General features: G+C 41.1%; 1 protein-coding gene across 1 annotated transcript; it reads left to right on the top strand.

The window, feature by feature from the left end:
- Window positions 1–55,450: 55,450 nt before the first annotated feature.
- Window positions 55,451–142,830, top strand: SPATA16 (spermatogenesis associated 16). The gene is made up of 12 exons (XM_042881041.1): window positions 55,451–55,542; window positions 70,296–70,461; window positions 72,441–73,046; window positions 86,350–86,495; window positions 96,091–96,180; window positions 106,545–106,629; window positions 118,691–118,838; window positions 121,779–121,925; window positions 122,135–122,247; window positions 128,354–128,518; window positions 132,541–132,624; window positions 142,630–142,830. The coding sequence occupies exons 1-12, from the start codon at window positions 55,451–55,453 to the stop codon at window positions 142,828–142,830; spliced, it is 2,043 nt and encodes a 680-aa protein (XP_042736975.1).
- Window positions 142,831–144,179: the final 1,349 nt, after the last annotated feature.

The following is a 144,179-nucleotide window of genomic DNA, read 5'->3' as shown; positions in this document are numbered from 1 at the left end:
AGCACTAAAACCTACATACATTTCATGAAATATCTTGTTAGAGTTGTGTTCCATTAACCTTACTTGCATGCCTACTCAGCAACCACAACGAACTCAGTTTTACCAGATTTTGCATGTGGGTATTTTCCAAAAAAGATACATGATAAATACTTGAAGGACTCAGCACATCTCTGTAATTATATCGTGTTCGGCATCAACCGGCCCAATTAATCGTATGGGGAGTTGAACCTCCACCTCTCCCACTATTGATTAATGCTTTTGTGCAGTAAACCATTTGTCAGCAACATTAAGTGGAGCTCCACCTGAGCACGTAGTGGACTGAAGTGGATGAAATACATACACTTAAATGTCTGTTACATCTATCACCAGTAACAGCTCATTTTAACAACTGGTAAAGGCAGTGGAAATATAACTCAGGTAAATGTAAACCCTGTGGCTTAACGATTCTCTAAAACAGTCCAACTTGATCCCTTTCCTCATGGTATGTTTCTCTGTCCTGAAGGAACAGCAATACTTTATTCCAGCCCTTTCAATACATCCAGACTGTAAATAATGGATCAAAAACACCATCATGAATAAAGAAGAAGGTGGAAATAAAGCAACAGAAGGCATGAAAAAGCAGCATTTCTCACATACTGCACCTATGCTCTGCTGAAGGACTAAAGTCTACTGCTCCTGCTTATTTTAAGAGGATTTAACTAGCTAATGATAGAATCAGCAGGATTTTAAAAAGGAAAAACAAGAAAAGCTTTTTTATTTAAAAAAAAAAACAACTATATAAAATCAAAACATGCAATCAGAAGGCCCAAGTGGTGACTACCTCCTGCTTTCAGCCTTAGTCACTGAAGCAGTCCATTAAATGGGCTTTCACTGCCTTCAGTGCGGAGGACGAGGCATGTGGCACAGCACTGAGCAGGGACGTTCCGCACCACGCTCACGTCACGACTTCAAGAGGACAGTGGTTGCCTACAGCTAAGGCACACTGCAGGAGTTTGGTAAACACAGGACCCACATCTAGAAAGTCCCTTTACAGAAACCTTTATTACCACAAACACGCCTGCAACGGTAGTGCAATTAATTACCAGGATGGGGAGACACGCAAGAAAAGACCAAAAATTGCCTTTACTGGAACACAATTCATTTAGATGATTTATGGAGTTCTTTATTGCTGGCGTCACAAGAGCTTTTTCAAAACAAGAGAAATCATTAAATCCCATAAACCACGGACTATCACTGCGGTTAGCCGGTAATTGATATCCTCGCTCGTGCCATTTATATCACTAAATAGAGCTGATAAAACAAGAATTAGTAAAGCACGCTGACGGAGCCTGCCAGATCTCAGAGGGGAGTGGGATGAAGCAGGGTACCCTTCCCTCCTCTCCAACCACGCAGAAGGAATCCCTGCCCCCTGCATCTCACCACCCCCAGCAGCATTTGGAGCTCGGTGCAGGTGCTGCTCCAGCCATCAGGGCTTTGCTCAGCACCCCAAAACCCACCGACCCCAACCTGTGAGATGGGGCTGGATCCCTGTGCGCCCAACCCCAGGGGGTGGGGCAAGAAGGGAATTCATTCGCTTTTAATAGAGGGGGAAATCTGATGGCTATCCCCTAACCTCTGACCCTTTTCCATGGGGGGGATTTTAAATACTTTTTTTTTTTTTTTTTATGCAATAAAAGGGCTTTTGTGCTGCAGTTTTCCTGGCAGACTGCTGGGTGGAGAAAGTGCAAGATGAGAAATCATTTTCAACAGCAGACCGGTGACTTTATAGACAGTTGCCAAATAACAGCCAAAATGTGTGCACGGCAAAGAAACTCCCAAATACAGAGCAGGAAGGGAAAAGGGATGTATGCTTAGTGATGAGAAGCAAGCAGGCGTATTATAAAAGACTCAGAAGGACGGGAGAACAGCACCGAAAATGCAAATAAATCAGCTCAGACTGTAAGGGGAAAAAAAAAAAAAAAGCTGCTGCTGATAACCCTGAGCAAACACTGTTGCCTCAAAGATGGAAAAAGCTCCCTTACCTTATTACTAATCCTCGCTTGCACCTGCTCTGCAATCATAAATACTTCGAGGTGCTTAATATGAAGCTAAATTGATGGCTGAATTTAAGCAATTTCTTCGCAACCCTCTTTTTAAAGATTCAAAAGGAGATTTTTAGCATCGTCCTCCTCAGTATCCATTTGCTTCCCAAAGAATTCCAATTTTCTTGAAAAAAGAGGCAAAAAAAAAAAAAAAAACAAAAAAAACCGCGGTCTGCCTACATACAAACGGGCACTGTATAGATCCAAAAAGCGGGGAGTGGGGGAATCTGAGAGGTGGCACTACAAACTTGGCAAGCAGAACGTATCCTCGGCAGCAACGAGAGGGGGGGGGGGGGTGAAAAAAAAAAAAAAAAAGGAAAAAAAAAAAAAAAAAAAAAAAGGCAAAATTCCCAAGGAGATTTTGAAGGGAAAAAAAAAAGGAAGAAGAAAGGAAAGCACAGAGGGAAGGCGCATGGAGCGAGCACACGCGGGCTGGCGGAGCTCTCCCGGCCACAGCCATCCGATCCGGCAGCCCCCCCAGCAGCCGCTCCCCGCCGCTCTCCCCGCCCCGGCTCCGCACGGACACACGGACACGCACACACGCACCGCACCCCGCGGGCTCTGCGGGGATCCCCGCGCCCGCCAGTGTGCGTGGCTGTGCGTGTGAGTGTGCCCGTGCCCCGCACGTCACCGTGACGCTCAGCCCCGGCCGCCCGAGCAGCCGCAGCGGAAAGTTGTCCGCGCTCACCCCGCGTTGTGCGGGGTTGGATGTCGGCTTCGGGGTTTGAAGTGGTTGGGTTGTTGGTTTATTTTTTTCTCCTTCCCCGCAGAAAGCAAGGTGTGGGGGCAGACTGTTCACCTCGCTCTGCCTCTGCAGCCTTCTCTCCTTCCTTTCGCGTTTCCCCCGCCCCCAAACTCCCCGCTTTCCCAGGGGAGCCATCCGTGTGAGCAGCACAAGGTCCCCGGACACACGCTCTGCCCCAGCCCGGCCGTGCCCCTGCTCTCAGGGTGCAGCTCATCACCACCCACCCCATCCGTAGGTGCAGCCCTCACCTCTCATCCTGCTCCTTCCCTCTCTTTTCCCCGACCTGTTATACATTTCACCTGAGATTTTCAAAGGCCTCTAATTATTCTAATAATGTACGTGCATAAATCTTCCCGAGCAGCATTTCATTAGGCAAACATCAATCTAGGGCACACAGATGTAAACAGAGGCGTTGAGGGCTAACAGCAGGTTACACACTGCGGTCAAAACAACAACACAGAGCTACTTGGTTCTGTTTTCCAGGGAAGCTGGTCCATAATTTTTTTACAAGGTTCCAAAGGAACAGCCTGTGTCAGTAGATTACCAGGTTACTGGAGCAAGTCTCACTTTACAGCAGCCTTGCAAGGCTCTCCTGCATACAGTTAAATCTAGGAAGGGAGGAATAAAACATGAAGGTCTCACCTCTCCAACCTACCAGTATTTCATAGTCACATAATCTACATACATCAAAGAGAAGCTGATTTTTTTTTTGTTCTATTTAGTAAACTGGGAGTCAGAAAATGGCACCTTGATTAGAAGAAGCAAATGATGGGTGCACAACAAAAAGAAAAGAGCAAGAAAAACAGCTCTCCTGACCTGCCCTGGGATTGCTGTGCCTGCACTGCACCAGACTCTTTCTCATCCCTCAGAAGGTGCTTGGAAGAGGCGGTCAGGGATGCACAAGTGGATGGACGTGGAAGTCCAAAGGGAAGTAAGGAATTCAAAAGTCTTAATCATAGGTGCAGAGAAGGCAGAAAGAAGGAAGAGAGGAGGCAATGAGGCAGAGGAAGGGAGAGAACAGAGCAAAGAGGCTGGTAATAAAGGCTTTCGGGCTTCCTCAGCTGGAAAATATGTCTTTGTCAAGGACTTTTACATGCTATTTTCTGGTGAGGAAATCAAAATCATATCCCAGCAATTCAGTATCTAGCTGAACATTGAGTGTTACTGTAGGACTGAAGGTGAAGGGCCTTAAAGCTCTCTTAATGTCCTTTTTTTTTTTTCCCCTGACAAAAGAAGAAACAATGAGGGATTGATTTAAAAGATGAGGGTTTGGTTTAACACTGAGCCCAGGAAATATTCATCACTATTTTGTAACAGTTGACACATTTACAGTAAAATGAAAATACCACTCCTGAGAATTTGGTACAAGAGGAAGAACAGTTTTGTGCTCTGCACCCAACACAGCCATTAAGGAAATCCAGAAGGCCTGCAGCCTGCAGATATTTCAAAGACAGCACCTGCCTGAACCACAATGCATTTTTCAAGCCCTCAAATCAGCATGACTACCAGGGCTCCTTCCCAGAATGCTTCCCCACAACTGAGAAGGTCAGAAACAAAACAATATTTTCATGCACTAAGTCAAACAACACCTTGATTTATTCTCTGGAACAACATATGTGACTTTGGAATATGCAGTTTCATCTTTAATCACCGTTCCAATGGCTGCAGAAGCAAGGGCAGCTGCTCCCATCTGCTGTGTGGCACTGGGGGAGCAGTACCAGCCAGTGCCTCAGAGATGGGCTGGCAGAGGCAGAATGTCTGTTATACCTACAAGGATCTTCAGAAAGAATGGCCCCCTACCCACACCTCACGTAACAGTATACCAAACTCAGGTAGGTGCATCCATCCTTTGCACACCGCTTGGTTCAAGCAATGGCCATCTGGGGAAACAGAACCTATGGAGAGATAGGACAGAGCAGGGAAGCAGCTGTTCTGTGCAGCACGGTGCCTTTTGCAGCATGTGATTTCCAGATAGAAATCTGTGTGGTTGTTACAGTTTAGAAAAATGGGAGATCAGCCCTTCACCTTCCATCCCCCTAAAGAAAGCACTGCTGGGAGCAAGAGAGGCTCTGAAATGGAGCAGACATGAAGGGAATAGGAATGCAGATGTAAGGGAGAGCTCTGCATGTCTGGAAGGTAAGTCAGATACGTTTCTAAAGCGATCATTAATTTGGCATTCTCATCCTGAGGAGCAGATTTAACCTTCTAGCCAGTAAGTTATCAGCTTAATCCTCACCACTGCAGTAACTGAATACCTTAAAGAGCTTTAAACTGGACATCCAGATGAAGTTCACAGAATCTAGGTGTAAGGCTGCCAGCTTCAGACTCACTCAGGTTTTTCTACGGGTGGGAGCTTGAACGTAACACAGCTACACATAAGCATTCTACCTTTCAGTTGAGGGTGACTTGTCAGGGTTAGCCTCAGGGGTATTTCTAATACATTCCCTTTACTTGTGGGGATTAAAGGATTGAAGATATCTTCCAGTCCTTTCCAGCTTCTACATCTTTTCCTGTGGATTCATATAGAAGGGAAGGTGCTGTAATGCAGCTGGTAGCTAATATATCTCACAAGGGCAACATAAAGTCACTTGCTAATACGAGTCCAGCCTTCTCCAGCTTGTAACCATGGCTGTGTGAACATTTGGGTCTTACCAGATTCTTCAACATTCAACCAGACCACACAGACAAAAGTTGATTAAGAATAATGGCAAATGATTGCATGCATCACATTCCAAAAACAAAGAGAAGAGACTTCCACTCTTAATGTAATCTGCTTCTGTGAGACAGAGGGAATGAAGGTACCCTAAACATGACAAACAGAAAATGGTACATACAAAAATAGGGGAAAGAGAGCTGCATAATAAAGCTGTCTTTAGGAACTGTCCAAGGGAGACTGAAAATGAATTGCAGCAAGGATGACTTTGAAGAGAAATTGTCAGCTTGCTTAGCTCCCAAATTCATATCTTCATGCACAATCTTGAGTCAAAAAATAAAATGCACATGCCTCGAACTTAGGAGGCTGAGGATAGGACCCATATGCTTTCTCCTGGCTATGTTACATATTCACTGTATGATCTTAGCTTAAGTTTCAGAACAGAAGGAGATATAACAATGCAGTTGTATATATGAAATACAAGTGATGGGTTATTGGCAAGCATATAAAATGCAGTGCAACTTAGGCTTCAAATGTCATAAAAATGGCTTGACTGTCAGAGGTGCTGGACAGCTGAAGAGTTCCTGACATTGTGGGAAAGAAAAGGATTCCTTTAAGACAAAGGAATCTTTGTCTTAAAAAATGCCCACCTTCTTTGAACAGCCTGTACTCATCTCTCAGAGCAGTCTTGCAATGACTGAGGTAGAAGCAGGTGTAAAAGTTAAAGTAGGGTTGAAATATTAAGGGGTTAAAATTTCAAGGAAAATGGTATCTACAAGTGAGAAAAATGAAAGCGTCTGTTTGAATTAAAAGCCATTTTGAGGTTTTGTGCTTTTTTTCTTAAATAATCAAACCAGATGTTATCAGGAATCAACATCCAAGGAACCTTAACTAATCACTGAAACATTATTTCAAAAACATCATGTGAATATAACGAAATACAGCAGACATGCTACTTATCTTTGAGAAGATACTCCTGCTCTTGATGCCTATTGTTCTAACAGGGTGAGCATTTGTTCCTCCTCTGGTGTGAAGGGACCCTTACTGAACACCAAGAAAAGAAAAAGCGAAAACATTAAAATAAAGATAAATACTCTAATGCTGGGACCCTGGGTCACCTTGAGGTGATCTATCTTCTTCACCTTGTTTCAGTGAACCAGCAACTGCTCCTATTTCTCACGTTAGTATTACAACTCAAAGATGACACATCCACATATGATATATAGTGTCTTCTTTTTAGACTCCTGCATCCCATATATTAAACAACAATGCTGTTCTTAGGTCTCCAGTGTCACAAAGTCCAATTTCCTTCTAGAATGGTAGGCACAGTCAGAAAGAAGAATTCTTGGGAGGCTGATTTGTCTTCTATGTAAATCAGAAGTCACACACTGCAGGTTTCAGGTGTTGAAACCTGAAATCCAGAAGCAAACCTCTGAGATTAATATTTTGCCAGCAAAGCAAAGAGTCACTTCATAAGGTTTTGAAAAGCTTCTAGCCTCAGCCTAGCTTTCATTTAAATCACAGGCAGCCCTCCTACAACAGACACAGCTTTATGAGTATGAGGCACCAAACATCATTAATCAAATCATCCAAATTTGACCCTGGGTTTTTAATGCTATGTTACTGTTGAGATTTAGTAGTATAGTTAAATATATTCTCATTTCTCTCACCTCTACAAACACAGCTTGATGATCTGAGCAAACACACGTGGGCACGTTCCTGTGACGCGCTGGTGATTTACCCTTCTGGCTCTCACAAAGGACCCAGTCCCATTAACAAAACTGACAAAAATCGAACCAAGGCCTCATCTGATCTCACTCAAAATAAATCATCTTTTGCTTCCTGATTTTAGATTACATATCTTCGAACTGAAGTAGGCCAGTAGCTGTACTTTTCCCCTTTTTTCACTAATGACTAAGGACTTTAGCTGTTCATCAGTGAACATCATATGATAAAGATGTTCCAAAACTAAGAAAGAACTCATGGATAGAAAATATAATTTCTCCTGTCTACATTTCTTGTCATAAAGCAGTCATCAAGCATGATCTACTATTAAATAGATGTTTAAATCACGCAGATGTAAGTAAACTCAATCCCTATTACACCTAAAATATGAGTTCAACATAATTTCCAGGCAGATGGCCTGAGGACTCAAGTTTGTATCTAATCAAGATATTTCAAGTAGCAGAAAATTTTTATCTTTTTAAGTACTAATATATCTTAACTTCAGGAGAAAGGAAGGTGTCTAGAAATGCAGGTTGCATCATAAGAAAGAGAGGAAGACCCAGCAAACACTTCTAAAGATCTGATCATCACCAACATAGCATATGTATATACCAAAAAATACTCAGTCACACCAAGGCGTGATGTAGGCACTCAAAGTTTAAAATACTATGCAACAATATTTGGCCTTTTCCCACTTTTTCAAACCTTTTTAGTTGTCAAAAGTCTTATTTCCATATCTGAGACTACTAGGCCTACTGGATATAAAGGAGTTTTGTGATTATCCTTAAAGTGTATCTGACATTGCTATTAACGCTTTCAACTTGCTACCAGTGCGTTTTTGCAGTTTCATCCTTTTAGCAGAACTGACACGTATAAAAGCTTTGAAAATTCAAAGTATTAATCTCCAAAAGCATATGTGTAATGATTACTTAACCAATAGGATGTTTTTTTTTAGTTCCTCCATGAGTTGGCTCAGTAACAGTACAATATTAATAATGCCTTAGCTTATACTTTTACAACCTGTTCTCAATTTTCCCATCTGTCGATAGACTAAAATTGTGTTTACAAAATCGCTCATTTTCTAACTTTTTCTTCCTGTATAAGGAAACTACAAAACCCCAAAACTCAAGGCTCAGCTCTGTTTTCACTGTTGTTGATATAACTGTGAAGTAGCTCCATTGATTTGAAAAGTGTTATTTTGGTTTTATCCTGTGACAAACAAGAGGAGAATTTTCTTTTTACCATTCCAATTAAATATACGCCTTTACTTCTGTTCACTGTTTTTCCTCACAAAACTGCAGCTTCAGGCATCCCTAGCTACGACATCAGTAGCTACACGTACACAAGACCCACAGCCAGCAGTGATCTGCTTTGTGAGCCTGAACCCTAGTCACCTTTGGTACAGCTCAAAGAGGAGCGAGAAGGAAATAATTGTGTTATGTCTCAGCCATCAGAAAAGCATGAGACACACTCCAGCTCCTCCTGCTAACCACTGATTTTAGGTCATCTACCATCATCATTGCTCTCCATTCACCAAAACTCCAAGGCTGCAGACTCATACATATGTAGAGAAGTCACTGTAATGGGACTGCCTCACACAAAAACCTGTGTGATCAGAAAGAGGGGAATGGAGAAACCTGTACTCCTCAAGACCTGCACAGAGCCTGAACTCCCTCCCCACATGCTGCAAGGAGTAGCTGGGGGATTGGTATAAAGAAAGGAAATCTTTGTAAATAGTTCTTGGAGCTGTAACTTAGGTCACTCTTTTCATTCCCATTCAATAAGATTACTTGAGTAAATACCAGTCTACAGATCGATCGAGTGCCTCAAGATTTGGCCCCAAGTCAATGAGTGCTTAAATGGCTTCACTGATAAACATATTTTTATGCCAGATTTAATGTCAACATCTGACGGTGTGATGGATTTCATTCGTAGGATCTATTAATTTTTATCAAATGAAAAATTTCACAAGGCACTTTAGATTACAGCTGTGAAACGTTTGCAGGAGGACCAGCTCTTGCCAGCCTCTCTTGCTTATAGTGCCACTTACACTGAAAGTGACTGAAAACAATTGTACCTTCAAAGCACCAAAACAAACGAGTTCAAAACCCCTTATTCTACATGAGGAAAAGGAAAACAAAGGAAGCACAGTAGGTACTTCTGTAAATTTTGATGCACGTGTCTCACAGCGCATGGGTACATCTGAACTGAAGTAGACCAACATTTGCCAAAGGAGTGGGAAGAGGTCAAAAATAAACATCCTTAAATCTCACCTTGCCACTTCAACAAGTTTGAAAAAGCCAATCAAGGGAACATTTCTTACAGTGCCACAGTAAACCAAGGAGCAGTTTGGTTATCAGGTCATCTGCTGAGTAACATATTTTGTTTTGGTGCTAAGATTCTCCTTCTGATCTCAGAAGTATACTAAAAAGCTTCCCATTTATAATTAGTTCCATTTTTTAGACGTCTTTTGCTCAGATGGTGAGAATCTTCCCAGCACCGGTACGCAAAAACAATTACCAGCATCGTGCTCAGTCTATTCTAACTCCCCTTCACCCAGCAATAATTATATTTCTTTTGTGTCTTTCAGGAAACAGATTGTTTGCCATAAAATTAACTTGACATGATTCAAAAAGAAATGCAAAGCATTTTATAAGGAGTCTGAGAGTGAGGGAGCTACAATTGTGAACAGAGGCTTAAAGGAGAACGGGGAAGACTTGTGCTTTCAGCAGAGGAAAACTTCATTACAAATTAAGTTTTGTTTCCTTTACTTGCTGCAGCACAATGACAGCCTTGACAGACATATGGGTTGTTTAGAATTGTAAAGGCTTTTTAGTTTAAAGTGCTTCAGGAATATATCTAGCTGCAATATATGACGTGGGCACTTTTTATTTAGCTGTATTCTACTAAATGCAGTTTGTAATTGGAACACCTTTCAGTCCACGCATAAAAAGATATGCTTCAGTCTAATTCTGCATTGCTGAGCTTCACATACCACAGGCCCTGCTAAGCCTGTGGGCTGCACACTGTGCATTGCTATGCATTTTAACACATACACATCATCACTTCTCTGGGAACTGGAAAATACTTGAAGCTGCCCTGTCTGTGAGCAGACAACCGAAACCACAAGGTCTTTATGTCATGTAAGCCTTCTTCCAAAGAGAAAGAAAGAACAAGGTCACTCCAAGCTGTTGCTTTTGATGTTTTTCCTTCATGCAGGGGCTGCAGCTTCAGGTCTGTTACAACAATAAGGTTTAGCTTGAAAGTGTCACACTCTGTCATTATGTGCCCAGAGTGCATCATAGCTCTTAGACACATTACAGTTTTTGTTCTTTTTTCTTTGCCTAGTATTAAAGCTATACACTCTGAGACAGATCCTGATTTCCCTTACACTGTGCAACGCCCTGACTAAAGCTATCTGGTTGACTGGAATTACACCAAATGACACAAGCATGGATGAGATTAGACTGTAGCTGATTACAGGATCTGCACATCAACTGGTGCTCTTTCTGGCTCATGCATTAATCACTGCCAATAACAACGCTGCAGCTCTAAACTCTGGCAGTTCAGGATACAGAAGCAACATTGTGCTGCAGATCAGGAAAAGCCCTGGGCTTGGAAACCCCTATGTACTGTTAACTAAACCAGGCCTGAATCTGGTTTTCTTTGTCCAAGTCTTCTTGGTTCTGTCAGTAGACTACAAAACATACACAAATAGAGCAAACACCAAACCCAACTGAATCTCAACAAGATGTCTCTGGAGAAAAAAGAAGGCTGTATTTTCCAGACTTAGCCAGTTGGTAGATGTCATCTTAAAAACTCATATCAATGCCGTTACCTCAGCAGTCGGGATGGCACTGCCCCACTTAACATGGATCCTTCACCTCCACCTCCTATCACCTTCTACTGCGTACTGCACCCTAACAGCCAGCTAACATCTGTAATGACACTCGTCTCTAGAGGCAGACTGTCCTAAATAAGGACTCCTTATTAGTGAGAGTGTTACCATATGGTGCTTAGTGTTCGTATACTAACACCATTAATAGTCTTGATTCAAGAGTCTGTAGAAACAGCATCTAAAGGAAACCAGACATTTCTCCTCGCAACACCATGGAGATTCAGATATTTTGCTGTGTACCGGAGAGTCTCTCCAGAACTGACACTACACAGGGGTGAGGGAAGAGCTGCCCTATATAGGCCTCAGCATCAAAGAAATATTTCATTTGATTACAAGTGAATTAGGACTGCATTCAGAAGGGGGAAAAAAAAAAAAAAGAAATAAGACAAATGGCTTGCCTATAAGAACACTGGATCCAATAGAAAGAGGAGACATTACAAAGGAACTGTGAGAGCGAAACAGAAGTTACACTCTGACTTTTCTTTTAAAATTTAAAAATAACTTCTGCATGAACAAGAGTCTCCTGGGTGCAAACTTCAGAAGGAACTTAAAGAATATTCTCATGTCACTTGTGGTTAATGTAATGTAAGAATTCTTTCTTGCAGTCTTTTAGTGAGATACAGGGTAGAAAACCGGACTCCCACTCACAGACAGTTTTTTTTGTTGTTTTTTTTTTCCCCTTTGCACACTTGTCAAAGAACATGTCCTTTCCTCTTAGAATAACGAGACCTATTCACAGAAATTCTGCAAGCAGAGTCTCCGTTCCTCCACAGGGAAACAAGGGCAATGTCTAGAGTGTTTCAAAGGGCTCATTAATAAGTAGTTGTGAACACTGAGCTTAATTAAACATGTGCAAATCCTGAATATTAATTTGGTAAGAATTACGTGGGGTCACACTTTACTTAGGTGTTTTTATGGCACGTGATTTTCTTCCCCCCGTTAATACATCTGTATGTGTTGGTCTTGGAATTCTGGATTTCTAATTGAACCTGCAATTCAGAGGCAAAAGAGGAAAAGACCAGATGATCTTGACAAGACTCTGCAGTCTCTCTGAACTCACTGGTATGCAGGACTGAATTGTAGATTTTTATTTTTTTAAAAACAATTTACAATAAAATACCTCATGAGTGCTTCTGCCAGGGCATGGTTCACATTTCTCTCCCCATCTCAGTCTTAAGGAATCTTTATATATATATATATATATATATATATATATATATATATATATATATATATCTCTGAGCTCTGATAACTAACTGAGAACGATAGCCTGCTGTTCTTACCCAGCCAAAAACTGCCAAATGTCAGAGATACAGCAGGAAGAACATTTGGCTGCTTCTGTCACTCTCAACAAAATCTCTAACATTTTGTTTTATCTAACGGCTTCACTTTTCGTAAGATGATTCAAACCCCTATAGGGGACCTCCATTAGTCCGCTGACATTTTTCTGCCAGTATAATTATTATGTCCTTCTATAGCCTGCCTTTCATCTGTGCAGAATTTCTCCTTTGCACAGAAGAGTTTACTTAAAGTCCTTAAGGTGGAAAACTGGAGGATCCAGAACAGTTCTTCAACATAAGCTAAGGTGGAGGGCAAGCTATTTGGTGTAGCTGTGCACGTGGAAGGATGGCTGGCAGCTGGCGCCATCAAATAGCAGATGGACACTAAGAAAGAATCATTCTATGTTCAAAAAATATTGGGGCTGAGGGGAGAGACTTTTTTGTCTCTCCTCTACACCTCAGTATGCAAAATATATTTCAGGTTTCAACCACTTCACCCGTAGCTGGAAGGTGGATACTTCTGCTGGAGCACATCTTGCAGTACAGACTCATACATCTCTCTGTTATTCACAACTCTTAACAGTTTGCTTTGCTTACTCCCTCTAGTTTGTATTCAAAATAAGATATATTTATACATGTATTTCAAGGAAGATACAGACTTCACTGGAGCCTAGTTTCTGTATTCCAACGTACAGAGCTACTACCAAACGTTTATGGCTTTATCTACGACAATCCTACCCAGACTCAGCTCTACTTTTAACTTGGGGTTACAGCTAGCCCCATGAGCACGTGTCTATTTGTTGCTAAGCAGGTGCAGATCTGAAATCAGAATAGAGCACTTGGGATAAAAAGAAAGCAAATCCACCTCCTCAGATTTAAAGACAATATTGCCTTGGTAACAGGTAACACAAGTGAAGTATGTGGTTAATTAAGGCTTCCAGTTATAAGAGCGACAAAATAGAAATGAAAATGAGAAGCACTGTAGCAAAATATAGACAGCCGTTAATAGTCAGGTAGTTTAAAACACATTAGTATAAACCACTAAATGATTGAAAGGACAACTGTGGGGTTGAGAGAGAAACAGTGAACAAAAACAGAAAACTTCATGGACTGGAGCACCCTCATCAAGACAAGAAGGGATTGAGAGAATTCATTCTTCACTCACTGGTGAAAGAGAGGAGTAAGAGGGTGAGAAGTTATCCAAAGCTGAATCTGAAGCTAGGTTAAAGAAAGAAGGCAATTCCATCTGCAGTTCTTAAACTCTGCCCACAGTCATTATGTAGAAAACTAACATACAAAACCAAAGCAAACAAGACCTACCATTCATCCTTCTTCTCTTCTTTACCAGAGGACTCTGACCTCACTTACTCCTCTTGGAAAATACATAATGTGAGCATAAGGCTGAGTGTTATGGACTTGAACAAAAATGCATCCTTTTAGCACGTTAGCAACCACTTTGGCTGCAATAAATGGAATACAAAAAACAAATACATAAATAGCAGTATATGAAACAGAAACAGTTAACACAGGGTGGCATACAGCTCACTAAAAATAACAGTGGAAGAAAAGGGCAGTGACTTTTCCCATAAATGTTAAAGCCTGGACAAAAGAACAATACAGGAGTTTAAAAATCTAAGAGCTGAAGCAATCTTAAAAGGAGGAAGCTTTTTCTACAGGGAAAGTATAGGGTTTTATATTGCTGTATAGGAAAGTGATATCATATTCATAGCAGACAGATTTCTAACTCACAATTAGTAGCTTTCAAAAAGGATAAAATAAGAAGCAACTTCTTAAAGCTCCCAACGATTAAATGCTATGCCTTGAAATTGAAAATGTTTCCATTTGTGATGAACAGTGTCTTCCCCAAACTGAAAAAGTTGATTTAAAAAAAAAAAAAAAAACACGTTTTTTCTTCTACTTACAGTCGTATCAAATTCAACTTACGACATCATTCATGATAAATATGAACATACTCATGTACAGAGGACTAGCACTATGCATGTGTCCACTCAAATGTCTATTTGTACACGTCCATTTGTGTGGCAAAAAGCTGAATCTTGTGCCGTAGCAGTACCAGCTGAGACATACAGCTCACTTTTGACAAGCTGAAGAAAATTATATGCACTTTTATTCCTTGTTTAGGCATGTTTGCTTTTAAGTACTGGGTTGACACTTGTGAACAGGGCCATGTAATTATGGACTACAAGAACTTATATAAGTAGGGAGAGATAGCACAAGGAGCAGCACAGTGATTTAACACACAGGTTTTAATCCAGTTTGGTAGAAGACTCTCAGTAAAGTCTTCTTTACTCACACATTGTTTTTGTTAGTCTGTAAAAAGAAGGATAACAAATACCAAATTCACAGAAATCCAAATGGGATTAACTGGGCTTTGCAGAGTCTAATGGCATGTGGTCGTAGGTGTTACCAGTAGTTTTGGACTTAAGTTTAATTTGACCCAGTAACGTACAGTTGAAAGACAAGATAAAATCTATAGTCACAAATCTTTTAAGACAACCAACTGACTTCAGGCTGCTACCAGAGAGCCACGGTGATAAAATAACAGTCATATTCTTTTTCTCTGGACGATTTATACAACTGTGCAGTAGTACTTTTCAGTAGACACAGAAATCTAGTCATTGATCTCTTGTAATGCTTAATTCAATTTTGAGAGGAAGTGGCCTACATTTCATGGATACATTTCATTAAAAGACTATTTATTCATTTTGCATTTTGAAAATACTTTAGCAGAGATACTCAATACAGACTCTCAGAGTATGATGAATTATAAAATTTGTTGCCAGTCTCCAGCAAAAATGATATTAGAGCACTATGGTTTCCTAACACGCTTAACAGAATCATGGGAAAATAGGGAAACGATGGATGTGGACAAGTAATCTTGTGCATCTCCTAGCCATAAGGAAGGATGAACTCTACTTATGGAGCATCTAACAAAAGTTTGTCTAATCCAATCCTTTAAGAACTCTGTCGACAGACAGCTCAGAAAATCTATTTCAATGCTTCAGTATGTGCAGCATTAAAATTTGTGGTTTTTGTTGCATTTGTTTTGCTTTTCCCTTTATCTAGCCTGAATCCTCTTTGCTGCAGTTAATGCTTATTTTTGGTCCTACTAGATGAGATATGTAAAACAGTTTAATGATCTTCTATGAAAGAAGAACCTATAGCCTTCAGAAATCATGCATCCACCTCTGCTCCCATCAGCTTTTCTATCACCCATCATCCCCCATCTCCCATCCTCTGAATTACTTTTTGTGCCATTCAGTCTTTATTTATCTCACTTACCAGGCTCTGATCATTTATGCTGCTGGTCTGTATCTGGCTCTAAGTGCAGTGCCCAGAACTGAACATTATATGTTCAATGGAGGTGTACCAATACCAGAGTGATTTGTACTCATCAGAAAGAGCTGCAGGCTGTACAAGTTCAAGCCATGACTTCCCTGTCTCTTGAGCAACAGCGCGATCTTGGCCACCACTGTTTGACTTGTGACACAATGCAATTCCTACACCTATCTTCAAAGACAAGTTGTACCTAATTTTGAAGTGAATTATTCATAACAAAGTCACTTAAAGCAAGTCTCATGCTCTTCCAGTTAAGGCTACAGCATTTCCATAACCAGCTTGTAGGAGAGCCATAGAAAACAGGCCAATCTTTTAAATAAATCCACACTGCTATGTATTTCCTTGTTACAGTTGAGTTGCTGAAGAGTATTTTAATTTCTTCCAGGTTTTTTTTTTTTTTTTTTTTTAACTATTATTTTTGAGAGATTGTTGAGACTGAGCTGCAGTGCTTCTGACAACAGACACTAGGATTGGTTTTCTCATTGTACCTCACCCACCTCCTGCTGCTTAGTCCCAGTGACCAATGGCCGAAACATTGCTATATGCCATTTGTTTGCTGCCCGGAAATGGAGCTCAGCAGGCCCAGTTAACCAGAAAAGATCTAATTTCTTGAATCCATAAAATGTTTTGCCCGTCTTCTTCTTTCTTTTTCCACAGATTGTGATCTGCAGCATTTTGCAATTGCAAAATGACACTTTGACTGATTTTCCTGAACAAAATATATCCTTCTGTTATCAGTGTTCAGGATATCAAGTTTTTGCTCCAAAATATCAATACATATCAAAATATTGATATGTATTACAAATTATGTGGATAGAATCATAGAATCACAAGGTTGGAAACAACTAGATGCAAGATCATCTAGTCCAATCATCCTCCCATCACCATTGCTACCACAAGCTACTAAACCATATCTCGTAGCTCTTCATCCAGACTCCTCTTGAACACTGCCAGGGACGGTGACTCCACTGCCTCCCTGGGCAGCCATTCCAGTGCCTGACCACTCTGTGAGAGAAAAAGTTCTTATGTCTAACCTAAACCTCCTCTGGTATAGCTTGCGGCCATTTCCTCGGGTCCTGTTTGTTGCCTGGGAGAAGAGGCCAAACCCCTCCTTATCACAACCTCCCTTCAGGAATTTGTGAGAGAATTTGCACAGGCAGCTAAATTGGCTGTTCATGTCCGTACACTGAATTTGCTAGATGAGATTTGGAATGGAAAGAGAGAAGCTGAGAGGAAGAAGTTTCGAAATCAATTCTTCCAAGGACCGTGAAGAGGAAACAAACATTTAAGTACGTGTAGGTTATTAGAATGACATGAGCCATGTTTCACAACATCAGCCAGAGGATTATTGTCACCAAATACATGCATGGACAGACCTTGTATGATGTGTCTAGAAGGGTTTGCAGGGCCATATGGCAGCACAAATATACATCTTTAGTTACACCCAATAAGAAAAGCTGCATGAAGTTATATACACACAGCTGGGTAATGTAAAATGGGAGCCTTGGAGGAGATACTGACAGTTATAGCACACGTCACTTTACGGAAACTTCTGATCAGCCTTCCTGGTATTGCCCTCTAGTTCTCCATTTGAGATTTATGGAACCATTTATGATGAATCATTGTCTATTTAATAGTTCCAGTTGAGAGAGACTGTTAATGATTAATATGTTTTCTTTCAAGTTCTAACCCACACCTCCATACAATCAACAATAACTATTTTGCACATATACTAGTACATTTACATGCTTAGCAGGTCAGTAACAAGCAAGCCTCTGATTTAATACATGACAATACAATACAAGGTCTCCCCACTTCCAACCCCATTCCCATAGCTTCTATATTTTATGTCTTTTCCTGTTTTAATAGCATAGCTGTGAAGTGCCTTGGGACTTGGTAGAAAAACACTATCAACATTCATGCTATTAAAAGCCTTATGGGTTACTGTAAAATTTATTTACATTGCTATTATCTCTCTTTAAAAGTTTAAATGGATCATGTTCCCAGGTTCAGAGTGACGTGGGCAGCAAATCCAGCAAGCTGTGACAGATCAAGCAGAAGACAGCCCCAGCTGAGGAAGTCATCCTGTCTACCACATTTTTTCTGTAAAGCAGAATAAGTGGCAGCATCTCCATTAGAAGAGAAATGCTAGTGGACCTACGCTCACAAACAATCGTTACCTTTTTAGCTTGCGTAACCTATATTCCAAGTCACTATGGGAAGTGAAGTCATGTAACAGTCTACTTCCCTGCATAAATTTTTGCTTTGAAGCAACTGGGCTTCCAGGAAATCAAGAGATTTTATGCTGAATGTATTACTAGTTTCAAATTTATTTGTAAGAGAAAAGCATCACCCTTCACTAAAGTCACCAGCGCAGCAGGAGCCTGCATTAGCTTCAGCAGCAAATGAATCTACAGCTTAAAAGGAAGCACAAAAATCTATGCTTATATTTTTGTCCATACAGAGAAGGAAATCTAGGTGAAGATTTCATGTTGCTGATCTCATAGCAGCTATACTAGGGATGGGGATTTTGTGAAGGAAATAAACTTAGAGATCATGGGCCATCTCCTGACAGCTGTGCAGGGAGGTGGACTGCCTACAAGTCTGCAACACACCAGCACACGAACATCACAGAGAAAGGTAATTATATGCACACATTTTAAAGTCACTGCATCTTAGCACTTAATTTATTTTTGTGCTCAGCCACTGCTTATTTATAATCTTAATAAATATGATGCATTGGGAAAAGCAGGTCAATAGGAATGATTCTTCAATCTAAAACAACATCAAAAGTAGATGAACATATATCTTTTGCTTTACACACTTTCTATATTAGTTACCCCAGCAATTTGATGAATGTCTGTAGGCTACCAACTCTTTTTATTTTTTAAACAAGAGCAGGAAAAAACAACCATAGTTGAGTTTCTTTTACAAGTGAAGGATGAGCAAGAGGCTAGAGAAGTTAAATTAACCTTTAATTTCTTTGAGATCCAGAATCAAAGAAATAACTCAGCTTACAATTCATGGTAATGTCACATTAGAAAAGCTGTAATTTTCCATTTGGAAAAGGAATTGTTGATATAGTCACTTGCAAGATTTAATGGCAATTCTCTGTAAAAAGGACAAGGGCTCATTCCACTGAAGTCATTGCCAGTGCAGAAAACAATCTGTGTTCTTGTTTCTCCCCAGCCTCTAACCGTGGGGCCAGAGATAAAATAATGTTTTCACTAATATTTTTTTATTTATTTTTTGTTACTTCTCTCTATAATCCTCGCCTGGAAAGAACCCTTGGAAGACCAAAGCCAGAACCTTGACTCTCCATCTTTCCTTCATAGATGATATTCAGTAGGTTCATACATATTTAACAATATGGTTGAAATGTTAACCTGCAAGCCAATCAGGATTTTCTCCTTAAGTTTGATGTTGCATGTTTTTTCTTCTGCTTTCCAGGGGACAGAACTTCGTAGGAAAACTTGAACCTCCTTGCACTGACTTGTTCTTTGAAGAAATCATTCCAGGAGCCTATTTCACAAGCCTCTTAAGCCCAGGATCTCCCACAAGTTTAGAAAGTAGAAGTTCGTTGCATATATAAAGGAAGCACTAGTTGTGAAGAAAGGAAAACACAGCCTGGATGGTTTTCCTGAAGTCATAAATTATATATCAACTGTTGTTAAATGAAAATTCCAGGGGTGTTACCAAGAACTAGCTTTCTTGTAGGCATGCAAACTACAACATCCCACTGAAACCAAACTCTCGACCCTCTGTTCTTACTTTAAAATTTCAGCATGCAAGATGTTCAATATATGACAAGAAGCACTGTGGGCTTTCCTCAAAAGCGTGGACAGTGAGTAAAATATGTACTGAAGCAAAAATACAGTTGATGTATCCACTGCAAAGTACAGCAGAACTATACTACTCTTAAGAAAGCTATTTCGTAAGGAACTGCGAAACACTGTATGCGATAGCATCATATTTCTTGTCCATCTTTTGCTCATTCTGGAAGAGCGCTTCCATTTTAACAGTATCAAAGGGATTGGTTCATAACCAATTCCTATTTCTCTATTTGTATTCCTTTTCATTGCCAACAAAGCCCTGTTATCGTATTTCCAGAGCCTGCTTCAAGAATGCTTTCTTTATTGGCCAGCCTTTTTTAGGAGAGGGAAGATGGCAGTAAAAAAGCAGAACTGCTTAAAATATGTGGAGCTGTGGAGAGAAAAGATGCACAGAACTTTTCTTGCTAACACAGAAGAACCATTCCTTTCCCTGAAAAAAATACTGCAAGGAATTCTGTGATCTGTTACATAGAGCATCATTCTAAGAAGTCAGAACAGTCCCTACCTGAACAACCGTCTGCAGTTCATTCAATAATCAAATAGGCAAAACTGAGCTACAGCTTGCATTTGCTACCACCGCTAATTCTTTTCTGCGTGATTTCTTGTCAGCTGTTGGTCCATTCACAGCAGAAGCAAACACATCTAAGTCAAAGTTCAGACAAGATTTTTCACTTCCCAGGGAGCCTTCCCTTGAGATTGTTCAGAATAACAGAATCCACTTTCAAGAGAGATTTTGAACCTTTTTTGGTGCTTGATCTCATCTGCATCCATGACCCAAATACTACTCATCAATTACAAATCCAACACCTCAGTAAGAAATAAAGCACACTTTACCATCAATTAATTACTGAGATATAAATAATTTCCTGACAGCACGCTGGAGAGAGAATACAAGTACAGAACATATCATAAAGATAAATCACACAGCTAACTCAGCAACTTAGGTAAGAATACAGAAGATATTATGTTCAGCTAGTAAAGTCTCCAGAATAAATGTTTAAGGTATTTAAGCTTATGAGTCTTTGACATCAAAGGCAAACTAACTCAACTGCAGGGAAAGTAAATAGGAGGAACTGACGAAGTTTGTCTACAATTCATTTAATTCTAAGTAGTACCAAATCAGATTCATTATAGAACCTCAGAGAACAAACAGATGTAGATGTCTAAAAGAAGGAAGCTTTCCTAAACAGACAGGCAGTTGAATAAAAATACAAAAGCAAGGGGTCTGATGCATATTCTGCACAGAAATCCATTACAGCTGCAAATGTATTTCACAGTGACAGACAAAAAGATGGAGAAAAGCACAAACCTGCAAATCATGTTAAGTATTACTGAATTAGTTCAAAATTCCAGGGGGGCTGGAGGGGGTGGACAAGAGAGGAGAAAACAAAGCTTAGAGAAAAAAAAACCCACAATAAAACCCTTGTTGTGTTCTCTTCATATCATCACAGTCCTAAAGGGACAGCAAATAGGCCAATTGATGTCTAGATTTCTATTCTAGACTCTAACACAGAAGGTACTATCGATTTCCATCAGCAAATTAAAATTGTAAATTCATAAGCCCCGTGTCCTTACTGGTCATTTATGACCTTTTTGCCTTCATTGAGCATCTATTCATCCAAATATTTTCAGCCCAGATTCAAGTCACAGATTAGTTAAAAGGAAGGATCGCTTGTTTCGTTCATCGGAGAAAAAAATTGCCTGGATGATTTAAGCACAGAGACCTGGTCCTGGGTATTTTATTCAGGCAAAGCTTCTACTGATTCCAGCGTGACATGTGGCTGCTCTGTGGGTACACGTACGGCCAGACTGAGACAGCCTGGTCTCTTTATGGCTTAGTTGCAAGTCAACGCTCTGACCCTGGAAAGGGAGGAGTGACTGCTTCACCAGCAGGAGCAGTCCCAAGAAACACAACACAATCACAGTCACAAGAAACATTGTTCTTCAGAGACGCACTTCTCCCTTCACTCCTGCCTTCTGGGGTTAGGAACAGTAATTTGTTGTTGACATGTATTAGAAGAATTAAGTTCCTTCCTGGCACAGAAACGGTTTTTCTGTCCAAAAGGAGGGCAGATGGAGCTAAGATTCCTCCCATTCCCTTTACTGAGTGTAGAGCCAGAAACTTACCTTGCCTTTTGACTTTGTAACTAGATCTAAGGAAATCAAAAAGAATCAAAAAGGTGAAAGCAAACTGGGAAGACATTTCTTCTTGTTTGCATATAGTCTGAATTGCAATCAAGGACTAAAATAGTTAGAAAAGATCAGTAGAAATAACATCTAATAAATACAAGTTCATCTGAAAGATGTGCTGTTATCACCACTCCATTTTACAGATGTGTTTGCAGAGAAAAAAAAAAGGAGGACAAACACTATAATATTCATTAAGAAACCAAAGTCTTTAGATCGCAGAGCAGAATTCTTAATGCTTAAAATTAATCCTCTTTGTATAGCAATAACAATCAAGAGCTATGATTCTTTGTCTCAGAAATCATTTAGGCACATAGCCTGCATTTCAGATACATCTCTATGCTTACTGGTACCCATCCTCTGAGTGTTTGCACCCAAACAATGGGAAACACTCAAAGCATCCAGAATGTGTGTGCATTTGTGTGTGCAAAATCTCTGTAAGTTTCGGTGCTGTGATCGCATGAAAAGACTCTGATTTCACACCTTCCCTTTTAACAGACATTTGGCCCTTCTATGTACGTCTTCACCACAAAGATTTGTCTTTCTATTTAAATGCACAGCAACTTCTAATTAACGTCCAACGTCAATATGTTGCACGGCCACAAGACTTCTTAGTATTATATTCAATACATGACAGTTCATTGCTAATACCATCCATCTGGTTTCTGGAAGAAAATGTGACTGAAAACAATTGCCTAATTTATTTTAGGTGATTTCAGATGAATTTTTTAAATGTGAGAATGGCCAGTCACGTCAAAAGCAACTTTGACAGGGCAATAAATACTGCACCTATAAATAGACTTTGATCCATGAACTGAGAAAATGTCTCCAACAATTTCTTAGTGCAGTGACAGTGAAATAATGAGAATGAAATCCAGTCTGAGCATCATTCAGTATGTTGTTTAACTCCAAGTACTTAAACACTTGCTTGTGAACCAATTTATTCATTATCTATTATGGATAGAGTTGGAAGCAGTGAGATAGGTCTGTAAATAATAAGCTGAGTGGGCTTACTTTCTTACATAGCACGATCACATTTGTTTTCTACTACTCCAGTGGAAAAATTCCAAGGCACAGTGATAAATTGAGCACATAGGTGATAGGGCCCTGATATTACATGAGCAGCCAGTTTAAAAATTTTTGGAGTTACACCAGCAACACATCCCATCAGAGCCTGCTGCTGCCATTTCTACATTTGCATAAGCCAGGCTGTCTCACAAACTGCTGCTCCTGTTCCTACAGCTTCCCCAAGCCAAACTCCTTCAATCTGTTGCAGTTTCGAAGGCCAAACCCCTTCAATCTGTTGGTGCTGTTTCCAAGTGTGGCTGATGCTCCAGCAGTTGTGCAATCCAAGCTCTGGAGTAGTCTTTTGCTGTTTATTCTTAGCTTGCTCAGCTCTGATCCCGACTAGCTTTGGGCATCTGACAAGAGCTCTAAATTTGGAGCCTACTCATCCTGGACCTCTAATACTCAGGAAGGAAGAGCCAACTCTCAAGTGCTGTTCAAACCACAAGTAAACCAGAAAAGTGAACAACCAAGGAGTTCCTGATGTTGTACCAACAGGAGCTGGGACAAATCAGAGGTCAAGTTGCCACTAGGACTTTGCTATTGAAGAACAATCTAAATAGGATTGCAATTCTAAGGTGATACCCTAACAAACACTTGCATAAGACTGAAATCTTATACACCTTCACTTTTTAATTATAATTTCTTTATTGCTACAGCAGGGAGATTGGCAAGAAACACATGAGCTCTGTGGAGCCCAGCACATCATGCAAATCCCCACACGGAGAGGGGCAGATAGAGCTGCTGCACAGCCCTCATGTATGTTCCTTCCAATGTCACATCCATTCCCTAGCTTTGCTTATCAAAGTTATAACTAACCTCTTGTTAGTTTTGCTACCACCCTGAGAACAAGCAAAAGCAGTGCTCTGAAGGAAGAACTCCAACACAGTAAGGGGAGACATGGATTAAATGCTGTTTATTATACCTGAGCTGAGACGATTTTCCAGTGGCTATGCTATTTCCCCTGCCAGTTCTTGGCTTAAACTTTCTGCTGACTTAGTGCCTGTAAGAAGTGTTGGCTAACTTGAATTACAACAGGTGAAGCCAGACCCTCCAGTTTGCCTTGTTAACATAAACCATGCTAGAAGGAGGCTGGCAATGTCACTCAGGGTCAGACACACAAAAAGCAGCATTTAAACTGACTGAACCTACCCACCTCTCACTCATCATCTTTGGGAGACAATCATGCTGGTCAGCCATGGGTCCAGAGAGCAACCATCTCAAAGACATTTTCCTCTCTATCTTCACTTTCTGCATGCTATGCTCTAAATTATTTTATTCTGTATCTTGAAAAACACCTCTCACATTCAAGCAGAGAGTTGTAGGAGGTCATATTTCCTACCAACATGTTGCCATTTCTATCTGAATATGCTTGAAAAGTGCTTCTTGTTTGTTACTCAGATGTGCTTTAACATTGCTGCTTATGAGATAAGACTACACAATCAATGTAGACACTTAAAGGAGGCTATAATTAAAAGGGAAGATGTCCATTCACGATGATCTATTGAAATACTGGTCACACAGCTTGAAAATAATCCAAGTAAGTGGCTATAGAATCAAACTGAAAACACTCCATCTGAAGTATCGTTGAGGTTAACAGCAGGTATAGCTTAATGGAAAGTCAGTCTTTGTTTTCTTTGTAATGTGTTCCTTATTGTCATGCTCTATTCTAATTGTCAAAATCATATATAGAAAACAGACAAAAAAAAGGGTCTGGGACTTGAATTATTTTTTTTCCTTCCAGATAGCAATGCAGTGTTATAAATACCACTCCAGACGTAAGAAAACAATACAATTTTATTGTTATAAATGTTTATATATCTTTTGTGATCAAACCACCAGACCTAGCATTTTTCATCTTCGCAAAGCTTTAGAAACAATGCTCAGTAATGATCAATCATCATTGTGCAATCCATGAATACTAAAAACAGCAAAAAGCTTTTCCTTTACTTTCATGTTTTTCCTATAACGTTGTTCTTTGTAATATTGTGGCCATCTAACAGACTGTAGTAATTGCCTGATATCTTTATTTGTCACATGACCAAAATATATTTCGGAATTAAATGTGTAACTTCTTGCTTATGAATCTTTCATCTATTGAGAAAGATGAGTATTTAGATGTTTTCTCTTTCTGGTTTATTCCACTGCAGCTTTTTGTTTTGTTTAAGTGCACACTTGAGTCTTAGAATATTAAATAACTATACAAACAAATCAACTTTCTTCTGGTACAAAAGGCTTCCATGAGTTTTTCCTCATATTCCCATGCAGTTCAAACAACTTATTGCTTTTTCTATATGAAAAAGTATATCTTGACAATATTTAATAAATATTCGTTCCTCACAAACCAGATGAAAACATGTTTAATCCCCCAAAGACTAAATACACTGAGAGGGAAACCAGAGCTGATCCAAAGGCACACAGCACACATTAACCTGTACTCATATTCTCAACAGTTAATACTCAGAAAGGCAGAAAATGCTCCTGAATACTGAGAAGTACTTTGATGCAAATGTAAAATACATATGTAAAAACACTGCTAGAATAACTACAAATTAATTTACGTTAAGAGAGGTTCAGAATGCTAAACACCTTTATTGGAGGCAAATGACGTTTTATGATGTTTTTTCTATTCTCTGAGGGCATATTTTACATCTCTTGTCAAGTTGTTGCTGAGATACCATGCTAACCAAGCACTTATATTGTGATTTATAAAAGAGAAGGAAGAATTCTGCATGTATTACCTGGCATTGTCTACCCACTCCTTTGTTACTTGCAGCTATTGTTTACAGCAGTGTTCTAGCACAACTGGGTACTGCAGACTACTAACATTCTCGTGGCTGTGTTTATCTGTAGAGTTACTAACTCAAATAACAACTGCTTATGTTGCATAAGGATTGAGTAACTCCAGTGCATGCAGTTTTACTTATTCAAACAGTGCTTTCAGAAGAAAAGCCCCAATGGCATCCCTGTGAAAAGCATGAAACACTCGGAAAGTTAATTAGTACTACAACAGAATGGGGACTACCCAGTCTCATTAAAGAAAATGCACTCTTTGAAACTCCAGAAGCTAATAGCAGCAGTTACAAGAAGTCAACTGTCAGTCAAGTTACAAGCTTAAAAAAACCCCAAAACCTCCTGTACCCCCTTTTTCTTTTTTTAAGGCAGTTATGAAGACTGCATCATACTGTGCACTCCAAAATGAGAGCAGCGTCCCAAACTATCACTTGGAACCAGAGATCTTAACTAATTTCAAGTTGCTTCCACTTTTTTTTCCCCTAGTCTTATACACACATGGTAAGAATATCTGAGAAAATCTGACAATGAAAGTACCCAAGTAATATAATTTGCTAATAACAAGTGATCTAACTGCCTTAGGCAGTCTTGAACAAAAGCTGGACTGCTGACTAACTGTGATCAATAATACATCAACAAAGTTGAAGCAGATCTTTAAAATCTATAGTGCTTATTTCAGTGAGTTTTTGATGACCCACAAAACCAACAAGATCCAAACTTTATTTACTTCTCTAAATTTATCTCAAAATTACTTCCATATTTATTGTCTACGTTTTTATTATTTTTGCTCATTAAGTCGGATATTATAAAATCAAGCAAGACAATTGTATTTCTTGCTGCTATGCTATACACTGCACTTGCATGGCTCTTGGTAGATTCTCTTCATCTTTTACCTCTGGCAAATCTATTGGAACTTTTGTTTTGATGAAACTTCTTGACACCATTAAATTATGTGCCTTGGATATTTGCAAACAAGTCATTAAAGTAAGGACCCAGTGCATCTAAAGGTCTGGTAGCAATTATATAGGCCATCCCTTGTTCTGGGGGTATCACACTGTAGTCATAAAAAAAAAGACAGAAAAGGAATATGCCTACAATGACTAAGTCTAAATAAAAGAGGATGTTAGATAAACTCCTTTTAATATACCTGTAAGACATGCATCTTTCAAGTCCCAAGCATCCACTGCTATCATTCACTTTCAACAGGAGGCATTAGGACTTAGCAGGATTCAGCTTATTGTTCTAACAGCAAGTGGCACATCAAGAGCATATTATACTCCATCACTGGGATTTTGAAATGCTGAGCATTTTTTAATATAGCACCCCAGGTGTTTGCTGCTTAAAACATACTCTACATGAGCATCTGCAGATGGCATGTCAACAGGGAGCCATCTAGATTCAAACGCACTAGCAGTCACTCAGGGACCCCATGCTGGGGCTCTAAACAAAAAGAAAAGAAGTTAAAATAATGCACAACCAAAAAAAAAAAAAAAAACACCAAGAAGAAGAAAAAAACCCATAACAGAGCAGATTAGTCAGTATGAACATTCTGGTACCTAGCAAACAAAGGACCTGCTCCCACTGTCCTGGGAAACCATCCCACTGAAAGTAAACAAGACTAAGACAACTCGAGTAGTGTGCTACAGAGGTAATCTTCTCCCTGGATAACTCAACCATGAATAATTCAGTACAGGTTAAGCTCGAGTAAGACCATTACTAACTGCTTTCATGTATGGAGGATTGATTTTCTTTCAGTTTGATGGGAGTCTCTGGTTGCAATGCTTCTACAATGAAGATATAGCATGCACTGTTGATTTGACTGACCCATGTACTGACATTTGGCCTCATACCACATGGCAAGGCCAGAAGGGAAATCTCCATTACACTTCTACATACTTACATATTGCATCACAAAGATTAGCTGAACATGACAGATCTAAAAGGAACATAAGTAACAAAAAATTATGCAGGTATTTCCTGCTTCTCTAAGCTAATTATAACATTTAAATGCTTTAATTCCAGATGGAGATTGTTCAGCTCACAAACAACCTTAGTATGACCAAAAGTATCAAATAGTCATAATTTTTAGTCATTACACACAGGCTGCACAGGAAGAAGGAGTCACGCAAATAGACAATTGTGTGAGCAGAACAACAATTGTATTTGACAGGCAGGTATGGAAAACACTAGCTACAAGAAAAGCTTATATTCAAAGATTCACAAGAACAAATACTGAACTACACTGTGTAAATTCTATTGCGTTTTGCAACTCTGTGATGGAAAAATAAAGCTGGTTTTCTGAGCTGTAGATAAGAGTCTTCTTTAAGTAACTGCAAAGAGACCAATGCTAGATTTTGATTCTCATGTCATTTAAACATTTAAGAAAAAACACGTTGAAAAGAATATGAAAGATTAAAATAGATTGGTTGATCAATTTTCCTAATTCTTTAATAATCACTTAATAGCATGAAAACATTTCATATTTAGAACTATTGCACTCTCTCCCGTGACACTCTAAACCATAAAAGCCATCCTACCACAGCCAGCATCACTTTATTTAATAATGATCTAAAATTAAGATTAATTGACTGTCTAATGCTTGAAAATGATTAGAATATGCCATGATGAAAAAAATCATTTATTTGAAAATTGTGTTTAAACAATTTGTGTTACTTGAGTTCCCTTTTAAGAATTACTTACTGAAAAATTATCCAGATTTCTAGCATGAATTGTTTACATCTACAGCTGTCCTGAACTTGCATGACTGCTTTCTTAAAAACATACAGGATGCAACATACAAGCAGTGCTTCCCACCAGATCATGATGAAACTGAAATACTCCAGAGCTGCCAATGAACAACACTGTTGAGAATCAAATTTACTCTGCCTTTTACCTGCTTGTTTTATGTAGAACACAGTCACGGTATATTTTCAGTTCCTGCCCTTTGTAATAGAGAATATAAAATTCTCTATTAAAACCAAACAGTTCTTTCCAAAACATGACAACAGTATCTACCACAGACAATTAGTTTATGAGAACTGTCCTGCTTAGGTTCAAAACTGTCACTGGAGTATGCTGTGAAGATTAGTCTTAGTTCACCTTTACACACAAAAACCTTTGTTGATTGAGCAGTAAACCAGATGCCTTTTAAAGGCAGACTCATTTACTGTACATTCAGTACAATGTGATCAGAGGCCAAATGTAGCACTTGCATGGTGAGTTTTACTGACACTGAGCAGGAAGATAAAGTTCCAAAGCAGGCATCTCTTCTGAAAACTGATTCTAGAAACTAAATGAATTCTTGCTTGTCCTACCTGTGCATGACTATCTAGTCTAGGGATTTAATGCTCTTACTAATGCCTCTGCAGCACCAGGGATTTTAACGGAGTTACTTCTCAGTTGTGCCCCAAACACTAAGGCATGCAAATGCTGGAGTGCTGCAGACTATTAATGTGCACAAACCCAGGTTTGCAAACGTGCAGGATACTGAACAGAGGTCTCCCTATGTCAGAGATGAAAAAGAACATTTTTCAACTCGGTCTCACAGAGGCCTTCAAGAAGAAAAGCTGTGCTGTCTCACCAAACTGTTTTGCTAATGCTGTTGTACACCCAAATTCACTAAGCCTGAAAAAAACAAATTTGATTCTTTCATACTAGCGCATAACATACAGAAACTGAACTAAAGAAACCAGCTGAAAGACACCAATAACCTTCAAGTCTTATTCCTGTAAGCTGCAACAGGCTTTGGACAAAGCACACAGACATTTTGCTACGCTTTCCTAATTAAACTTGACTACATCAGCACTCCCACGTTGATCAGACTCTGGGAATGCAGGTATGACCTACAGATTCATTAAAATTTCTATGTTGATGGTATTTCATGATCCGAAGTTCCATCATTTGCTCAAAACTGAGGTGGTCTATCCAGCTGAGCGGACGCTGCCAAATCCAATACACTCGAGGTGGATGCCATTTGAGCACAGAAGGGTTTCAGCCCACTATACCAGTTTGACTCCTTCCAACTGATCAAGAGTTTTAGAAAGGATGCAGTATACCATTTCAGCCTCCTTTCCCTATGCTTTCTGTTATTTTCCTGCCAAAAAAAACTAATAAACTCTAGCCAGAAAGATCAAACTTTTAACATTCATACACCTTATATATTGTTACAGTTTTGTTTTTCTTTCTCTTAAATAGAAGAAAATATTTAATATAAGTACTGGGACAACTTAACATTTGTTTTTTATTATATTACAGGCATAACTGTGATGGTGTGAAATAGACATAAATTAGACAACACATACCAGGCAGTGCACTAAAATACAGTAAGTTATAAAAACCAGTTTATACTTGTCTTCTATTTGACTGCAGAAACAGTAAATATCCTGTCCTGCCCGCACTTGGCAAGAATTCTGCAGAAAAAGCTCCTTATAACTAAATATGATTTTGCTCATTTGATGTGAATGTGTGCATATTTGCATGTTAATTCAGTAATATACCTTCTATAGTACACTTGTATGCATGCATAGAAATAAAGTATTTCTATAAAAGCCAATTCTTGATAAAAATTGTTCTTCCTCAGTCATTTCCTTAAGGTATACACATCCATTTTTCAAGCACTGATAAACATACGAAAATCAGCAGTAGAATCCTTAATCTGAGAAAAGGTGTATTTGGTAATTAAAAACAAAGAAAACAAGTCTTTTGTTTGGGCAACGCTGTCTCCACAGTCATTAGCTGAACATGTATCAATTTATCTTCACAGCAGCCCTGTCAGGTAAAAAAAAAAGCACATTCAGCTCAGGAGGGTGATGCAGAGCAGCTCAGACAAGGCAATGGCTCTGTGCTTCAGAAGGGTCCTGATCCCTGCAGGCTCATCCTGTTCAGCCCAGTCCTTGCCCACCACTGGCTCTGCCATCTTCTAGTCTTTTCAGTTCCAGTCACCAACTCAGCAGAAAATTATCCATCTTTTTGTAAAGCTGCTTTTCTTTTTCCCAGCCTCTCCTCTCTTTTTGGCCTAATAAGTTGAATTGACTCAAGGATAGGTGCAGATAAAAGCTGCAGCTGACACCAGCTGTGTAGATAAGCCTGGAGAGCAAGGGTGGGTGAATGAAGATGGAGGAGAAAATGGAATATTCCCTTTAGCTTCAGTAAGATCAGCCTGAGCTCATGCAACAACTTTGAAGTGTCACTGATGGAAAACTGAGATAAAGAGCATTAAGAAAAATTCCAGCTCAAAGCAGACTAAGAGCCAATGTCAAACACAGTGAGCTTGAAGAAACAGTCCTCCCCCAGATCTTTAGAGGGCATAAAATGTTTCAACTAACAAAAAGCATAAAGCCAACCATGTTTACTTATGGTGAAAGGTATAAACAAACATAGAGCTTGGCTGCATTGTTTACTGCAAGAAAAATGGATAGAAACATGGCAGTAGCTGTGTACCAGTGGCATATTTAGGATTGGCAGGGGAGTTTGAAACATTGAGTTGTGAAATCATATCCAATTGCACATCATGCCCATTAGTTTTTGGGTTGTTTTTTTTTTAAACCTTAGATGCTTTTTGAAGTTTGCCAAACAATACTGTGAACAAATATTTTCAAATGAATACTGTCTTTTGCTTTGAAAGCAGACTACTGTGGATGATGAAAGACACCAAGCCACTTTTTCAATATCACATCTCAAAAATAGATATTCGTAAGCAACTGGAAAGCTTCTAAATGATGAATACAAGTGCATGTGAAAATCCTTCCCAGAGGGATCACATAGTTTAAAGAAAGAAAATTTGTTTTGCTTTTAATTTAGTAGTTCAAATCTAGCCTCAGCTGAGAGTAGAGCCAAATAACTATTACTATCTGCTGGCTGCTGAGCAGTCTATGCAAAGTGAACCACTAGTTCTAGGGCTGTTCCTATTAGATAAATTCTCACTTTGCAAAATCACCTCTGTAACTAGAAACCTTCATCAGCGATCTCAGTGTCCTAGGCATATGGAAACAGAGATACACAAAAGCTTATTAATGATAAATTAGTTCTTTCCCATCAGCGCAGGAATGGGGTTGCTGCTGATGAACTATATTGCAGTTATGCCTAAAGTATTCCTAAAGTAGTAGTGTTTTGTCTAGGGGCTTCTACATGCCAAGAAACAGTCTTTTTCGTTATTTCCCAGGAGTCCCAGATCTAAGTGTAGTAGAGGATTTCACAATTAGTCTATTTTCTCAGGAGATGCAGCCTAAATTTTTCTTCTTCTTAACTCAATCACATTTTTCCAACTTAAACTCTCTTCTGCTCCATATAATTCTTGCCTCATCTGCAGTCTGAATCTCTGTAGACCATAAGTTTACAATGCTTCCCTGACCCCCTACAGTGAAAAATAAAGTGTTTTTTCTTTGTTTTCTTCCCGCCCCCCCCCCCTCCCCTCAACCCCCCCAATCAGGAGTCTCAGTGATCACTATCTTATCCCAGGCTCACACCTCTGCAACAGCTCAGTCAATTCACTTCCCATTTACATGCCTGGTCTTCCCAGTCTCCACGAGGTTACACAACAAGCTGACTCACAAGATGGATGCTGGAGCCAAGGGTTGGATGGGCTCCTTCAGCAGCCACAGCAGCATTACAGCACAGCTCCCATTGAGGGATACCATGCACTGTGCCCAGAGTTGAGGCAAAGCACAACTATTGTACAGTATACAAATATGCAGGAAAAAGATGCAAGAGTAAAAGGAGAGGAGGAGAAAAAGATTTGTTCACTGCTACAGGCGTCAAACTAAACAACTCTAACAAGTTGTCCTAGCTTGAGAGAAGACTTAGGTCTTTGTAGCAGCCCATTGTTCCTTCTTTTCCTTACAATATTGCTTAATTACAATTAATTTCATTATTTCTGAACTCACAATTTGAATAAAGTGGCACTTTCCATCATGGTCTGTGCTGTGCACCACATTTGAGCACCACGGTGTAAGAAAAATCTCTCAACCCCACTAAGATCATTCCAGACCCTTCCCTTTCTCCTAAAACCACAAAAAATTATCACCAGTCCTAATCTTAAAAGTGAATTCCAAGGATTTTGCTGTAAATTAAAAGCTTGAGATGCCTTAAGATAATACAAGCTTACAGCTGGTGTAAAATGGAATTAGTACAATATTAAGATGAGCTATGAACGACAACCAAAACAAAGCAGTTACAGAATTGCAAAATGGTAGAGGCCCCTTCCAACCTCAACCATTCTGTATTCTGTAATCACTGTAGATGGAAATGGAAATCAACCTTGCTCATAGACCGCTCTGCCCAGCCACCGCATCAGAGAGCACCCAAAGCTCTAGGAAGGAAGAAGGTGCAAGGCATTATCCTTAGGCAGCCATCCCCATTGCAGCAGCCGTGGCCCCACAAAGCCTGGCAAAGCCCACAGTCCCTGAAGCATCCTCCCCTCTCCCCATTCCCACCTCAGCAGCTGGGAGCCAAGCCAGCATCTACCTGTCTTGACAGCACTGTACAGGCATGAAGGAGCTTTGGTGGGAAAGGCCTCCAGCCCCTGACAGGCTGCTCTCACAGGCTGGAGATGCCTCCAGAACATGCCATCTTTAAATCATTTTCTCCAGAGCTCCACAACGTTTCTTGGAGACTGGACTTGGCCCTGCTTGCTTTGGGAAAATGTAGGAATACAGTCAGATATGAGCTGTTCTTCTTCTAGAGCATCTTCCCTTGCTTATCTAAGAGGTTTTTTTCTTCCCCTTTTAACTTTTTTTAATTTAACCTGACTCAACAATTTACAGCATTCTTCACTGCTTTGCACCTTGTGGAGCCCCATCTGCGACTGTGAAACGCTTCCAAATCCAAATGTTAGCACTATGAATTGCAGTTTAACTGCTGGAGTCTGAGGATTTGTGTTTTGGGAGAACGGAAAGTGCACTCTGCCTCACAAAGAGGGGAAAAACAAACCTTCTCTATTCATTTTAATTAGAGGATTTGATGGAGGGAAGGATAACTTTAAAACAGTAATATAGGTATATACATAGCATAGTGAACGAATTGGGAAATTCTGCTGAAGAAGGAATTACAGCAGCAACAGATGAGTTCAGCTGTTCACTAGCATTAACACAGCATGGGGCCCGAGGAGAGCAATTCAGACCTTGTCCTCCATGCATCTTGTAATAAATGGGAAACAGCCCTGCTACCACAGGCAGCATGCTACAGCTGCCCGTTCCAGCGCCTGCCCCGTGCCATCCGTCCCTTTCCACAGCCCAAGTTCCCCACATGCAAAGCCTGAGCATGTTATATATCACAGTGGTGGCAGCAGCATGAAACCTGCTTCACGGTGTCTTTGCAAACACAAAGTCAGCTGTAACATGACTGTACCAGTCACCTTGTAGCAGTGGATTCTCCATCTTTGTTTTTTTTCCCCCCCACCTGTGAGCCAGGTCTAACTGAAAGGGAAATTTCAGTTTGGCTCCTGCTTTGGAAGATAAATATTAGAGACAAGAAGAGAGAAAAAAAACAGAGAGAGAAAATTCAAGCAAACATCATCATTTGGAAAAGCTGGTGTGGGATTTTAGCTCACCGCTGCACTGTTCAGTGCAGATGTCAACAGCCGCAGGTCTGAAGCCATCCTTCAGCTACCAGCACAGTCAGAGGCTCAGCCTGAGCAAACCTCAGTCACCTCATCACCCCTTCCAGTACTGCATCACCTGGTGGGGTGCCTACAAACAACCCCTCAGGCATGGAGGCTCATGCTCTGCTAGAATGAACAGCTTACCGGGTACTGTACGTCTCCTCCAGCAGGCTGAGGTAGTACATGCATGGGGCACAAACCCTCTCAGCCCAAATGTGTAGAAGGGGATTAATAGAGCCAGTTAAAATGACAACTTTTTTTCCTGGTTTAGTATTAAAAGCTGAGGAAGTTGCATGCAAGTTGGATTTTCTTTACACATTACTCTACAAACTCTCTGCACGCACTTCAACAACCACCACTGCAGCAATTCAGATGTGGTATGGTTAAAGAAAGATGCATGTGCTCATTCTAATGAATCTTAGCCCCAAGTCTAATGAATCTGTTCCCCACAGGGAACAGACGGAAATCCAAGAACTGCAGAGCATGAGAGAAAATGAATTTTCTGGTGAGGTTGTAATCGTTTCAAATTTCCTCATGAAATTGAAGGTTCTTAAGGCCTCCAGAAACTTCCAAAGTAAACCTGAACTATGGTAGCAGTCTGCACAATAGCTGAAATGATGCAGTGTGGCATATTCTGAGATATGCACGTAAATTGCACAGCTTGCTGACCTTTTACAGTCCACAGTGAGACTGTAGCTTTGTGGCAATGCAGAACAGAGTGAGGAAGGAGAACCAAGTCCAGGCACAGCCTGGCAGCTACTTGAGCTTCAGGCATGTGTGAATAGCACTCAGGACAACAAATTTCCTTGGTCCTCACTGATAAACTGCAAGATTTGTCACTACACATCATTCTCTCTCGAGTGAGTCATTCGAGCAGAAGGCTCTGACAGGAGCCGTTTGGCCCATTCTAACAGAAGGAACAATAATAATTAGTCAAATCAAACTGAATAAAAATGAAAGCAATTGACGTAAAATGGGTTCTACAAAACTTGCTTGAAGAAAAACAAAAACCAAACAACTGGTAGGGCTGAATCCCCATACTGTGTAAGTGGGCTCCACTGAGGCTGATTTATATAGGCTGCCCCTTTGAATTTAGTGGCAAATCATCTCCATTCTATAGATTTTCTCTGCTACTTGTAATTACAGTTCTCTTTTGTTTTTTTCAAGAATCAACCTTCTTCAGACTTTTCTTTAGAAACTGCTCAGCCCATAATTTTGGAAAGCAAATGTGTGAGATAGTCATAGGATCTTTCAGACTTATCCCAAACCAAAAGCTACTGTTTACTGCCACAAAAATTCCCTACCACTGACATTCCCAGCAAGAAGCTCATTCTGGCAGGAAGGCAGACAGACATGGACAGAACAAGAATTTCAGTGGGAATTAAGGAGGTCACCTGGGTGTGGGACTCTTCCTTTCTGATTCCAAAAGCAGAGGCCACAGCTCTCATTTCATCCCTTAGTTGGCAAGTATCTTTCAACACCGGCTTAATTTTTACAATACAGATTTAAGAGTTAGGATAGAATATATCAGAAACCTTTAGCAGATATTGAAACACTCATAGCTGATGGAAATTTTGGACTTTCTCTGCTTCGGTTAATATTGGCAGCAAATGTTTGGGGGGTTTTTTTGTGTTTTGTTTTTTTTTATAAACATTTGCTTATACAGGAAAAGCAATTTCTACAGAGATGAAGGAAAACAAATTTTAGGGCAGAACCTCAGGTTACATAGTAATGCAGTTGATCAGCACTTATCTACTCAAAGATCCCATTCTCTTCAAACAAAACGATAGAATTTACATTTAAACAATCCTGCAAAGCCTAAACAGAGAGCAGAGCCTCCAGTACTGTGAGAAGTAAAAACAGCCTCTTCCAGCAAAGTTAGATAAATTTTTCATAGATTCAAGAGATATTTCTCAAGCTAGTGGGAGTTGCTTTGCAAAGAACTTCAGTGCATTTAAAATGCTCTTAAAGACATTAAACTCCCACATTTTATGTTACAGTGTTCCCTAGGTAACCTTGGGGCAGGAACACCTCATTTCATGGCGCACATTCCCCCAAGATCTTGTTATGAATACAATCACCTTAAGATATCAGTACTATTCAGACAACATCTTCTCTTTGTTAATATACCCTCAAAACTTCAGTTATATTAAGCCACCTTTCCGCCAAGTGGAATCCTCTTGTTACAAGTAGTTACACAGAAACGCACAAAGTGTTAAAAGAGCACATATAACTTAAAAAATAAACCCTTCAGCAAGCTGAAGATAATTGTGTAGGCAGATGAAGATCAATGGCAAATCCCAGGGCACGGGAGTAGTAATTAAAAATAAACAAACAGGAGATAAAAATAGAACTTAAGCAAAATATTTTCCCCACAAGGGTTATAGAGTAGTCAAGCACCCTATCAAAAGCAGCAGAAGAACAAATTTCTTGCTATTTTAAGTAAAACCAGATTCTTCTCCCTCTAGAAAGCAGGCTGCAACCTCCAGAAAAAAACAGTTATTAAAATCAGACTAAACTCCAGTTTTTGAGATCTTGAAACCATTGTGAACACTGGATAATTTCAGAGACAGCCTGTCTGATTCTGCAAAGTGTGTTGGTCTGACCCCTGCAATATACCCCCACCATGTGCTCCTCTGCCACCTGAAAACATGGTGCTCAGTGCCCTGCCTAGATCCTATGCTTTAGTTAGTTAATACAAAAATCAGAAATACAAGCTGAATGCCATCACATAAATGACTGCTCCTTGACAGTAAGAGCAGGTAAATGTGGGCACATCATCAAATAACACAAGCTGGAAATCTAGCTTTTATATCTTTTACTGTGCTTTGAAAAGTGCGATGATCAGGAGTAGGTGATTCAAGGATTCAATAATTAATGTAATGGATGTATAAAATACAGACTCACAAAAAAGATGCTCCAGCACAGTTCACTAACGATTCTTGTATGCATGATCTTTGTATTTTGCCTTTCAGGAGAAGGCTCAATTTCAAGTGCAAAATTCATAAAGAAAATTGATTGGATAAAACAATATGACAAATTACTCTGCTGTTCTTTTATTATTATTTTTTAATGTGTAGTTTCTCATGCTTCATCACAGAATGCTCTGTTTTATTCAACTAGCTTTCATTAACAGCAAACAGATCAGTTCCCCAAGAAATACCCATTCAACAGTGGTGCTAAAACACCGCACCCTGGGCAGGTAAGGCACACCATAATTCAATGTTACACCAAGACAGGATGCTTTGCTTTTTTTGACATGAAGTTAGCCACAAAGCCCACAACAGATTGAAGGTGCAGTGTGAACAGCTACAGAGGATTCTGGACCACAGTTAAAGACATTTAGAACAGGAACACCACAGCCTACTGTAATTCACGATGGAGCACCTTAATATTCACACTTTTCATGCTGAAGTCTGAAAAATCTGTTCAATATATACAGCTTCTCTTTAATAAGATCAGAGGCTCTGAGATGATCCGAACTTATAGACTGCTTAGCTGGCACTGAATTGCTGAGGTATTTCTTTAGACTTATACCCACTAAAAGAGCATTGGGAAGTGCAAGGCTAACATCCTATCCCCTACTGCCTCAGGATATAAAGGGATTTTTTTGCATCCAATCAGCTCTTTCTGCATTAAGGATGGTAGTAATTCTTAGCCAGCGCTTTAACAATAAAATACTTCGTGCTTTATTTATGTCATTATTACTAGAACTAATATCCAAAATTCCTCCAAAATCACTTTACCCAGAAATGGCTTTGTGATTGCAAAATGGGGTAATGAAGACCGTTTTCTCCTAAAGATGAAAGAAGTACCAGCAATCAAGCACAAATTGTTTCAGAATTGACAGAGAGTGGCTTTGCATATGTACTGCTGAAAAGTCCTACCACCCGTACTGGGAAGAGCCAGGTTGGCACAGGGTGGAACTTCTCAGAAGGCTCTGTGCTCTGCTGCCACTGAAGATGGTCCCGCTGTTGGTGAAGCTCTGAGACTTCATCTGCGACCTTAGAATGCAAGTCCACAAGCCTTGGAAAGGCAGAAGGCTGTTTCAAAGTGATTTAATTTAGCTTGCTGCAAGCCCTCAGGGACTACCTGACACCACGTCCCCAGCCTGTAACAATGCCTTCGGGAACTTTGTGACATACCAGAGCAAAGGCACACAGTGATAGAAACTAATGATTCGCAACACCAAATGTTGCTTTTTAAAATCATTTACCATATTTTCGTTATCAGTAGCTGCATTCTCCCAAAGTAGCTCAGCCCAAATTCTGTGGCACACGAAACTACCAGAAAGCTGGTGTTAATTAAGCTTTGCTTTACACACATTTCAAAAGCAGTCCCTATTTAGCATGATTCTCTTAACAAAGCGTTAATATGGAATAATTATGGTATGAACAACCTGAAATCAATGAAAATATCCAAACATGTCCTGGAACGCGTAAACAGAGGTGCAAGTAATCTCAGGCTGCAGAAGTAAATCTAACCCATCAAATAATGCTCATCACATGGCAGGTTACTGCAGGATCTTACTATGGCTTCAAGAACCAGTCTGACCAAGTACAGCCATTTCAGTGTCCTATCAACAGTAATGGTCCACAAATACACTCAAGCAGTTTGTTAAATTATAGATTAAGTCACTTGAACACTGAATTAAGTTTCCTCCAGACTAAGGAGAGCTGAAAAATGAAATAGGGAGCATGCCAGAGGGTTATACTCTCATTTCTTATCGTACAAGTCTGTCATTCTTAGCCTTTGATATTTAAGTTATTGAGAAGATTCAGAACAAGTACATAGCATCACCTGAACTCATCACACAACCATTATGGTGACATCTTGTTTGAATTTACATTCTGTGAATTCTGTGTTAGAGCTCCACTTGAAACCTCTGTAACACTGTGTAATCCTTATAGCACACTGGTATACTTGTCAAATTTCGGAGCTACGTATGAACACTGCAACATTAATATAACCCTATGTTACTCCAATGTTTAAATTATGCATAATACAAGAGCAAGTGGCAGATGGTATTGTAGAGTATGCTGAGATACTGGTATTTGTACAGTCAGCATTAAAATAAACGTGTCTAGATAAAAGAGGTATTTGCAGGTATGACGCACCTAATGCTGAAATAAATGTTTATTTTTGGGTTGCATGCATCATGCACAGGTTATTTTAGTGGCTGCATCTGTCAGATTGAGAGATTTATACAATGCAGAAAAGCACACGCTTCCCCTCTGCCCTTCATTCTACTCTAGTAATGAATGTTGCAAAGGAACAGCAAGACTTTAGGACACGAAACGCTGCGATGAAGCAGACCAGTGCCCAGTTCCTCCAGAGCTCTTCAGTCCTCTCTAGGCAGGCTTGGACAAACACCCCACTGCCGAATTGAGGGGCTGATGTGTGGGCCCTTACACAGCCTTTTCATTAAGGAAGCAATACAAAAACAGTACAAACAGCAGGGGATAGCACTGCCTTAAAATACCCCAGCCATGCTTCCCAGGCTATGTCACTACCTTTGACCATGTTTTTGAGCGTTGCTGTCATGAACAGATGCCTCCGTCCCTCTGGTTGTTAAAAAGTTGCAAATACAGAACTCCCATATTTTTCTGACAGGCAACAGGAATGGAAAGCAGTAGGGGAAAAGGAGGAGACAGGTCACATTGTATTCCCTCAGGTTTTACTTGGAAGAGATTCAGACAATCATGTGGGAATGAAAGGAAGTGTTTGAAGAAAGTGGCAGGTGGTGAAAGATCGGCAGGGCTAACACTGGCAAGAGTAGGATCATAAAGAATATTAATGACAGAAGAAGAATGCAAATATCACAGCTTTTGAATGGAAAGGGAAAGTGCCCCTCAGTGTTGCCTCAGACATACCAAGAGCCCTGGCTGTTTGAACAGTTGTCCAGCCTTTCCTCACTTTGTGATCACGTCGTTCCTGAGCTCACCAGACATGTAAGCTCAGACCCTGTGGGTGCTAAGAGGGGTGAAGTGTCTATGCACAGATTGGGCTTTTTTTTCCCCTTTAAAAACCATCAGAAATAAAGTGAATTTAAACCCTCATTCTACTGGTGCATTTTGAAGCTCCTCAAATAGTCTATTCCAATTCCAGAGCAATTCTATAAAACAAAATGAATAGCACAAATCCAGCAAATATATCTCCTGCCAAGATGAGCTCTCCTGTTTTAAAATCTTTTATAGCATCTAATGTATTTATTTGCATCAAGAGGGCATTACGCCAGTTAACATCTGTGTTCTCTAGAGTTGGTAATTCTGCCTCCTATAACTAGTCATCAATTCTGTATGAAAATACACAACTGTCTTTCCACTATAGATTCTATGTACTGCTCGATTTTTCCATGCACATTTAGAGAAATGTTTAGTGGAATTCTTCTGCATAAAGAGATATATATATAGGAAGGCCTGATTTTTTTTTCCTTTTAATATTTTCACTCCCCCAGTGGATGTCATTTATGGACCTCTGGATTCATATCACATATGCCATTATGAAAAAATTAAAGATGACATCTTCAGCTAATATAAACTGACAAAACTTCTTTGAAATAGCCAGAAATATCCCAGATGTCTATCGGCTGAAGATCTGGTCCTAAAACCTTGCACATTTCACAGCATGCAAATTAAGTAAATCCACCTAAGCTTTGATGATGATTAAGTGACCTCAACTAATAGTTAAATCAAAGCAGGTTTCACCAATGGAAAGACAGACAAATTATACAAAAAGAAAGAAATTTGTCCAATATCAAATAGCTTGAAAAGCTAGGTGCCAGAATTAAACATTTTTAATCACCTCTCTCACATGTAGTTGTCCAAATAACTTGAAGAATTCAGCATTAAATCACCAGGGAATAAATCCATCCTTTGCCTACATAAAGCTATGAAGGAGATTAACAGTCATAGACAACAGAAAGGGAGTTGATATTTAGGTCAAGATCACGAGCAAGCAGGTAGATGGAAGGTAAACCACGTGCCAACCAAAATTACCTAATCACTGTAATGAAGTAAGAGAGCCATCTTTGTTTCCAGCATCGCCACAGCCTCATCCTGCAGCTGACATTCCTGCCAGCCTGACCAAGCCCATTGTACAACTGCACAGCACTGCTAACTGGCAACATCCTTAAAATCTGTGGGGTAAAACTCTGCCTCAAGCACCCAAATCTCTAATGTGCAGCCCTAGTATTCAATTACCGAGATGCCTGGCTTGTCAATGCGTGTCCTTCGGATCTGGTTTTACGACAAAGCTTGCACTCATAACAGCATACTTTCTATCAAGATTTCAATTGCAATTAGCACCCTATCCAAGACTTCTATTTCCAGCCATGCGGCCATTCAAAGGAGCCTGCTAGTCCAACAGCACTGTGTGCTGGCTATCCTAGTTAGTAAGCTATGACCTAAATGACAGGCAGTACGTAATCACCACTTACAAACAGCCTGTGGAGTATTTGCAAAAGGATGACCGACCACTTTTCACTGCTGCATCCAGTATTTGCACTGTACATTTTATTGTCTGAATGTTTCCCCAAGAGCCTTTATGGCTGAACGTTTGGGATCTAGGCTTTGCTTTCTGCACAACTTCAATTGTACAAGAAGATGACTGTGTGTAACACTTCAGCACTCGGAACAAAAGATTTCAGTGGAAGTGCTGTGTGCTCTGAATATCCAGAGAAGAAACACTGTAGAATGATGAGGTCAACAACAAGCCCAGCTTCTCATCAAGAAAACATATAACCATTTTTACTACTTCTTGTGAGGTTTGTGAGCCAAATTATAGTTCTTATATTATTGTCAAACTCAGTACTCAGGTTTCCAGTTTATTAGTTAGAGGCAGTAATTTTATTTATCTGTTGCAGTTACATGGCTTTTTTCCCTTGGCTTTCTCTTCAGCTCAGTGTTTTCTCTTGAAATTGTTCATATTTTGGACAAGAAAACGGATTTATTTTCTGTGATATGCCTTCAATTGGTGAATATCAGAAAACAAGTAGAAGGATGTGATATAGGTTTCAGGTTATGTGTAGGAGCCAATTTTCTAGGATTAATGTCTCAATAAAGTGGAAGTATAAGTTCAATTTTCTTTTAAAAAATGTGTACCAGATCCCATTGTCTTTCTCCTCCCTGGCAAATCTTTTAGTTATTTTACAGACCAGCGAAGTTCTGAGAGTCAAGTCTTTTTCTGCCTGAGTCACAACAGGGCAGACTTAATTTTCAAGCTTGTATACATACAGATTTCTTCCAAGAAGATTTATAGCAGTCCAGCTTCAGTCAATACCTTCGTTAAAGAAACAACAGGGCTTTCACACCAGCTGTGTCTGTAAACTACTCTTTACCTCAGTGCTCACATTATTAACTCAACTCATTCTTTTGTCCAGAAATCACCACCTTATTCAGTCTTTATAGATATTTCTCAAACAGAGGACGGAGGGGGAACCATTCAGCCAAGACATCATTTGCCTTCACAGCTTCAATGTAAATACCTGAAAATTGTTCCCGTTGGTTTTAGGATTTTAAATAGGAAATACCATAGTTCTGCATTTACCAGAAAATTTTTCAGGTACAGTTTTTGGAGGCTTTGCACCGTGTGATTCAAGAACCAAAGCTACAGTGAAAATAAGCAGGTGAGAAATCCTTTGTGTCTTTTTCCACTCTTACTAAGCACTGGGCTATGACAGTCAAAGTCTTCTTTAATGAGAAGCATTACAGCGCTGCCATGTAATCCAGCATGAATACAGTACTAGCAGGAAAGGAGCCTCATACTAACCTCATGTGATTCTAAAAAATTCTGCCACACACTGCAGTTGTGGTCAAGCTGTTTAGCCTAAATACCCTGTAATTAGTGTAAGTAGCACTTAAAAATGCTCTTTCCAACCAGGACTCCACCTGTATGTTTTCCCCATTACCCCAGGCCCAAACGCAAAGAGCTATCTACTCAGAGCCATCTAAGTAATTCTGATACTTCTGTATAAAAAAGTGCTCTGATATTTTTAGCAAAGGACTGGTGCTTCCTCATCAACTGACTGATTTATTCATAACGCAAACAACAGGCACTGTCACTATCCCCAAAACTGAAGTGCAAAAGCCCTCAGTATGTTTGGTTTTGTCTCAACATCAAATTCTCCTGGTTGCCCCTAAAGATAAGACACAAATGTTCCACTGGTCATTTTATAATCAAACATTTCAGCATTGTAGCTTGAAAGGTAACGAAGGTGTTTCTTTTTGATCTTTTGAATGTTACTTTAAATAAAAAAAATAAGAATAAAAACCACTTCGTTGTTGAGCAAACTGAAGTATGTTCCTGGCTGCCACACTACAAACAATTCAACAGATGCTGCACCTGTCACTGTTTTGCACACCTCCATACAAGAACAGGGAGTTGCCTTGGTGCAAATGTCCCTGTTGATCTGCTTCTGTCATCGGTGCCTTCGTCACCGTTTGTGCTGGTATATACATCAATTGTTTTGTTTTTGTGCCAGACAATATAGAAATGCTCTGCAATGTAAATTCTGGCCACAGCCTGTGATATACAAACTTGAACCATTTACTTCTTAAAGTTGGAGTGTGAACATCTGGTTAAAAAATAGTAACTGTAATGCAAAGTCTTGAGGTATATTACTCTATCATAAAATCAACTAGTTTGTGTATCTGTAGGCACAAAGACTGCAAGTCTTAAGACAAGCAATAGAGCATGATAGAGGTTCACTGTCCAATTGCTTTAGTGAAAAGGTCATTAGACATTTGAAATAGTAATCATCGGTGCTTATTCACTATCCTCATGACATCCCTAATAAAAAAAACCCTCTTTTATCATGCCTCTTTGGAAGCACCTTTCATGGACATTGTTACAAGGAAAGTAGGAACTGATTTTTTGAAATAAATTATTATACAGTACTTTGGGGGCAAAGGCAAATGTCACCTTCCTCTTATAAACTGGGTGAGAAAGTGCAATGCCTAGCAGCAAACATATTGACAGATACTGTTAGACTTCTTTGTAAAGCACTATTAATTAAAACCCAGAGCACTGCTATGAGATTAAATAGCTACGACTGAGTTCTGTATTTTTGAGTCAGGAGGAGGCAGCAAGGCACCAAGAGATTCATTCAGCAGAGGTACTGCATGATGTGCAGGCCACAAGCAGAAGAACAAGGTATGACCAAATTGCAGCTCTTGCCTAGCTGAATTTGCCTTTCTTCTATCCCTGAGAAGACAGTTAATACCAAATTTAATTATCCTAGACTGTCAAACCAAGGGTTCCCTTTTAAATATTCCATTCACTGAAGGGATAGGCAATGTTTTTTTAAATTAACGTCTTTGTGCTTCACATCTCAAACGCCTTTTCCTTCTCCTCTTTCTGTACATTTAGTATAAGCTAAAAATATTTTCAATAGTGATTGTCATGGCAATAAGTAAGCTAAGCTCTCAATATTTGAACTCCCATCTACTGCTTGACAGTTCAACATTATGCATTGACTCCATTTATTACATCCAGCTTAACACAACTGAGTCCACACAGCACTGAGGCTCAACATGACTCCACACAGGACAGCACAGTGGGAAATTTGAATCCAGTTGGGAAAGGAATGAGGACATGTGAAATATAAGTAATTTCTTGAAAGCAGCAGTACTATACTTTTATATATGAGAAGACAATCATAAATAGCTTCTCCTTTCTGCAGTGGGACTGAGGAGTAGGTGTAAATGAATTAATTGTTCTGCACTCCTTCCACACGCACCTCTAACCAGTCTTTCTGCTTTGCCTATTTTCTCAGCATAAAACCTGTTTTACCTGCATTTTTCCAAGGGTGATAAATCTTACCTTAAGTGAAGGGGCATAAGTCTTTGGAAATAGGTACTCTGGAATAATGCACTCAAAGTGCTTCTGTGCCTTTGGTGAAGTATCAAGAAAATGAACTTCCATGAATATCATAAGAAAACTTATTGATAAAGCATTAGGAGCAATTTTATCTCTCTGTTTTTAGTGAAGAAATATGATATTACTCTACAAATCACTCTGGAATTCAGTATGTGTTTGATTACATAAAACATGAGTGATCAAAAAAAAACTTGCAATGGTTGTTCCTGCTTGACTTGCAATATAAAGGGCAAGGAACCTGATTTTATAGACCCTACAATATAAAAAGGACTTGAAATCCAATATACATCTTTTTGTTGTTGTTTGCTTCAATAAATCTGCATTTTATCTCCTTTGCAGGGTTCAACTTTATCTTCCAGCAAACGTCCATTTTAAAGATACACTCATCTACTCCGCAGTATAATTTTTTGAGAGTGCTACAGGATTTCTGACTCCTATGGAGTAGGAGTAACAGAATAATATAAAGATTACTGCTTAAACATAAGTACAGCAGAGTGCATCTGCCCCTGCCTTCCTGACTTTCAGGATACATAGTGCTTTGGTATACAGCTGCACTGTTTGAAAATGCATAGCCTTACTCATAGCTGTAACAGAAATACCAATATCCTGCAGGTGTAGATTCATGAGGCAGACCAGGTGCAGGCAAATACGCTGGGTTCTGAAACTACACATAGCTAGTCACTTATAATTTATAGTTTTTACTGACTTCTAGATTCCCATCTCTAACTTCCCGCAAATCATAACCCTAGTTCATCATACTGCATTTCAGCACTAGGATCTATTATCACAGCTTGTTCCTTCATTAAGGTTATCAATATTCATCCCAGCACTCTTTGCTCCAGAATCACCAATTAAATTACTGCTTTAATTGTCTACTGTCACTGACAGGAAGGTAAGTTCATGTGCATAATCCACAGCAGAAACTGAAGGTACTTGCATTGGTGTAGAATTGCACTACGAATTTCAATGTTCTTTTTTCATGCATAAGAAATGGTTGTAAATTGTTGCTTCAGACCCCTTCAAGTGGTGGAGATTTTTATTTTATTTTTATGCAGTATGGTTCACAGGCCAGCAGCCTGATTTGAAAGATATGGTCCTCTCTGATTTCTACTCTCTATCAATATCCCAAGTCCGCTACTAATCCCTGTATTTCTCCAAAAAGAGAGGAAATGGTTGCAGTAGAGCTTTAGTAAGTAGGCGCCCATATTTTGATGGACACTCAAGAAGGAAATAAACTGCCATTTACACACTGCAGTTAAGTTTAAGGAACTAATTCTCTACGTTTCCTAATAAAAGATACTGTTACTTTACCTATGCTAAATCTAACTCTCTGCTACATGCAGAACAAGGCCAACCTGAAACGATGGGGATTAACGGCATGAACCTGTATATGGTTAGAAATGACAGTGCCTCCAACTACACAGTGTTCTTTTTATTCTATTTTGATTGCCTTATACTAGATCAGAGATTTAAACTGTATTGGAGTGGTTTATAGTTCTAGCTAAGTTAAGAACTGACATTTTAATGGCACCTTTGAGGAATTTATACATACAAGACACATGACTCTAATGTGATGGCTTAAACACAGCCCTGAGTAATACAGCCAAGACCCCAGGCAAAATCATATCTCTCTTTAGTCTTTGAACCATTAAAATTCAGCTAGACTGTGAAGTTGACAGCTGTTTACTGTAAGGTTACCTCCTGCCTGCCAAATAATAGTGCTTCTATTGGCACCCTTCCACTCTCTTGGTTGAGACTTCCTTATAGTCAGAACAGAGCTAAAATGCTACATTCCTCAGACTGGAAAGGTGTGTATCTTTAAATAGGCTTAAGCAAGATGAAGTTGGTCCATTAGATTACTTTGGCTGGTGGTTGTTTTTGTTTTTTGTTGGTTTTTTTTCTTAAAGTAAATGTTATCCCAACATTTGACTGCTATATAAATGCCAAATTGGAAGCCAGCCTAGTAATACTAGAAGGTCCACAAGAAAATTAAAACAAATGACACGTGCTTCTTCAGGGCCTCCCAAGCACATTTCTTTCTTGAAATGCCCACATTGCCGGGGGAAGAGGACCAGGCTTCCTCCCTTAGGCTCCTCAACAAATAGAAATGAAAATATTTTCTCTTTTATCAAATGGAGAAAAATTAATCATTTTGAATCACTGACTGCCCGAAAGAAAAAAGCATTATGTTAATGTCAAGAAAAAGAGCAAAATCCTCTCATTAAAGCTACAAACCTTTTTACCATAGTTGTGCATCACCATGCTTTATTTTTCCTAACACCACTATCAAGACTACTGAAATCATTTTGTGTTACAGAAACATTAACTAAAAGCAGGAGAAAACCACCACTTCCTCACTGGCTGACCTGCTCTGCCACAGGCTGCTGCGTTTCCAATGCCTGCCTCCTATCACAGAGCACAGACCCACCTCAAAGCAGCCTTCCTCAAAGCCAAAGCACACGCTCAAAGCCACAATTTTGAACCACTCAAATAACTCACATCTCACTTTTCAGCTGCTGTACCTCTAGATTACATAAAAGGGAATAAACCAGTGACAGATTCTTCCTGGTATGGTTTAAAAGAAAAAAAGAAATGCCTACTCACCCCTTCACAAGATGCAAACATTTGCTCCCAATCTCCAGCAAGAAAAACTGCTCCTGCCACAGGTGCCCAGACCTCCCGAAGCCCACAGGTGCCCTTTATTGGTCTCTGCTAATCAGCACTAACGTGCTCCTCCTGCACCTGCCTCGCTTGGTCTCCGGCTCTTTGTAGGAGACCCCAAGTCCTGGTTGTGTGTGGGATTTGGCTGTAGTGCAGTGAGGAGCAACTGCTGTGTGGGTGTGTTGGGAACTGACTGGAAGGCAGCTGAGTGCTTGCCGATACCGGTAGTTTTCAAGTCACACAATACCTCCAAAAATCTTATCTAAGTGCTTCGAACAGCACCAAACGTCAGCAAAAACAGAATGCAATTAAGATACACTTAGTGAATGCAGAAGGCCTTTCCCTGGGTATGCTATTAGGGAAGTATTTCTACCTTAAATCAAACTGCAGAGCGGATGTTTGTGCAGCGAGGCCTCGTGCCGGGGGAGCTGCGCTCAGTACCCTGCATCGTGCTGGTCTGGGTTGCTTCCCTCATCCTTGTCAGCATCCACTAGGGGTCCACTCCTCTGCTCCATCCTCAGCCTCCATGAGCATTAGGATCAACTGTGATTCCCATTTATTTTACTTGTACTCATTATTATTTGTCGCTTCCTCCTGGGCTTTTGTGTTGTCGGTTCCTCTGTTTCCTGCGACTAAGATGGATGTTGAATCCTTTGCAAATGGGACTGTTCAACAGATGGTTGTGCAGTTCATGCTCTATTGAATTGACTGTTTGGTTTTTTTATAATTAGATTTTTTTTCTCATGCTTTGTATTATTTTAATGAATCCTTATTAATGGATGGGACTAGATAAATAAGGCTTCCCTCAAGTGTAACGACTTTAAACAGTTAAGAGCACGTCTTCTTATATAACAGTATTTAAAACCATTTTGGCCTGAAATAATATCTTCAGTCTGTGAGTGTTCATAAAATTGCTTTGGATGCCTTTATTTTTAAACACTTAATTAATTTTCTCCAAAATAAGACTATTTGCTTCCTCTAATGAGAATTATAAAACCTGTCAGGTCTGAGACTTCTATCTTTAGTCATTTTTTGGAATTATGCAAGTCCAGAATTTAGAATAGAACATATGGAGGCTCCTCGACTCAGTTCAAAAATGGCAGAACTAATTCCATAGAAAGATTTCGCAGAAAAAGCTGACTTTGAAGCCAAGTGGATCATGGAAAATTTTAGCAAAAAGTGTATTTTGAGAAGGTATGAGTTGCTTGAAATGCTGTGTTGCATCTTAAACTTTAGCATTTGTTATCAAGAGCACTATAATAACATTATAATTATCTGTAATGTCAGAGAATTTTCTGTTCATCCTACTTAAAGGTAATGCAGTGTGAGTCACTAAAAATTATGAAAATGAATTGCCATTTTAATTTCAGGATATCATTACCCCAACTCGCACAACCTAGATAAACCTGGCTGGGAAGTAAGTTTTCTTACATATATATATTAATATAAACACACAGATTGTTGGACAAACAGACAAAAAATTAGCATGTCCTGTTTTTAAGCTGATCTTTTGGGTATTGTGCTGCTGGACACCGAGACAAAGTTACCCTGCGACGCTTCCCTCCCCATCTGTTATTTCTCTCTCTGCTTCTTGGCAGTTTTTTCAACTGACAACTCTGCGGTGAAGGTCTGAATCCAGCGATCTGAGTGGGTGATATCTATCAATCTTGTGCCACACGTATGCAATATTGCTAGGCAACAGGTAGCAGCATGACACCCACATTGTGCAATTTCCTTTTGGTGACTGAGGCTTTTACTATATTAATTATACTGAACTTTACTTCATGCATTTCAGGCATTAACTTCTATGGAAAATATTATTTTAAATTCTTTCTGTAGCATATTGAATGAAATATTGGCACCCGATAAAGTCGTCATTTTAACAATTGCTACATATGAATGCGGGGCATGAAGCCTTCTGAAATTGCAGATAAGTGGAATATCAGATTATTTTACATTGAAGATAGCTATTCTACAAGGAAAAAAAAAGAAAAAAGAAAGGACTTCCAAACATAACAGACATAAAATATGAAGTGAGGAGCTAACTAGGGAAGATGTTCCTTTTCTTCTCTTCCTTGATTTTTCTACTCTTTTTTCATGGATTTGGTTTTGTTGTTGTTGGCTTCTCTTTTTCAGTGGTTAGGATGCTACAGAGAGACTAAGCTGCAGATTTATTTTCACGCCCATCATAGACACTTTGTGTGACCACAGGCAGATGAGGCTGTGTGATGCTACAGAGAGAATGAAAGTGAGGTGAGCTGCAATCACTTCACTTTTCTTGAATTAGCCTAGCTTAGGAAAAGTAGCCAGGCCTTCAGCATTTTTACACTCTGCAGGCAATGTATTCTCCTTTGGATCTAGGATTTCTCAAAAATGCATTCCAGAGTTTAGCTGCAATAAAGTGGGTCATTCCACACTTTTAATTTTGAAATAATTTACCTGTCCTTTCTGAACACACAAAGGAAATCCCGGAAATGTACTCAAATGGAGCTAGTCTATGTGTTGTAAATTGCTTGTATTAGTCACTAATGAGTAATAGTAAGTTCGGTTTTCTTTTATACCCTCTGAGAAACCCACCAAATCAAAGTAGCAGCAGCAGCATCATACTTGTATTCAATGTTTCACACGCATGTAGAACATTATTCAGGGCAACTGTTCAACTGCAACCTCAGCTCTTGCAGAAAGAGAAGGCTCATTGGAGGTATGTTCAAATGATCATAGGTGATTGTGAGTAATCAAATTAGTACCACTTACAGAACTGCTAGTGGTTTCTGTGCCTCAGCTGAAGAGCAGTAATTCAGTAAGCCACTACCATTTATGAAAAGTGTACATAGCCATAGCCTCCTTGAGGTTAGGCTTCTCAGCAGTATCACTTTATTTCAGACAATAGCTGCTAATCACCTGTGTGGGCAGGTACACCTCAATGCACGCAAATACCATGTCGAGGCAGAGAGCCCTGTAACGAGCAGGTTAGTTTTTGCTATGTTAAGATGCATGAAGAGGTAAGAACAATCCAAATATTTGTGTAATTCTTGGTCCACAAGACAACTACACTTATATGCCACATTTTGTAATGCAACTATTGTTAGAAATGAAATCTCATTTAAGTGTGTCCATGGGATACAGAGTCTCAGCATCACTCATAGTACAGGAATGACCAGCAGTAACATGTCTATCTGAAAGACATTTCCTGCTGTTACTCACCAGGTTTTATGTTCAGGCTATATCTGTGGCTACAGTGTACTTTCTGTATTGAAATTTGATCTAATTCCCAAAGTGAAATAACTTCAGGAATTAGAGTTGCATAATTTATTCTTTTCTCCTGCAGCTGCCCTCTTCTGACAGTTGCTCAACACTGCAATCAGAAACAAATTCCAAAGCTGAGCAATAGACCTAAAACAGATAGGAAACTGTGAGGTACACCAGAAAGAAAGCAAGGGAACAGTTGCTTCAGAGAGCTTCTTGCCTTTCTGCTTAGAGATAAAAATTAATGCTGGACTAGTACCATATGGGAAGCTTTGTTTAACTGCATTAAGTTCTGGAAGATGTGTTGGATCCAGAAGTAAAGTCCACATGGACACACTGCCCGCCATCTCAGAGCAGTGGGTCATGAATCAGTCTGTATTTCCTTTGCTAGAAGGCACCCTGGACAAGGTGCTGTGTGAGAACCCTGTTACACATCCAGCTGTGATTAATGAGGTTGGAGAACAAGCTTTTTGGTTACCAGAGGCGCTCGCTGAACTCTGAATCCCACCAGCCTGAGGGGAAAATGCAGGCTGACAAACACACATAAAAATGAGGGTGAGTTTTTGATTAAGGTCCCCATTACTGCGTGTTTTTGTGCCAGACATGAGCCCAATAAGAGCAGAAAAGCCTACCATGCCTGTACATATCTGTTGGTACATAAATAAGAGTAATGCAGAACGTATCACTGGAAAAGACTGCTGTTTAAGCAATGAAGTGGATTTGGTTGCTGTTAGTATTTGGATTTTTGTAATTTCTGTTAAGAATTTAGCAAGCAACATCAGAAGCTTTAGCTTAGGAAAATCATAAGCAGGACTATGATTAATATAGTTTGAGATGTATTTGTAGAAGATGCAGAACTTGCTGTGGGAATTGATAATTTAATTAGATTCTGATTTACAAGATTCATATACCTAATATTCTAAGTACTGTATTAAAAAATAAATACAACTTAATTTTTCATAGGACATTGTTTTCTATACAAGCGAACAGCTGGTTATTTGTAAGGCTCAGCTTTGATTGTCTGTAAAAATTAGGACCTTGTTGTATGGTGAAATAGCTTTCAAATACAGCTAAACAAAACAATCTGCATATACATAAATACACGAAATCCCCAGGGAAAAAAATGTACACCATGTTTGGGAATTTCATTTTGAACCTCTCAAACCATATGAAGTCTGGAACATCAGCAGCTTAAACAGAAAAAAAAAAAGGAAAAAAAAAAAAAAAAGAAGAAGTCATTAACTATTTATAATACACATTTCTTAAATTGTTAACTTTCAGTTTTGCACTGAGATTTAATGCAGCTGGCATGATGCTTTCAAGTTTCGCTCATCTCCCTAGGCTAAAGTGCCGGCTTTATCATTTCCATAGCTATGAATCAGCTGTAGTTCCGTGGCAGTCAATGAAATTACACCACTGACAGTAGAAGAATCAGGCCCTCATTTATTAAATGGAATAGAAATATTTCTTTATAGGTTCAGGAGACACTTAATACATGTTTGGATGTATCTGATATGCAGTGAAAGCCAGTTTTCTCTTAGACTGCATAATTTAAAATGTATATGCCCTCGGTATCTATAAAATCTAACGTAAAACAAGTTTGCTGTATTTGTGGATACTGTTAAGGTCAAAAGGATTTTATAGACTTTTTTTCTTATTTAAACAGTACTTTAGTGATCCAATTCTGCAGATTTTTAAAACCCTGTAGCTACCTGCAACTAGGCAAAACACAATTTACAGCAAATACAGTGGCAGAGAATCATAAATCTGAGTATACAGGAGTTTAAGATTTGAGTATCTAAGAAAAAGAATTCTTTGGCAGAAGAGACAATATTTGTCTAGGTTTTCTACACAAAGCCAAGATCATTCCCCTTCCAGTTGCCTCTGGAAACCATGAAGAATGTTATGAGAGCCACCTATTGGAAATGAGTAGTAATATTTATTATAACCTTTCAGAACCAATTCCATCCATTCAGTGTCAGGAAAGAAAGAGGTGTGCAGCAGGTATTCTGTGCCATCACACGTTCAGGGAATCACTTCTGTGCTGAATCATGCAGCAGAGCACCAGGAGGAAACCATCATGGGGAGGCTGACCCTGGGTTGCTATTGCCGTGAAATAATTTCGGCATGCTGTAAACCTACCAGGAAAGGAAGCAGAGAGATCAGAAATAGGTCTGAAATAGACTCATTAGATGAAATTCCATCACCACTGCAGTTGGAACCTGTCGAAATCAGAGTGGTTTCCTGCTGTAGAAGTGGGTGCCAGAATGCCATATCAAACTGAAAATATTTCTTCCAGCATCAGGACTTTTGATTTCATTCAATGAGATTCAGTGCAGTTATGAAGCATGAATACCCTTTCATTGTTTTCCATTTCTAGATACAAGTCTGGGTGGTGCATGTTTCAGAAACGTAGAACACCCTCTATCAATCCAGAAGTATTTTGGCACTGAGAAGGCAGCTCAGCTTTTGCCCCATGTCTTTTCCTGTGCTTTACTTCTCATGAGAGTGGACAAAGAATGCAACCAGATTGCAGAGGTGACATTTTGCTTGTGCATAGGGCAGCTGACAATAAAAAAGGCAATACAGCTCTGCACTGAGCATATGTGGATTTTTTCCTGGTATTATATTGTTGGTTCAGCTTCACAGAGTGATGACTTTCTCTTTGTTTTCAAAAAGCTAGAATTATATTGGAGCTATTTGGGTTTTGCATTTCCTCAGTGCAGATATGCATGCACGGATAATATAACTAGGAGACAATGAAAAGAACGGCACAGCTTGATTTCTTATTTCTTTTGCTGAATTGTTTCAAGTTCTGTTCTTGAAGGAAGATGTGTTTCTAATAGTTCCAGTTGGAATACACAGAGATAATGATGTAAATTGCTAATATACAAAACAGATTTGCTATTAGAAGAAGCCTCAGACAATAAGCATATAATGAGTCCACAGGTAATTTGTCACTGAAAGCTAACAGTTCCAGAGTCCTTGACTTAAGTGTGGGATTTTTTTGTCAAGATAGCCAAAACCATCACGAGTACATAAATTGAGAAAGGGCATAATGGCAATAGCAATATGTCCAGAAAACTGCTCAGACTCATGAATGCAAACTACAGTAAGATCAGCCAAGGTTATCAACAGATATTCCTTGTCCCACGTGCCACAGATTGATTGTACTGCAATTAATTCAGCTGAAAAATCTTTCCGTGAGAGCCGTGCCTTCAGCACAATTTCAAGCTTGGTTTCAAATACCAGAAATCATTTCAGATTTCTTAAAACATCCTAGAAAAATGTGAAACTCTGCAATTAGTGTAAGCCAAAAAGTACTTATAAAAATTGCATTTAAATAGCATTGAAAGAGAGAATATAAAAATATTCTTACAGCAGTTATGATTAAAGCTAGACCTCTGCGGTTCAAAGATTTATGCATGCATAGCAGAAAAGCTTAGGGCCATATTCAGGAAGATATTTGCCCTAGGCCACACAGCAAGTTCAGAGGCACAACAGAAATTTGAACTCATGTTTCTGCACAAACCACAGTAGTATTTATCCAGTTAGCCATCCATAATAGGAGCAAATAAGAAAATCAATATTTCCCAAGATATTTTACACCTCATCTTCCATATTTTTATGGCATAGTACACCAAAGATGTACTATATTCTTGTTGTGAAGAAAGATGCTTTTAGTTATTTAAAGTTTGAGATCCATTTAAAAATGAATTTGATTAAAGTCAGATACTCACAGGCATGGAATTATGATATAAATAAAACAGAACATACTTTAATGTAATATACCACTTCATTTTGCTGAGATATTTGCAGAAAGAACACATTGAAATCTGCTTCCAAACTACTCTAAACCTAATTCTGGACAGTACAGCCTGGGACAAAATGAGGTATGTTAGAAATTATGGTTCTGGTTTTCAGAAGTATTGGCCACCAAAGCCTATATTTAACTTCAGGCAAAATTGTGTTCGGTGTGTCCGAAAATCAGGTCCTAAATTAAACATAAGTGTTTTTACCTGGGTAGCATCTCTCTACCTACCTCCCACAAATTATATAGCGATAGTTCCTCCCATAGGGAAATTGTCTTTTGGATAATTTTAAGATAAAAGCACAGGCCAATGTCAGCCCTCTTACAAGCTGCATACTAATGCAAGGAGGGGAAGGAAGGATTTATTTGGAATCTTCTAATTGACCTCAGTGGAATTGGGCCTGGAACCATTAAAACATTTATGAAAAGCAGTTATGGAGCATGAATAGTACTCAATCTAAAACATTAATGTCTAGGTAATATTAAAAGTAATTTGTTTAAAAATAGCAGGGAGGGGAGGAGCAGGAATCCAGCTGTATTAAGGACTAAATTCCTCCAACTTTTTGTTGGTCTTTTTTTATCGTTATTTTTTAAGCAGTTCGTGGGACAGAAGTTGGTGTTTCTCTTCAACCTCAGGAATGACGTGCGCTGTTAAAAGAGTTAAAACAAATGTGTCTCCAAAATTGGTGTGGTTTGCAGCAAGTGAGAACGGCATATCGAAAGCCATAGGGTATGCTCAGAAGAGGGGCATTCAGTTCCAGGATGTCACAAAATGTTCACCATCACCACATCGTGATAGAAACCTTTTCTTAATGCTGTGATAGATGCTCTACAGAGTCTACCCTGAGCTGTTGGATATGGGAACATGCAAAACCATCAATGATGCAAGTGCCAGTGCTTTATAAAGGGCAGGCATTACCAGAGGGATTACCTGCCTCCCTAAGGCTGTACCAGTAACTGTGTAACATATTGTCTTGAGCATGAGCCTCTGTTCATTAATCTTTATAAGAGAGGGGATTTACCTTCAATAAGGGCCTTTCATGGCAGCTTTTCAGCTAGCTCCTTGTCCAAAGAGAAGCTGTCGTTAGTGTATGATCTGAATTTAACAAGCACCTGCATGAAAACTGCCTTGCAAAAGTTAGCCCAGTCAGCAAGGTGAAATTGCAAGGTACAAAGAGAATCAGATTTGCAGAAACTGCCTGTGTCCTCCTCCCTGCCCTGCACATCTTCCCCGCAGCTCACAGAGCACTGATTTCTCCTCTGGTCTCCTATGATTTATCTCTAAAATCTCCCAATGTGAACGATGTTCACGTGCACCTTTACCTTTGAACACATGAATGTCACGTCATCTCTGCAGTCACAAGAACCTCGTAGTCGTCCTAGAACTATTAAAAAAACCCACAAACTTTAACTTAATTATGTAGCAGCCTACATTTTGACCGGAAAAGATCTGCAAGAGTATGTGACACCAATGCTTATTTTCTCTTATATTCTTGTTGAGACACAGCAGCAATGTGACTGAGTCATCTCACCATGAGCCGTGACTGCTCTGTCTGGAGGCTGCCTGTGCCCAAAGGCAATGCCTCACCACCATCCTGGCCACTCACCACAGCCCACCCTTGTCTACCTTTGGCTACATGCAATTTGTCATGAAATTATTTGAGACAAGCTGCTTTTCAGATGAAAGGCAAAGCATTTCAATTTGAACTTTTTATTTCAATATCGCCTCAAAGTTGCAGTCTGACCACTCCATGTCTTTAGGTCTCATTCACTCTCCTGGCTCAGGCTATGTCTGCAACCTCTTTCTCAGGCAAAGAACACAACTACTTCATTTTCTTGTTTATTTTTCAGGAAAAAAAAAAAAAAAAAAAAAAAGATGCGTGTTTATAGCAAAGGAACAAAACATTCACTAAAAAATAACTTACAAACATTTCTCAACTAGGTTTACTTTCTATTTTTTAAGATCTGTCCCCAGTAACGAATCTTCGATGCAGTCAGCAAGACTTTTCTTCTGCCTAGAAGTCCTACTGATATATAGCCAAATAGAGAGCGGAGAAAAAATCCACTCTTGTATGTCACTGGACTCTCAATCTATTTTATGAGCCTTAAACACTAAAACTCTTTGCACAGTAGGAATTTCGGATCTAGAAACTCCATTTTTTTCTCCTTATGTGGCTTTTCTATACCTGAAGTTTTACTTTTCATGAGTATTTTTAACCAGCAGAAACCCTTTCAGACTCTTACATCTTCCCATTGTCAAGGAAGAAAGCAGCAATCCTGTGAATCAGATCCCATGTGCATAATCACACAACTGCGCGAACTAATCACATACATAAAAAGCATTCGGTTCCAACATTGCTGCATAGGGAATGCTTAGCTTTAAAATTATGCTGTTTGGACTAGCAACGTTGAATACATCTTATGAGCAATCTATCTGCATCAGTACTTCTTTTTTTCAACTTAAATCAAGGTATATGGCCAACCTGATGGTGTCTATAACAAGCCTGCTGAATACGTCACCTTCTGCAATGTTTACTTCTCTTATGGTTTCATATTTCTGTTATACTAAGATGCACATGGTTAAAATATATATTTTAACTGATCAGATCTAGGATTTTTATAGTAGTAAGCTCAACCAAGTTTATGATGGACTTCAAATTTGTTACTCAGCATACTGCCATTATCCATCAGAAATAGCGTAAGGCTGAAGGGCTGAACTTTCTGCCTATCCCAAGAGGACTCATTTCCAGCACAAATTTGCCATCCATGTTTTTATCCACTGTACCATGTCCAGGCCTGGGGGCTCACCATGGAGATGGACAGGCAGTGGCAGGCATTGGGGTTACAGGAGATGAAGAGTATTGGGCACATGGCGTTCCTGGGACATGGGCAACTGCAGAAGTTGGGGATGGGAGGAACAGTGGGGGTGTAGGGGACACCAGGTGGAGAGGATGGAGATACTGGGGGCTCTAGGACGTGAAGACTTGGGTAGGGGGGCAGTGGTTGTTAGAGACATCAGCGTTGCCAGGGTGGAATGTTGTCTTTTGAACCCTGGTGCATTCTGCCTGGCATGCAGCTGATGGCAGCTGGAGACCTGCCTGGTAAGTGAGAAATCTGCCTGCTTCTGTGCTGTGGGGCCTGGGTTAACCTGGCTGTAACTTCTCCCTTTGAAGAATAATAGGATATTAATAGATTGCAAGGGAATGGAGAGGGTGCCTGGCTGGTACAGAGGGAACCCACGTCTCCCCATCTGTTACCTTCAGTCTTAATGGAGTGGATGTTAACAAGAAAGCTGCATTTCTTTTTCTTTACCTCACTCAAATTTACAGTCCAGGCTCAGCACTTTCCATAGACTACAATGAGTTTCTTCCAAGCATCTCTTCTACCTGCCCCAAATCTCTCCTTCCATCACCTAACATCAGACTTTTCACATCTCAGCCCTCTCTACCCAAAGATGTCATTTGGCAATACAGATCTTTTTAGGCACCTGTATCAACCACTCTTTTGTTTCTCTCCCTCCAGAGTTTTTTTTAAACTCATCTCCATTAGTCATCCATGTTTAAAACAGTCAGCCTTTAAGATCTAGGTAGGGAAGGGCTTTCTCCTTTTCTGTTTCAGTTTTGCTTCTGCTCTGTAAGTTCCTTTCATTCCTAATTCATTCAGACTGCAACATTTTCCTTCAGGACAAAAAAGCTTAATTATTGTTTATCTGGAGCTCCCTGGATTCTGTCTCCAAATAACTGCATCATCAACAAGTCCCCAAATAGGCACCAGGAAAATTCACACAAGAGACAATGAATGATGCAGCCTCCTGGGAAAGCTTTGCTCAAAGCTTGCACATTGTTAGACACCAGACAGCCCAGCTCTAAGGGCCCAGGAAACACAGTTTCATCAGTTCTGCTCATCACCCAGCTATGTTTAACACTTTTATCATCTTCCCTTCCTATCTCTAGTGCCTCCTCAGATCTGTGATGCTTGTCCTTTCTTACAGATCCCCTAGACATTTCCATTTTCTTTCTCTCCCCTTTTTCTTTTTCGGCCCTGCTGCACTTTTCCTCACAACTGTTTTGCCCCACTCCATATTTTTAAGGCCGCAGATCAGTAAGCAGGGAGAGGATGCAACAGTTCATACATCTGGGTTTCACCTCAACTGCATAGATAAAGTAGAAAGCCATATCCAAGATGCGCTTGGGGAAGCAAATGTGCAGAGGAAGCCTTTGGGCTTAAGCTACTGAAAGAATAAAAAAAGTTTGAGAGTAAAATTATTCATCTACCAGCAAAATGACATTGTGTTGCAGTCTCCTTCTGGCCATGGGATTCTTTAGTCCTCGGCACCTAAACAGAGAGGTGGCCACTGAGAAGGGCTCGATGTCTGTGAGTTTTGGCATCGCCTACCCTGTTCTGAAACGCCTCTTGAACCCACACAGTGTCCCAGGTTGACAGCATGATTCCTGCATATCTTCCTCCATCAGCTCTATCTTGCGGTCTGCACTCGTAAGGCTTATTTCTTTGATGTAGGCGTTGCAGAGACTTACATTATACTGCATTTTTGAAAGCATTTGCTGAATTTCTTTGAGGATAAGGTCAACAAGTTGCTCTGATTTATGAGTGTTCAGCACTTTAGTGTCTTGACAAGTGAGTAACGACCTTACGCAAAATCCGTTTGTGTTTTAGAACGATTCTTTTTTTAATTATGTTCATCAGTGGAGTTCAGGTGCCAATAAGCATAAGATCACTCCTCCAGCGGGCCTCTCAACAGTCTGAGATGCAGTACCTTACTGCTAAGGATATTTCTTTCCTCTGGTTGGTCTCTTTAAAAGCATCTTCTACAATGAATATGTAGCAGTATAATAGGACCCTGATCTCAGATGGCACCATTTAATTTTATTTTAATGATGGCAATAAATGTACTAAGCACAAACACTGTGTTCAACACAGAAGTAGATTCAATACATTTAACTGGATTTTGAGATATGCTGTCCATGAACAGACACTCATTTTCACACAGATCAGAAGTGGCACCTCAGATGGTACTTTGGAACATGATGTAATGTCTGTCATCCTCATACTGGGCTAAGGAAGAAAAGAAACATTAGGTATCCACTCCAGCCCTGTGAAAAGAATTTTTTTTCATATACTTGGATTTTATTCCATTATGTTTCTATTTCTTCATTTAATTTAATCATACGTCCCAAATCTATTTATCCAAATGCATCTGTTTTATACTTGAGGAAACACAATCTGAAAAGAAAATGTAACTTTTTTCCAGTAAAGTTTAAAGAATGGAAGACAACTAATTTTAACATATTGCCACTTAATGTCATCTTGTTTGCTAATAAAATACATGGTAGAGCATTTTCAGTAATCACTTTGTGAAAGAAAACAGAGCTTTCCTGAGCTAATGAATGGAGATACGGTTATTAATTTATAGGATGTTCATCATTCTAATTCCTTTGTGTTTCACAAATATTAGTAAGTTGATCCATGCACCACTGAAGAGAAGTGAAGTCTTATTAGCTCTGTGAGGCACAGAAATCACATGGCTTGCCCATACTTACCAGAAAGATGCATGTAAAGTATAATTAGAATGGGGAAAAATATTGCTCTTATTACAGTATCCGAACAATAAAATCTTCCCTCTCGCATTCAATATTGCCAACCTTAAACATTAAACATCCCCAGGCAGGCAACCAGAACATCTCACCAAATGGAAATGATTTTTATTTTTTCACAAAGACTCTCTTCTTTCTTTTCTTTTGTTTCCTGAGCTTCTACATGATATTTGAGTTATATTTCCAAGCTTTTTCCTACAGCCACAAGGGTTAGCACCATTATTTTAAAATAAACATTCAGGTTGTCATCTAATTGCGTTTCTTCTAGAAGGCAAGCTGTAAACAGCATGCTAAATAGGATGAGGTCTGCTGCTTTTCAAGGTGCCCATGCTGCCCATTCTGTAGTTGCACTATTTACAGGTAATACCATAATACATTACATTAAGAACCAATAAATGAAGTATTTTCTTAGATATGTTCCCTTCATGGTGCCTGCTCCTTACAAAATCTTAATTTTTTTCTATGCAAGTTGGTAGTTTTGCCAGGATATCCATAGCTAAGCATGAAAAATTAAGAAATACAGATGAAACAGTGTGGTAACATTTTTCAGATGTAACCACTGACAAACCTTTCCTGGGCAATCTCTGGACGGACCTAAGAGTGAGTCCTTCAAAGTGTTTGCACAGGTTTATCCTTGCTCTGACAGAGTCACTGGAGCTTTTAACAGGGGGTGGAAAGGGTAAGTTAGGCCAGCAAACGGGCGACTCCATGTACCACTGATGTTTTGAAAAAATACGCAGAAAACCTGAGATAAGGAAAACATTGTGGATAAGAAGTCTGTTACAGTAAAGGCGGTGACGCACGGACACGGGTTGCCCAGGGAGGTGGTGGGTGCCCCATCCCTGGAGATGCCTGCGGTCAGGCTGTGTGAGGCCCTGAGCACGTGGTGGAGCAGTGAGTGCCCCTGCTCATTGTAGGGGAGTAGGACCAGATGATTCCATGAAAATCCAGTATACACTCGAATGCTGCATTCTGCATTTCCTCATTACAATGTAAGCCCCAACCCTGTAAGTGCTTGTTTGTACATCTGATGTTATGCAGCTCTGTGGGACTACTCAATTCCATCACATTTAGATCTGTATGTGTGTGTTTGCATGACCATGACCACGAGGAAGACTTGCTCAATGTAATAACAACCAGTTGAAAAACAAAACAAAAATCAACTCTAATTGTGCCCATTTAAATCTAAACATTTGAAATGTTTAAATGGTTTAAGAAATGGTTTAAGTATGGTATTTCAGAGTGTAAATGCTATAAAAACTCTGAAGATTTTAGGATCCTCTGTAACAAGGCTATTATAGAGCATCACTCCGATTGACGTTGGAACTAATGCAGCTGCAAGAGCAGCTGCAGCAGGAATCCACAGAAGCCAGCATGCAAAGCAGGCCCTGCTCAAAGTCCCTGGCTTTACTTTCATTTGCCTTCCCATTTATTTATTAGCTGAATTCCAGCATCTTCTGTAACGATGCCTTGTTGGGATTAATTGAGGGTCAAAGCTCAAAAATTAAAAACTCAGTGTACTGCCTTCTGCAAGCCAGAGTCGGTCTGACAGCAGCCAGTGCTGCTTTTTCAAAATGAACAATTCAGGGCTGTTCACCAGTGAGATGATAGCAGTCAGGAAAAAAGAGCTTCAAGGAGGAGGAAAGATACTTTGCAGCGAGGAATGCAGGTCTGCAAGAGCATCCTTGAGCTTTGTGTATTTAAGGCTACATTTATGCCTCTGGGCAAGAGCAGTAAAAGATGATACAAAGAAGCCAAGCATCATTCACCATCCAAATCTGCATATGCAGCAGCCTATTAATGCAATGATTTGGGTGTGTGGCCAGAAGGTACCTGTACTCATGACACACAGCAATCAGAAAGCCATGCAAAAAATGTTGGAGCAAAAAGAATGTGTTGGGAGATCACAGCTAATAGCAACGATCTCACCGTGATGTCTGCATCTCAAAATCAGCTGAAAAAAGGGAGCAGATACAGTTCTCTTCCAGCTGATGAAACGCATTATTAGAAGTTAAAATTCAGGTTGCCACACCTTGCATCCACTGGAGCATTGTGGAATTATCTCAGGAAAGTCATAACATAAGACATTAGAGTGATGTAACTTAAAGGTTACAAAAGCAGGGACTACAGAATCAGCATTGGTCTGTGACAGTGTTGGCTTCAGTCCAGGTGCAGTTCATAGGAAATAAAGGCTATAACCAGCCACACTCTTAACGTGATAAACAGAAACGCATCGGTATGAACTTCTGCATCAGATTGCTTTGTTTCCTACGACTGCTGTGTAGCTGCATAAAGGCATGCCAAAGACCAGGTTCTCTTGCATATCCTAAATGGGAAATCTGCAGCTGTAGAAGTTGTGCCATGTAGTATTCTGTTCATTGAGGGTATGGAGGAATATTTCCCTACTGTTCTTGTAGCACTACAGGTTAACATCCGTATTGACAAAAATAATACAGCAGAGGTGATAAACATCCACAGAGATTAAAATAATTGCTCAAAAGTCAATTTTTTTCATTGGAAAATGAAGACACTGAGCTAAAAGAAATTACAACCAGAAGCCATAATGAGAACCTAAAAGCTGTCAAAGCAAAACAGCTGTCTTGAATGTTAATCTGAGTTGTTTCAGCCAGTCCTTTGGCACAACCTTTTTTCTCCTGCTAACTTTCATGTCACAGCTGTGGTGGCACAGAGCTGCAGAACTGAGGTGCTGCTGTCAGGAGCTCTCATCTCTGCACACGTTTGCTCTCCGTCATTACTGGGTTTTGCTTCACCTGCCACCATTAAACCATTACATGTCAGATTACAAAGCAATTAGGGGTGGAATACGTAGCTGTAACGCACAGGTTAAAAAAAAAGTTTTAGAAATTCCAGCTCTAAATTTTCTAAGTTTGTAATGATAACTCTGGAAAGTATTAAAATACATTTTAATGAATATAATCCTACAATTACTGACATGTGCTTCACTGGGTGTCATATAGAAAATTTTTATCTTTCTGCCTCTCTCTTTTTCCTTCCTCCCAGGCTCCCTTTGCCTGGGAATATTTAAAATTCATTATTCCACGCTGTGAGAAATGGAATCAGTGTAGTTTGAGTATTTGCTAAAGCAGCTAGCAAAACCAGGAGGTGGACAGATAAACGCCAAGTCCTTTATCATAGATTCTGACCCTGACTTTTTGCCTGGGTCTGTGTATGTATCTCCAGTGAAACCCCTCATCAGGATCAGGCAACCGCAGTGCCGCTCACAAGGAGCCTGAAGGATGGGTAGCAATACCTCCCACCATTGGGCCCTGAGTATGGAATCAGGGAGGAATGCATGCAGTGCCATGGCTAACTCATTTAATACCTCTGCTTAATATCTCTGCCTCCCAGTGGGACTCATAGTATTTAATTACATATCTGATGGGAAATTCAGCCTCGCCCTGCGAGCTGCTGTGCTCCCTTGGCTTCTCTTACACTGGAGAAGCGCTGCACTTCGCACAACTGGTCCTGCCATGAAAATTAATTAGTTTATGCCTGAGCAGGGCTTTCAACATACAGATCATTCCGTATGACAGAGTGGTATGATATAACAGATGGCGTTATTCAATTGAATTCCAGAGCCATAAGAAAATTATTGTCTCTTATTTTTAATCAAGCAGACTCCAAGGCAGATTAGCCCCTAATGATGCTGCTTTGGCTATTTCAGCAGCTCTTATTGCCCCCAGAAAAGTTTCTTTCTTCTCCTTTGCACTGTGGAGTTTTCATTGCTATACAACCCCATCAATAAAGTCAGCACTAGGTTTCAGGTTAGCCTTTACCTTCAGTGTACAGTAATTGTTAAGACACCAAGTTGCAGGTAAATAGAGAGCTTTGTCGGTTTGGAAGGAAATCTCTCTACTTCCCCTTGTTTGGTTTATTAGGTTTTTACAAACAACAGCCTGTTTAACTATCACTCATTGCAGGGACATCTGAGTCCAGAAACAGCTCTGAAAGTTTTAGAGAATTAAGCACCAGTAGTTCTGCATTTCTTTTCATAGCATCAGACAAATCTCAGGTTATAGATATACATATGATTTCATATGCATGAATGCTTCAGTGCCCTCCCACCACTTAACAGACTCTTTATTGGCCTCCATAACCCAAGCAGAAGAATTCCAATACTGCCTTTAAGGGTCACTTGAGTTGAAGCTTCAAGACAAATTGTATTGCTGGGGACATAAAAATTCGGTCGCTAACTTGGCAAAAGACAACTTCGTTTTGTTGACTAAGAAATGGAGGTATAGTGCTGCCCTGGTCTTCTCTGCAAGGATGAATTTCTGCTCATAGGCACCAGGTTGTACTCAAAAGAATGATCAGCTTCTATCTTTTAGACTTGCTAAAATCTTTGGGACAGATCACTGTTAATTTGTGCTCTCTAAGATTTCCCCATTTCTCATTTAGGCTGTCTTCTCCATGGAGCCCTGCTTCAAGAACAGGTGATTTTCCTGTACCCTTTGTCTGCTGCCCTATTTCCTCATCCCGGATTGTACTCCTCTGCTCTCACTCTTTTTCTTTCATTTATTGCTCTTACATTGGAAAACAGATACAACAGTTATAAAAAACAATAGTACAAAAGAAATAAAAGCCACAACAATAAAAGTTGAGAGAAAAGAAATTCCTGTTAACATCTACCAAGGGAGATTCCTCCTGCAGGGAAGGGAGCAGTGTGGGTGAGGAGGACATTAAGAAGGAAGGCAACCTGTCAGGCCATGAAAATTCATTTCGTATCTTGATATGATGGTCTTTTTAACCTCAGACCCCTATCTGACTTTTTTTTTTTTTTCTTCTTTCTTTTCTTCTTCCCATTCTCATGCCAGCCTTTTCTCCTTGCTGCTCGTTTTGGTTGAAGGTTGTATGGGGAGCTTTTGTGTTACTACCTGAGCAAAGAATAAGGTGTTACCTTGTTGTTTAAGTGGTTAGTAAAATGAATGGCTTCTGAATCTCAGTGCCAAGTTCCCAGGTTCATTCTAATTACACAGGTGAAGTAACCAAAAGGAAGGATCACTACTAACGTTGTCTTCATCAAAATGCAACAGTCCTAGTTAGGAGCTCCTAGGCTGCAGCTAACACTTTAGCAAATTAAACACCACGGGAGGAAGCAGTGGAGTTTTGTGAGCCACAAAATAGGTAATGGAAGTGTTTATGGGTTTCCTTTAGGTTCGGGCTTTCCTAGTGCCTGGTCCCATCGGAATGTGATTATTTTGTAGAAGTGAAAGAGAGTGCTCTCCACACTGTGAGCTCTCATTGAATTCCTGCCTTGTCCTGGAAGCAGGGCTGCCCAGAGCAGCTCTGAGATGCAGACCTCTTAATAGCACATTGGCAGAACTAATCAAGCCCAGAGCACAGTCTGCAGCAACCCTCCTAAACCAAACTTTGGCCCTCTGCACTCATTCTTTAGAAGTACTCAACTCCCACCATTTCAAAGCAATCTTTTCAGAAAATCAATAGTTCTTCATCTCCTTCAGAATGAAAGCAAGTAGGACACTTGGACGTTTGCTTTGTAATCTCTTCAAAAATTGCTTTCTTGTCTTCCCAACAGAATTAGGAAATATTGCAGTACCAAAAAAAATCTTGGGCTTTTCAGCACAACGTCTCAGTACTAGCACCAATCTTTGCATTCCTTTTCATTTAGGGATTACCCTAAGCTCATTCTCCCCACAGAGAGGAATTGTTTGTTCTCACAACCCCACTTTCCAGGAGCCTGCTGGAGAAACCTTTGCCATTTAAAAATTTCTGTGTTCTCCCCCCCTTCCTTCTCAGTGTCCCTTCATGCTGCTCCCCCAGTGCTGCACTGCTGAATCCAACCGCAGAGGGCTGGCTGGGATTCACATCCCATCAGACGCAGCGCTGACCTTTTTTTTCCTAATTGACAATGTGGGGCTTTGTGCTAATAGGATGACATCATTACACCAAGTTGAAATGCTCTCCCCGCTGTCTCATTTGTTTCTCAGTATTTTTCTCCCACACTTTCAGAGGAAGCATTTCACCAGGAGGGAGTGTAAGGAAGACAGTTACACAGTGCCTGAAAATGCATGCAGAAAACATCCTCAGTTTGGCTCTCTTTGTTTTCCCTTAGTCACACCAGCTACTGACCACATATCCTGAGCCCTCACTGTGTATTGCATCTCCCTTTGACTTCCTCCAGGTTGTCAGCTGATGACTGATGCTTCCCTTCTCATTTTCTTTGCCTCCTTGTCCTGAGATATGTTGCTGGAGATTTGGGCTCCTTCTTGATTTTAACTTATAATTGTAGTTGTTATCTTACTGTTCTTTTATAGATTTCATCATATTCAAGCAACATGTTAACAAAATCTGAGAGCATCCCCATAGCAAAAAATAGTTAATTGAAGTCTCTGCACTTGTGTGAAATTGTTGGCTGTTAACTTCTGCTGTGATACCCAATAATATAACATTTCAAAGTAATATTTTAAGGAGCACATGGAGAGAAAGAAGCCCCAAAGCAATGGAAAATATTAAGATCTTTATTTAACTCTCGTGAGATTGGCTAACCCATTTCAGTGAGTCCTATAACCTACTAAGATGCTGTCTTAAAACTAAAGACAAAAAATGGTGCTTAATGCTGGTTATAGATGGGCAGCAACATGGGGAAGCATGCAGTCTTGCCTAAGAGAAGGAAACAAATAAATGCACATGCTGTGATGGAGAAGATCATGAGGCAGCAACCTCCCAGCCCTGCCTATTACCTCCTCTCTTACCTTTCCCATTGCTGATACATTGGGTGCTCCTGCCTTGTAATTCAATTTAGATGTCCTTAATCTTTTCTGTTAAAGATATAAGTATTTTATGCAGTACTTGTTTCTTACATTCAGTTTCTGACATTTTCACATTCAACGTCAGTTAACTTACATAAGCCATTATGAGCAATAGAAGGAATCAGCCTTTAAACGATAAGACTTAGCCTTTGCATAAGAGCATCTAGTGAACGAGCTGTTTGATTGCTGGGAACAGTAATTATTAATACAGTTTAATATTTCTCTTCTGTCTAGCCTAATGAGATTAGTGTTCTGTTGTACTCAGCACCACATAAACAATTAATAAGTGACTTTCAGCCTCAAAGAGCAATTAGAATAATATGGTGAAATCCCTTGAACTACTCTGAAAAAACAGTATTTCCCTTGCCAAATTTCAGCCCAGAGCCCAATTTATTATTATTTTTGTGAACAGGTTAAATACAGCGAGTGAAAATAGTGTTTAGAGTGGAAGTGCTGACAAAACCTTTACTGCAGCAATATGGACAATGCAGCTGTAATAATGGCAAGTGTGCCCTTATCACAGCAAGAAAAATGTAAGGAGTTCTGCTTTTGCACCGAATGAGCCATTACTTATGTCTATCACAAAGAAATAAGAGTACTGAACAAAAAAAAAAAAAAAAAAAAAAAAAAAAAACCACCAAAAAAAAAGATACATTAAGGCTTTTTTTTTTTCCAAAAGACAACTAAAAATAAAAAAGATCAGATGTGACTCAGGCTTTCAAACAATAAAAATAGCAAGATGAAAGAACTGGGTTGCTTCATTGCCTAAAGAAATAGCTAGAATCTTAAAAAGTCTGAAAACTGATTGTGAGAGACTCACTTTATGGGCTGCTAAGAAGGTGCTGACCTTCGTCATCAATAGATTGTCTGAGCCTTTGTGGTATTCAGCAGTAAAGGAAGTGCTTAAAAAGTCATCCTGCTGAAAGATGGACTGGAAAAATCTCGGTTCAGATCGCAGCATCGCTGTTGTCAGTGCACACGCTCATTCAGAAAGTCTGTAAATCTAATACAGATAAACCTTGCTTCATTCCTAAGTGATGAAACTGGAGCATCCTCACCTCAGGGATGGTTCAGGATATCTGGAATTCAATATAAGTGAAATTATTATAGAGGAGGACAACTAATGAGCTATCTGTTGTGGGGCTTTGGATGTGTTTTGTTATTGTACTCTATTTCTCTGTCAGTACTGAGGAAGTGGGATATCACTTGTACAAATACTAGTGGCATCATTTTCTTTCACGTGTTCCATAGTTTTGGATGCAGTTTTGCCTCTTCCAACACTTGCACTGAAATGAAGCGTAAGCAAATGGCAGTCCTGTGATTTCACATGGCTTTTTGGGAGAAAGGATCTATTATGGATGAAAGAGTTCAGTTCCTATGTAGTTCTGGAAAAGTCTCATCACTGTCTAAGCAGTAGACCAATATGGCAGTTGTCATATGTATCTTACAGGAGAGTGAATTAGCCCTGGTGGGGAAGAAGTGCTGAGCTCACTAATACCTGGAGCTTCTGGGACAGTCAGTGAGGTACAGGAGGACCACCCTGTGGTCAACCTCTGTCTTATGCTGCAGAGAAAGTGAGAACAAAGCAAGAGAACGACAAGAGATCTCTGCTGGTTCTGATAGAGAGCAGGAGTTAATTATTCCTGTCTCCAAATCTGGTGCCTAATTTGCCAAATACATTTGCAAGTCATTTATGGGCATGTTCAGCATCAGAGGATGGTGGATCTACTTTGACTGCTATCAAAGGGTCAGTGTAAGGAAAACGGTTCAGAGGAAGGAACACAGCCATCAAGTTCCCTGTACCATCCCCAAACCAAGCAAATGCATGATGCAGCAAATTAGCACCGCAGAATGTGCAAGTGGACAGCCAGCTGTCCCTCACAGCTGTGCGCTGCACCATGTGCTGCTTAGATGCTTCCAGGCAGCCTCCTTCTCACTGAGAACTATAAGAATAAATTCCCCTCTCCTACCACTGCATTTAAATCAATGCTGAATGCAGCCCAGCAGTTCTGCCTTGCTATATGCAGATTTGGGAATACTGCCATACGCAGCCTTCAGTGTTTAGAAGGGTTTTACTTCACAGCTTTAAGGACAAAAGCTTTTTTTTTTAGGTGGAAATCAAAGTTTAAATTCAGAAGGAAAAGGGGCTCATCAAAGAACTGGCAAAGAATTTAACAACTCAGTGCCAGCTGAAGTGCCAGTGTGATTTATCAGCAGGTTCTTCTCTAATCTGATGTGAGATAATAGGAGAATGTGTTGAAAGCAGAATCAAGCTAGATACAGAACAAAAAGCATAAGCAATAGGGTTCACGAGATCATACACATAAGGAAGTTTATGTTATCTGGTAGGCTGGGCACTCTCCCCAAGAAGGTTTTCTTAGCCTTACGGGGAAGGCAACAGACAAAACCAGGAGATTTTAAAAGATAAATGATCTTAACATTTTTCTTTTTATGTTTTTTGTTTCTTTCATGTAAGCCTCTCCATTTGAAGATATATGGTTTCATTGCTAATCCAACAAAATGCTTAGCTGTGGGAGCTGGTAGGGTCATGGACAGAGGTCTCTTGGCCAGCATTAACCCTCACTATGCAGAAAGTGGGACCTGCTTGAACTGAGGAGGAGGATCATTCCCAAGAGCTCCCAGGTTTAGTTTCCTTCTGACTGCTGCACTAAACTGTCTTTCTATATTCCCCTGCATAGTGATTCATTAGGAGCATTTTACAGTGAACGCTTCCAAAATCAAAAACAGACATTTTAACAAAAGTCTAAGGAAAATACTTAACTGACAAAGATAATGATTTTCTAAAAGCTTTTCCCTAGCAGTGTTTTTATACTGAGGCAGTGATTAAAGTGAGCCTGCCCAAGTTAAAACGTGCTTCCATTGCACAAGCAAAGTCACGTTAATCAGCTTGAATACCTAAAAATACAATAGGAGCAGCATAAATCCACTTGATACAACAAAGTTCATCTTAGGTGCCGGTCCACTGGAGAAATGTCTGAAAGCAATTAATGGAATGTATTTCACTGATTATGCTCTGCTTTTTTTTTTTATTGCATGGTAAATTTACTGATCTTTTTAAGACAGCTTGGTCCAGCCAATTTGCCATCGATATTAAAACCACCATCAGATATTGGACTTTTCCTTTGTAAGATTGTTGGTGAACAGAAGAGTCCATTGGTCGGCCCCAAGTGCTCCATAGCACAGCATGGCTGCTCAGAGGAAAATTCTTGTCAACTTCTGTCTGATGTAGGTACTCAGTTTTCATTTCCCAGTGAACATCCCATGCTAGAGGTTGTAAAAGCCCTGCATTGCCCCTATGGGGCCTGGGCTATCCACAGAGCAATGTCACAGCCCCTTACATGACAGCAGTGTTGGCACAACGTGGCTCTGAGATTACCAGGCTCATCCCCTTGGCCAGACCTGGGGCTGGCTGGAAGATCTCTGCTCCACTGCACAGTAGAGATAAATCATAATTTCCTAAATTACCTGGTGCTGAAGCCAGTGCTGGAAAATGAGGCTTCCAATCTTTAGACTGTGCTGTGGTTTGTTTAAAAAGGGACTGAGTGTCTAACAAACAGGTAAAATTGCTGCCAGATGCAAGTACATTAGCCTTTTCCAGCTGCTTTACTGCTACCATTCAAAATAGTTTGCTATAAATATGATTCCTTTGAGCTCTATTCTGACGAGTGCAGAGCACTATCTGAGAAGGGCCATTGGTTTTCCATCCCCACTGAACTTGGTAGGAGCTGTGATTGCTCAGCACATCACTGAAAAAAGTCCTCTGAAATTACCTTAAATCACACAATTATCCCCTCACCTCTCACTCCCTCTCTGGCGACCATGGAAGAAGGAATAAGTTTCTCCACAGGCAGTTCTGTATCAACTGCTCATACAGCCTGAAATGCTGTCACCTCTTCCCTTTACCCTCTTCTGCACATTTCTGCCACTGCCCTAAACACCACAGATTCACTGTACTACAGCATCCAAGACACGTTCTGGCAGCTTTTACAGATACAGCAGACTCAAGTTAAAAATCTGTCTAAAATCTCTTTTTGAACAAAGAGAAATGCACTTATGATGTATCTTTCCCTTGTACAGTCTGTGCCCATAGTTAAGTGCATTAACCTGGTGCTAAATGTACAAGGGCCTGCTAAACCACAACGTGAGGTTAAAAGTTGAGTGTTTGCACTCAACAAACCATTGTGAAAGATGCTTGTCATTAAAGCTATTTACAATCACACTTTTCATTACTACTGGAAAAACTAAGAAGAAAATTCCCTGTGCCTCCTACCTTGCTAAGGCAGATGAAAATCAAAACTTCCATTGAATCTGAGCGTGATGATGAGTGTGCAGTGCAGGTCTTATCACTTTTCCTTTTTGCACAAGAACTGGTTTAGAAGAAGCCTGCGTTGGGCTCTGCCTCATGCACTGATTTGAGGCTGCTGCCAGCTCCCTGTGCTGTTAATAGGGCAGGGCTGCTTCTCCAGCAACAGGCCAGTGTTCTGTGCAGACAGTGCACAAGAAAAGTGTGAAAAACCCAAACATCAAAACCCAAATCCAGATCTGAATTTTCATACCGTTGTTTTAGTAGGAAGGCATATTTAAAGGCTATCTGGTTCGACTCCCATACAATATGCAGGGCACCCAGAGCTTGATCAGGTGCTCAGAGCCCCATCCAGTGTGGCCTTGAGTGAGGGTATCAACCAGCTCTCTGAACAACTTTGGCAATTTTGCTCAAATATAGCTGAAGCTAAGATTGCTTTGAGCTTGTGCCCTTTGGAATGCGGCCAAGGTGCTAATTTGTTAGCACTCCTCTCTGGCCTCAGTGACCGTGCTTAGCAGCTCTCAAAATCCAGGCCCCAGCGATGTTTTGCTCCCTAGAGCACGCAACACAAGTCAATTAGTCATAGGTTTTTGCTCTTTCTTGTAGTCCTTATGATTAAAAGCCATATTTTCCCTTCTTGCTGCAGGTACAACAAACTAGTGCAACACCATTACTCTACATAACATCCATCATAAAGAGCTATCAACTGTAGTTAAGATGCCTAAAACCTTTACACCCCTTATACAGGACGGAGACAGTAATTACCATGAGCCTGATATGCCATATCTGAAGAGTTTCCTCATAATGCTGCATACTATGTGCTGAGTGGAGAAAATATTTGCAGACTTTTTTTGGCTTTGCAATGTTTGAGCATTTTTAACTTTTCTGCATTCTCTCCTAGGACTCTTTCTTTGTTCAAGTTATGGAATCAGAAAACAACACTGACTTTCAAAAAGATTTCTTAGGCACGAGTGGCCAGAATGAAGCCTCACAGCAAACACAGGCTAGCAAGGAGTCAAGCGTAGCGGCAAACAAATTGAATGATATTCCAGAGACACTGCAAGAGGTCAAAAACCACCTTGGGGATGGAGCAGTAGGAAAAATCACGGAGAGAATAAAAGAGGCAGAGACAGAGGAGGAAAAACAAAGTAATGATGTAGGCAGAGCAAGCCCTAAACGGAAATCAGAAAACAATGAGAAACAAGCCAGAAAAAAAGAAGCAACAAAATTAGGAGCTGGCAATCCCTTAACCCCTCTGTCTCATATTCCTCTGCACACCCTGATGCATGTAGAAAAGGAGCTGGTTTATGCTGAGGAGGAGGAGATCGCCTTTGAATTCGCGGTGCCTGCAGCATTCCTTGGCCGTGCTGATGCCACCAGTGCGTTGACCAGTGGAGCAGTGCCACGGCTGGACGAGCCGCTGCAGGCGGCCCTGCAGGAGGCCAGCAGACATTACAGGCAGAAGAACTACGCGGCGGCGGCGGGACGGTTCGCAACCACATTGGAGGTACGGCGGTAGGGCAGCCATCAGAACCAAACATCTCTGGGGCCTTAACTCTATCATAGAATCAACTGTACTATCATAGAATTGCTCTCAGTGAAGGAATTTAGAACCCATAGGAAAAGAAATGCTCCTCTTTTGAATCTGGTCTGTATCAGGGACAAACGAATCAGGAGAGTCCCCACCATACCCCAGCCATCCAGGCACTGCTGGATGTTGAACTTCTCAGTTAAACACGAGGTCTGGTTTTCCTCATTTTTCCCGACAGCAACTCCGCCATTTCTCTCTTTTTCTCTAAAACCCACTGATTGCCATTGGATCTGCATAGAAATCCTTTTCTTTCTACATGAGAATAGACAAGTCCAGTAGGGAGCAACCCCTCTGGACACAGCCAGCTTTTTCTTCTGCAGCTGAGAGTTCACACACGAGTTTTTGTGGCAAGAAGGATCTCTTGGCTGCCCGAGACACTAAAGAAATAATATGACATTGGCCATGATCTTTGAAACTGATCTGTGACTTTCATGACTTTCTGTCTCTAAGTGCTCAAATTTGAGCTATCCTAAATTGATCTGCCCTCCAATAAGTAGATATTTCTATGTTTGCAAAAGCAGAGCCTTTCCCTGTTTCTGGCTGAGCCCTCGTAAAGGAGGTATACAAAAACCTCTGACATTTCTGAAAACCTTAGCCAGGCAGAGAAGAAAAGAAAAGGGAAGGGAGTTCCCAGGACTCTGTCAAGGTGGTAATTAATTCCGTGAGGGTAGAAAGAGAGAAAAGGTGCGAGAACCCCCAACAGGTGGGTCATGGTTGCATCTAGCAGCCTCCTGGTTCCTGGAAGCCAGAGCTAACAGCACTTACAGTAAAACTGATTGTTCAAAGTTGTATCATTATTCCCAGATTTCTCTAGTGCTGCTAATCTCAGTTAATTATATTGGAAATCCCTTGCATTATGACCATGTAATTCATAACGTGCCAGGAGAAGTCATGGTTCATAATAATCACATAATGGGCAAGGACTTAGACGTAATCAGATTTTAGTTACCCTGTCGTGTTTCCATAATGCTGCTGTAAAACCGACATAATCACAAAAAAGCACCAGTTATTTAAACACTTTTATCAGATTGACGTACAGTATCTTTCTCCCTCTCTTTTTTAAACAATGTGAGATAACAAAAATTGGATTACAATTGCTGGGAACAGACTATGATAAACTGTTTGCTTGCGTACAGAATGAAATGTAACAGTGGCATCAGTCTCTCAATTTTTAGTGATGCTAAAGCTGCTAAATAGTGGCACTGTGCAGCCAAAAGCTGCTCTTATCAGGCAGCATCAGAGCCTTTTGAGCTCTGTACCTCCACATGCATTGCTGTCTTACAAGCGTTGGAAGATGCCCTATATCTTCACAATTAACCCAGGCACTAACATTCCCTGTGTGCGTGATGGCTTGACTTTTGCTGTGATACACGATGCAAAAAATCACTTTCTAGTAGTTGTAAGAATTTAAAAGAGAAAAGACACTTCAGGCTCTTTACAGGAATACGGCTGGTGATTAAAATGGAGGACTTAGAGCTGTGCTCTCTGGGTTCTCCCTAATGTTTCATCTCCATTGTGACCCCAATCACTTCAGCTGTGCACTTGACATTCTGAAAAAGGGGCCAGCTGTACTTGTTTCAGTGCTGTACTGCCAAACTCAGTTCAAAAGCATTTTTAAAACATTCCTTTTTTTTTTTTTTCTTTTATATATTGCTGAAGGCATTTTATTTTAAGACAATAAGTATTCTAGCAGCAAGTGAGGAGAATTAGAAAGTGACATCCTTTTCGGGCTTTCCCCCCCCCCCTCATTCAGAAATGAGCTGTGATGAGGACAAAAACACTTTTCAGTTGAGAGGAAAGGAATACTTGTCTGTTCCAAAGGGAAATGGAAAGGCCCATAATAGACATCCTGGGGAAGGAATGAGCAAAGGTTAAAGAATTCCTTCCCAGAACGGAATGGCTGGGAAATCAGGACATTGTAGAGGGGGGCTTCTCAAGCTGCCTTGCAATCCCACTCTGCCCAGAAGCAAAACCAAGTAAGCTCAGAACATGTCTGAAAGACATTTCTAAGGGCTCCATATCTGAAAACCTTCACTGAGATGGACATCACATCTATGTCAGCATGCTGTGATAAACCTTTCTCCCAAATCTCCCATACCGCAAAGCATCAGACAACTTGTTCTTTATCCTGTCACGAAAAGCAATAAGCCACCCTGTTCTCTCTATGCGTGCAACCTCACAGCAAATCTTTTCTCAGTTTTCTCTAAATTAAATAAATTCACACCTTTTAGTATTTTCTCCCAGGTCATGTGCTTTAAACCTCTGCATCGTGTTCATTGCTTTTCTCTGCATCAGCTCCAACTCCTCTATTTATTCAGATATAGACAAATTGGAGACCATGCAGAGAAAAACAGAAAACTTAAACAGCTGAGATTGAAACTGTGATTGTTTTACCCACGGCTCCTTGATGAAACACACACACACACACACACAGATTCCTCCACATTTAATGTTGGTAAAGAGTACCATGATCTGTTACATCTCAAAGGTCAGGAATTCAGAGTTGTGGCTTCTGGTGCAAAATGTGGACTGGTATTTTTCACATTTAAGGAAATCGAGGTTTTAGTCTGACATCACAGCATTTTAAATGAGTGGCTCTAATCCAGAAAAGCACTTGTACAGCCTCACATTTCAACTGTATCACTAAGGCATGCTTCCTTGTTTATGTTTCTTAACTATTTTTAAGTGAAAATGTCTTTTCTAGATCTGCCTATATTCCCACGTCATATTATCATTCTTTCGCTCATGTTGTTTTCCAGACATACAAATAACAGGCAATTCTGAAAGCCTTGCACTGGAGTTGTTAGAGTCAAGAAAAGGAAAGCCATCAGGCAGAAGGGAAAATTGAAATGCATGTTTAATTTAGAGACTTGTATCTGTTGGGCAGCATACTGCTGATTACTACAGAAATCAGGAAGGCAGTGTTCTCAAAAAAGGAATTGGTGGCTTCTTTCTATTGCTATGCTATTTAGCTACCATTAAATTAATCAGAGGGGACCTAGTGTTAGTGAGCTGCACTATAGTTGACCTGGGAGAGGAAAAAATAGTGCTCCCATGGACAACTGTCACCATTAGAGCTTAAGAATTAAATACTTTCTGAAGGAAAGGGCTGAAGAAATTGGGGCAACAGTCTTTGGTCTCCCACCTCCTAGCTCAGTAATACGGTATATTTGGCAGCTACATTGAGAAACACTGTAAATTTCCCTAAATTTTTGGCATCCATATGTTGGAACGTAGAAAAATAGGACTTGAACATCTGGACTGTGATAGGAAGAGTATGAGAAATGACTCTAGCTTAAAACCTCAATGGAAACTGTATACGCATATCTAGAAAATCTCTAGCCAATTATTAACAGCTTAGTTACGAAATAACATTAAACCTTCATAAGGATCCACAGATTTTGTCTCATTCTAACTCATGACATCAGGGAGTATAAAAGACTTCAGAAACATCAATTTGTTTAAACCTGTACAGATTTAAATTCCAGACTCTGTTGTTCTGAAAATAACCCTCTCATGATTAAAAAATCAGTGGGATATGTTCATCATGCCCCAGCATCCCACAGATGGCTGCTGTGGGCACCGTGAGCTAAATATCACTGCCATCTCTGTTCACGTACCTTGGGTTTTCAGGCCCTTTCCTAGGGCATGTTGTGATTCAGTGCTTGCAAAGAAGGCCATGGCAAGACCACACTTCCAAGCAACAATATTTGCAAACAGAAAATATTTTCAAAAGGCCACAGCATCAGGGTCTTGCCAGCGTGCCAGTGTAGAGTTAGGCAGTATGGTTTAAACAAGCATTCATTCTATCAATGTCTTAATGTAGGATGAGAAGCAAAAGATGAGTATCTTCTATATAAATACCAACAGGAGAAGAGGTTCACTTTAAGCAGTGAATGGAAAAGCGTAAGAGTCTCTCTGAACCCTTGCTGTAGACAGGGAAACAGCACAGGATGGGGATATTTGGATGTGCTCCATGCTGAATCAGCACTAAGTGCTCCAGAAAGGTGGATACAGCCACATTTCTACCCTCTTTTGGAGTGCAAGAAGCCCTCATTGTATAATCCCTTACTTTCAGGGGCACGGGGATTGGAGCTGCTTATAGAAAGGGTAAAAAATGCAAATTCATAGAGATCTCCTCATCCTCCTCTCACCAAGAAGAGCTGTACCAGGACTAGGCATGTTTTAACACCATGAAACTTGAGTGCAGAAGGGATAACATGTGAAAGGCTCAATATTCGTTTTTAACACCAGCTTTCTGGAGCTAAAAATCAGACTCATAAATTGTCTGTTTTATCATCAGCCCAGGTTCTCTTGAAATTTCTTTTTGAGAGTACACCAAGTCTTGGACAGAGAACAACAAAGATGACAGTCACCGATTCCCCAAACCTGAGCACAAGATGCTGACTTTACTCTCCAGAAATATTCTTCTAACCTCTGATAACAAATTAGTTTCCCAAATACAGCCTACTCATTTAACTTGCTTTATAAAAAAAAAAGAAAAAGAAAAAAAAACGCAAAAAGGCCTGATAATCAGCAGTTTTCCTCTCCCCATAGTGCCATTGCTATATTTTTAGGCTGCAAAGCCAAGAAATTGATTTTTTTCTACCGATACTTAACTGTCTTTTATGGCTGCAGAAGATTTTAGACCAGGAATGTGAAGCTTACAGATGGCTCAAATCTGGCTTGTGGGATAGAGTGGGAATCTGTTATAATGATCCATTTGGACACGCTCCCATCTTTTGATCACTGAATTTGAATCTATTAATCTTCTAGGCATTTCCAGCATGCCCATCACCATGACATAAAGCTGAGGAACTGCACAACTATTTGTCTGTACGGATTCATGCCCTCATTCTTCTTGCCTGAAGTGCTGTTACGTATCTGGCTTATAAAGTGCTTTTTTCTCAAAGGAATACTACACGCCGGCCATAAAACAATATGTTTCCTCATTGATGTGCGTGTACGAGAACAAAATCCCTATTCCAGAAAGGACAGACCATATTTTCCAATCATTTTCGTGCCAAAGCAGATCAGTCAATTTCTAATTAACTCTAATTGGCTTCCTCACATGCTACTCAGTTATTTACCTGGAGGTGACGAGTGCTCAAAAGCGCTAAATATTTTCTTCGTACTTTGTAAACATTGAGCAAACCGTTGATTAAAAATAATAATCACCCACCACTTGTCACTTACAATCAAAAGCCTCATTGACCTAGACACGTGCAAGCCTCATGCATTACTGACACTGCAAAATGCAGACAAGGGCAACGTAATTCTCTCAGTAGGAAAAGAGGAAGAAAAATAAAAGAGAAACAAAAGACTTGGGACAGCCTTGGAGGAAGGGAACTGGTGACAGGATGACAGCTAACGGCTTAAAATTGCACCAGGGGAGGTTCAGGTTGGATATTAGGAAACATTTCTGATGATAAAGAGCTGTCATGCACTGGCATGCACAGCTGCCCAGGGACTGGTGGAGTCACTGCCTCCAGAGGTGGGCATAGCTGTGGGGATGTGGCAACTGAGGGACATGGGGGAATGAGCTGGGGTTGGGGGGGTCTTTTCCCCCTGTAATGATTCCATGAAGCATGAGCTCATCATGAAAGATACAAGCTCAGTCTTTTGCTCTACCACTGATATGGTAGATGGCTCAGGGCACATCACTTCTGCCTGGAGAAACAAAGGGCTTTTGTCAAAGTGAGCCAGCTAAAAACCCTTGGGTATCTGATCCCCACAGCTCCCCGAGTGCATCACAGGCCTTGAGATACCCAACAGAAGGTCAGTGCAGAAGTGTGATCCCACCTCCTGCCTCTCCCTGTGAAGCGATGCCTTAGAGCCTGGTTTGAAGAGGAGTTCCTGTGATATCCAGGGCCCTGAGAAATTGAAGGCATTCATCCTCCCAAGCTGCCATCTGCTCCTGGAAGGGATCTTACAGAAACAGGGAGGGCAGCGCAATCCGCTTTTAATTTGTGGCTATGGGTGCTTCCCAGCTGGTCCAAAAAGGCAATGACAATCAGCTTAATTTACGGGGAGAAAATTAGGCAGGTTAGGAGATGGTCCAAACACCGAAAGCAGCAAGTGCGGGTGAGCAGCGGGTGCAGAAGGTGCACCATTAACGCATTTTCCCTCTGAACTCTCCTTAAATCACACTGCTGCACGCTACCTGGGCTCTGCAGAGAGAGACGACGACGCAGGCTGAAGCGGGCACCGAATTGGAAAGTGTTCACAGGCTGATTTGAGAGGAACTTTATCCATGAGGACAGTTTAGAGAAAATGTGTTATTAAAGTACTTTATTTCCATTTAGAGATTCACACAGGCATGCACAGACAGTAGGTGGTGACAGCTGCTACCAGAACCATTTGTTATCTTACTCCTGTTCAGCTTTTGACAGTGTAAAATGAATATAAATGCTGAAAAGCTTTACAGAGGTGAACCAAACAATAAAAAGTAGGGGGAGGATGAATTCTGTTTAGGTTACTTTAGGGATGAGCTTTATTTCTGTTTATTCCTGAGGCGTGGAAATGCGCCGCATTTCTCACACTGACAATAATGCTGAGGAGATCCGTGTTGGAGTTTACCAAATCCCCACAGTCCTGAGGTAAGGGCAGAGGGGAGAGCCAGCCTTGCAGCTATCTTTAATGCCATACTCAGAAATGGCATGAAAATACAGCTTCAGCAAATTATTGTTTTTCCCTAATAATCCTGTCCATCAAAGTGGAGTGAGCCTTTCACATTGTTTGCCTTAATAAAAGTGCTGGTGAGATATCTCTGTGTTTGGATTTAGTGGTAGCAAATCTCTTGGCATCAAAGGGATTCAATTAGTTGGCCTGAAATTATATTGCTTTTTCCAAGCAATCATGACAGCTCTCAAAATCTTGCTACAATGCAGTCACATCACACCAGCTGACAGTTGCCACCAAAAAATAAAATTAAAAAAAAAAAAAAAAAAAATCCTTTTGGCCAGCTCCTTCCGTGAATGCTATTGAAAAAGACTGATGCTCCCGCTTCCAGCGCAGCAGGCATCTCGAACTGCAGCCTATCAAGAGGAGCTACTCGTATCCATTTTGACTTTTGTCTGACTGTTCAGTTTTCATACAGAATATTTACACCATTTTTGCTTTGGTTTGATTTTGGATGGACTCACATTGGAGGGCTGACAGAGCCTGCATTACAAAGGCAATCTATAAAGGAGGCTTCAGTACACAGTACAGAATATAAAGTTCCTTGGAAACTATTGTAGTATATTGATTCTGCAATATATGTTTCATTAGAGAGCTTTGGGGGTTTGCTTTCTTTTTTGTTCTTCACTCCTCTCACCCTGGCAGTACTGATAACGGGGGGCACTCCATGAAATAGAGGCTGGTAATGAGAGGCACTGATTTATGGCGTGGCACACAGATTAAGCTGAAGTCGAACGGATGACATTTTCCTAAAGCCTTTGTTCCCGATTTAAGTGCTCTCAAAGCAAATTATTTACGAGAAAAAGACCCCCGAGTTTGCACTGGGGGAAGGTAAAGCCTTTATCTGAATCCATGCCAATAAACAGGAATGACTTTGGCTTAGGAGTGCTGCAGGGAACATCGTTATCTTCCATGGGAGGGAAAGATTCACATCAAGTTTATTTGTATAAAGCAGCATCCAGCTATAAATGAGAACAAACCAAATTGCTTTATCCTCTAAATTTTGTGGGCACTTGAAGTCTCAATTTAGATTTGGATTTCTTTAATATTCTGCCCTACATGGACACCAAATCTCTTTCACACACGTGTGGTTACGGAGACACCTGCAAAAAGGGCTGCTGAGGAAGTGAAGCCTTAACACAGAGGAGGCTCCAAATGGACCCAATGGAGATGAGGAGAGTGCAGGATGGTTCCCACCCGATGCTGATCCCACCTTGAGGGCAGGCAGCCTGGAGGTTCACCTGGTGCTCACCAGGTCTATGCTTCTCTGGCAAACACTGTCTTTTCTTGGAAGGGCAATAGGGATCGTTCCTCAGAACTTGGAACATCTGAGGTGCATTGGGCTCTCTGCCAGCTCTGTATAACCAATAATATCCCCAAAACAGCACATATGCCCCACACATACATTACTGTTACAGAACCTGGTGCTATTCCTCATAAAGCAGCTAATATGTCAGAAATATCATATGTACATATTATTTAAAAAAACCCACGGCTGAGCACATTGCAGGAAGCAAATTTAGCTCTTCTTACCTGACATTTGCATTCAGATTCAGTAGTGAACTATATATTTTCAATATGTTCTTAGAAAGTTATTTACACAAATCTCATTAACAATAAAGATGGTGATTTTATATACGATTCCTGCTCTGCTGACTGAAATTACATACCAAGGCTTTAAACAGAAGCTGGAAAGTTATGCTGCATGAAATCATATCAGTCAGAGCAAATTCTCTCTCTTTATCGTCCACGCTGATTATTTTTTTCCCCCCACTCAGACAAAACCATCATTATCTGGCTGCATTGTACTGGTTTTCTGCACTATTTTTGATATGCTTAATAGTCGTAGGGACCAGAACGCTCAGCAATATACAAAAAGCACTGTTTTCAGCCTGCAGTCAGGTTCTGGAAGTTATTTCCAGAAGCAGTGTTCCTTCAGCAGACATTTTCTGGGAGGCAGGCAGTGCTGGGCTGGCCAGGTGCCTGATGCACCAGGCTGGGTGCTCGGATTGCTCTGGAGCCAAGGCGTCAGGTTAGCGCTGCTGGCTGGTTGGGAGCAAGGCGCTAATTGAATCTCTCTTGCCTCTTCAGGTTTGTCCCTCTGATTAACCACTCTAAAAATCTCTCCAGGGAAAGCCTCAAAAGTTCCCTCTAAAAGAGAGAGGTGCAATTAAACAGCCTTCTGCTGAAAGGATAAATAAAACATATAAATATTCCAAGCACTCAGCTGCAGCAAGGCCAGCAGGTCACTCCTGCATTCCAACTTGCTCCCAACCCTTTTGTTCTGGCAGAGGAAAGCACCAGTAGTCTCAAAGTTGCCATGGAATCTTACTTGACCAGATTTATTCATTTTCCCAGGCAGTTGCTGAGTTAAATTTGCTACCACCACAATCTATATTTGTATCTACATTCACACACATAGCGAGATACCTACTGGATATATAATTTCTTAAGGCAAGCTGTATTCCTGACTTCAGTAGCCACCAAACATATAGCAGCAATTAGCAGACTGCTGCTTTCATCCGTTATATCCAATTGAGCCTTTCCCCTTCTTCCCAGCAAATGCAGCAGCAAGGCAGAAACACCAATACATCATCACCAGAGCTCTAATTCTACTCTTCCAAGCGCAACCCACACTAACTTGATGCCAGCTTCCAGACCAGAATTTCCCATCTTTTACCAAAACCACGGTGGGTCCAAGGGGGAAACTCCTCCTCTCATTCTCATTAGCTAACACCTGGGAGGTCCTTACTTTATAAAATTTCCATGCTTGCCGCTGCCAAAATTAAAGCCTTACTACCACAGCAAGATCTATGCTAAGTTCACAGTGTCGCAGCTGTACTGTGACCTCTGACCGAGCGCTTCATCACAAGCATTTATATGACCGTGATTTCGGCAACACAGTTACAGGCTCATACGCACTGAAAGAGAAACCTCCCTTATCAGTAGAATTTAAATGCAATTAGTGTCAGTTCACCACTAATTAAAAGATTGCAGGTACCACTTCCATTCTTAACATCTCCTATATACACATCGGAACTCTCTAAATGGATCGCTGTGCAGACTCCTGAAGTCCCAGTATTACACGTGCACAAAAGCTGCACTGGGTCCTGCACTTGTAACAAGGGCCCCTATGGGAACAGAAATAGGCTTTGGCAGGAATTTCAAAATTAAATATTATTTCTGGAAAAACATCCCTGTCTACAGGGGTGCTCTCAGGTACTCTTGAGTTTGGAAGGGTGAAATACTGTTACATTTCTTACTTATGGTCAAGGATATAAAACAGTACCTTGCAGGATTTTATTACCAGATTGCCTGTAAAGCTTGATGTTTAAATTGTTTTATTTAACTACATAGCATATGAAACCTTTTAGACACGGACAAGATTTCTGCAGATCGAAAAGTGTACCAAAGTCTCAGGTAAAATGTAACCCCAAATATCCCAGTTAGGAATTAAAATCAAATTCAGTAACATTACTCTGCAAAAAAAAAAAGCTCTGATGGTTAAAAAAAATAAAAATAAAAATCTGTGCCTTTCCAAGCCCTTCAGTGACATCTGTATCTGGATATCCTCGTGACAAGACCTTCAGATACATGGAGGAGTGGGATGGAGCTGCTTTTACCTTATACTTAAAGCAAGCACTCCAAAAACACCAACATCCCTTTTGATCTTTAAAGATAGAGATATTGAACTGCAGTAAGATCAAAAAAACTTAATGCTGCTGGGTGAGACAAGAAAATTGCAAACTAATCTCCTCCTTTCTCATTATGTCTGTGCATGGCACAGCCTTCCCTCTTCCCTTGCTCTCAGTCTAACAGGTTTCCCAGAATTACAACAAACTGTCTCTACAGAACCTCCTTTGGATCCCCAGAAAATCTCAAAATGCTTTACCAGATTCCCTACCCAGCAGCACATGGAACAGTGCAAGGAAGTGATCTCGCTCCTGATGCAGTTGTGTCCTTTTAGCAAGAGGTCAGAAAAATGCAATAAAGGCTGAAGAAACAAATGCAAATTTATAATCTCTGTCAGAACTTGTGCTTGTTGTGCTACATTTAGATGCTTCACCCAAAAACCCTTTTGCACTGGTGTCTATATTGCTTCCAGAACCAGACACTTCTGCCAGTGCTGCCTCTTAACTGATTGCACATCTCACTAGCTGCTTATACTAGGGCTACCTTGAATATCCATAACCCTGCTAACTGTAAAATTAGGCCAAATCTTGCTTTTGCAGTGTGCTGTTGGTGTTTGGAACTAGTGCAGAGGAGCCCACTTCAAATCCACTGATTCCACAATAGAAATGCTGCATCAAAAAAAAAGCACACCCAACCAAATGGTCAACAAACTGAAGCAAAAACCCTTGGAATATTGCTCTGATTTTGTGTGACAAGACACTGAGTTATTGTGCTACTCCACGATCCCTCTAAGAAGACCTGTTAGAAACCAACTGCACTGTACTTAAAACATGTTTGCTAAACCCTTATCTGCTTAGATATGGTTTACAGAGAGTTGTGTTTTTCCTTTTGTCAAAGATAACGGAGGGGTTGCACAGGTCTAGACATAACTCCTCAATATCAGCAGTAAGCATCAAGGAAACTCTGAATTGCAGCACTTCACACTGAAGAGATCACTAAATGATTCTTTTCTTCTCACAATCATTCAGAAACTTGAAAGTCAAGGGAGTAGCCTCAAAGCTCTAATTCCCGTAAATTTAACAGAGGTCACAGCTTGGCCAATTCGGCTGAAAAGTGTTATTACAGAAAAACTTGATGATACTTTTATGTTCACTGATGTGCACATAATTCTCTGGTTTTTAGGTACATATAGCACGTCTTTCCCATAGAGACACTTCAGCAGATATATGTGGTACCATGAGCTAAGTTAAAAGTGATGAATTCTCTGATTTATAACTTCTACTGATAACAAGATGATAGAAAAACTTAAATGTATGAGTGTCATTACATACACTGTGCAACTTGCTTGGCAGAGAAGGGATGTGGAAAATGAAGATATTTATCACACCTAAACTAGGGGGACAATTTTTGTATGACCCACAAAAAATTGAGCTGATCTCTAACCAAGGCACAAAATCTTAAAGATGGGGCTAGCTTTGTAAGAGATGAGAATGGATGTGGATCTGCAATCCTGCCTACTTCTAAGGATCACATATAGGAGGAAGGACGCATGTGTAGAAGAGCTGTTTTCCTAACAGATTTAATCTTCTAGAGAGATCTCAACGCTGAGTTGTACTTCCATAAGATCAGCCACTGGATGTTAATTAAGAAAGCACAAGAAACTAATCAATACAACCAGACTTGGTAGTAACAAGGAGCTTGACAAACAAACCATGTCCTCCTTCCACTCTATAACTTTGGTGACCAGCAGAAGTAGGCTCAAGTGAGAATCCTTTGGTTATAGCCCATTTGAAGCAGAGGCTGCACTCAGCATCAGTAGGCTGCACTTCCATCCCAGTGTTGTCAGAGTGCTTGGCTCTGGTCTGAGTGCGATCTGAGACATTAAGCATACCACCCAGCTAAATATAAATTTGTTATTCTTCATTAGAAAGCTACTTTTAATGTTGATTTGCAGCGAAGTCATTTAGGCAGATGAAATCATTGCACACTGAACAATCCTGTTAGAGATGTTTATCCAAGCAAAGGACATTCAATTGCACTTTCATTAGTAGGACTGTATCGTTATTGTCCTTAAAGACAAGGCTCTTAGATTTAATCTATTTGTTTACAGTTGTATCTAATTGCTGACAGTTGAATTTTGTTAATAACTAAAAGCTAATTTTTTCCTATTCTCGGGCATTACAAAGATCAGGTTTCCTGCAGAGTAATAACACACAAGCATCTGAGGACCAAAGGTGGTCCTGTCCAGTGTCATAGCTCTGCTGGTGCTAAGCACTCTACAAAACTCTAAGGAGTTACCTATTCCTAATGATACACATTATGAAACAGAGTGAATCTCTGGTTAAATGATTTCCTGTGATGAACAGCAGGTGATTTATCTTTGAAGATCAGTGTATTCTTATTTAAAACAAAGGATCTTTTTCTCTGCTAACTTCTGCGTGGCTTGAGAAGATGGGAGAGACAGTTGATCTCATTCTTTCTACCATCTATAGCTCTCTACTTTCCCACCTGCAGGACTAAGGCAGCGCTCACTGCTGGTGGAGCTGAGATAAGTAAATGGCTCTTTCAGACTCCTCCTTCAGCCTCGGTCTCAAGACAGCCAGATTTCAGGAGCCTGGAGACAAGACTTTAGATTTTGAAAATGGGGGGAAAATATCATGTCTAACAGCTCTTTTTAGCTTTTACCTTGTTATCTACTCTCTTCTCTGTCCCTCCAAGGAAGATGACATTGCATTTTACCTCATGCTCCCATATATTTGTACTGATTGCTGTGGTGTTAGCTGTAGTTAAGGTCAGGGTATATTTTACTTAGAAGACAGTTTTCTCCATTTATCAGTTACAAAATATACTTCTAACAGAAGATGTATTACAACATCAGTAAACAATGTTTTTGTTTCTTGCAAAGCTTTGCAGTAAAGGTGCTGCCATAGACAAGTCCTCCAAACCATCTCCAGAAGACATTTCCAGTATTGCCAGTTTTATTGAGACGAAGCTTGCAGCCTGCTACTTAAAATTGAGGAAGCATGATCTTGCTCTGAATCATTCACACAGGTAAAAAAAATTTTATTGATCAGATAGGCTGCAAAAACTGGAAACAAAAACCTGAACAAATACTACGAATACATCTTGTGCAAGAAGAATCAGTCTAATGATGAGAAAAGAAGAATCAATAAACCACCACTTACATACCACGCTGATGTTTAGGACAGATTAGTTCTCAGAATTTCAGACATCAGGCTGCAATAGCACTATCTGCATTGCTGCTTTGATAGTGCAGCAGGTAGAGGTACATTGATGAGTCACACAGATAGCTCAGGGCATCCTAAGATTGAAACTGGACAAATATAAACACACTCAGCCTTGAGTGGCCGTAATGATATTATGAGCTTTTGAACTTTCTCAAGCCAGATTAGGTCAGGGATGGCTTCAAGATATTTTTATTAGATAATTCCTTCCTGAGCTCAGTTGTGATCCACATCAGTTGTGATCCACATCAAAGGCCAGCACCACATCAACACATAAAGAAGCCAGAAACAATGCTTGCACATGGTGGTATTGAGATTCCCATTTATTTCAAATGAGTTAGGATTTTGCTGGGTTTGTGCTGCCTTTAATTAGCATTCAGGCATAACAGTAGTTTCCATTAAGCACATGCCTGTCCTGCCAGCATCACTTCATTACTGAGGTCTGTTCATTTTTTCCATTGTACAAGATGTATTACGATGGACACTGCAATTAGTGCAGGGTGAGTTTTTCACACAATCATCTCAAATGAATGCAACTACAAAAGAGTAGTTACACCAAAAGAGGAGGCACATGCTTATGCCTAATTCACAAGAGACAGCAGCAAAGAACAATGTGCTAGAATAGCAACGTGATGCTGTCATGGCAGCAGGTTCATTAGGTTTGCACAAGCAAATGAAGCCATGGGAAGGCTGAGAATCCTGACATAATGATGAGATCATCATCTCTTAACTCCACTTCTTTTTAATCCTTTCCCCAAGCACTTTGTCTACAAAGCCTACCTAGGGCCAAACACCATGAGGGGGTCCATCCTTCTGACTAGCTCCAATGACCATTCTGTGTTGATAGGGTGGTGAGGCACTGGAACAGGTTGCCTTGAGATGTGATGGATGCTCCATTCCTGGAGACATTCCAGTCCAGGCTAGATCAGGCTCTGAGCACCTGATCAAGCTGTAGATATTCCTGTTCATTGCAGGGGAGTTGACTAGATGACCTTTAAAGGTCCTTTCCAACCCCAAGGATTCTGTGATCCTGTGTCTTCAATGCCCGTGCTCTTGGGCAGCCCAACCTAGAGTTTGGCAAGCTGCTCCATGGCAGGGGGGTTGGGGCTAGATGATCTTTAAGGTCCCCTCCAACCCAAGCATTCTGTGATTGTATGAGCGGCTGCGCTCCAGGACACACCTCTCGGGCAGATGGACTGTAGTACGTTCAGTTGAAGTACTCTAACCAAAGCATAGGAAATGGGGAAGGCAGATAGAGCCCCTAAAACAACACATTCCTCACGCAAACTACAAAGCAACTACATTTTCTCATGACTTCCCAAAGATCACGCTAGTGGAGAATAATGAAGTTTCACTGGACTCTAACTTTTGGAAAAGTGGTAACAATATCTCTAACTGTGAATTTCAAGAACGCTAAAATAAGGAGTAGTGCTTGTAATACTACGGAAACCAACCCCTATTCAGACATGCTTTGGTTTCAATTGTCTTAAAACAGAAACCGTGACCTACAGAAACCACAATCTACAGAAAAAAAAAAAAAAATGAATGCAGTCAGATGGGAATTGCTGAAAAAAATGGAAGGAGGGAGAAATTCTTCACTCTTCTGTCTTATATATAATTATAACAGTCTGTTCTTAACTTTAGCGGCATAGCTCAGAGAAAAGTGGCAATCAGTAATGCCTATTTTCAGTATAATTCATTTAATAACTTGCAGAATGGGAACAAAGCTGCTGACAGTATTTGTTACGTTGTAAACTGCAGGAACTGATACACATAATATACCAGCGAAAAATATTCTGAGATATCATTAACATAAAGGCAGAACCTGAAAGATAATCAATAGCTATATTTCTTCAAAAAGAACAAATACATTACTTTGAGGCCTCCTACTAAAAATAGCTTATTGCCATCAGTTAAATAGCACATACAGAATTTTTATTCCCACTGAGTTTTCATGTCATCACCACCTTGTAATGGTTTGCTGGTAATCCCTTGGTATTAATCATGAATCCAAATTAAAATATTCATTTCTGCATTTATTTGCATTTACTGAACTATTCTTTCTTTAATTTCATGTAAATTTCACAGCTCCTGCATTTAGTTCTAGAGCCCGATTAACCAAAAATCAGCTTTAATATTCTCATACGCATCTGTATCAAATATATATAAGTGCTTTTTGCTTGGCAAGAATCTTGCAAAACACCACAACTAAACAGAGAAAAATCCCAGCAGCTCAGTTTTTTAAAATGTTCGATAATAGGCATCTGCAAAGGGACAGCTATCCTGGTCTTAAAAAAAATTAAAATGAAACAAAGAAAGGAAAGGGAGTACACTTTCCATCACCAGACAGATGACAGAATTATCCTGCGTGAGAAGCAAAAAGTCTGGGATTGCCTGCAAACTGGAAATTGTGTCCTCAGGATTCTTAACATCAAAATTTGAGGCTGTCTTTAGCATCACTGGTATAAATGAGGATCATGATGGGGTTCTGGTTGCTTCTCAGACTGATATAAAGTATTTGTCCTTTGTGATGAAATACTATTAAAAAAGCCACCCCTTATCTGTCACAGCTCTGAGGAAATTTGCCATGGGTCGACCTCACCAAACAGCATCTGCAGTAACCTACTTGACCACCACATTTCATCATAAGATAGCCATCAAAATAATTCCTAACTTGCAGCCTGAAGCTATAAAATGAATCACACAATATTTACATGCCCTGTGGTCCTTTTGGCCCAGACATTATGGCATACCAGGGTTTAATGATCTTAATAACCCCATATGGCTCACTGGTAAATTAGATTTTCCTTTTGGTTGCAGAAGGCAATTTTCAATTATAACAGATGGCAAAACAGCAAAGGTCTGAGAAGGCGAGAACTGACTAAGAAACCTTAGATTACTACTTCAGATCTACGCTGCACTGCGTAATACCAGTGGATGGATTTTTGACCCAAATTAGAGTAATCTTGAAGCAGTGCACAGCATTTGAGCAGTGCAGCCTCTCAATTACATCTGCTCTTCAGAAGGCCGAGGCCCAAAGAGAAATTCATGAAGCTGCAGCCACCTGCTGAAAAGCAACTCGTGGTACATCACATCCGGAACTCGGCAACTGTTAAGATTCAATTTTGAGCAAAATTGGAGAGCGCGATGCTGAACCCTGTGACAACTGAAGATGGAAGGTCTTTCAAAGCACAACATACGTGACTTTGCCCATGAGACTCCGCATCCTCTTAAGGTTTTATTTTAATTTGCTTTTTTCCTCCAAGTGAGATGAAATTATTTCCGTTGACACTATAGGACTCAGCTGCCATGGCCCTCGTGGCTCACAAGGAACATTCAAGGAGCATTCATATGGCTTGACCCAGTTGCTTTAACATAGGAAGGATGCAACCCCAACCTTTGTTCCCTGCTGCCTCCCCAAAAACTGCATCAGGACATCATGTAAGGTCCAGGAAAAGGAAGAGCAATCAGACACTGCTCCATGCATCACTACCACCATCTCTAAGTAATGTTGGAAAATGAGTTCATTACCATGAGGGCTGCTGCGTGGAGCTGTTCAAAAACCTTTGGGGTTAGCAAAGATTTTCCTGTGTCCTTTCAGGCTGCTCCACAGGTCTGACCCAGTGCCAGTCCTCTCCCTCCCTTCCAGAAAGGCTGCACATCGGGAACGCAATAAATCTGTGAAGCTTTTCCTGCTCTGCCTTTTTATGTGCTGGATGGAAGGCAGGGCCCTCTAATGCCTCTTGCACAATTCATAGGGAGACGCATGAAGTAGAAAATAGCACCTCTGTTAAGTAGCGCACGATTGCTTTAGTGATGACTTAACAGAGGGAATCTCTTTGGGAGGCACAGTGGGGGAAAATAAACCCAGAGCAGCTGAAGCTTTACAGATTCAGTTCTCAGTCCTCTACTTTTTTTCCCCTCTATGATTTTTCCAAACCCTTTTAGAAGGTTCAAAATAATTATTTCGGATCAAGGTTTATGCAATATCTGACAGAAAAAAAAAATGAAAGGCACCTCAAAACTTGACACTGGAATTATAGGCAGGTTAAATCAGGTCCTTTTCATCGAGATTAATTCTCTGCTTGTTGATTAAAAAAAAAGAAGAAACAATATTCAGCTATGCCATTCCCTGATGTTCCCTATTTTGCACCTTTAAAATCCTTTAAAAAAGGATTGTGTTAAAGCAAGTAGAACAATGCAAAGCTAATGAAATACTAAATATTCAAATAATGCAGCGATGCCATCATACAGCGTAGTCACTGGGCATTGAAAAGGAGAAATAATAGAAGAACTTAAGCACAAGTTTGTAGGTGAAAGCAGGAAAAGGACAAACACAACGTTTGGTGCTGCTAATCTGTGGCAAATCGGTAATGGGCTGTGTACTTTGTCCTAAACTACTCTACTAATCACTTTACCTCCTCAGAAAGAAGAAAAGGAAGAATTAGCATCACCTAATTACTTCAACAATTGTGTCAGGCATATTGCGATATGCATAATAGATGAGATGTTATTAATACAAAGCTATTCCGTTGAGATGCTCTGGATAAGATTTCTTAAGATTAGTTCTGGTTTAAAATTCCTTCTCACGCTACATTTCAAATATTTCTAGGTAGTTCATCTTTTTATTATTATTTTTTTAATTCATTTCTTGAAATTCTCCAATTCTCAGCTCCTAATGCTATCTTATTTCTAGGTCAGTGACATAGTTCCTGTTTTATGGGCGGAGTCTTTCACTACTGAGGGAAAGGATACATTTCTGACTTCAATAACACTACATGGCAATAACATTTATCTGCAAAACACGTGGTATTATTTTACTTAGAAAAAGAGTATTTGGGGAAAAAAAAAAAAAAATCTTCCCCTGCAAAAAATGCTGTTACTTTTTGGAGGAAGAGCTCAGCAGCACTGAGCTATTTTATAAAAGCTGAGATGCGTGATAGCAGCAATCAGAAGAGCTGGTGGTCAAGATAAGAAAATGACATTAGTGTGGCTAGGAAGCGAGCTGGCTACACGTTATGCAAACAATTCAGGAAAGGCAGAGCATCTCCATTTGTGTTAAGAAGTCTAAGGAGCTTTGAAACACAATTTTCTTAAATATCTTTTTGTTCTGGACAGGAAAACATTCTCCTTTGTACCACCTTCACAGCTGAGGAATCAAAACCTCAATAGCACATTTGTCTTATGCTTGCGATTCAAAGCAAATTGCTGCTGCAGAACCTTTTAGCGTGGCAGTTATATTTCACTTCACTGGCAGTGAAAAGGTGTTGTGCATCTGAAAGCTTTATAGGGATCCCTTATTTCCTCCCTTTCTGTCTGTTTAGATATGGAAACTTCACAAGTTTTCTTCTGTGCACAGAAAGTCCTTGTCTGTGGATGCCATAACTGCACATCTTTTTCACTGTACCAGAGCTCCTGTTCCTTGAACCACATAAGTCTGGTAGAAGCTTTCCTGTTTGTAGCTAATGTTTTTGTCTGTGCTAACGACTGTATTAGAAGGGATTCCTAATGAATTGTGAGATTCACACATCCTGTTCTCTGCTAGATTTGCCTCACTAACCAGACTTTGGCACAGCCTCTCCTTCAGCAACATCTACTGAATGGTTCTGGCTCTTTGTCCTCCAGCTTTTTTCCTCTATGTAACTGAAGCTATCTGATTTTGCATGTCACTCCTTTAAACAGAGAGCAGCTGGGGCAGAGAGGGTAGGACGCTCCTTCCCTTGGGAACCACAGGTCTCCAAGCACAGTACCAGCCACAGACTGGCATTGGTGGTGCTGAAAAGAAAGTTGACCCCCATGGATCAACTTTCCAAATCCCAGTGTAGTTGCACATGCAAACTGCAGGAAAATAGGATGAGGTTGATTCCTGGTTACTGTAAGTTCAGGACTGCCTGGAGTAGAGCTGAACTCTTAACCTAGCTGTGATACAGCCCTTGGGATCACTGAACATGCAAGGCAGACACAAACAGATGTAAGAACAGTACTACACCGCAGCTAATAAGCCACCTGCCTTGTATGTGAAATGGAAGAAGAAAGTTGAGCTTCAATCTAATTGTACAGCAGCCAGGAATTGGCAGGAATTACAGCCTGTAAGCATACTGGGGCTGGATCACCAGCGCCACTGATAGGCAGCATCCATCGAAGACAAAAGCAACGTGTTAGCCTACAGCAGCTGAATACCTGGTTCTGCCAAAAGCTAGCTGGCACATGACTCGTGTGGCATTGCATTTGATGCTGTGGTGAACACCTCAGCACCTCCCTTTGAACAGTCCCTGTGCCAGCGAGTGATGTGTGGACATGCAGCACAGCACTGCCATGCCAACAGAAACACGTATGGCTTTTGCACCGAGTTCTTACTTCTGGTAAATCACCTAATTGCTCTCTAATAGTCAACTGTAACTGACTATTCCATGTATTGTTACAGAAGACCACATTGTGCTGAAGGAAGACATGGACAACTACGATAAAGAAAAAGCCTGTCACTCCAATTTAACAAATTATGTCATGTACCTCTACTAACAAGCCAGCTTTTACTTGCAGTAGTAGCACAAAAAAATGAGTTACCTGCTTCAGTAGTGAAGTATATTTTTTTCACTTGTTTCATCTTTAGAATCATCTCATTGACTTTTTCTTGGCCTACAAAGGCCAAATATAAATGATGCGGGGGATTGAAAAAAGTGCCTCTGCTACATGTCAGCCAGATCAGAGTTAAAGCTCCATTGCATTCAGAAGGACTTTGGAGGATGCATTCTTTGTAGAGAAGGCGACGCGATTTCTAGCAGCCAGTTTTTACGTAGCAATCCAAGTTTCTTACCATACCTGATTTCCTAATGCTTGGCAGTAAGACAGAAGGAAACATGTGAAGAGATAAAAACCAATGAACAGTGTGTGCATCTTTGCTTCATGTGCTCCGATTGCTATGATGGAGGCAGCTGATGCCTGCTTCTCCCCCACTCCTTATATTGGGAAGGAAGATAATGGGACAAACACTGTATTATTTTTAAGAGAAGGTGTCAAGATGAAAAAATGAAAATGTCAAAAAAGAGGCTGATATACAGCATTACTTAAGGAGTGTTCTGTTGAGAAAAAGTGACCAAATGATTTACGGAAGGCTTTTAACAGGCAGACTTTGGATTACAACGAAGATGAAAAATAAATGAAAATCTATTTCAAGTTTACTTTAACCCAGCCAGTTGACAGATGGGGGCCTAACCCAGCAAGAACACAGGTCTTAATCTTCAAACGTAGAGTCTTCGTTTGCAGTTTTGTCGATTAGAAGTTACCTCTGTGCAGGATAAGAGCTATCCATATTCAGATACCTGTTGAAACTTTTTCCACCGAGAAGTACACGAAGACCAAAGGGCCACTGCTTGTGCCCATGGCACAAAACATCACACAGAGATCACCCTGTGCGTGCTGCAGCTGGTGTGTCCACTGCCTCCTTCCTTTCCTAATTCTTCTTCCAAGCCTCCCTGTTGAAGCACATCCCTCCTAATTAATTACTGGATTAACCAGCCTAGTATCAGATTGCCCGTGGCTGGAGGTGGGTCCTGGAGCACGGACGTGCTCTCAGCATGCACAGCCTGGCACACTGCTGCCTGCCCAGATGGGTCCCCATCTGCTTCCATTTGGAGTAGAACTTCCTGGAATTAGGGTTTGCCTCTTAACCTGTGTTTGCATAATTCCTTTGCTTCCCACTTTCCACCCAGCTTTTTCCTTTACACCGAGAGCACCTGAAATCACCTGGATCAGATTTAAAACACTAGCGAAAAGCTCTGCACGGTTGCTGTGCTTACATGGCATTAATTAGCACTGATCTACACAGAGGCCACTAAGCTGCAGCTGCATCCATACAGCAAGAGCTACTTTGGGGTAGAAATGTAATGCAGCAGAAATAACTTCCACATATAGGCTCCAGAGAGCCCAGCAGATTGCTATGAAGTCAAAGGTAGCTTTCTTGTGTTTCCCAAGCTATTAGAGCACGACATAATATTTCCTAGTTTAGAATTTATAGATCAAGAGAAGTAGTTGATCTTTCTAAGACCAGTAAGAGATCAAGATGGAAAACAGAGATCTGGTACCCAATTCTTAGAAAATCTACTACAATTCTGTATTTATTATAAGCTTATCACAGTACGTTCTGCTCAAAGACTTACAGGAAAAATGTGTTGCTAACTACCAGGGAATTATTGATTTTTTAATTTTTCCCCTCATAGTGCTATTGCTTGGCTGTGATGGAACCAATAACTTGGATGGAAAAAAAAAGAAAGAAAAAAAAATCAATATTACTATTATCAACTGTTGACTACAGTTTACAGCAGCAATAATCTCCTTTAAAATGGCTTGCAGAAGTACCAGTTGTCATCTAAGTAAGGGATTACAGCTTTGGTCAAATCGTTAAAGGCTGATAGTGTTTGATCTTCTGATGATTTCTTTTTGGTTGAGTTTTGGTGACCATTAAGTTGTCTGAGCTGCAGATCTGAACCACACTTGGCTGAGAACTGCAGCATTTGCAGTTACAAATGATGGTACCATCAGGCTCAGAGATCCAAGATCATCCAGTCCAACCATCCATCTGCCACAATATTTCCCCACTGTAATACTTTATAAAACACATAAGTAATGACAAACATGAGATGTCCCATCCTAGATCATGCTTTATGCACCCTTTATCTAAGCACCAGGAGAAGGGCTGACCAGAGAAGCCAGCCAAATATGTTGGAACAAATTAGATGTAGGTGGAGCTGCCATGGCTGCCATTCCCCTGCACACACCAGAAGGATACCCTGCCTGCCCATCTAACCTCTTCACCTGTCCTATTTTTACCTTCCATCCCTTTATATTGACTATAATTTGTTACACCTGGAACTGTATCTGAAGTTAAGGATATAAGAAACATGCAAAGGTCTTCCCACATAGAACCTACCACTGCTACAAAAAGTAGCTTTTATGATCTTCCAAGTTGACATTCAAATACCTTCTAGAAGCACAGCATTCTAAGCAGACAGTCACACAACTTGCACCCATTTCTGGAGCTAGGGGTAAACAAGCACAATGCTCCATTACAGATTCTTATGTTCAAACTAAAGGCAATACAGCACATCACCACAGAAGCATCTTTAAAAGTGTTTCCATAACAATGCAAAAAAAAAACAAAAACAAAACAAAACAAAAAAAAACTAATGGAACTGCATTTATGGTATAACCACAGTAACAGTTGTAATAAGTCTTGTCACAGATGTCAGAAGGTACAGTTCACATTACATTGGAAGTATCAAGTATGACTGCTGAGGTGTGCAGAAGAGTACACAGGATTCACCCCCATCTCAGTTTAGTTATTACCAGTTTGTAATGATGTAAGAATGTCAAATCTCAACTTCCCCATCTCTTTTCTTTTAAAGAAGCATTATTCTGAACCCAGCCTATTTCCGGAACCACCTGCGTCAAGCTGCTGCCTTCAGGTGGTTGGAGAGATACTCCGAAGCTGCAAGGTACTTGCACTCGTGGGTTTTTCTAATGGCTTCCCTTCATCTCTCTCAATCCAGCTCTCAGTAGCAAGAATATCAAGCTATACCCAGGATTTTCCAAAATGGGTGGGAGATTTGTGTATATGATCCCACGTGCAGTGGAGCTCCAATGCCCCCAGTCAGAGTAACACAAATAATCCCCAAATGACTGGTCACAGTGAGGCCAATGCATATAGGAGCACTTACTGTCAGGCTTAGGAGAGGGCCATGGTCAGGACCCTGGGGTCAAACCTACAAGCACGCATGTATCTTTTGCTCTCTGCATTCTCTCAAGTGGGTGCTGAGAAGGTTGGTGGAGAGGGGGAAATAGGAAAAAAAGAAAAAAGCACTCAAGATCTCAGTGTAAACTGTGGGATGCTGAAAAATTTAGCCTGGGTGCAGCTGATGAGACTACTGGTGTGAACAGAAACTGCTGGCAGAGGAAGATCTGAGAGAGGAAGCTCCACTTGCATTGCACTGCCAAGAACTAAAAGTTTCAACATGCAACTGGAGTTTTTAATCCACTGAACACAGAAAGAAATGCATGGCGGAATGCTGTGGGGGGTTAGCCATGTATCATCATTACTGCTAACATCACTTACAGAGGACTGTTCAGCTGAAGACCACACGGTATATCACGAAGTATTTCACAAATCATTAGCTAACTAATGGTAGAACACTCAGTGTGAATTAGGCAAGAGACTAAGAGGGTCACTTTGCTGATCATTTAAGATGGATGCTAGTGGTAGAATTCTGAAGCTACCAGAATAGCAAGAAAATAGTCTTAGGGAGGGGTAGAAGAAAACTTTTCCAAAGTATAGTCACAGAAAGGGCTTGGGAAGACAAACACCAATTGTCTGTGCTGAACTCCAGCTAAAGAAAAAAGAAAAAAAAAATAGGGACAAAATAGGGAGAAGCGCTTTCTTTCTTCTGGATATGCGTTGAGATGGCATCGCAATAATCTCCACGTATTTTCACATAGAACTATAGAATCACTAAGGCTGGAAAAGACCTTTAAGATCCCCCATCCCAACCCCCTTTCCCAATGCTCACTGCCCACGTCTCTCAGAGCCGCATCCCCACGGCTCTGAACTCCTCCAGGAACGGTGACTCTGCCATTCCCTGGGCAGCTGTGCCAACGGCTGTCAGGATGGGGAGAAACAGTTTTCCAAGATGAGGAAAGAGGTTTTGCTAATTCATTCATGAACGTTAGCTCAGATAAACCTAAGATTTTGGGCTTAGTTGGGTTTGGTTTTTATCTTTCCCCAGAAGTTAAGGCGAATGTTTAACAAGAAAACCACACACTTCTTCAAAAAGTACACTTTCAGAGACTTTTTAAGAAGCAGTACATAAAAACGTCCCTATTTCAGAGAACAGTACAAGAGTAGATGTTCACAAATATTAGGAAATAAAAACAGGGGTCAATGTTACTGCAGATTACCAATCAGTAGGTTTACTACATCAGCAGGCAAGAGGGAACTGTGTCAGCCTTTTTTTCCCCCACATTGAGAAGCTTTCAGGAAACGAAATGATTTTAAATGAGATTATGTATTCTGTAAAGGAGAGGAACGTTCTGACAGATTGAATCCAGAGCAGTTCCAAAAGCAGCAACTATGGCAGCATTCAGAGTTTAGCCTAGTTTAACACGGTGTTATAGCAACTGTGCAGAGCTGCTTCTGCAGATTGTGTTAAACTAAGCTTAGCACCGCTCCTGTCACCTCACTGGAGTCACTGGTCTCAGCTGAACTGTTAATGGTGCAGCACGTACTCTGCCCACTACAGCTCACAGTTGCTCACGTTCAGCAATATCTGGAAATACAGACTTGGTTTTTGTTGGCATAACCTGCTAGTTATTTCAGCTTGCTCTCCGAGCTTTCCTCACCTTCCAGTCCCCCATGTGTTTAAGTGAATATATGCTCTATCAAATACCCCCCAGAACACCATATGGGTACATAAACAGGTTGGTTGTGAATAGCACTGCTGGGCACAAGGGCACAGAAAGAGGGATTTACCTCTGCCTACCTGAGATTCCATGGGAGTTCATCTCTGAGGATGTACCCAACCAAATTCTTTGGTTCAGAGAAAGCCATAAGCTAGAGCGGATCTAGCTGTCACTTAAGCACCTCTCAAGTTCCTTTGCATACAATTTTCACTACTTCTCATCAACCCACAGTTCATAGAATCGTTAAGGTTGAAGATCTAAGATCACCAAGCCCAACCCATCCTACCACACCCACTGAAGGCGTCCTTCACTGCCATATCCCTACAGTCCTTGAACACCCCCAGTGTTGGTGACCCCACCACTCCCTGGGCAGCCTCTGCCAGTGCACCACCTCTCTCAGAATATTTTTTTCCTAATTCCCAACCTGAACGTCCCTTGATGAAACCTGAGGCCATCACCTGTCGTCCTATCAATATTACCTGGGAGCACAGACCAATTCCCCACCACAACCTCCACTCAGGAGCTGCAGGAATCAATGAAGTCCCCCCTGAGCCTCCTCTTCACCAGACAAAACCATCCCAGTTCCCTCAGTCTCTGCATATCAGACTTGGGCTTCAGACCCCTCACAGCTTTGTTGCCTCTCTCTGGACACGCTCCAGTGCCTCAATGTCTTGTAGCGAGAGGCCCTAAACTGAACACCATACTCAAATGGTGGCCTTACCAGTGCTGAGTACAGTTAGCATATGAAGTGGTTGGAATGAAAGGGCATCTGTTAGCACGAGCAGCCTGATCTGCCCACATCTGCATCACTTCTGCATTCTGTTGGCTGCATCGCAGTATCTTCAGGAAAGTGCTGTGCCAGGATGCCACCATGTAGAGCTCAGCCTAAGGCCATTTGGCATTGTAAAGCAATCCCAGGAACACCATGCAGGGTCAGAGCATCTGCAAATGATGAATTCCAAAGCGCTGCAGCCACTTTCACTAAGGTGTCAGCTAGTAAATATATTTATCCTCTCTTGTTCAGAGACCGCTCTTGACAAACACAGTAAAGATTTAAGCCTCAGAAGGGAGCAAACCTATTCTGGTTGAAAGACCATCTTGGCCTTCGAATAAATGGGCATAAATTCATTATACATAAATTTAGTCTGGAAGTTACCAGGAAGCTTTAGGCATTAGAAGGCGTTTAAGTTCAGGATCAGCCTTGACAGCAGCTGCTGAGAGTACCCTGGTGAAGGAGGCATAGACACAGCTGATGAAAAGATCCCATAAAAACCAGAATGGAAAAATTCAGAAGAGAGCCCTGGGCTGGGTTCTGTCACCATGCTGAGAAAAATGTGCACAGAGAAGGCTGAGGGGCCCCCACTTTCCTGGCAGCATAAGGACTGCTGCCTTTGGGAGGGATGAGATGAAGATGTGCAAGGCACAGCAGAGCCTGGGAGGCCCCCCACCAGTCCCAAGGACAAAGCAGTCAAGACACAAGTGCTGCTTTCAAGAGCAAGGCTGCAAGACAGGGACACAGACAGACCCAAAGGTGAGCATCAGAGCTCCTGCAGGTGGAAGAACCAGAGCCTGCACATTCTCCACGTCCCTACGCCTGGCAGCTGTGACCCTACAGCCTCCTGTTATGTGGCTGTGACAAGAGGTCTGACCCTGCAAGCAACAAGGCATGAAAGCAATTTTTCTTCCTTATTCCAAGAGTGCAACCTATTGCCAGTACTGAAGAGCCTTGGAACAGCAGTAAGGTGAAAACTAGTAACTTACAGAAAGACCAGGCTTCCTATGAAGTTTAAGCTACAGAAGGGATTTCTCCCCTTTTTATGCATTAAGCCATATAGCTCTCATCCTTCTGCTAATCAAAATGCTGTGCTGATTTAACAGTGTCGCTGTGTTCTGTGAAAAGCTTAAGATAGCTCTTTTATCACTAGCTAGAACAGTAGTGACTTGAAATTAGTTGTATACATGTAGGGGAAAACAGACTGCCTGTGCCTCTGCCAGAACAAACAACTCATCTTCATCTGACTGCACAGAGCCCGGGTAAGCAATCCTTAAGGAGGAAGAAGATTGAGGATTTGAATAGCTGTAGTATGGCTGACTCAGCTTTTTGACATTCCTTTAAAAAATAAAAAAAAAAAGTCATGATAATCCCATCAGCTGGAAAGCAAGCCAGGTCTGCAAGGAGTAGACCTCAGCTCTATGCATGGATCCCACTTCAGTCACAAGAGAAAGCTCAGGAGGTGAAAGTCAGGTGTTCATTCTGGCTAAGCTGCTGCTTTCAGCATTGCTTTGCAAAGCATTCAGCTGTGCTGATAAAAGGCATGCCAACACTTCTTGTTAGAGAAACAGCCCCCCACCCATGAATGCTGTGAGACCCTGGGCTGCACAAGCACGGAGGGAGTTGGCCAGCACAGCCCCATAGTCCCCCACAATCAGCACTTGCATTGCAGAGATGGGATGGGGTCTGCTCTGCCCCCACACCAAGCGTTCCAGTGCTCCCACCGGCTCCATGGCATCCCCAGGTAACATTCGGAAAGGCACGCTTCGTAAATCAGGTCTGGGAGACCGGCTTTGACAAGCACTGGGAGCACTCAGAGCCCCAAGGAAAGCCCACGCTGCCTATTATTTAACTTGACACCAACATACGATGTTGGCCTCTGCCTAGAGTTATTCCCACACGTTAGTCTTTGTTGCTCGAGATGCCCAGCTGCCAAACATCAGCCTGAGCACTAGTGCAGAGCTACATCCCCCCAAGTTCCATTGCACCTCCATCCATACACAATTCCTCACCCCATTCTTCCCCCAGACAGGCCCCCAGGTCACAACTGGGCTCAGTGCTTGGTGTCTTGGATGCCCCTTCTCAGTGTAGAAAGGCCTCTCCCTTCCCGGCGCACTGCTCCACTTGCCAGCTCACATCTGCAAAGCACTCGCTGTGTCCTTACATGGTAGTTGCCATTGAGTGAGAAACATTTGTTATCACTGCATAGCAGTCTCAGTACAATGCAGAAAGTTGTTACCCATGCGCAGCCACCAGATAAATAATGATAAATGGAATAATTGCATCCTGTATACAGGTGCCATTTTCCTCTCAGGAAACCTAACTGTACTTTCTAGCAATGGGCAACCATGACCCAGAAACTTCAGCAAAGCCAGCAAGCACAGCCCATTGCTAACATGGAAAGGGGTTGGCAGGATAACAGTTTTAGAGCAGCTTCCCAACACATTTAAGGCCCACCAGTACAGTGTTTAAAAGCAAAGAGTTAACCAGCTTTCTGCAACGTTAGCATTTGTTTTTGCATGCAGGGAGCATGCCAAACTCCATTCAAGGGAAAGTCTACAGAAAGGTAAATGCTGACATCACTTATTTCCTTCCTGTTCAGCATTCTGAAGTTCTGTTTCTCTCTCATCATCTCGTGGCTTTCATGTATCTCCATAAACCTCAGAGTAATGAGCTCGCATTTATTTAGGATATACGAGGATGTTTAAAAATTAACTGCTATTATTTTGTTCCCTTTCCAAATGGCATAATTGCATTACAATGACTACTTCCTACTTACTCCAGCTATAAACATCAGTTTCCTTTTCTAATCTCAGACAAAAGTAAGAAAGGTCATCCAGCAGAGAGCGCATTTTTAATTTTGTGTCTCACATCTCAGACTCAACACTGGAATGGCAGACCTCTCAAACACCAAGATGTCTCCATCAGAGGTGGTCTAAATAGGAATATTAAAGATCCTATTAAACTTGAGGGGAAAAAAAAAAGCTGAAATTAACTTACCACTTTCCAACAACAGCTCTGCTACCCAGGGCGCTGCCTGAGGCCCTCTGTTAGTACCACTGACTGCAGATCCAGGTGAGATCACTTGAAGCAAATAGCAAAGGTAATTTCCTGCCACTGATGAGGGCTGTGCCCTCACTTGCTGTCGGCAGCTGTCTGGTATCGAGAGCCACTTCTGGCTGTTCCTGTAAGGCCTATGCGTTTCTGTTGAGGGCTGAGGAAGGCAGTTTGGGATCTGCGGTGTGCTGTTCGTTCACACACAGAGAAATATATCTTATTGTTCTGCACCACCAAGTGGTTGGATGGAGCAGGTAGAACACGGCACCTTCAAATCCGGGCCTCCTGCAGAAGCAGGGGTGGGTTCAGCAGCTGTGAGCAATGGGGGTCTGTAAATACATGGTCAGTATTTCTAAATATTGCATGAAGTGATTGTGTCAGAAATAGGAAGCGAACGCATCTATCTGTTCTTTGCTGTTAGACTTTATATCAGGGCAGAGCGAGGTCTGTTGCTGGCTGGCTTTTGCGACCCCAAATCTCCAACAACACAGCAGTTGACCCCAGCCCATGGGGACCGGTGCCTGCAGGACGGGGCAGGAAGAACCTGTTCTGCCCCTCGTGTACCACTGAAAGGCAGTATCTACAATACTGATATTGGAACAGGGTAGGGAATGGCCCCTCATTCCGTTTCTGTGCATATCAGTAAACTTACCAGGAAGACTCTTTGTTCAAGGACTTCAGCTTTCTGCTCTTCCCAAATCCCTGTTAGGGAGGGGAATTAATCCTACGCTTCTTCTAACGCACACACCATAAAGCTCCTTTTATCTATGGAGTAGCAGTGACCTTCTAAAACAACGCAGCTTCATTCACAAGATATACATTATCCCTATAAACCTTTAATAAGAATGCACTCCAGTAGTATGTTACAGAGTTTTGTATCCTTCATTTGACATGTTATTTTACTTTTGACTCTATATTTATTTCTATATTTCTATTCTATATTCTATTCTATTTATCTATTTTTATATTTGACTCTAATTCACAGGAGATGGCTATTTAGTAATCACAGAGTCTCCTGTAGATCTATGTTTAGTGTTTTATCAGTTTGATGTCAGACATGTTTCATAGAGTCACAGCATTCATTTAGCATAGGTAAAAGTGTAAGTGACATGGGGCTAACCCAAACAAGAACATACTGATGCACACATGCAAATAGAAATGGCAATAATAATCTGAATCACAGAGTTACATAGAACTGTGATTATTTCAGCTAAATTCTTCAGCTGATCCCTTGAAAAATTCATCAGATATAAGAAGAGAAGTTTCAGAATCGGATAGTTTGAATTTCATCCTTCATTATTTGGTATTTTTGTCCCAGTTTTAGGAGAGTAAATGTCTCTCTTCTTCATTAGTACACTGAAGGAAATGGAAGCATTACCTTGTGTAGTGTTACAAAATGTGACAAATGAGTCCATTTTAAAGTAAAGTAGCCTTCCACATAGTGAGGGAAACCTCCAGCTGATCACATCACTGAAGGAAGGATTGTCAGTTTTGCTGAAATGCCATTAGATGTGCAGCCATTAAAAGAGAAAAAAGCAGGCACAATGTCTTTAGAGATACACATCTGATAGGCGTTGACTCCAAGCAAGGAGGGAGAGAAAAATGTTAATGAGCAGTCACTGTCTGAAGATCCTAAATAATATTTTTATAAATAGCATTTCCTTAACTAATATTTTACTGAAATCTCTTTTCCAAGTATGTGCTTGTATGTCCCTTACAGAAACTCACTGCCACATGATTCTGTGGGCCAGAGGATGGGTCCTCACTGGGAACCCAGCACAGCATGTCCTGCCTTCATGTACTTCTCTGGAAGCCACCTGCCCAGATATCTCAATCGACCCTTTGGTTTCTGTCTCAATGTTCAGGTCCCTACACATTTCTCAGTGTCCAGCCCTATAACCGAATTCAGCCAGCAGAATTTCACCTGTGTCAGGGAACTCATAATTTCCTATCACATGTGCCACTTTGACACTGCAATCAACCTCAGAGGCCAACAAAGAAACCTCTCTGACTTAGGCCCATTTGGGGTTGGACACAAGCCATCCACACACAGCCTGACTGCTTTTGTCTTTTTTGAAAGTGGAATTTTTAAGTCCCTCCTAAGCCCCGAGGTCAAAGCAGCAAGCATCGGTCCTGACCTGCGTGTGCTCCCTGACGGCCGAGGAACTGAGAGGTGAAATGGAGATGGAGGCACACAAAAGGCTCAGAGTGTTTTTATGCATGTGCCTTGCTGTTCCTGGTGTGACACACGGTGATACAAGGGAAAGCCAGCAGGGATAAAAGCAGATGTTGAAAAACTAAACACGAATGCCTGAAATGTAAGTGGGATTCTGATTATTTAAATAAGAGCAAATTAAGAAGGAAGAACAAAGAGGAAGGGCATTCGTCTGAAGTGCAGCGGTACCCAGAGACCTCTGCCATGATCAGAGTGACATCATGCTGAGCGTGCCACGAAGAATTAGTAAAAGGCAGCTTGTACCAGGAGATCTCACATACCAAATATGTAAATCAGTCAAATATGACTGTCTTCATTTACCAGCTATCTTACCAGCTGATGCTGGCAAACAGAGAGATGAAGTGACTCATCCAGGAAATGGACAAGTCACCATCCCTGGAGGTGTTCAAGGACCACAGAGATGTGGCTCTGAGGGACATGATTAGCAGGCTGTGTTGGTGGTAGGCTGACGATAGGGCTAGATGATCTTAGAGATCTTTTCTAACCTTGATGATTAGATGAGTCTATGACCCATAGCAGCACCACTGCATGAGATGGAGACAGGGTGATGCTGGCGTTAAGGATTTGCCACTTTTAATCTCTGAAATGGCAGCAAATCTATAGGATCCTAAATTGTAAATAACCATTTGCAAATATCCTTTGACTCCAAAAAATGCCAGGCTTTAGTACTTGAAAATTGCTCTAAATTTAGATTGAAAGTTCCTTTTTTCCCCCAAGAAGACCACCTCCACTTGCATACGCTGCTAGAGACCATGATACCCCTGAGTGCCAATGACGCAGGGGCTAGAAGCTTCGTAGACCACCGCTAGTAGACCAGAGGCACCACAGCACAAAGAGATGTGACAGATTCCTTCAGCGTCTTCCCTCATTTTTGTGCCCTGTGCTCATTTCCCCATTGTGTCTCAGGAGATAGCAGTCAGCTCTTCCCAAAACCATTGCTGATGGCGCTGGATACTTTGCTCACCCCCTCCATTTCATCCACAGGATACTTATATGTCATTCCCGGGATTAAATCCTGGCACCGTTTGGAGTTGGTGAGAGTTTTGCCAGTGATTTTCAGTGCAGTGAGGATTTCATCCTTTGCTCATCCTGTGCCAGCTGGGCTAACAATGTTCAATTAGAAGCTGCTCTTTGTTCTAGTGCAATCAAGAGGATTTTTTGCCAGTGATTTGAATGAGAGTTGGATAAAGCTTATGGTTAAATCCAGTCCTTATGCAGAACTCCATGTATCCTCCAAAATTGCTTTTCTCCCAGTGAAATTAACAGGAGTTTCATGCAAACATCTAAGGGAAGATTTAGTTCCTGTTTGTAACAATATGTTACCTCCTGATACTGGGCCTGCTTTGAAATGTTTATTGTTAAATCCGTGTGTTTCTGGTTATATCTCATTAAGAACATAATACAGCCTTGGAAAGTATGTTCTGAAAGGGTATTACAACAGGATTGGGATTACTGTTTGTGAGACACTTTTAACTAGGGGGAAATTTCAAATTCAATTTACAGTAATGTCAAAGCACAATTAATATATAGGCAATGATAAGGGGAACATGCAGAAGTACACATTGATAGCACTACATCAACAAATAAACTTTCAGTGCTAGTAATTAGGTACACAAGATTATTATATGTTTAATTGACTAAAGTGACAATTTGGAATTACATCTAGTCACATTTAATTGGATTTGGAATCTCTAGAGGAATGGGAACGGAAAGCAGTGTAGAGAGGCAGCCATAAAAGCAAACTGATTTTCTAAAGTCTCTTAAGACTCTGCATTAATATCCATTGCACAATAGTTTTTAATATCTCTCAGTCTAGAAAGAGGAATGCAGTGATTGCAACAGACAGTGGGAGTACTAAAGCATACACAATTAGGTAGCAAGATAGCTGATTACTTTGGACTTGGGGTTTTTCTTAAGATAAGGTTTAATCATAGGTATACTAAGTCTGAATATGCCATACACTGATTTCCTCGGGCTGCCAAGCTATGGGGTTTTATGCATCTTGATGCTATCTTACAAAAACTGTACTTGGATATAAGATATCTCACCCACAAATGCTTTAAAGCAAAATATTTATCTCTTGTTGAGCAGTCATTAACTATTTTCTCAGAGTAAAATATGGAAAAAAGATTTTTAAAATGTAGGGTTGTTTTGTGTGCAGGTGGTTTAGCGATCTAAAAATGCTTACTAATATTTGTCTTAAAGGAGGACAAAAACTAAGAGTTATCCGTAATCTTTTGGTATAGACTTCATGTTATATTCTTCTAATGTTATCTCCTTTAAATATTGCTATACACATCCTTCTCTCCCCATGCACTCATTTATTTTGCTTTTGTCATCAGGAGCGCCATGATTGCTGACTATATGTACTGGCTGACAGGAGGCACTGAGCAGCGTATAAGCAAGCTCATCAAACTGTATTGGCAGGTAAAAATTGATGGCTCAACGAGGAGGGAGGTGCCCATCTCACTACTAAGACCAAAATGAAGGATTACTGCTTAAAAGACTGCCGACAAAGGTAGCTCCTGGGCATATCAATCAACAGGACACCATATAGTACTATCGTATTTATAATGAAGTAGATTTTCTTGGACTAATTTTAAGGGCAAAATTCAAGGTTGTTAACCCTTGGCTCATACTTCAATTTTATGGACCGCTATAAAATTTAATTCTGGATACTGTATAGTCCCCAAAGCTATTTTTTGCAAAGTCTTCCTACCATAGTGACACTTTCCTTTTGCAATTTGCATGACACTAATCCTCTGACACCTCTCCAAACTCTTCAACCAGAAGGAGAGGAAAAAATGACTGTAACGAATGGTCTCAGAGAAACCTAAAGTGCCCTGTGAAGGATGGCTGGGAACAACCCCAGTTCTACAAAGATTACTTATGTGGGGAGTAGGCCATTGACTTCAGTGAGACTTGCCTCTTGGGTAATACCTATTTGAGACAGCAGTTCAGCCACATCAGCACAAGTTTAAGTTTAAGGATACCCCTCTCACCCTGAGGACAGCTCTCACATAGGAGGAGGCCAGGGACAAGTGATTTTGGTGACTGGATGAAGATGGTTAATAAAAACAAAGGATTTACTGGTACCAGAAATAATGTATGTCCCATGGGATAGAATTTCAGAGTCTGACTGTGATCCCATCTTTTGGGATTTTATTCTGTGAGAATGTCTGTGACCACAAAAGGGCTAGTCCTTGTTGTACTTTATATGAGGGGGTACAAAATATGTCTGGCATAAGCCAGGGTAATGAAGATGAGAATCTGGTCTTTTACCTTCAATCATGTGGTAAATTCTCACTTTTAAAAACTATTATTAGTTGCATTCTTATTGATAAAATGGAATCAATCTCAGTCTTGGGAGCTGCTGAATTTCAGTACTGCTGTGAGTGCAAAGTGCATCTCATTCAGAGAATTACCCACTGGGCTAGTGTTTGCAGTGCCTGTGAACTTTCTTATATGCTTTCCAGCAGAGAATTTCTTCTTTACAGAACAGTTTGATTTTTTTTCCCACTGGGTCAGACTCGTTTAAAATCTCGAGTTCACAAACAGGTTTTATGAAAGGGTCATTTCTTCTAATGGAATATCTTTTTTTGTCTCTTAACACTGGTATCCATCGACTCCCTTTCTTGATGCCGTGAACGTGAAGCTTCAAAGCATCAGCCTTTATAGAAGGAGCTGTCATAGGTCATGGCTGTCCTCTCCCTCAGGGGTTCAGACTGTCCTGCTATGTAACTGCTATGTTAGGGACAAATAAATGGCACGAAGGGCAACACTATCACAGAGCCTCTGCACAAAGTCTAAACCTGAAGATGCGGTTGGTCTAAGATGGGAGTGAACCAAAGCAACAGCAGGGTTACTGCACTGCCATTAGCATCACCTTACAGGCGTCAAGGGCCAAAGGATTTTGGCAGTGATAGGGCTCTGTTCATTTCTGCTTCAGTTCCCAGCTCGCTGCTGATTTCTCATGAGCCTCTCTGGACCGCCATGGAACCAGGAGGTCCTATCGCACCGCGTTACCACTTCTGCCTTCCTCCTGAACCTGAGCTGCTGTCATTGTCTGCAGAAGCATTGTCTGTTGAAACGTCAGTAGAGACCCAACCATTAGTTTGATCTCCCATTGTGCTTGATTTTCACTGGGAGACAGAGATTGCTCTGCAATTTTGTGCCTTTTGTGTGTATGCTTCGGCGTGGGCAAAGCTAGGGATTCAGCGGTATCTATCTGCTGACACACATGCAGTACAGGCAGCTGGGTGCCCAGTACTGCTCCCACTCAAGGTAATAACCAGCACTTAAAAAACGTTTGTGAAGAGATATCCCCAGCACCAGCAGCAGCCTTTTCCTTCCCAAGCCAATGAGTTCTCTGTGTTCAGCATCAGGGTGACTTCAATGTCATTAGTGCAGAGTGACAATTACACAGTGCAGTGTGGCACATGCCACTGCCCTGGGACCTTCCACCACAAAGAGACCAAGCAGAGGCAATGTGATCTTTTTCATTAATATTCTCTCTATTTCATGGTGTAAAGCTGAAAATAACTTGTCACGACTATACGTGCTCATGTGCCTTTGTAACCAAAGCAACAGCTATTGATGCACGCTTTTCTTTCTAGCTACTCCTCTGCCCCAGAACTCGCTCCTCGCGTTGGCTCACAACTGTGAGCAGCATTTTCTGAGGAGGAAGGGAATAGATAGCAAGCAGGACCATTTGCTTTTTTACTTGTCTGAAGAAAGATGTTTAGAAGAGATTTGTCACTCTTTGCTTTGATCAGTCGGTCACATACATAATCTTCTGGTGTGTCATGGACTACTTTTGTTTCTTTTTTCATTATTTTTTCACTGCTGGAAAGGGCCTTCCCTCCTCACAGGCTGCATCCTTCTTTGTTCATAGTTTCAGAACGTCACACAGACCACCCAAATCCTTCAGCCGACTTCTGTGCTGCAAAAACTTCAGGCCCAGAATTCACTTCCGCAAAGCTCCTTTTTATTTGTCCTACTTCTAAATCACTGTTTTTTCTCTCTTGATCTATTTCTCATGCTCAGAGCAGTCTTTATCTTGTATCTCCTTTGGTTTACTTCTCCCGATTTTGGTTTTATCCTTTCCTTTGAACTCATTCTATTCCTGAGATCAACTGCCAAGAGCCCTCTTTCTTCAACACTTCTTAAAGCATCCCCAAATCTTTCCCCTCCTCATTGTTAACTCTTCATCAGCAGTGATCTGTTCCACATGGCTCTGTACCTCCTCATAGACACACCACAAGGCTCGTACTGTCAAATCTTTAGGACCACAGGCTCATGTTGATGAATTATCTGACTTACATAAAAATGCCACAGGATTTCACCCTTACCTTCCTGCATCAGTGACAAGAGAGGAGAAGCTGAGACTGGTTTTTGAGAATCTTATCAAATCCCCATTTAAGCATTTTAATAACAGAGTATTTATCACATTCTTTCTAAATGGTGTTTTGTTGTATGTCTGCCCCCTGCCTCTCCTCCGTTTACAAACTGGAATCTGACTTGTCCGCTCCAAATTTGCATTACATATTCACCTCTGAAGGCTCCTCTACTACTTGTTATCTTCTCCCTGTATATGTACCTATAGATCGTGATCAAGGCAACTTTAAGTATTCTTTTTGATTAGCTTTTTGATTAGCTGTCTTTGATTATCCCCTTTAAAGTAAAACATCTATTTCTGGAACTTCTGTACAGAGATATGTAACGCCTCATGCCCTGTGTTGTTTTTGAATATTAATACCTGCCTTCCATTCTACTCTGAGATAAAGGAATAATGCTGATGAGAGCTGAAAAAGTAATTTGTCGTGGATAATATCATTCAGTGAGTTGGACCTTTTTCTCTATTCAATAAACATATTTTCGAATGTTTCATTCCATGGATTGAAAATATGCTTTCCAAGTTAACATATAATCTAGTGGATGGACTTTTGTTCACAATCCACTATGGAATATGCAGCAGATGATTTCTGCATTGGCTCTTAGATTAAAAATACTGAATTAAATAAGATTCACCACATGAAATAATAATATGAAAGTTATTAGATGTATTCTGGTAGATATTTACAGTCGTAGCAGCAAGACAAAGACCTGCTTATTACTATTATCAGGCAATCTCCCTAGCATTTATTTTCTGCAATTGTATTCCTCAGCTGGAACAAACAATAGACACAACATTTCCTCATTCCTCAGCAACACAAACAATAGACCTGAGATATTTCATTACATAGAAAGAGTCCATCTCCAGACTGTCCAGTTTCATTCACACTTTTGCAAAAAACTGTGCCATATACCCTGGATGTTTCATTCCACGAGTAAAAATATTTCACTCCTATACTACTACAAGTATATAGTATTCAAGATGCTACACTGCAGTTTCATATCAGGCACCCACTATGCACTTACACCCAAAGTCGTTCCCATCCACACAGACTCCCACCAGCAGTGCATATGTTGCAGAAACTGCAGAATCTCCAAAAGGCATTTCAAGCTCGTAGGTTCGTATCTATACACCTCCACGACCATCTGTACCAAAAGCCTTGATTCCATAACATGTATTTGCTACAGCTCCAAGGAAGTCCTTTAATTTGCTTTGCAACAACCTGGATTTGGTTGTCTTTTATATGCAAAGAGATGCAAAACCTCAGCGTTTTAGACAAGACTGCAGCTATCATCAGGCTGCTCTTAGCACACTGACAATAGTAGAGCTGTGCCTCCTCCACACACCTCATGAGCCCATCTTTCTGAGAGTATTTCTGTCAGCTGAACTCAACATCACAGAGAAAGCCTCCAGCAGCACATGCAGCAGCTGGCATGGAGGCTTCGGTATTAAGACTTTTGCTTTCCCCTCTTGTTGCTTTTATGAATGTTGGCTGTTTCCAGTTCAAAAGCCTGGCCTGCTGCTATTGCAAGTGCAGAGCAACACGCAGATCACACAGTACGGCAAACGATGAAAAAAGCACTCGGCCCTGCGAGGTGGCTGAACACCTGCACTGCAGAGATGGTTGCTGTCAGCTTCTGTAGACCTCAGCTTTATCTCACACCTTGCAGGGTGACAACCCCAGACAAGAACACTAAGAGAGGAAAGCTCTCTGTAGCCAGCATCTCCTCCCCAGCCGCCAGCTGTCCTTGTGCTCACACCTGACCCACGCTGCTCTGGAGCACCAGGTTTGCAGGCTGGCACAAGCAGGGGATGTTCTGCAGTCCTCCTGATGGGATGACTGATAGGAGCTGACAGGCAGCCCCCCTGGGCAACCTGGCCATCATATCATTGAGAAAACATATTTCTCGTTAATTCTCGATGCCATCTCAGCAGATCATGCTGTGTCACACTTTGCTGCTGAAAAGTTCCTTCTTTAATCAAATCTGAGGGAAAAATCCCATTGAGGTTAATGCCTACTATGAGGCAGTAAGTACAGGAAATGCTTAATTTGCCCAAGTCTCTATTGTCCCAGAGCTTTGTGCAGTTTGTTGTTGCTTTAAGAATTGATTTTGAATTCTGTTGTGTCTCTTTACAAAAATCAGCAAGTGATCCTCCCTCTCTGTCTCCCCGGCTGTTTTGAAGGACAACACTTGCCTTAAATCATCAAGCTCGTCATTGTCTGGTGAAAAATTGGGATGTAATGGTTTTCCTCACCTTGCACATTAGAAGAACAAAAAGATTTTGGCTCTTAAGCAGGAAAATCACTTTGTTCTTAAGATGCTGCGGTGGTTTCCAGATCTCCCAAGTGCAGCTCCAGACCACTTTGTGGATTCCCTGTGTTCCCTTTACACCATGGCTGAAAGGACTTGCTAAAATTAAAACCATTAAGATTTTTCTGGGCATACATTCTTTGTATTGTATTCTTTGTATGCCATTTCAGGGATTCAGATCATTCTGGCTTTGGAATACACTGCTTGTAAGACTTGTAACTCCCAAGCTGCAAAAACCAGCTCCATTCTATCTTCAGGTACACAAGTTAAAATATGAAGTAATTGAAAACTGAATTGATAAGGCAAATAAAATAATATAACAGAGAGTTTCTGTCGTGTTGGTACTGATTTGGGAGGTTTTTATTGCTGTTGTTATTGCTGATATTTCCATTCCAGGAACAATTCTGCATGTACAATAACAAGGAACTTTTTTTTTTTTTTTTTCTGTATACTTTCTTCTTTAATAATATCTACCTGCTTCTATTTTTCTAGTGCCAGATCCTTCATGGTAGAACAAGAGTTGCTTGAATTATATTTACAAGACAAGAGAAGTTACTAGTTTAAATGCCACAGTTATTAAAACAGATGGATTAATTGTCTCTAATTTCAGGAAAGATTTTTCAATTGAATACCAGCCGAGTGTAATGGGCATGTAATAGGCAATACATGCCTTGCTTGTAGTTGATTGCTGTTGAAATCCCAGTCTGAATCAAAATACCAACCAATTAAAGCTTTCAATGTTAACAGAGCACCATAAATCATGCCTCAGAGATGTTCAGCAAGAGCAACCTGGCCAGCAAAGCCCCATACCATTGAAAAACCCCAAGAAGCAGCTCAAAAGTAATGTGCATACCTCACTCTATTCATTCTGGCTTTTGCTGGGCTACAAGGCAGAGCTTTAAGATTTACAAAGGAAACCTGAGAAATCAGCGTTGAAATCCAGCCATTTTGAGCTGTTCTCGGGCCCTTATTGTTCCTTGAAGTTGCAAAGGTCCTTAAGAAGTTACATGCTCATTATCCTCTTCCCTTTCTTTGTACCCCATCTCCTTTCTTTGGGAAGCTGAAGCTAGAGGCAGGAGCCTGTGCTGTTCCCAGGATCTTTACTGGCTGTGTGGCTTTCCATTTGTACATCTGCTCTTGAAGAACTACAGAGGACATCACACAAAAAGAGATAAAGTCCCTTTTCAGAAACAACTCTATATACAGCCAACTTGTCCTCTACTAAATTAGCAGCCATTCAGCCACATAAAGTAGTTGGCTATTGCAATGACTCAAGCATGATTTTTCACTGCCCTCTGAACAGTGCTGTCCATGTTACAGGCTAACCACATCAGTCACCATCTCTGGCTGTCTGATTCATCTCTTCACATTTAAGTCAAGTTCCCAAAAGCTGTTGAGCTCAGCGATAGGTAGGACCAACATCTCTTTCTGTTCATTTCTGCATTTTGATTCCCTTTTTCTTCTTTTTATTTTCCTCTCTTCTTATGCTAAAGGCCATGAAAAGCCCCTACAGCAAGTACCCCCACTTCTCCCATGACTTTCTTGCCAGGCCTGAGCACAGGTCCAAATCACCAGATGCCTGCAGCATCCAGGCACTGGCTACTGCACCCGACTGCACTGACATAAAGCATTGAGTGATGCTCAACCTTTAGCTCATCCTGTCTCAGTTGAGATCCGAGCCCAGACCACCCAAGCTGTTCAATCCCCCTTCTCACAAAGAGCTGCTGGTTAAACTGCAACCCACTCCTGACAAAGCAGGAGCCACACAGAGATGGCAAAAGGCTTCTCCTGATGCTGGACAGGAGGTCCTGCTCAGAGCAGAAGGCAGTGGATCACTCTATTGGTATCTCTCACCATAAAGTCTCCCTTATTCGCTAAGAATGGACAATAATAGCAAGTTTGGTTAAGAACTGGGATTTTGACCAGTAGCTTCACCAAGTTCACATGGACTCTTTGATTTTCACATCCACTACCTCACTGCCCTGGCTGGACAGCACCGTACACCCCTGACGCTGACCATCAAAGGTCTCACTCAACTGGACAAGTTTTGCTCCCACCACAGCATCTCAAGGTGGTGGCAAACCCCAGCTGGAGCAGGGCACACTGCCAGGCCAGCAGCCACCTTAGCAGGAAGGCTCAGAGTTGCTAGAAGGCAACAAGCCCTAAATGAAGCAGTAACAGGGGCTCAACCCTGACAGAGCTCTGCATCAGCCTGGCAAACCTTTCCACTACTGGTCTTTCCACCACAGAAGAACAGAAATCTTTCAAGTTTACCCCTGTGCTGAGATGAAAAGGGAAAAGTTCCAGCTGGCGTTAAGTGATATAAGAGCTGGGGACTCCTGTGGTATTTCATGCATGTCAGTTTGTAATATTGAAGGGCAGAGAGCTTCTTTGAACTGGAGTAGTATTTCCACACTGATGCTAGGTCCCTCCTTTCCCACCCTCCAGCACCATGTCAACAGCAGCCTCCAGCCTCTCCTGCATAGAAAGGTTGAGGGAGCTGGGCTTGTTTAGCTTGGAGAAGAGACTCCAGAGAGATCTCACTGCAGCCTTCCGGCACTCGAAGGGAGCTTTTAACAGGAGGGGTCCAACTTTCTACACAGTCAAATAGTGATAGGACAAGGAGGAATGGCTTTAAACTAAAAGAGGGGAGATTTAGATTGGATTTAGGGAGACATTTCTCACTCAGAAGGTAGAAATGCCCTGGCACTGCTGCCAGAGCTGTGTGTGCCCCTCCCTGGAGGTGCCCAAGGCCATGGATGGGCCGTAGGCAGCCTGAGCTGGTGGTTGGCAATCCTGCCAATGGCAGGGAGGTTGGAACTACACAATCTTTAAGGTCCCCCCCAACCCAACCATTCTGTGATTCTATGATTTTCCACACCCTCTTTGTCCTTGGCTATTTCTTTAATGAATAATGACCTCTTTGGAAGGATACAAAACATGGATTTCTTCTCTCTGAAAACATAAACACCTACTGGAAAATCAAATGGATCTTGAAGCCTAAGGTAACCCATGTGCAACACTCCTGCCTCTGCCTTTCAGAGCTCAGCAGAATCCATGGGGCTGCGATGCTCTGCAAATCCGCTCCCAGAATGTGCTGCATGCAAAATAGCTCACAGAGACTTAAATTCGTTAATAACTTAAGAACCTAAATAAGCTGATATTTGATGTGACCTACATTAATGGGGAGGCATTACACGGCAGATAAGCAGAAAGTTCTCATCTATTGTATAATACATGATTTATTCATACCATAAACATATTGAGAAAAGGATACGCTCTGGCATTCCCTCTGCTTATTTTTCCCACAGAAAGAAAAAATAAATAAATAAAACTAATGTAAGAAGATCTTGCTGGTGAGAAAATATTCATATCACAACAGCAACAGACTTAGTGGCGGGGCTGCCAGACACTGCTTTATGGTTGGAAAGATATAGAGAAAAGCTCATAGGTTGCACCACAGTGCTCCCATAATTCTAACTACCAGCCTAAGAGTGGAAGCAGTTCGTAGAAGAGGCTAATGGCTTTACCCTGCCTGGTATCACTACATTAATAAAAGTCATCAATAAAAGCATCAGCTCTTGTTGTAATGTAAATGAGACAGTGGTTGAGTATGCACTGCAGCTGCAAGATAAGGCACTAGAAAGATATCTAAATTTTTGGATAATTCTAGATGTCAAGATAATTGGATTTTCCAAATTAAACCTTTCTGTAGTTAAAGAGGATTATGGTTAGGAACTGTAGCAGGGAAAGCTGCTGTCACTGTTACGAAGAATTTGCTGCTGCAGTGCCACTTTTTCTTCTTTTGTGCTTTCTCTGCTCTAAGCAGGCAAAAATGGTAAAAGTTTCATAAAAGTACTGAAGTTATATCATTTCCAATAACATGTTGACATTCGAAAACTTTGTTTGTTGCGCATCTACTTATATTATGAGCTGAACAAAGTTTTGTTGAAGGGACAATGTAAGTTTGTTTAGGCTAAAGCTTAGGTTTTCTAACAAGGTCTGTAACATCACCACATAAAAGAATATTGCAGCACCAAGATGCTCAGAGAAGATGGACATGAGATGTTGAGTCAAATTTATGCTCAAACTCTTGTTAAAAACACCTTTGTTTTGGAATGTCTTCTGATTCTTTAATTCTCACGATAGCATGGACACCTCTCAAACCTTGCAAATGCTTCTGTTTCACGAAAAAATTAACTGCTATTTTAGTAGAAGTGCTGACAATATAAATACTCCTTCAGACACTTTGTCTCCACATGGTCTCTCTATAGACTTTTTCTGATTGCCCACACTTCCAAAACGGAGATGTAAACCTCCTGACAAAGCAGAGCATGAGTCAGTTCTGCAACAAAAAAGAAACTTTTCCTATCATCAGTTTATTCTGCGGTATCTTCTGAAAAGAATTCTTGTATCTTCAGTGAAGCAATAGATTTTTTCCACTGCTGAGGTAAACTACCATACTCAATGTACTCATGTCCATCATAGTCCTTCTAGTACTGTAAATTGTTCAAGGAGCTCTTTCATATGGTTCAAGCTCATCTCAATGTCTTCTCTTTTCCTAATTCTGCTGGAGCTGAAGTCTGGAGTGTGACACTATGTGATGAGATAAAGCTGCAGATTCCACTTGCAAAAATGAAAAACAAAAAGCAACAAGAAAAAAACAAACAAACAAACAAACAACCCAACCCTTTATATTTCCTTATTAGTTTCCCTACTGTCCACATCTTCCTGGAAGAGCCTGGCACTTCTTCCCGCACCAGGTCAGAATAGCAACATTCTGCCTGACATATCTGAGAGGTCATCACAGCGATGATCTTTTCCTTCAGACAGAAAGACTCCAAATCACATGCAAATGGAAAAAGACAATTGCCCTATCCTCTCTCCAAGTTCTCTGTTGGAAGTCCTTTGGAGCCCTTGTATTTATCTCCACAATTTGTCTGCACCTTGGATAATTGCACAATGTACAGCCTGACAGACCCTGTTCTGTAAGGCATCTGCATTTCCTGGGACAAACTGTGAGATATTCATCCACAGATATGGACTTCAGTGCATAAAGGCTTAAGCAGCCAAGTCCTCAGGGATTTCATCATATAAAGTTTTCTGCTCCAAAGTTTTTATGGTCTGAAGTTTTATGTCCTTAAAGTCTTTAGCCCATAAAAATCCAAGAGGATAATAAACCAAGTAGCATCTATGTCCAGCGTCTTATGTCCAGGGTATTATGCTCCTGGGTAATAATAATACCTTCGGTTGCAGTATTGACCAGAAACTACAGATCTCTTTTTTTCCCTTTGGCTGACATTTTGCCGTTACTGCCCTCTGAGCCAGTCACTATTTGCATGCTGTTCAGAGCAGCCTTGGGTACACGGCAGTGCAAAGATATTATAGGTGTGACCTTGAACTATTCTGAAGGGTAATAAAGCCAAAAATGAACTTTGCAGGCAAATACCAGTAAAGCCATTCCCTGATCCTGCAGAATATGGAGCTTGCCTTGTCCAACCGCTCACATTTTCATCTCAATGCCTCACTCTATACAGATGAAATATATGGATGCATCCAAAAGCACATTCACACACTCATATTAATCCAGATTAGAAAACGGCTGCCAAGCTATAGAAAATCAGCAGAATACCAAACAAAACAAAAGAACAAAAGGGAGGACTTGTCAATAAAACACCAAATTAATCCCATACCAATACAGTCTGTGATCTGGGAGATCCAAACATTTTTATGTATACACACACACACACACCTTTTATCATAGACTCATATAAGTTGGAAAAGACATTCACGTTCATCAAGTCCAACCACCAATCTGACCTTATGTGGCCCGTCACTAAACCATGGCCCTCAATGCCACATCCACATCTCCTTTCACACTTTTCTATTCATCTCTATTAAACTTATGCTATTAAAATCTCTATTAACCATGTTCACACTTCTGCTAAGATAGATTAATGCAGTACTACAGCTCTTCCAGTTTCTGGAAAGGACTGCCCATATCAGCTTTTGTTAGAAAAAGAAGCAGCCCAAAGCAGAGCTCAGTGTGGTCTCACAGAAACCCCATTGCTGAAGGAATCCCAGCTAAACTTCACTTGCCCTGACCAATAGAAGTGCTGAGTTTTCAGGCTGGCAGCTCCTCCAGCATCAGTTCATTGGGGGTCCACTGAGTGTGAAATCCACGTCTCTGCATAAGGTCAGCATAATGCATCATTCCAGTCATTTTTAAAGGATGGTGAGGTTCATGCGCTTCGTGCTGCCCGCTGCACAGGAGTGAATTTTACTCTTGATGCAAATGGTGTTTGAATGCAATATTTTAAGACTAATATTCCATATAGACACAGTGTTTGATTCATGCCAACCCAAGGGGTAATATGAATGCTTAGTATTGTTTAACCAGCTCCCAAGGACTGAATAAAACCCTCAGATGAAAGATGTGACCTTCAAAGAGCAGAGAATCACTTTTTCTTTTCATCTAAAAGATAATTTATCTAATACTTTTCTTCTCATTGAAGACATAGGCGCACTGCACTGAGAACTGTTTACAAATGTTCTTTCTCCATTAAATTGATTTTCTGAGTATAGATAGGCAGTGTGTTCTGGAACTAATTTAAATTCCCTTCTAATTAATATTCAAGACCAAAATATGTTATCTTTGCATGACTGTGCAATTATTAAAGGAAAAATATCATCTGTGGAAGTAATTATTTTTCCTTTTTTTTTTTTTTTTTTAACTAGCCGTTAACCAACATAAAATGTGTCATTTCTTTCCCCTTTTTAGGCTATGATTGAAGAAGCCATCACCAGAGAAGAATCTTTTTCAGTTATGTACACACCATTTGTGACAAAAGTCAAGGTTGACAACAGAGACAAGATGACAGACGCGTTCACTAAAAAGCACCCTGGCTACACACAGCACATCTTTACAGGTAACAGCAGATTTCACATGCTGTTAAGCACTGTATACTGTTTGTCTGTGTGTGGCTGACTTAAAAATGAGTTTTGGAGCTTGAGCCTTTGAATTTCCTACACTTCAGTGGGGAAAATTAACTTCTGAGATTTGCTATATGATTGTACACGATTTAGGTAATCAAATCAGTACTTAGCTAAAGCATAGACTTTACACTGCAAATCCCCACAAAGACTATTTTTATCCATGAAGCCTCACATTTCAGTTGTTGAATTTCATTATTACAAGAGCTCTTTTGTTCAGCAGCACTTTTGCAGTGTCTTGTTGCAACAGCAAGTCCCAGGTTCAATCCCATCTCGGTGGCTTGCCATCAGTAATTGGCCCAACAGCAGGCCCTTCACTTTCCAAAACCTTTCTTCCTTCTTTGCGTGCTAGTGGAGGGATGAACACCTTCGAGAGCACCTCAGCTGCAGGAACAGGAACAGACAGCCAGGTTTCCTTTGGGTTGTTGAAGACAAATCCAGAGCAATCTAGGGCTTTCTATAGCCCGTTGTCATCTCCCAGAGGAGTGAAGTCAAGTAGCATCTCCTGGCATAAGCAGACACTAAAGTTCTGCTGACCATGGTCTTATTCCAAGAGGAATGGGCATGGTATTTCTCCAAAAGAGAGGCAGGTGGATGAAATGGCATTTCCTGCTGTCATTAACCTGGTGACTCAGAACATGGCCACCTCTGGTAACACTTAGCTCTGAGTTGGTCGTTTATCTAACTCGATTAGCTTCTAACTCAACATCTTGCAACTCTCGGGAGAAAGGAACATTTGCCTGAACTCAAGTGGGAATTGGGAAGCCAAGTGTTTGCCACAAAACTGCGCAGACATTAAACCAAGTAAACTTGGCTTGTACATTTTGTTTGCCTTTAGGAAACCGGTATAAAACTAGAATAAAACTAGATTGTGTTTTGCAAGTGCCTCTGCATTAGGTTTCTGGCAGTAGTTTTGGGATTGCTTAAAAAGGGAAAATGGGATTTATCATGAAGGTCGTAAAGTCCCTGTCTACCATTTACTTGCTGATGTTACTTTCTTGAGAGGTTCCAGGGACAAAAGTATTGGCATTAAAGAGAACATAAAATAAAACTCCCTGAATATGATTTGAAAGAAAAGATAAAATCATATTTCACGTCATCCCCTCATTTTATAGCAAGAGTGAGACTTTCAAAAGCACATACACAACAAAGGCACGCAAGTGTTGCACTGAAGTTCAGTTGCGTTCATAAATCACTGGATATTTCTGGAAGCATCACCAGGCTTTTCCTCACTCCTATGGAAAGGAGGAAGGAAAAAAAAAAAACAACAGGATGAAAGACTTTGGTCCTATAGTACTTCAATCAATTACAAAACAGATCGAATAGAACCAGTTCTGCCTCAAGGGTGTTTTGTTTAGAAATTCTGTTGCTTAAAAAATTGTTCCAATCTGACACAAGTTTCTCTGAGTGCAGGTTTTGGGATCGCTAGTTTCTAGGAATTAAATGGGGTAGCCAAGATCACAATAATGTATACTGTATCTTGGCTTCTATGCACTGGAAAAATGTCACAATACGGGGTTCTGAGAGTGAAATGTGTGAGAGGTGCTGAGCAAGAGCTCTGTACAGCTCCCACCCTGGCTCTCATGCAGGTGAGAGTCTTCCAACCTCCCTTTCTCCGTCCTGGAAACCTTCTGAGACAGAACAGACTTGGCTCCCCTTCCTGGCCTCAACTCACAGCAACATCCACTGAAGTCAACTAAGGAAAAGGGATTTCTTAGCTTATCTATTCAGACCTGGCCCAAAACCATGCCATCCGCTAGAAAAATCTCTCAAGGAAGAAGTTGCACTCATTGTCAGCATTGTGCCCCCTGCACGTCCATTCCTCATGGAGGTGAAATGAAAAACATGAGCCAAGTCCCCTTTCAGCAGTGGGTTTGAAATACCACGCATCTCATGACGACGTTATCTTAAATAACCTTCCCATTCCACAGCAATCATTCATCCAACTTCAGTCTAAGTCCTGCTATAATGCAAGGACTGGATTGATTTAAAATTTTTCCTTATTGCCAAGGAAGAGAAGCAGACATGCATTTAAATCCAAGCATACAATGCAGTTTGTTTCAAAATTGAGGATCCATCAGAAGCTGAGTAGCTGCAAGGGAAATATCAGGTCCACTCGCTTTGATTTATGTATGGGTAAGGCCGGGGAGCTCCAAATGGGGTTCTCCATTTGTCACTGTGACCGCACAGCCTGGCATCTTAAAAGCAGTCCTCACTGAAAACAGAGCACTCCTTTGTAGAAAGTGACACTGACATTCAATCTAGGTTTATTTTTTGCAAGGGAAGGAGAGGAAGGAAAGAGCTGGTATAGTTCCCCAAGAAGAGGAGGTTTATGCTCTCGCTCGGAGCATCTGTCCTCGCTCAGGTCAGGGCAGCAGACACATACAGGGTTCTGGCAGGGCCCTCACAAACTCCTGCCAACCACAGCACATCGTCACATGCCACTATGGTGGTGGTGACAGTAAAAGCACAAAGCTGTAGGAAATGAAGCTTCCTAAATTCAGCAAACAACTTCAGCTTGTTTTGCAGTTAAAAAATAAGGATGTTACATTTAATGGAATGTTGAGTTACTAATGCTTTGGATGATCAGCATTGAAAAACACGTAAACAGAAAGAGCAAACTCTATCTAATGCATCAGCAAAAAGCAAGCTGTGGGTGGGAAAGTTTGCAAAGCATTGAATTTCAGAACCACCTTGCAGCTGGAGGGGATTTTGGGGGTAATCTTCATTTTGGCAAGCCTTCTGGATTACATTTAATTCCTTCTTACACTCCCTACTTTTTCTTTTAACAAAAACAAACAAACAAACAAAAAAAACCTTTCCATTGCAGCTGAAAAGAAACGTGACTGGAAATTATCTTCATTCTCATATTCCAGATCCTCGTGGACTTCATATTTTGCCACAGACGACAGACTGGTCTTCCTCCCCTCCCCAGCAGTACTTACTCACTCTGGGTTTCAGAAACAAACAAATTGGAAAAATCTTGGAAAAGCTGACAAGTAGAAAGCTGCCAATCTTTTCAGGTACGCCAACTTGTTTAATAGCTGTCATAGCTCACGAGTGACCTCCTCAATCCCTTCCTGAGCGATGGGAGCAGGGCTCTGGTCCCAATTCTCTGTGCCTGCATCCCTGCCTCCATCAGCCTCTCCCCCATTCCAGTTTACCCATAGATCCTCTATCCAAAACGTACACAAATAAACACAGCACGCACGGTTGTGATTTCATTTCCTAGACTGCAAAGCACCTTTCAGTCCAATCCCAGAGGAAGAATTGAGAAGACAGTGGGAGACCATTGGGAAACAGATCATGCCAGTCATGGATTTTATGAGAAGCACCAAATTAACTGTGCGTACAACCTTCCCTTACTGCTTTGCTTTGTGTGTGTCAGTGCATAGGAACAGCACGTGCTTTTTGGTGGGCAATCCGTTCTGCGCATCCTCCTCTGGCCAGCAATGCTCAGCAAACTGCAGTAGAAACAGAGTTCAGTTGGGGTCTAGATACTTTTTAAAAGTAGCCCTAATTGTTTAAGTGCATCCAGTTTAAAATTACTTTGCATTTGATTTTCTCAAATCTTTTTGTCCAATTATATAATATTCCTACTCCACACAACCACCAAAATTACTGTGCATTTAATACCCACAGTACTCTACACATATCACAAGGCTCTCCATTAAGAGTTAATAATCACTACTTGAAGTATTTCTAGTGATTTAGATCTTGATCTCTACGTAATAAAGTATGTGAAATAACCTTCAAATCTGTTACAAACATATTGAAGGTATAGTAGTTAATTCTAGCCCATACTTTCTGCAATAATGTACACAGCTTTTTAGCACCATGGCTTCTGATTAGCACAAAAGGTCAAAAATCAAATTTGCATGTAGACTAGACTGTTTTAATTCAATTCTGAAATTATTCTCCTGAAAATAAGTGGAAGAAGCCTCTCCTCCACAGATTGTAAATGCTAATGTTAACGTTTTTTCCCTAGCAATAACCGTTTTTCAGTTTTCTGTGTGTTGCAGGAATCAGAGCCATTTCCTCATCAAGGGTGTCTCAGCAAATCACAGGATTTATATTCTTAGGTTTTGATACCAGATAGGAGGTTGACAAAAAAAAAAAAAAAAAACCCTGCTACTTAGCAACCCATAGCAAGGAAGAAACATTAGTTGGGTATTTGGGGAATCTGCCTCTCATTTAATCTCAGAGAGCTGCTGCTGAAACAACATAAGTGCTTGAACTCATAGGCTTAGCGGGAGGTGAAGGTGCTCAGTGCTGTGCCAAAACGGGCACTCAACGCATTGCTGTGGCCTGAGGGTGTGCAGCCCCAGGAAACACACAGCTGCTGCTTCCCTGTTCCTTCCCAAAGCCACGGGCTGCTTCTTCTGGCTGACCAAGGCCCTGGAGACTGGCAGGCAGGCTGATAGGAGAGGCATCTTTGCAGAAGTGAAATAGCTGTTATTGCTGCGTGCTTCCAACAGCCACAAATCCAGAAGTACAAACAGATGGAGGGTTGGACGCCAGCACAGAATAAAACCCCGCACCTTCTCACAGCCCCAGTGCAACTCCAGGGTCTGGTCAGTTGGTTTTTGACCTTTTTTGACTCTTTTGTCATGATGCTGAGCTTTCAGAGGCAAGGTTCTAGCGTTGCAGCTATTCATTTTCTACTTATCAGAAAGGGAAAAATTTTAAACTGGGAATATCTTTTGGATTCCCTCTGATCACCCCATTCTATAAGAGAATTTGCACCAGTGAGTCTATGAGCAGTCACCAGGGCATCAGTATGGAACCTTTAATGGAGGGGGGAAAAACCCCAGGACAGAAGGACTTATTGCTGAGTTAGAACAACCAGCTGCCAATGCTGCACCCATTATTGGTACAAACACATTCACTACCTCTTCAGCTTTTATAGCAATCAATAATCCGGGCAAGACAGAACCTCTGACCCAAAGAGCAACTGACAGAGCGAATTATACCTGATAACACAGACAGGCACAGAGCCAGAGCTGATCTGCTGCTGGTGATTAAAATCTCTGCGGGCCTGGCAAAGACTTGGCCACCTTTGTTTCCTTGACAGTATTCCAAAATCCTCTTCAAGCTAGAATTACAATTCCACCTGCCATCCATTACATCCAAACAGAACTGAGGACTTCTGTGAGACAAACTTTGGATACAAGCATTAGCTTTACAACTTGCTTTAAGACAATAAAGGAAGATACTTATTTTTAATAGCACACAGGAACAAGGAAGAAAAGATTCCTTCATTTGCAAATGCAAATGTGCACTCCATGCTTGTCCTAATACAGTTTTTTTCTACCAAAGCATCTCAGTGCTGAATAAGAGCTTATTAAGCAATGGCAACACACTCGATACCAGTTCTGCCAGCTCCCTTTTGCAGCTCCACAGCTTACAGTTAATTATACGATTTGTACACGCACGACTGTTGGTGAGACATGAAGCTAATGATTAAAAAAGCAGAGCGTTTCTCATTTGCCTTCTCATCTTCATAAAGAACAGCCGGTCCCATTCAGCTCGGAGGGATATTTGTGTGCTGCAAAGCAAGAGGCAGAAGGGACGGTGCAGCAGCCTGGTCCCATGTGCTGTCGTTGCTGCTGGTGGCAAACTCCACAGCCCTCAACGACCCACAGGTTATTTTATTTCCCTTAAACAGCTGTATCAGTCAGACTTCCACCTGCTCACATCACAACCCAGATTACCGGTGCTGACAAGCAGTTACTCTATCAAGTGGTTTTACTGGGCTCATTCTCGCTGCTTTGTACACAGCCTTTCTCCCACGTCAGTGGTACATAATGCTGCTTTATAGGAGAAATAGAAGGGCCAGCGGGGCTTGTTAGACTGCTCACATCATATGGGTGAGCAAAACCTGCCGTAAGATTCACAGCACGATGGGCACATGTACAGATCTTTCTTGTCTTTTTTTTTTTTTTAATAGAGGTAAAGCATTCACTCAAATTTCAGCACAAACATTTTCTGGAGCATACCAAGGGCATTAGAGAAATATAATGACAGATTTTTCTGCCTGTTATTTCAACACACTCGTAACCATTTGCGAAACATATTTTCTTTCTGATTTTGAGCTGAAGAATAGCAGTGTGGACACCACAACGATCAGGAACTAGCAAGGGGCACCACAGACCTTTGCAAAGTTGGCGCACTTAGGGCCGATGGATATGAGATCCCCAGCTGACCAGCCTCTTCACTTTGTTGTAGCACTCCCGGCACTCAGCAATTCAGATTTATACGCAGAAGTAGCAGAAGGGATGACTCCTATCTTGTGCACAGAGAAAAACAAGAAGAAGGGCTCCATCCCTGGATTCTCAGTACCTGAAGGAACACATCACTAAAGGAGCAGACTCTTTTCCACTGAAGTGTCTATTAATGCTTGCTCTTTGCTTAACCTTCACTGCACCTACCTGAGCTGGTTTCATCTCCATCTGATTGCTTGGCCACTTTATTATGTTTTTTACTGCAGCTTATAGCCCCTTGAATCCTGCTATCCTTCATATAATTCTCATCATGTGGTTCTGTTCCCTGTGGGTTTTTTTCTCCTGCCAGCAGCAGTTATTTACTTTCTCTTTCTGCATTTTTCATTGTCACTGAAACACCACCTCTAAGTTCAACCTCCTCAAATCCTTTTTTTTTTTTTTTTTTAACTCCACTGTGAGTTATTTATTTATTTCCTACCTACTATAAACTTAAATAGCACTGCTATGTCCATGTTGGCACAGATGCCCAATTTGTGTCCCATAGCTACGTGACATGCTTTAATATTTTTCTGAAGAATCAAGCAGAGAAAAAATTGCTTTCTATCTGCTTTTACTTTCTGAGTCATTTGAGAAGCTCCCCAACAGACACAGCATGGTGAGAGAGGATTCTTACCTGCTTTTGCAGCTGACGCTCGATAGACTCATTTCTTGGTGCTTGCACAAAAAGGTTTTGGGTGGTTTTCAAGAATAGCAGAAAAAAACCTTTTGCTGCACTTACAGTGCTGTGTGACTATTTCTCATTGATAAGAGCTCTTGTTAATTGATTGCTTCTCCTTATTTCAGTGCTCACAGCTGTATCTGGTTACACAGCCATGTGGCCATCACACACCAATGAATAGGTGGAGATGAGGCTCCTCTGTCCCTTTTAAAACCATAGAATCAATAAGGTTGGCAAAGACCTCTAAGATCATCTTGTCCAACTATCCACCTACCACCAATATTGCCCACTGACCATGTCACTAAGTATTGCCTCCGCCTCCAGGGATGGTGACTTCCTATATAGCCCATTCCAATGCATCACCCCTCTTTCAGAGAAGTTTCTCCTAATATCCAACCAGAACCTCCCCTGGCACAACTGGAAGGAACTTTTGTTTCTTGCTCTATTGCCATACTAACTAGATGGTGTCAGACTTAATTTTGCATATCAGAGATCACAGAAATTTTTTTCCTTGCTGATGGCTTCATCAATCCTAGACCAGGCCCCCAGAAAGGGGCTTTTCAAGTAAAATAAATATTTGTCAGCAGGTTGTCCTGGTTTGTGCTCTTAGAGGTGGGCCAGTAGAAGTTCATCAGAAGGTAGGACTGGTAAGCTCTGCTGGCTCCCCAAGGCAAATCACATATCTTGCTCTTGAGTAAAATCCATCTTAGTTGGGTTTTCTACCCTTGCTGAAACATATTGAAGATCTTCAACCGGAATTATAAAGAGGCTTAATTGCCACCCCAGTCTTTCTTGTACCTATTTATACACAATGGTCCTTCTGTTATCATCATTTTTTATCTCCCTCCTTCACTTTTCCATTGTTTACACTCTTTACAATTTATCCCTCCATTATATTTATTGAGAAGAATAATAAGCTCTTAGCACTTCTATTAATAGACCAATCACCTCACTTCCCTCCAGAGTTATCTCCTAACGTGCTGGCACCTCTGCTCAGTGATACTTGGGTCCAAATTAACCTCTCCAAACACAGCTGACTGGAGCTAACTGCAATTCTCAGAGAACTGCTGGCCAGAGTTCCTCTTCCTTGTGCAGTGCCTGATGCTGATGGAAATACCCATTCATTGGCTCAGCTCTTCCTTTCTCAGTTGATTTCATTATCTGGAATTCCTACATTATAGCTGGATTCCTGATATTGCTCTCTAATGTCTTTTATTTTATCTTTCTCTACGATCATCCTATAAATTACATTGAAAGGAGTAAAACTAACTATACCAGGACTATTCATATTTTTTTCTAGGGTTGAAAGGAAACTAAGCTTTTTTTCTTACAGATTCCTACAAGATGTTTAGAAAACGAGAAGAGCATCTCTACTAAATTCTTAGATGCTATGTAAAAATTATACAATTGTAGAATCATTAATGCTGGAAAAGACCACTAAGATCATCTAGTCCAACCATAGAGTTGGACCACTTGATGCACCCTCTGGGCAAACTTCTGCAAAACCAAAATCAAGATTGAAAGACCAAGACTCCTTGTCAAGAAAAGTTAATTTAAAAATAAACCCAAATAAATTTGTTTCAAAACTTCACTCTGCCCAATACACAGTGGGACCTAGAGACAGCTATCTGGGAAGCAAAGCGTATGGGAATGGCAGCATCAGCACGCCGCCATATGGAACTGCCAGAACAAAGGTCTGCTAAAAATACTGGAAGTGGTTCTGAAAATCTATGCCAATGCTTGTAATTTCAAGCTCTTAAATACATTCACAAGCCTGATTAGATGAATGGAAATTTTGCTCAGAATGGCTGAGTATACAGATATGCAATGGCTACATTTTGTCAAGAATCTAGGCCAAATTGCTTTTGAAAATCTCAGTAGGGTGTTCATTTGCATTTTTGGCAACAGAACGCTTTTGAAAATATGGTAGTAAGGCTGCCATCCATCAAACATTTCAGCAAACGATAAGATTTTTTGCAAGCACTTGGCACTCTATCCACATGCTTTTAATTTGCCACGTGCCTGAAGGATCAGAGACCACCTCCACAGGTGTTAGCGCCTCAAGGTTGTGCGTTCAAAAACTGTGGATTTCCCCAGCCTGCAAACAAACCATAGGCTCAGACATGGCATGGCTTCCTCAATCTCTTCACTGAAATTTTAAAAGCAATCCATAGCAGTCAGATAATATTTAACAGAGGGGATTATGGAAAAGCCATTTCCAAATGAGAAAATTGCATTCATGTTTGTTATCTGCTCTCTCTCCTTCATATATATTATGACTACATATTTATTTTTCTAGTACTACTAGAGAGATTGTGAAAAGAAAGTATTTTTCTCCTCTATAAGATTGTCAGAAGCATTATCTTAAAGGTGCTGGATGCCATATTGTTTATGGTATTACCAGTGCAAATATATATATATGGTGATAAGCCACAAGGCATCAGACTAAAAGGATGAGTGTGCTTTCCACAGCTCCCACCTAACCCTCTTGCTTTCCCTGAGAGAACAGGACAATGTCTGTGCGTGTTCACGTGCGATAGAGAAGTTGCATTACGCCAGCATCCTTGGCCGGCTGCAGCAAGTCACGGAGCAGTCCCAGGTGATTAATCAAGCGATGGCTGAGCTAGCATCCATCCCTTATCTGCAGGACATCAGTCAGCAGGATGCTGAACTGGTGAGCATTCATTTCTAATCCTTATTTTGGCTTTTGCAGAGAGGGGAGGGCCGGGGCAAAGCGCAGTGCTGCAGTTTTCTCAGGGGGTCATTTTTCTGAATGTGTGGACCTGACATAGCTTTAAAATCCTGCTGCAATGCCTTGTCAGAGGTGCTAATCACCTGCAAGGATGACTTTTACAGAACCAGCATGACTCATCCGTAGGCATATTTTTAAAACCTCTTCTTTTCTCCCAAACCTGCCCAAATCAGCCTGGGAAAATGATTGCAATTATTCCGATTGTGCTACACTGAGACACCTAACATCAGGAGCCATCTGCACCAACAGGCCAGATCTGCTTAAACCAGAGGAGAGGAGACAAGATACTCCCAATCCCAGCTCTGTCCCACATGTAAATGCAGCCCAGTTTTGGAGATCTAACTATGGTCTGCTGAAAACCCTTGGGCTTCCCAAAGGCAGCCCATGGGGATCCACCTGCAGCCATACAGGGCTTCTGAGCACTGCAGAATGAAGATTTCTCAATCCCCCTTTTGCTGCAGGGACCAGCAGCAACCTGCGGCCACAGGAGGTGGACTGCAGACAAGAGGCAGCAGCACAACACAGAGCTGTGTTCCTACAAGATATTCTCAATTTGAATCAAGTTTGCTAGTATTAAACCTCAGCCAGCCCACATTTCAAGGCCAACTAAAGGCTCTGGAGTTATTGGTACATAATTCAGTGAAAGGCTTTCTCCAGGCTGCAATATTTTCAGTACATCCCCATCTAGGCACAGGCTATTACACTGCTGCCTGTATCTTGGAGTGCAGCTCTTGCATGCCTGGGAACATTTTGGGGAAAGGTTTCAGACCATCTCCAAGGGCTCCAGTCCCCCAGAGCAGGGCTGGGCCCCTCCTGCAGGATCTAAGTGACAGGGCAGAAATCCTTCAGCAAAACCCCTGTACTTTGTTTACAGAGCCCAGGGTGAAAATGACTCCTAAAAGACAAAGGCAGAGAATCTCTACCAGCTCTTCTATCCTAAGCATTAAAATACATCAATTCAGCATTCGCTTTTTTTTTTTTTCTCTTTATCCTGTCATCTTCCTGTAAACTGTATCTGTATGTGCAATTGGAGGCTTAGATGCTTTGTAGCCAGAATATTTTAGGAAACTTCAGGCTCCACAGCATCAAGGCACAGGGCTTCAAGCACAAACGTGCAGAGCCACTTTACTGTGGAGTAATTAATGGTCTTCGCCTCTCCTGGTGGCACCGGCCTGCATGTCACAGCTCCTCTGGTGCCATTAGCAGCTGCTTGTCTGATTACATCACAACCGAATCATAGAATGGCTTGGAAGAGACCTTAAAGCCCACTCAGTCCCAATCCCTGCTGTGGACTGGCTGCCTGCACCAGCTCCGGCTGCCCACGGCCCATCCAACCTGTCTGGTGCACCTCCAGGGATGGGCACCCACAGTTCTCCGGACACCACTCTCCAAACAAAAAAATTTCCCCCTAATGTCTAACCTTAATCTCCCCTATTTAAATTTTGAACTGTTCTCTCTCGTCCTCTCGCTATCTGCCCCGCTGTAAAAAGTTGCTCTCCATCTTGGTTCTATCTGGGTGCTCTGAGTGCCCATGGCCACGGGGACAGGATGGCAGCACCCACAGCCTCCACCTGCACCTCACTCCTCTGCACCTTCCTAGGAGATATCTATGTACTTTTAAAGATATTTTTCCATGAAGAATACTCAGCAGGCCGAATTCTAATCTCACTTGTGCCAATAAAAATTTAAAGTAATTCCTCTGAGGTCATTCTGACTTTGCATTGGTAAAATGGAGAAGCGGTTTTGTGACCAAGGAAGGCAGTTAAATTGTGTGGCTGGAAAATGCTAAAGATGTCAAATGTTTATTATCACACACAGTATAAGTTGCATAAAGCTTAAAACATGCTGAATTTATAACAGTGCAATTTGCACTGATCCAGCAAGGATCCCAAAGGCATTTCAGTTATAAACTCTTCTCTGTAAATGTCTTCCTGTAACTAAATAAATAGAGTCCTAATCTATAGCACAGAGAATTTCAGCTGAGGCCCTTTTAGATGAGTATTTATTCACAGACCCCAGGAGAATAAAGATCTCAGTTAACTCAAACAGTTGAACAGAAAGGAGGAAAAACCCCAAACAAAATTCATACAAGGTTTACGATTTCACTGTCATCCTATTTGTAGATGATAAATCAAGATGAATGCTTGTTTAAAAAAAGAAAGAAAGAAAGAAAGAAAGAAAAAAAAAAAAAAAAAAAAGTCCATTTAAAATCAAATGAGGACAAGATATTAAAATACAGCATTTTTTCCTTGGAGGGGATTTTCCAAAAAAGAGCAGCTCTGGGAGAATTACTGAGGTTTGCCAACTGTCCCCTCCTGTCACATTCACATTTTCTCTACCAGCAAAGCCAGTGACAAACTTTGAGTGATGAAAACGAACCCGAGCAGATCCTGGGCCCTTTCCACCAGGACACCCATCATTCACCCAACTTCAATGGCCACTTTTCTCAGTTTCCCTTCTTGCCCAAATCAGTGGGCAATGGGATGGGGATGGTTCCAAACAGCCATTTCAGTTACAAACCCTGGCCATCCTGCCCTTCCCTGCCTGGTTCCACTCTAACACAGGATTTGTGCTTTGTCCCTTCTGCCCTTAATACCCTTAATCTGTGAGTTGTGTCTATTCCGGAATCATAGAAGGAGATTATCTGTCATAAAAGTATTCTGATGGAAAATTCCTGACAGCTTCTTGACTCCAGAGTCAGAGGCAGAAATTTGCAGTTTTGTTTTTCATGAATCCTGATGCATAACTTGAAAACGTGTTTTTTGTGTTTTTGTTTTTTTTTTTTAATCAGACATTTGGGCCAATGAAATGAACTTAATGGCTGCACAAGCACCACAAAAGGCTAGAACCAACCCTCATACGTTAACCTAGAGGTTTGAAAGACACCTGCATCCTCTGTCCAGCACTGGGATGCAAAGAGGGAATCTTAACTCCACAAATCAGAATGCGAAGCTGAAGTGAATACAAGTCCATTCCCTGAATCTCAAGGCAGCACATTTGTAACTCACTCAGATAAACCTAAACACTGATATTTTGAGTTTCATCTCCTCCTGTGCTCACATCAGACCGCTGCCTGTCTTGGTACAGCAGGAAGAGTCAATTTCTGTATGAATGCTCACACTCTGTTATTATCATCCAGTCTGTCTAAACTTGTGATGAGCAGCAAATATGGGAAGTCACCACCAACAACTAAGCATTTTGGAATAAATCTAACAGGGCAGACTCACACCTCTGATTTGAGAGCACCCAAAGCATTTTCTAGTGCACGGGAAAGGAATGGGCTGAGGCAATACTGCAACAAACCTGAACTTTAGCCTTCCCTCTAAGCACAGATTAGCAAGTATTTTCCTACAGCTTCTTTCCACAGTTTACACTAGAAATTGCCAGCCTTGTTTTTATGGTGTGCTGTGCTGAATGATGGGGAGGAGGAAGGGTCTGCAAAGAAAGAGGATAGTAAAAGAAGGGGAAATGAGCTAGATACTTCCAGCTACAGTAAAAGCATCTCAGCTTTAGTGTTGTCCTCTTGTGCAGTTTTACATGCTGCCCTAAATTATGATGCATTAGCCTTGGGAGAAAATGCTAAAAAGCATTCATGTACGACACAGAATGTCTCAGACAGCAGAGAATGAAATATGGAACCTCTATTCTTTACAGCCCAAGTCTTCCTTTACCAAGTATAAACATTTACCACATATATTTAAGCCGTATAGGCTTAAATACAAATTTTCCAGAGGTTTTTTTTTCCTATTGTTAAGTATTTTACATCCACAATAATACAGCTTAATGGCTGAAGCAAAGACGAGGTGGCGATGCTCATTGTGTGAAAGATGAGTAATAAAATCATCAGCGTACAAATGATTTTTTAATAAGGTTTTAATCTGTGTATTTAGAGAAGTTATTTCTGTGCGAATTCCACACTGATAATTTTTATCTTGGTGCCACAGCTGCAGTCGTTAATGGCAGATGCCATGGACACCCTTGAAGGAAGAAGGAGCGATAAAGAACGTGTGTGGAATGAAATCGAGAAGGTAAAAACCTGCAGCAAAGGGCAGAGGAGCATACTGCTCCTCGGGGAGTAAATGCCCACCTGAGCCAGAGCTGCTCACACAGCAGGAAGGGAAGTGGGTGCCATCTGAAAGCCAACGCATGCCTCAAAATTTCCTAGCTCTCCGGCACTGCATGCTAATACATATTCATTTCTTGCTTTCACCCCGTTGCTGATCTTTGGCCACGTTAATAGTCTCATGCAATTAGTTAATGAAAAGAAACCCGCATGGCTTGTTTTAGGCTGGTAATTGTCATTCTCTTCTATCTTTGTTGTACGAGGTACTGCGTTAATTGTCTGGGGCGAGCTGTGGGGGAACAAAATTCATCCGGACAAATGAGGTCCCTGAGTGGAGCACAAATGAGGCTTTGGCATGTGAGACAGAACAGCCATGTGAGCCTCTCTGAGGCTCTGCACTGCAACCGGGCAAGGCAATTTTTGCAGGATTTGTCAAGTGTGTTGGCTCTCTGCGCAGATGAATTCGACCCCATGTAATGAATAATAGGTCGGGTTGGGATGTAAGAGAAGCATCTTGTATTTGCACAGAGCCCTTCAAACCAAAGCAATTCGCTCTGGGCATTCAACACCATTGACATTTGGCCCCTCCCGTGAACAGGGATGGCAGTGTGTCACCAGGAAGGGAAAATGTTGCCATCAGGTCACAGCATCATTCTGGCACACATTCAGCAGCTCCATCGGGTCTGGGATGCATATTCACCCCACAGTGCGATGGGAGGACAGAGGGTTGCAATGTTGGTGCTGACAGTTCTAAACGTTGTCCCAGGGCTTGCAGACAGGTCTCAGCATTACATCAGCACTCATAAGGCAAGGAGGGCTGACAGAGGTGTCTAAAATAACGGGGGCAGAGGGAGTAGGGCCTCTCAGAGCCACTTGGATTAAAGCTCCAGCCCTCAGATAGGTGGCTCGTAACAGAGTTCCCAAACTACTGAATATTTGCAGAAAGCAACCAAGGCGCACACATTGAAAATTGAGAAACACCTGGGTTTCATCTCTTTGGAATGTTCACGAGGTTGTTTAAAAAACAACCACCACCAAACATTAAATATTCACATTGGCTTTGCATCACACCAGGATATTCTCTAAATCTCTCGCACCTGCCAGCAGATTGTGTGAGAAGCCTTTGCAATGCAAACGTTGGGTGCAATACACAATCATATACATTTATCAATTACAAATTTTGATTACAAATTACAATTCTATTTTCTGCTCTATATAATCAACGTTCACATGAACACAAAGAGTCGATGACATACTGACAAATAACTTATTCCTTGCCCTTCTTTGGCAGTTTTTCCTCCATTCATAGACAACAGACCTGAGTATTAGATAAAAAGTTTTCCAAGTTTTTTTCCAAAATTTGGGATTTTAGACAAGTTTAGGTGCCAGATTTTCACAACTTTGAATGATCACAGAGAAAAGGCTGTGGTTGAAAGTTAGACTGAGTTCATAGAAATGAAAAAATGTATGAAAGACTCGTTAAATGCTATTGGTGGTACTGAAAGTTTTTCCACATATTCCAAGAGGCTGGCTACTATCTCAGTATAAATTCAGTAAAACATCTTATTTTTTCCCTTTTGGTGCATTTATACTGCTTTATATACATCCTTTCTTTTTCTCTGGATACTTCAATCTTCAATATAATCTTAACCAAAAAATCAAGCTAACATTTAAAAATGGACAGGCATCCCAAATTACACCACACAAAGCTGTGCATGCGTCTATATTTAGGAATAAAATTTGCTCCATGCCTGAAAATCTGCTCTCTGCCATTTTAAAATGCGGTGCTCCAAAATTTGTTTGCATTGAGAACATAATTTTGCATTTCATTTTTGACAGCTTGAATAACTGTGTCTGATTTGGGGCATCCTGTTTCAAGCAGAACTTAATGTTTGTTTCGTAATCTTTTTCTGTATTATTTCAGGACGTCATCAAATATGTCTCTTCCACTTTTCTCCAACATTTCATTTCAGTATATTTGGTGTATTCCTAGAGAAACTGTCTTTTTTAATGGAGGAGGCAGAAAAGCACACATGGGGCTTGGTTCTTGGTTGGGGACAGGTTTTATGATGCATCATTTAAATCAGCTCTAATTAAGAAAGTCACACCAGCTTAAAGGACCTTAGCAGATTGTTACAAAGAGGGACTAAATCAGAGGACTTAAGCCACTGTCCAGCAGTTCTCTTGGCCCATCACGAGCCATTGGCTGTAGGCACCTCCAAAGAGGCTTCTCATAGATCCAGTTAAAGACAGTTATTTGTATTTTTGCTATTGAACTAATTTACATATATTGGAAAGTGAAAAGGAACATAAAGGAGTTAGGAGACAATCAGCTATAAATGCAGAACTTGGAGAAGCTGACAGTTACGCTACCACCAGTGAAGTTTGGCTGTAGCAATAGAAACAGCTGTTGCACCTAATGAAAGCACACACAGTTTTTCTCTAACGCAGAAGAATTATATCCGTGCTTATTTTCCAAATGGTTAAAGGGTCTGTCAGAACTGCCATTACAAACCACTGCTTTCAGAGCTTTATATTCCAGAGTCGGCCATAAAAAGTCATTCAGGCTGAAATCTGACATAGCCGGGCACAAAGCTCAACATCCGAACACTTCTCCCTTTGTCACAGCGGAGGGCTTATCAAATTAGTTTGAAATTAATCTGAGCAATTTTGAACTTACAGGACTGGCAAAGCGGTAACGCATCCATAGCTTCAAGTGTTTTGGGCGCTGCGCCACTCACCCGATTCACTGACAAATGTATGTTTTTAAGCTCAATAATTTTTCAGATGGGCTTATTATTTTCGGAAGCATTAAGTACAAAGGCAAGAAAAACGACGCAGCAATTAGCTAGACAAAGGAGAACTGCACCGCTGGGAGCGCTCCTCTCTCAGTACTACCGGGCTGCAGACTCCAGCCACAGGACCTGGCTGGAGCGCACAGGTGAAGGACCCTCCTCCTACAGAGACTAAACTGCGCTGCTCAGGGGTCCTTGAGGAACAGAAAGGAAACGTGGGCTGGGTCAGGCTCTCCAAATCCCTATTCTCTGGGATTGTACAGAGGGAAATCCCCCTTGGGGAATTTCTGGGGAATCCCCCTTGATGTGTGTGAGCTCGGATATTGCCAGCTCCCATGGGATGGAGCAGCAGCCCCCATGCCCTCACACACACACCATGCATCAGCAATTCAGGGAAATCCACACGGCCGGAGGTAAGGCCCACGATCAAGCTTGGCACTGAATAATTCAAGGAATCAGGTCCTCTAATCAGGACTTTATAGCAGCTGTGGAAACGTGGAGAGGTTTATGATATCTGAGATAAACAAAGGGGCAGGAAGACCCCTCCTTTCCTCCAGAAAGCCTTCTCTTTTCTGCGATTTTCAAAGAGAAGTATTATGAGGGATTGCTTTCCTGCCTCATAAGAATGAATTCTATGAATTCATTAATAAAGCCTCACAATATTACAATGAGAGGCATTTCATTAAATAAATACTTTAGAGCCCATCAACTGTAAACTTCTGACATCCAAAGAGAGGAGAGCCAAATAGGGCAGCAGGTGCCAATATGGTTGTGCTTCTCTGAAGATAATAACGCAATTCTACTTCTCCATTTAGCCCCTAGGCTTTCATAGTGGTTTCATAGGATCCTCTTAACATCATTTGAACAGCCAAAGGACAGGCAGGAGCTGGCAAATAAACACTTCTACATGTGAGACACTTCATAAAACCTTCACATCGGAGTTTACCTCAAGGGCATCACATACTTTGCAATGTAGATAAGTTATTATGCCCATCATTTGCTGAGCTCAGTGGAATGCCTGTTTCATAAATCTGAAAACAGTGCAAACATGGATGAGTGAATAAAAGAACAGATGTAACTTACATAAGGATAAGTACGTAACAAAAACGGCACTAATAGATGTGAATATGAAATGAAGTAAAATTAGCCTAACATTATGTAATCTTTTAGCCAGGCACAGAGATCTCAGTGGTTGACCTCTGCTTACTACACCTCTGCCTTTTGTGGCAGCAGGGGAAACCTATCTTGTGACCTGTGCTCTTAATTGAAAACCAAGCCATGGAAAAGGGCCACAGACTTGCCAGGCACTCAGTCAGCCAGAGAAGCAAGGAGGGAGATTCACACTATGTTGATGGAAAGCAGACACACTGCTGAATAGTACTCAGCTGGCTAGTGCAATTGGGTGCATATGACTTGGCAAGTTTCATTTCAGGAATGCACGGATCCACTGCAAAAAGGCAGGGGGAATCAAAGGATGGCTAAGGATAAAAGAAGCAGGTTTTCAGGGAGAGGAATGGAATTCTAATTTGTAGTGTGTAGTAAAGAGAGGAAAGTGCAAATAGAAGAGGAAAATGATGTTAGAGGTGCTGATATGAGTAGGCTGAAAGTGAAGGAAACAAAGAGCAGAGCAACCAGGTTGAGGTGCTAAATTTTGATTAGAGTTGGCCAAAGGTTGGCTTCGTGCTAAGTTTAGAGAAAACATATTAAAACATTCTGCAAAGGATGACCTTAGAATTATGACAGCCTGGAAAGCCACAAGAAATAACTATGGCTAAGAGGTTTTTAACCTGGCACTGAGAGAAATTTTCAAGCCAGGCAGAGAAAGTCAGGAGAGTGTGTGAATAGAAAATGAGAACTCCCCTGCTGTATGGGAGGTGATACAAAGGAAATGTCCACAACCAAATTCCCATTAGTAAATGCAGCACCTCTGTGGGGACAGTGAAAGCACAGTGACATTTGCAGAGCTATTTCTATAAGAAAGAGGTGACAATGGAGTTCAGGAGTTAACAGTACTCCTGGTCCCTAAAATCAGCTCCTAGACTTGTTAGTCTCTGGCTCCTTGCTTCTCACACACAAGAGATGCGAAGATGCCGCACTGGTGTGGACCCCAGTTATACTGGAAGGAAATAACACATTTAGGAATCACACACTGAACATCTCCCAGCCAGAGCAAGGACAGCAATGCAGTCTAAAACCAGGGGACGTGAATACTAAGAAACAGAGAGCTTTTGGGCATACAAGGCTTTGCTCAGCTCTGATGCACATCTGGGAAGTTTCAAGTTCGCAGTTCTACACCTGTCTGTTTTTTCCAGACAAATTAGTTGGCCTAATACCATATATCACTTATGATTCTGAGGCCATCACAGCTGCAATAGAAGTACTCATAATGCTACTGGGAAAGAGTGTTTTGTTATGAGAAAGGCTTTGATCTATTCCACCAAGCCATAGGGTGAGATAAGTCACCGGGATAATTTTAAATACCAGTAAATACGGCAATTGAGCAGTAAATGTCTCAAACATCAGAATAATGTAGATGGTTGCAGCTGCCTGGCTGCTAAATCACAGGCAATTCTGGGCATTAACAGTCCCTGTGTAGGGATTTAGATAAATATTTCCCCAGCCCTTGCTAATCATGCTGTCACTTATAAATGAGCAGCCAGTTTACCTGCTGCCCTCTGCTAGAGAAGGTCTCCAGCCCTATAAACACTTGCCACCAGGTATTGTTACTGCTGTGAAAAACAGCATGAGTCAACAGGATGGTTCACAGCAAACAGTGAGCTGGACAGGGATGTCAGAAGGACTGGTAAAGTACCAACCAACCATCTCCGTTGTAAGGTTCTTAGCCAATGTAATTCTTTACTGGCATCAATATTGTCTTCTTCACTTCCTCACCAACACTCTTTCCTCCATCTGCCAACTAGCTTTATTGGTAGGAACAACTTGGGATTTTGTTTGTATTTTGCATCAGGATTTTAAAAGTTTGGATGTTCGGGCAGAAAAGGGACCATACACAGATGCATCCACCTAACACATACTTCTGGAGTTTTATACTTCACAGATTCTGCTTACTGTTTATCCACCTACATTCTCTTCTAAACTGTTATTTTCCGATGTGAGTTCATCCTCATGGGATCTCAGCTCCTTCATTTGTGTTGCTCTGAACTCTTTAGCAGCTACTATCACTGATATTTTAAAAAACACAAGCCAGTTTGCAATAAGCCCTGGCACTTCCTTTGGGTCATCAGTAAGCCATCAAACATGAACATCTGTTCTTTGGAACAGCCCCCTTACTGCAAGTTTGACAAGTTCCATGACATCTGTGGCCCACCAGGACTTGGACAAAGCCACCCTGTGTGATGGATGGTGCCTACATGTGCTCTTTTCATAGCTAGTGCATATCACCTAACTAGGAACCATACGTGGGATGCCTTATCCAGGGAAGGAAAGGCAAAGAACATACCAGCATTGTACATATTTCAGAGCAAAACCAGACACATTTGGGCAAATTGAGAAGTTACAGTGGGGTGTTAGCAGAACAGCAGCGGGTGCTTCAGAAGAAGAGGTGGGAACTCCTCAGGAAGTCCTGCTCGGCAGAGCAAGTTGGGCTCAGTGCCCTCCTGAAGTCCCTTGTAATGAAATCTGATGGAGAGCAAGAGTGCCAGCTCCATCCCTGGGCAAAGGGGATGCAACCTGCAGAAAGGCAGGGTCAGAAATATTTCATGTGCATTGCTCCTTTGATTCACAATGATTTTGTGGACCCGTGTAATATCACTGTCAAATCTTCCCGTGGGCCTGGATCAGACCCTAATCCCTTTGAAAGCTGTACCTTGCCTCGCCTTGCCTGACAAGACCCTACCTTCACTTGCCTGTCAGTTAAACTAGAAGATCTTAGCATTCTTTTCCAACCTTAATCATTCCATGACCCTCTGCAGTTCATCCCCAGATCTGTATTTTCCCCGCAGCCACGAACTGCATGAGACCAATGTTCTAAAAATATAAAGTATCTACACATTCTGCTCAATCTTTGAGAACAATGTAAAACCATTTCGGCTAAGAATGAACTGATCACCTCAGTACCTGCATGGGCCACAGATCTTTTTCTCTTCCCAACAAACTCTGAACTGAGCAGAGTAATGGACTTGTAGCACATCCAGGTACTTCTGGTGCACTAATTATGCTTTTCACCTTCTCACCCTGCACCAGTACAAAAAATACCTTCAAGTGCAGCACGGAGGAAAGGCAGACTCAACCCATCTCATCCAGCTGCTTTTCTCTGAGAATGACAGAGCTGAGAAACTCTTCTGAGGCAACAACAGTAGTAAATGTCCTACTGTGAATGAAGCCATAGAAAGGTTGGAAGGGATCTTAAAGATCATCTTGTTCTTGATCTCTGCCACTGGCAGGTTTGCCATCTTCTAGAATCGGCTGCCCAGAGCCCATCCATGGCCTTAAGCACCTCCAGGGATGGGGCAACCACAGCTCTCTGGGCAGCAGTTCCAGGACCTCACCACCCTCCCAATAATAAATCTCTGCTCTTTTAATTGAAAGCCATTTCCCCTCGTCCCATCACTATCAGACCTCCTGCTTGTAATCTCTCTTCAAGTACCAGAAGGTTGCAATGAGGTCTCCCCTGTGCCTCCTCCAAGCTGAATAAGCCCAGCTCCCCCAGACTCGCTTTGTAAGAGAGGTGCTCCAGCCCTCTGATCTTCTTCATCGCCCACCTCTAACAGCTCTGAGGCAGCCCTGTAGGGCTCCTTACAGGGTGAGCTTTGGCAGTGCTTTACCCTGTATAGTGACACTTGACCCTGTAGAAAGGCTAAAGGTTCAGCTACACAGCCTTGGGCTCAGCAACCTCTGTGCTTGGGAACAGATCTAAAGCCTTTCCAAATCTGCTTCCCTATACCAGTCACGTTTGGGCTGGCTGTGACGTATGTCCTTCTGCATATTCTCCTCCACACAGATTCCTTTTAAAAGGCTTATAGGGGAAAAAAAAAAAACTTAAAAAATGAAGCTATTGATTTTAAAAATTAGCATTTCCCCCTGAGAGCCCCAGAGGTGGCTCACCAGTGCCAAGCAGCAGCAGAGTGGGCACAGGGAGGTTTTAAATCAAGGCAAAAAGGCAGGACATAATGCTTCCAATTTACTTCCTTAAAATGAAAGGTGCAAGCTAAAAAGCCATGAATAAGCACTACTGAACACTGCAGCCACCAAAAAGGCATTTTTAAGCCACCCCCTTTCCTCCTTTATCTTGTCAAGAGACTGTATTTTCATTGTGTTTGCATGGTAATTTAAATCATGGCAGAGCTCAGAGCATACAGCGTAATTGTAAGTCAGCGAGGGTTTGAATGTCATCACTGCTGTGCAAATAACATCATCAGCTCTTCAGCTGTGTCAGTAGCATTGCAATTATGTAAGCAACTATTATTTCCATCCCTGATATGCCATATTAGGACTTATTTGGGGTGCTGGAGCTGACAGGTATTCTGTAAACACGAGAAGCACATGCCAGAACTGAGCTGTGAAGAAGCACCAGTGCACTCTGGGCTCAGGGGGTGTCCCCAGTGCTGGATGGCCCTAATGGAGCAGTGGGACATCACTCGTTCCCTGGTACCTCCCACTTCCCTTCCTCTTAACACCTTTCATGCTCTCTTAGACACAAGCCCTCCCCCCAACATCTAATGGGTTCCTTATAATCACAGAGGAAAGTCACAGAGACATTTTAATTCGGTCTGTTGCAGAACAGCCTTGGGGGTTTGGTTGTTTGTAGAATGGCTGAGTCCTCAGACCAGAGCTTGGCACGGAGTGATTTGTCTTTCTCAGCGTTCCTGCCTGCTCCTGGCAGATCAGTGATGGCCTGAGCTTTTATTTCAGCTCCTTAAGAATGAGCCCAGCATAACGATGCCTTCCCCTAATCCACTGTGCTCACACATCACAGCAGAGCCAGCCCTGACCTTGGAGTGCTCCCATTGCAAGGGCCTCACAGCACTAAAGGAGCAAACAACAAGCAAACAAGCACGTGCCCACCAGATTCTTCTGTAGGCTCCATAGGGAGGAGGAGGCAGAGCTCCTGAGCACCCCAAGGGGCAGAAGCAACTGTCCACAAGCTCCTCTGCTTGCTTAGCTTGCTCCCCACTGCATGCATGCCCCTCGTATCAGGGCTAAGGAACACCTTCACAGCAGCTCAATATAGGAAGAAACACAACACTGAGCCCTACTCAGATTAATTTGCAGCCAACGCTCAGCATTGTGACTAACAACACAAAGCTCCACCAAATGTGTGTCAGGATGACAGATTAGGACTTTTTTTTTTTAAGATTACAGCTTAAAATGCAATTGGAAGATTGATTCTTAGATCCCCACATTATATAAGTTCTGAGTGTAACTGAGTGCAAAGGGAGAGGGGTCTCATCTTCACCATACAGAAACAGTGCACATTGCAGCAGCCAACGAAGAGCTTGAATGGAGAGAGATAGCCAGGAAGTTATGAACAGCACCTATTTACAGAATACCTGCACACAGTACTATTAATGTGCATTTTTTACTATGGACATTCATTTTCGGTTTTGAAGACACCCCTGCAAGCTATTTGAATACTCTCTTTATTAGAATAATTATGTTTTTATTTGCGGGGGACAGGGAGGTCATCTCTCCTTTTACAGTGTTCTCCAGTGAATTATATTTCATGGGAAAACATATTTATTCAGAACTTCATTTTGATTTAATAGAAAAATTGTTCGTGCCATGGCACTGCAGAATACTCATTTTTCTCCATGTGTTGATTTTTGGCATATAAATGCCAGAAGCCTCTGTTCTCTTCCCTTATCAAGAAAGACTTGCCTGAGATTAATTTCCTCATCATCCTTTCCTTTTAAAGTGGCTGTTTTTCAATGCCATTTAAAGACAGAGTTGTGATAAATTCCCACATTCAATGTGCAGATTTCAATGAAAGAAGTCTATTCCACAGTAGTGAAGTAATTGAAATCCAAATGGAAAGGGACAAAAAAAAAAAAATGTATGAAATCACGTACCGTTCCTCCAGCCAATTGTACGGGGGTGCCTTCACGTGTTTTTTAATTTCTAATGACAATTAGCTCTGAAATAAACTAATTGCAAAAGTTTCTGACACTTTTCCATAGGGGAAGGGACATGGTTCTAACACTTCTTTGTAATTGCAGATTGCAATAATTGTAGACTTCATATACCAAACGGAGGACAGTTACTTGAAGAACAAAAAGCGGAGAGCAGCGAAGAGGGAGAGGAGGAAAATGAAGAAGCTTCAAAGTACAGAGCAACATCAGAGCCTGGGAAGTACAAAGCTGTCCCTCATCAGCCCTAAAGACATGGCCACACAGCCAACAAGAGAATTAGCACCGTAGATATCTGATGGATAGGTCAGCCCAAGCCACCTCTTCACTTAATGAGCCTTTCCCTCACTGTGGGGTACCTGGAGCAAGACACTCCTGCACTTCATTAGCCTTAACCAGCTGGAATAAACGTCCAGGCAAGGCTCAGTTCAAATAGCCTTATTTAAACAGTAACACCCAGCCGAGCGTTTTTCTCTCTACATATGTGAGGAAAAAGCTGGGGAGGGAGTCCAGTGGTTTGCACACATGCTTGGATGCAGCTGCAGAACGCTGGCTGGGGTTACAGCTCAGCTATCTGCTCGTTCAGCTGGGCACATCTGAGCAAAGGAAGAGAGCCCAACGTCACCCCTTGGTTGAAGACATGGAGTCCTTCGCTCTGCTCCGTGTGCTAAGGATGAATTTTCCTCCATTAGACAATAAAATTTAACTTTTACTTTATTTTATTAAAAGACTCACTTTTCAATAGGGATCGCCTTATCAGATGATGTTCAGCAGCATCCTGCAGTGATGCACACAGCCTCTCCTCAGGCTGGCATTTCCTTTTCATTTGCAGTGTTTACTTTGTAAGAAAAAAACCTCACTCTATCAAAATGGGATTCAGTTCCTTACACGTTCTTGTTCAAAAGTGACTTCAAAAGGCAGAAAGGAGGAATCCACTCGCCAGCACTCAGGCTTGATTAGAAATCCAGGACCTGAAAGGTATTTAATCACTTAATTAACCACTTAATGATCACAGATAAGAGTTTAAAACCTGCAGATTTTCAGCTGCCACAGACCATTTTCCTCAGCTCTCATAAATGAGTTTTAAAAACTAAGAAAGGACCAGCACAATCTCTGATGCTCCTTTGTTCACTACCAACAGGGTAAGCAAAAAACCTGAGAAAATCTGAGCTAGTTTAAGCTCCTTAAACATGTGGGACACAGAAATGAAGAGTTATTGCCCTTCGGAGACAGCATTATTTTGCTATGGAGTTGGTTTTGTCAGATGAAGTTTTATGACACGTAGTGGCAATCATCCATCTTTGATGAGCAGACACACACTAAATCAGAAAGACTGCTCCCCACGGATCATCAAGTCACAGTCAACACAGAGTTTGGTAAATCATGAGGCTCTTAAGCAAATATTCTTAATTTGATGTAATCCAGCTTACTATTCTGCAATATTTTATGCAAAATCATGCATTTTTACTTAGAATGGTGACAAAGAATGAAGTGCAATGAAAACTGGTTGTCTTTGTGAGGGGCTTTGTGAGAACCCCAGACCTGAGACACAGTGCAGCATTTCCCTTTCAGATAGCTGATAGTCAGGTAGGGCAGGAAAAAAGGTGTTGCAGAACAATTCATCACTGAGAGAGGGAGAA

This window comes from Lagopus leucura, unplaced genomic scaffold (assembly GCF_019238085.1).
Source record: "Lagopus leucura isolate 7727_CA_CO unplaced genomic scaffold, USGS_WTPT01 Super-Scaffold_100029, whole genome shotgun sequence".
Classification (NCBI taxonomy): Eukaryota; Metazoa; Chordata; class Aves; order Galliformes; family Phasianidae; genus Lagopus; species Lagopus leucura.
This window is presented reverse-complemented; position numbering and strand designations above follow the sequence as displayed.

Coding starts and splice junctions, on each gene's coding strand:
- SPATA16 (XM_042881041.1), top strand. CDS start 55,451: ATGACGTGCGCTGTTAAAAGAGTTAAAACAAATGTGTCTCCAAAATTG. Junction 70,462..72,440: donor CTTGTCAACTTCTGTCTGAT/GTAGGTACTCAG, acceptor ATTCTCTCCTAG/GACTCTTTCTTTGTTCAAGT. Junction 121,926..122,134: donor AAAGCTGCCAATCTTTTCAG/GTACGCCAACTT, acceptor TTCATTTCCTAG/ACTGCAAAGCACCTTTCAGT.